The sequence below is a fragment of the Lutra lutra genome, chromosome 1, assembly GCF_902655055.1.
Source record: "Lutra lutra chromosome 1, mLutLut1.2, whole genome shotgun sequence".
NCBI classification, from domain to species: domain Eukaryota; kingdom Metazoa; phylum Chordata; class Mammalia; order Carnivora; family Mustelidae; genus Lutra; species Lutra lutra.
In genome coordinates, this window is record NC_062278.1 from 4,240,163 (window position 1) to 4,383,411 (window position 143,249).

The 143,249-nt window shown below is 51.0% G+C and overlaps 1 protein-coding gene and 1 non-coding gene across 4 annotated transcripts; one reads left to right on the forward strand and one right to left on the reverse strand.

Annotated features, from left to right (window-relative positions):
• Positions 1-713: 713 nt before the first annotated feature.
• BACE2 (beta-secretase 2) lies at positions 714-78,967 on the reverse strand. Of its 3 annotated transcripts, none has more exons than XM_047719772.1 (9): positions 78,277-78,964; positions 43,735-43,823; positions 34,013-34,229; positions 30,483-30,611; positions 29,201-29,335; positions 27,533-27,634; positions 23,040-23,189; positions 17,151-17,319; positions 714-1,205 (listed from the first exon to the last, which is right to left on the reverse strand). In XM_047719772.1, the coding sequence occupies exons 1-9, from the start codon at positions 78,565-78,567 to the stop codon at positions 952-954; spliced, it is 1,536 nt and encodes a 511-aa protein (XP_047575728.1). In that variant the 5' UTR covers positions 78,568-78,964; the 3' UTR covers positions 714-951. The 3 variants fall into 3 exon arrangements, with proteins under 3 accessions (XP_047575728.1, XP_047575731.1, XP_047575737.1); XM_047719781.1 differs by lacking the exon at positions 714-1,205 and adding an exon at positions 13,364-13,386 and having other exon boundaries at positions 78,277-78,966; XM_047719775.1 differs by lacking the exon at positions 30,483-30,611 and having other exon boundaries at positions 78,277-78,967.
• On the forward strand, positions 30,815-30,916 carry LOC125089934 (U6 spliceosomal RNA). Its single transcript, XR_007124104.1, has one exon. It is a non-coding gene; the product is annotated as a U6 spliceosomal RNA (small nuclear RNA).
• Positions 78,968-143,249: the final 64,282 nt, after the last annotated feature.

Below are 143,249 nucleotides of genomic sequence, written 5' to 3' on the forward strand. Positions count from 1 at the left end.
TAGTGATGTGGGATCTGCTTTTCTCACCAGAACACCTTTTGTTAATTTTAAGGAAGAGGAAGCGTGTGAAATAACGGCCCACTTGGCCACAGGACAGCACCTGTTACCCTCGCCTGTTGGAAGGAGGATTCTTTTCAGCAAGGGCAACGGCTGGAACCAGGCTGCCCGTAGCCCCAGCTGGGCACAGAGCCCTGGGCAAAGTCTCCACAGAGGTAGCTTTTTATCTTTATACCAACAAGACTACAGAAGCACTGAGTACAAAAGCATAGGTTTCCTTCCCACTCTACCACGATGGACAAAGGCTTTCCTCTTCAGAAGAGGCTGGTGAAGACCGCTGAGTGATGTTCCCCTCCGAGAAGGTTCTGGCTCTCACTCAGAGCACAGAGAGGCTCAGACAAGGGCTCTGTTTCCGGGTCAGAAGCAGGCAGGATGGTGAGACCGTGAGGCCCCGGGCTGGTTCTCTTGCCACCATATCGCAAACCTCTTGTACTCTTGGACCCAGGTGCAAAATACCCTTAAATGTGATTAATATGAAAAGCTTCCCATCAGCTAAGAACAGTTATGAACCATGAGAACTCACAGCTCCAGAGGTGGAGGAAGAGGAGAACTAGCCAAAAGCTTTCCCCCTCTTCTTTTTTTTTTTTTTTTTTGGTGGCACACTTAGACAGTCTGGCATAACCAGTCCCATAAAGCCTGAAGCCCAATTCACTCTGTTTTGGTTTAGAATGAGGTGGTTTTTATTATAATTTTTCTTGGAAGTGAGGGAGAAGAAGGAAGCTTTAAGATCAAGAATCAGAATACAGTGAATCTGGAAGGCATCTGGGAGCAGAACAGATTTGAGACTAGTGGACCAGGAAGACACCCTGCCTCATGACCTCGCCTGCTCCACGGGTAACGGAATTCTCTTCGCTGAGAGTTCAAGGTCGCTCGAGCTCGGGTTCCGCTCGCTCTTCATTTCCAGCGATGCCGGACGAGCGAGGACTCGTCATTGACCACCTCGGGGTCGCGGGGCAGGTGCCGACACCGAAAGGGAAGGAGCAGCAGGACGATGAGGGTGAGAAGGATGATTCCACACACGCTCATGAGCGCGTAGGACACAATCCACAGGATGGGCTCATTCAGAGGCAGGGCGGGGACGCAGTTGCTGGCTATGTCGTCTGTTGAGAAAGGCCCAGAGATTTCAGACACTGGAGAACCTGCAATTTCTGAGGAGACAGAAAGGGGAGAACCACAGCTATGAGGTGAGCAGTCCGTCTGCACCCTTTGGCAAAGAGAGAAGCGCTTGCGTTAGGAAACGTGCTGCACGAATCCCGGGATATCCCCGCCATCGTCAACCTGACTTCACGCGCTCTGGTGACGATCGTCCTTTCAGTCTGACCCACACTCTGAAGGGGCTCCGGGACTACCCGACCAGACCAGGAGACTCTTCCCTAGCCCCTTGCTCGTTCCGCGTCCCACTGACAGTGCAGGGAGAACCCGGAATCAGGAGGGGTACGTTCCCTGGCCACCCGGGATCAAAGGGACACACAGCTACAACTGGCAGGACGACGGGTGCTCGCGGGCCCTGGGGTAACAGCGTTCTCAGGGAAGGAGGTGAGAGGATTTCTTAAGGCAGGTTTGGGGACTACCGGTCTTCATTTCTCTCCATTGGACGTATCTGCTCTTCTCAGAAGTACAGACTACCTGGCATTTTATGTTTCACTTGCAAAAAGAAAAAAGCATTGTTCCCTGCCTCACCCATGTTTAATCACCATAATGAACATTTAGGCATGAAAAAGCAATGTTGCTACGCATTTCCTATCTCTGTCACTAAAGCCTCAAGACCCTAACGCCTGCCAAATAACACCCTTTTTCTTTTTCTTTTTTTTTTACTGAAGAAAGAAAGAGTCAAAATAATAATGGAACAATGGTCTTAACAGAATGGGTTAAAATGAGGGGAAGACACAGACTGGGTGAGAACATTTTCTTGCTAATGTGGATTCTGTTTGCATGGATTCGGGGCTCTTCTGCATGAGCTGGACGACTCCAGCAATGCACCAGGGCCTGCCTGCACCCAGGGACGGGGGAGGATGGTTTTGTGTCCATCGGGAGCCCAGATGCCCAGGGCCAAAGCTGCCACTTAAAACACACACTCATTGGCCATTTATATAATGTCTATTATAATTTCTTTTTCTCCTGATTTGCAGGGATCCTCTACATGGTAGAACCTGAAGTGGCAAACGCCCTTCCACAGTAGGTCATCTGTCTTGTTAGAGACTCACCTGCTCTGTGGATAGAGAAGCTTTAAGGCATACACTAATGCGGGGGAGGCGTGCTCGTTGCAAAGACCCTGAAACCGCCAAGCGACAGGCCAAGAGCTTCACTGGAAACCGTTTCTTCTTCCAGACCAGATGGAAGAAGAGCGGCCAGATTCACCCCCGACCCGAGACAACTAAAATACTGGGCAAAACACACGAAGAAACAGAGTCTCTGAAGATATTGCCAACGGAGCAAGGAGCACGAAGTCCTGCGAGAGGGGAGGACAGATGAAGGGAACCCACAGTTGCCTTGAGAACATTTCTGGGTTTGGCACAGGGAGGGGGACATGGGCAGAGGTGGGCAGCCTCCTGGGCCGGAGGTACAGGCAAGGCTGGGAGGGCAGGGTTGGGAGGCAGGGCAGGGCTTGTGGGGGGCAGGGCTAAGGCTGGGACAGGGCTGGGGCTAAGACTGGGCTGGGGGGCAAGGCTGGAGACAGGGCTGGGGGCAGGGCTATGACGGACAAGGCTGGGAGATAGGGTAGGGCTGGAGGGTAGGGCTAGGCCTGGGGGGCAAGGCTGGGAGATTGGGCTGGGGGCAGGGCTAGGGAGCAGGGCTGGGGGCTCCTGGAGTTCGAAGGCACAATGTAGGGCAGAAATTCCATGCATCCCAAGGGCAAGGCTGAGTGCTGACCACACACGAACACAGGCTGGTCAAAGGACCACTGGGAAAGATTAGAAAGAAAGAGCTCGGAGCTCCTGGCTGAGAACAGTACTCACGGCCAACTGCTTTCTGTTTACTCTGCTTCCCCAAGTGGAAAAAAGCAAAAACAAAAACAAAAACACCCAAGCAGGAATTCAGAGGGCATCCGTTAGTCTTAAGGGTCTCTCCTCCGCCCGGTGGGGCCAGGGGTGAAGAACCGCACACGGCACACTGCTCTGATCTCATCTAAAGCTTCTGAGCAAGGCAGGCAGGACTTGTAACCTAAACGCACCCCAGGACACAGCTCAGGAGCACCAGCAAGAAGACGAAAGTGTTCAGCGCCTCTTGGCTACCTGGACCCAATTTCAATGTGCTGAGGGTTAAATTACCAACAGGGGATTCTCCCACACCAGCAGGGTGTGCAGGAGTTCAACTCACTCCTGACTCTATCTACCCCGAAACAACATCAGATCCCACAGGTGAAGTCCCACCTGCCTGCCCCTCCCCCACTACTTCCAATGAGAGTGACGAGAGTGAAGAGCCCAGGGTGTTGTCACCTGTGCTTCTGAACCACCGTTTTGCAACAAAGATGTCATCTCAAGAATTCTTTCTGGTCATCGGCTCTGGACCTCACCCCACCAAACCTCGCTTGTATCTAAACTTTCATCAGAGGTTCCAGCCACTCCCTGATCTTGAGCCTGATGAATTTGCACGAGTGGCTCAGGGAACCCAGAGAACTCACTAGATTACTGATTTATGACAAAAGCCCGTAACTCAGGAACAGCCAGATGAAGAGATGCCCAGGGTGAGGTCTGGGAAAGAGGGGGCGCTTCCGTGCCCTCCAGGGACCCCCGTGTTCACCAGCCTGGAAGCGCTCCAAACCCTCTCCTTTTGGGTTTTTATGGTGGTGTCATTGCACAGACATGACAGATGAAGACAGATGGAGACTGCTTCAACCTCCAGCCACTCTCCTTCCCCCAGGTCAGGGGGTGGAATGAAAATTCCCCCCAGGAGTTGGGCCAGCCCCACCCTTGGAGGCTTTCCAAAGTCCTTATTAACATAATAAAAGACATCTTATCGCTTAGGAAATTCCAGGAGCTGGGTGCCAGAAATGGAGACAAATACCAAATACATATTTCTTATAAATCGTAATGTCCCAAGCACCCGGCAAGGTGAAGTTCACAGTGTCTGGCATCCAATAGAAAAATGCCCAAGTATGCAAAGAAGCAGGAAAACACAATTTGTAACTCTCACAGAAGTAGAAAAACACAATTCACGCATGGCAAGGGGGGGAACATCGATCATTTGCAGCTTGGTGAGAAATGACACAGATGGCAGTATTAGTAGACCGGCTATGAAGTAACAGTTACTGTGACTGCATTCCACTTGCGACGCCGGAGGGAACATCAGACGTGAGAAGCGGGGACACAGGAGCTATAATCAAGACCTAAGTCAAATTTCTAGAGATAAAAACTACCGGATGTGAGACAAGAAATACACTGCATGGTATTAATAGAATATATATCTGCAGGGAAAAAAAAAAAAAAGACTAGTGAACTTGCAAACATAGCAGAAACTATCCAGGAAACATAGAACAAAATCCTGAAAACATAAAGGGAGAATGTCAGTAAACTGTGGGACCACGTGAAGGAAACGCGGTATCCATGTAGTCAGGGGCCCCCCGAGAGGAGGGACGGGAGGCACAAAGCACCGGAAAAAATAATCACCAAATCCTTCCCAAACTTGAGGGCAACAGTGAGCTCACAGATCCCAGAGGCTCAAAGATCCCCAAGCCTAAGAACGATGAAGTAGCTTACACCAGTGAGCCGCTGAAAACCGCTGAAAACCGAGAAAGTCATGAAAGCACAGAGGATAAAAGCAAAACGAAATATTCTGTACGAAGGAATGAAAAGAATGACAGCTAATTTCATCTCAGAAATTAGCCGCAGAGTGCGGGAAAGGAAAACCTGGTCAATTCAGCATCCTGTACCAAGCAAGAGTGTCCTTCAGGGTGAAGATCGGGATGTTTTCAGATATACACAAGCTGGAGGAATTCCTCCCAGGAAGAACCACACACACTAGAGTATTATCCAGCCTTAGAGAAGGACATCCCGCCATGTGCGACGGACATGGACACACCTGAAGGACACGGCGCCCAAGTGAAATAAGCCCGACGGAGAAAGACAAACTCTGCAGGGTCTCACCCGTACGCAGAATCTCAGATAGTCCAAACTCAGCAGCAGAGAGTAGAACAGTGGGGGTAGATCGGAAGAGAGGAAGAGAGGAGGAGAGGAGAGGAGAGGGAAGAGGAAGGCGTAAGAAAGAAGGGAAGGGAATAAAAAGACAGTGGTACCCATGTAAGCTGATGGATATCAGCTGGCGGTCATTATTTTACCATACTTACATATAGTAAAACCTCATACTTGAATAAAAAACTTAACCTACATATTTTTATATGTAGTTAAAAAAAAACACTTCACCTACATGCCTTAAATATATGTAGCTTTTATGTGTCAATTAGACCTCAATGAAGCTGAAAAAAAGAAAGAAATCATCACAGTCCACTTGCACTAAAATTACATGAACAGTTGACCTTCAGTCAGATCAGTGCTGTCGACAGAAATTGGGACCCACACAAAGGAGAGGTGCGCATCAGACGTGTCGTCTACCTGGGCAATGATCACATCTGTACTTTTCATTTTAAATACTTAGGAAGATAACTGGTTTAAGGCAAAAATGACACTGGTGTCATGGATGGTTTAGAACACGTGTGTAAGTTACATACATGCCAGCAAGATCGCGAGGGGTGACGGAAAGGAGCACATGGGCCCCAGAACTTCTCCTACTGTGGTCAGCGGCAGAGAGCGTCCCTCAAAGGTGCACACTACAAATCCCCCAGCAACCGCCACGTGGACACAGAGCTCTTGCCGAGATAAAGAAAAATAAAAATAATCCAAAAGAAGGCAGAAAAGGGTGACAAGAGACAAAGAGAAAACATGGGGCCACACGATAGGAGGAAGGACCATTTTAGCAATCATCACATTAAACAGAATCCACATGGTGGGGGGGGTGGTCAGCAAACTTTTTCTGGAAAAGGATCAGAAAGTAACGTGTTAAGGCTTTGTGGGCCATGGAGGATTTTTGTCACATTCTTTTTGGATTTTTTTCACACCCCTTTAAAAATGTAAAACCATTTTTACAGGCCGTACCCAAAAAAAAAAAAAAAGAAAAGACAGGGCAGATTTGGCCTGCAGGCTGTTATCTGCCAATCTCTGGTCTAAACACCCGGAAGAAAAAGCAGAGATGGTCGAATTAAGATAAAAAGTAAAACCCTACTGTTTGCTCCCCACGGGAAGCCCCCTTAAAATGTAAATACTCAAATTCCTGAAAAGTCACAGGTTGGAAAAAGAGGTGTTGAGCTAATGCTAATCAAGCCTGGTGGCTCAGTCGTTTGGGCATCTGCCTTCAGCTCAGGTCAGGACCCCGAGGTCATGGGATAGAGCCCCATGTGGGGCTCCCTGCTCAGTGGGGAGCCTGCTTCTCCCTCTCCGCCTGCCCCTCCCCCTCATTCATGCTCTCTCCCTCAAAATATATACATAAAATCTTTAAAAAAAAAAACAACTATACTTTGATTTAAAAAAAAAGGAAGAAATACGGAGCAGTGACATTAGCATTAGGCGTTACAGCAAACAGGATTACCGGGGTGGTGACAGCATTGCATAACCGAAAGGCTCAACGTGAACACAGGGCAGACAACACTGAACATTTGTGCACCTCGTAAGAGTTCTGAGAAGGAAGAAACACGCAGGATGAAGCCACAGCAGTTTATGAAAACCCACAAAGACAGAGACTTCAGCAGCCCCATTCTCTGTGCGAGCAAGTGGTCAGGAGTGAGGCAAGGGCAGAGCCCACTGAACAGTGCCCCCACCAGCGTGACCTCACGACCAAGCGCAGAACGCCCCGCCCACACCACCCAACATACATTGTTTTCAGGAGGATATTGACCAATATAGACCACATTCTGGGCCATAAGAACAAACAGCGAGAAATTTAGAAGAATTCAGCTGATCCTCTGTTCTCTGACCGCAGTGGAATCCAGTTAGAAGTCAGGAACAGAGGGAGGGTCTGTGCTGTGGGCAAAGTCACCCAAGGGGACCCGGAGCTTTTCTGAGTCCCATTCATACATAAAAACTCAACAACCTGGTCCCCCAGTAACACAGACTGTCCACTTTATACCAATTATATCTCAATGAAACTGTTTAAAATAAAAGGGGGGGGGCACTGGGGTGGCTCAGTCCTTAAGTGTCTGTCTTCGGCTCAGGTCATGATCCCAGGGTCTGGGATCGAAACCCCCATGAGGCTCCCTTCTCAGCAGGAAGCCTGCTTCTCCCTCTCCTGCTTCCCCTGCTTGTGTTCCTTCTCTCCCTGTGTTTCCGTCAAATAAATAAAATCTTAAAAAAAAAATAACATAACTCCTAGAGGCTATTTTCTAGGAATACGTTCACTGGATAATCTGTACACGTATTTACACATCCTACTAATAGATTCTAATTTTTTATGCTGGAATTATTTATGAGGCCATCCTACGCACAGGTTAAGAGCACAGACCCTGGGCTCAGGCTGCTGGGGTTCAAGTCCTTGCTCCCACTTTCTAAGCTGTGTCATCTTGACCAACTGACTTAACTTCTTTGCCCCTCAGTGTGCATATCTGTAAAATGGGAAAGGTAAGGGCTGCTACAGTACATCAGTCTTGTTGAACGGATCACCAAGCCAACTGACGGTCCTTCAGCACGGCGCCGGGGTAAGGTCCCTGCTTCCTCAGTAGCTCTTGTTAATATACTTAAATCTCTTATCAATGTCTTGGGTTACAATTAATTGCGTTGTCTCTGTCTTATCTCCCAGAAGATCAGACCCAGGCAGATAATGAACATCGGAGGAAGACACATTAATTTGCCAGCTATAAAAATTACCCTGGTTGGGTCTTTTCTGCCATGGTATGTAAAATCAAGTGAATCAACTCCCCAGACCAACAATTTGGTTCTAAGCTGCCTTCTGAGTTGCTGTGGTTCTGTGGTTCTGTGGTTCACGTGGGGGAGTGTTCTGGAGTCTACAGGACCAGTGTTCTGGGCCCGGGGCCGTTTTGTTCCGCAACCACATGAAACCACTTAGCACACCGAGTCCTCAGTGTTCTTTTCTATCAAGGCAGGAATGAGGACTAATGATCCACGTCTCTGGGGGCTCTGGCTTTGGCATCTTTTTTTTTTTTTTAAAGATTTTATTTATTTATTTGACAGAGTGAGAGAGCACAAGCAGGGGAGCAGCAGAGGGAGAGGGAGAAGCAGGCTCCCCACTGAGCAGGGAGCCTGAGGCGGGACTCGATCCCAGGCCCCCTGGGATCATGACCTGAGCGGGAGGCAGACGCTTCACCGACGAAGTCCCCCAGGCACCGACTGCTGCCTCTTTCGACTGGATTCGAAGGAGACGGCAGAGGCTTATCTCTGCAGCTCTGCTCTTAGCAGCTAACTTGCCTATTTTTAAACACGAATATGTACCAGATGATCTACTTTGAACCTGCAGCAAGGGAAATTCACAGAGAAGTGACTGCCACGATCCACGAGGAGTCTCAAGTTGTAAAAGCCTCAATCTACACAGCTCTTGGGTGCTAAATGTCTCCATCTATAAAAAGAGATGGGTGGTATTTCAGAAGCTTTGGATACATTAAGAGAGAGCTGTCACTCTTCGCACTCTATTATCTTCCCAGCTCGCGGATGCTTGGCCCGGGGCAGCATGGAGGCGGTCGAAGGGGCTCCAGCCTCTAACACCTGCTCCTGGCACAGGACATACTCTACCCGCAGCTCCAGGTCAGCGAGCGCCCCAGCACCCAGGGGGCCACCAACCTTATTTACCAGGCTCTGATCTGAGACCGGAATAGTGACTCTTCGCAGGGGTTGGGGGTGAAGCGAGGAGACGCAGGGCAGCATAAGAGAAGCATCTGTGCATCTTTTTCCAAAATAACCATCACCCTCCCGCCCACCGCCATCCCCATACACCCTGGCTGGAAAAGGAGGGGAGGGTGCGGGCCACAGTGTACTCAGGACAGCTCCCTGGGGAAGAGCCTTCGAAGAGCTTCCACTCACTACTCTCCTTCCACCGTGTCCCAGCCCCTATAGAAAAGCCTAATCCTCTAGCTAAGTGTTGTCTGACAAACACCAATTATTATGAAAAGCAAATAAAAGATACCAAGAGAAAAGGGGAGTTCCCAAAGGTCTGGGCTTCGCCAAGTGCTAGTTGGCAGCAAGGTAGAATTTCCTCCTACTGTAACACATAGAAAAGATGATAAACTTGTATTTTTAAATATGTAGATGAGCCTAGAAATAGGCCCTAGAACTGGGGATCCAATGCCCACGGAGGGACGGGCGGGAGGGGCTGGAGGGGGGCGGGCAGAAGACTTGACCCCAGTACCACGGAGACGGGTGACAGAGCCTGGTTCACTGGCGGAGGGCACCGGGAAAATTCTGCCAACCAGGAAGCCTGACTCTGCCTGAAGTCGGAGGAGTGGAGAGCAAGGACCACAAGAAAGACTCTTCTGGGAGAAACAGTCTCCCAACCCCCACCTCAAGCAAGGCAGGCATCTAAATTTACACAGCTTGCTGTAAAAATCCCAAAAGTTCTCATTGCCTCACACTCAGCAGAAACAAATGCAAAGTTGCTTTAGAACAACATTTGTACAACCCAAGGTGCACTGAACTCTCTCCAAAGGAAGGGGAAAAAAAACATTCCCACTAAAGATAAGCCCACAACAAAAAGTTGCAAACCAAGTGAGAAGAAAATCCACCACCGGGAGAACAGTCCAGAGTCCCAAACACAAAGAGATCAGCTTTCCATAAATGATAGGAAAACAGCACACAATGCTTGAGATTATGTAAGAGCTGTGTTTACAGTGATTAAAAACCTCACAAAAATACTAAGAAGATTTTTTTTTTTTAACAGGCTGATTTAAAAGTCCACAAGGGAAAATAAAATTAAGAACAACAGGGAAATTTTGAATAAAGAAGAAGAATGGACAGAAACTACCACTGTAGGATGTATCAGTTGAACAGGAAATCCAAAGATAAATATTTCCAAATATTTACTGGAATTTAGTATACTGTAACTGTGGCATTTCAGATCAGTGAAGTAAATGTGGATTATCTGAAAAATGTTATAGGAACAATGGGGTAGTCATCTTGGGGGAAAAAAAGGTTATCCATACAGACTACATCACGGTAAATCAAACATGAAAGTACTTGCACAAATCACAAAACAATTTCAGTAAAGGTCATTTAAAATGTGACTTCAAACCTAAAAGCCTTAAGACAAAAGACTGATATATTTAAAAACATAAAAGCACTTTCACAATAAAATTCATGATCAGCAAAGTAAATTTTTAAATAATGTATAAATAAAACATGAATTATAGGTTTTTTTCTCTAAATGGTTAATTACTCCATTACATGGAGGTTCTACAAATCAATATAAAAAACTAAAAACCAAGGGGCGCCTGGGTGGCTCAGTCAGTTAAGCCTCTGCCTTCAGCTCAGGTCATGATCCCAGAGTCCTCCCTGCTCAGTGGGGAGCTTGCTTCTCCCTCTCCCTCTGCCTGCTGCTCTGCCTACTTGTGCACTCTCTCTCTCTCTATCAAATCAATAAATAAAATCTTAAAAAAAATAAAAAAAAAACCCCTAAAAACCCAATAGAAAATAATGTGAAGTTATCATGAGCACATAGTTTGCAGAGAATGAAAAAAAAAAATCCTTAGACATATGAAAATAAACTCAACCTCACACATATAAAGTAATGAAGTTAAAACTACACAGATCATTGTTCCCACCTATCAGGTTGGCAAAATTCCCCAAAGCGTTGACAACAACTTGTTGGTGATGCTGACTGCGAAGTCAGGCCATTGTGTACGTTGCTAGAGACCTGATACAACCAGGTATAAGAGGACAGCTTCCTTGAAAGGCAAAGTGACATTACCCATCAAGATTCCAAATGCTTGGGGTGCCTGGTGGAGAGGGGAGGGGGCTCAATCGTTAAGTAGTCAGTTAAGTGTCTGCCTTTGGCCAGGTCAGGATCCCGGGGTCCTGGAATCAAGTCCCACATTCAGAGTCCCTGCTCAGTAAGGAGCCTGCTTCTCCCTCTGCCTCTGCCCCTCCTCCATGCTTGTGTGCTCACACTCTCCGACAAATAAATAAACAAATAAATAAATTCTTTAAAAAATTCCATACACAGTTAAACTATGATCCAAAAATTGGGGCAAAATGAAATGAAATTTGAAAGAGATCCTCAAGCACATCTTCCAGTGTAAGGAAAACTGCTGTGTCATCATTTGTTTACCCAGTCTCCTTCCATACACTTTGGGCTGTTTTTAGTTTGATAAAAATGGTGGTTTTATGTAATGATGTAATTACTGAATGAAGTAGTACTTTACTTCACTTTATGAATAAAGCTGCTTCTGGTCAAGTCTTCGGGTGGACACACACATTCGTCTCCCCACTGCAGATACCTAAGAGGGAGGTTGCTGAGTCACAGACTAGGAATATGTTTAACATTAGTAGAAAATGTCAGTCTGTTTTCCCACTCAGACCAAACAATTTCAGCAAACTGAGAATCCCTTAGCTGGGGATTCAAAGGGAAGTTCACAAACCTGCCGCTGCCTCACACTATGTGTCTGCTTTCATAGACAGTCCCAGCAACACTGACAGCTACTTTTTTAAAAGGAGAATTCAGGGGCTCCTGGGTGGCTCAGTGGGTTAAGCCTCTGCCTTCAGCTCAGGACATGGTCTTAGGGTCCTGGTATCGAGCCCCACATTGGGTTCTCTGTTCAGCAGAGAGATCTTGGGATCTCTCTCTCTGTCAAATAAATAAATAAAATATTAAAAAAAATAAAAGGAGAATTCAGCAAGGTGGCTGGATAGAAGATTAATATATGAAAATCCCCTGCATGCCTATATACCAAACAATCAAAACACAATTTAAAACAATCTTGCTTACAACCTCAGTAACATTAAGAGCTAATAGGCATCTAAGAGGAAGTATATGTGTAAGACCCTCTTGGAGAAAACCACAAAGCGGCTGCAGGACAGAAAAGACCCAAACAAATGAGAATTCGTCCATTCACGGGGGAAAGACTTGTATAATAAAGACTTGATTTCTTTTTAAGTTAACCTGCAAATCCAGTGCAGTTGCAATCAAAACCCCGTTAGAGTTCTGAGATCTTGACAAGTTGAACAGAAGGACAAAAGTAGCCAAGAGCATCTGAAGGAGAATAAGGAGAAGAGCGGAGCCCTTGCTGGATATTAAGTCTTATTGTAACTATAGACATTAAACCGTGTGTTATAGCACAGGGACAGCAACTACACTGGTGGGATAGAAGAGAATGCTCAGAAGTAACAGATCCAGACACATACTGTGGTATATGACAAAGAGGTTATTACAATTTAGTAGGTATCTTTTTTTTTTAAAGAGTTAGTTTTATTTATTTGATACAGACGGAGAGCATACAAGCAAGGGGAGTAGTAGACAGAGGGAGAAGCAGGCTCCCCATTGAGCAGAGAGCCTGATGTGGAACTCGATCCCAGGACCCTGAGATCATGACATGAGCTGAAGGCAGATGCTTAATCGACTGAACCACCCAGGCGCCCCAAATTTAGTAGGTATCTTGCAAAATTAATTTAACCTGAATCTACCCGAGCTTCTAGACCTAAGTTCAAGTTTACAGAAATGTAAGGTTAAATGAACATGTTAAATGCTACTATTGGGAAAAATCCAGACCAATCTGAATATGACATATTCTACGAAACAAATGGCCATCAAAAGAAAAAAACAAAAAACAAAAAAATCATAGCCAAGGATACCATTTTTTAAATTAATATTCTCTTTTTTAAGATTTTATTTATTTATTTGACAGACAGAGCTCACAAGTAGGCAGAGAGGCAGACAGAGAGAGAGGAAGGGAAGCAGGCTCCCTGCTGAGCAGAGAGCCTAATGTGGGGCTTGATCTCAGGACTCTGGGATCATGACCTGAGCTGAAGGCAGAGGCTTTAAACCACTGAGCCACCCAGGAGCCCCAAGGATACCATTTTTGAGGTAACTGAGAAAACCTGAATACAGCCTAAATACTACATAATACAATGTAAATACTGTTAATTTTGGGGTGTCATAATGGTATTACATTTATGTATGAACCGGCCCTTATTTTTAAGAGGTCTTTATGGATGAAATATCATAAGTGAAACATTCAGGAGGAAAATATCATGATATATGCAACCCATTTGAAAATGGCTCAAACAAAAACTACATATACACATATACATACATACTGATATATGGCAAATCAGATCTAGATGGTGAGGGGCACGTAGGTGTCATGAAGACATTAGCAGGAAGACATTGGTACATTTCATCTCACTAAATTTAAAAAAGTAAAAGAAAGATAAGAAAAACAAGTAGAAGAAATCCAGAGAGATCTGCAGATCTTATCCACCATGCATAAGCCCCCCAAATGAATGGCTCAGATATTAAGAATGTATACACATCAATTAGAAAGATAGCTAGAAAAATGTGCATAAGCTATTGGTAGAAAAATTCACCATCAGAGAAAAAGCTTAGACACTCCATAAATATATCAAAAGTTGCATCATCTCGGGACACCTGGATGGCTCAGTTGGTTGAGTGTCCGACTCTTGGTTTCAGCTCAGGTCATGATCTCAGGGTCTGGGGATCGAGCCAGGAGACGGGCTCTGCACTCAGTGGGGAGTCTGCTTGAGATTCTCCCTCTCCCTCTCCTTCTCCTTCTGCCCTTACCCCCACTCCCAAATAAATCTTAAAAAAAAAAAAAAAGTTGCATCATCTTAGAAGTAATCAAACTGTGACACTATTTCACGCAGAGTGGCAAAAAACAAAAACAAAAGAAAACAAAGGCACAGTCTGATGTAATTCTCATGGTCCAGCTGCTTGGAAGGCAAATCTGACGTGGCCAGTAACACTGCAGACGAGCATACCAAACCCCCTAGAACTTCCATTTTCAGAAGATCTCGATAGCATGCAGAAAGATGTCCGCCGCAGTACTCTTTATAACTGCAAATATCAGAAACATTCCAAGTGGTAATCAGGCCAGAACTGGACACATCATCTGGGTATATTCATACGATAGGATACTACACAGCTGTCGAAATGAGTGACCTAGGACTCCTATCAACAGGGAAGACCCAGTAAACGTGTAGTGCTGAAGAAGGATAAACGTGCAGGCTAAAGAAGGATGCGCACGGTACTACAGAGCATTCATGCACATGTGAAAATACCCAAACCCACGACCAGCCAACAAACATTTTGTTACATGGTACTTATTTATAGGTAGCTGGCAGACAGCTTCTAAGGGGACTCCAATGATCCTGGCTCCCTGGTATTTGCTTTTGTGTAATCCCCTCCCATGCTGGGCTGGGGCTGATCTGAGCAGCCAACAGAATAGGACAGAAGTGACCCCATGTCAGTTTCAAAACTGGGTGTAAAAAGACCAGCCTGGGTACTCTGTGGCACTTTTACTTTCTGGAATCACTTGCTCTAGGGTGACCGGGTGCCCATCTTAAGGATGGTCAGGGAAGCCTGGTGGGAGGTCCCAATGGCGAGGAAAGGAGCGCTCCTCTCTCCGACCCCATGAGTGAGCTTCCAGTAGGACCCAGAACCACCCAGCTAAGCCGCTCCTCCATTGCTGACCCTCAGCACCTGCCAAGTCAGAAAGGGCGGCTAACCGTGGGGCTAAACTGTTACCAAGCAAGAGACAGCTAATGCGAGGCACTGATAACTATGTAGCGAAATCTTAAGTGCATAGTAATTAGAGAAGAATCTACACAGTCTGAGGATAAAGGGTCATTCTGGGGAACGCAGTGGAGTGGGGCTTTAAGCTACATTTATTTTCTGATTCTATGACAAATTTTTGAAGCAAATATGACAAAACGTTAGCATTTGTTAAATCTGGGTGTTCCGTAAGTGTGCCCAGAGCACATGATTTCCTAGTACTTAAATCATTTTGTTATTTAAAGCATGTGATAAATTAAAAATAAACACTTTTAAAGAGAAAAAAAAGGCAGTGTACCTCTTCCATTTATTACAGCGCTATAGACCACTGTCTGGCTCCTAATTGCGCCTTTTAGGGAAGTAATTACTTTAATGGCTAAACGGTTTGTGTGGAAGAGGAGACCTATCTGTGTATATTCCCACTGCTGAGAAAATCAAATGTTTAAGAACCAAAACCTTAAATACGCCTTTTTAAAAATAGTCACCAAAAAAAAACCAAAACAAAACCCAAACTTCTATAACACCTAACAAAGAATTCATGTTGAAAGGCAGGATGAGTGCTGCTTTGCCTGCAGACACTTAATATTAAACTATTTCCAACAGCAATTCACTTAGGAGACATGGTGATTACGCGCTCTGTGGTATTAAGTAAAGTGGACGATATGGCTGTTGCCATAGTAGCCTCTATTTTAATGGTATTTAACAAGAGAACAGAAATTGTGGGGAAAACCGCTTTAGTGCTTGGTTCCCTGGGTTATGAGACGTGAAACACTCACAGCTGGGAGACCGGTAGCATCTCCAATCGTGAAGTCCCAGGCAGTGCCACAGAGGAAGGTCTCCCCCAGGGATACCTCCCAGGCTAGAAACAGTCAATGCCCTCTGAGAGGTAAACATTCACTCCCCACGAAGATGACAAAATGACAAGCCCCGGGGATTCGGAGCCCGGTCCCTAGGGCAGAGTCAGAGCGCCCGTATGAGCGCTGAAGAAGGCATTTGCGGCAATCAAGTGTGTACGTGGCGTTGGGGGGTTTTGTTTACACACCACTGAGCTGGACTAATATTCCCGATGCAAGTTTTTGCCCTGATATGCCTCTCCTCCCACTCCCCAAACTGCTCTTTCATCTGCTGGGAATGCCCCTGTGTCCAAACAAGGATGGGCAGCATGACTGACCTACTTTATCCACCGGGACACTGACATGACCTCTGCGAGTCAGATAGTGAATAAGAGCTGACATGTCCCCCTTTGGAATAAATCAGCTGAGATCACCCGACGTTTTGCCTGCACCCCCTCCCCATCTCCATAGCTCTCCCCCAGACTCCTCTGTGGGTTTTTGGTCCCAGTGAATTTCGGGGTGACCGGCACAGCCAGCATCCTGCCCGTGGGTCACTACAGTGTTTCATTACATTCACGCCTCCCTCCCCATACTGTGTGGGGACCCAAGTCTCACTCCACAGCCACTCATTTCCTCCTGTCCCATGTCCTCGCTGCCTCACAGGTGCTTAATTTTTCTCTTCGTTGGCATGTTACCTGCCATATCTGAACCCCACGTGCCAGGACCGGTCAGTCCTGAAATCCCGCCCAGGAGCCTGGCAGCGCCCACCTGCTGCCTGGTCACACATGCACTTTCCACGCATCCCCAGCAGTCCTGGCTCATGCCCATGTCCAGGACTGGCCTTTTCTGCCAAGTACCTGACCCTCCCGCTAAGCCGTGCTCTAGGTGGACACCCCATCCCAGCCAACTGCTCGTCTACAGACATCTTCCAGTCTGGGGGGCTTACCCACCCATCACCTTTCCTGCCCTCTCTCCTGTGGTTTCCCTGAACACCGGCCCAACCTTCAAGCTCAGCTTCACAGTACAACATTGCCGACTCACCCCCAAACCAGCTCTTCAAGGGGGTTCTAGGAGAAAAACACGCTCCTTGATCTCCTCATTTTAGGATTTCAAGAAATAGCAATGACAGGCATTTACTTCTTTCTGCACAACGAAGATTGCTTTGACGGAAAAAAAAATACACAGCTTACCCATGAATCTTTAATTCTCCTGTCAAAAAACTGTAATTTTTCCTCAAGGTCCCCTATCTTTATTCTGTGGTGTGAGATACCATTCTAAATTTAATGTGAGACATAACTATAATACTAATGTCAATCACGCATCTGTTTTGTGTCAAGTATGGGATTAAACATTTTATAGGACGGCCTCACTTCCTCTTTTCTACATCCTGCCGAGCCTCTTACTGCTAAGACTGGCTGTGGATGACAGGCCTGTGGGAAAGAATTCAAAGGCAACTGACCCATCCTCAAGAGTTGCTTCCAAGTTCATGAACGGATGTCAAGTACTCTGGCCGGGGGTTCCCCGTCCAGCGTGACCATCGCTTACCTGCACAGGGGCTGGCTGCAAAGCCCACCCTCTTCCGAGCTCTGTCGAAGATCACGTAGAAGCCCTCCATCACGGTCGCACCAATCACCAGCGCATTTGTGGAAGGTGAAATGCCGAATCGGTAGCATTCATAATTCAGGCCGGCCCCCATCATGGGCTGGATGTAGAGCTGTTTACGAGGAGAGAGCAGGCAGACAGACACAGAAAAGCATGAACCCGGCAACCTCACAAAGCTCTCAAGGCCACAGTGTGTTCCAACCCTCCCAGGAGCCATGGGGTGAAGCAGGGTGAGAAGGAGATGACATCACCCTGCCATCCAGAAGATGACATCACAAGCATGGTGATAAACACGACTGAAAGTGATAAAAAAACACGTGCGCCTCCCGTAACCACGCACAGATGCACCCACACAGATGTCCATCCATCCGTCCATCCATCTGTCCATCCATCTATCCGTCATCCATCCATCCGTCTATCCATCCATTCATCCATCTGTCCATCTGTCCATCCATCCATCCATCCGTCCATCCATCCATTCATTCATCCATCCGTCCATCTGTCCATCCATCCATTCATCCATCCATCCGTCCATCCATCCATCTGTCCATCCATCCATCTGTCCATACGTCCGTCTGTCCATCCGTCCATATGTCCATCCATCACTTGGCATGGCCTAAATACTGTCCCAGTATCAGCAACAAACACACAGTCCCTCTGCCCTCGAGGCTTCCCATCTGGCGAGGGAGCAGGTAAATGAAGTGGAGTGGGATAGGCCCCTTCTACGGTCATGGGACCAGCAAACTCTTCCCCTCAAACTCCTCCTTCCCATGGCCTCTGAGAAAGGGCGGTCTCCTCTTCCTCCCAACATCGGCTGCTCATTCTCAGGCACCTGTGTAGGGTCCACTCTACCTTCGTCCCCGGCAAGCATCAGAGAATGCCAGGGCTCTGGCCTCTGGTGGCCAAACCCCCGACCCCACTCCACCCCAGGTGACCCATGTGGCCCCATGGTCCTAAGCATACCCTGGGGCTCTATGCTGATGCCCAAATCCTGACCTCCAATAGATCTTTGCTGCCACAGCCATACTCAACAGGCATCTCAAATGTAGTATCAGAGAAACTGGACTCAGGACATTCTCCCCAAATCTGTTTTTCTCAAGGTCTTCTGTTTCAGTAAATCTGTGATTCACTCATTTCCTCAGGCCCTATAGCACCCGGCCAGGATCTCTTTGCTTACGTGGAAACCATACCCAGAGGCTGCAGGCCTTCCTTTGAAATGGCGTTCGAACCCCATCACACCTCCCATCCCCATGGCTACCACCCCGGTCCAGACCATTAGCATCTTCTGTTCTCCTGAGATACGGTTGTGACTCCTAACGGGCCCCAGGATGCCGTCTTTGTCATCCTCTGCCAAAGAGAGCTTAAAAGTAGGCAGCAGGGTGGAAGCAAGATGATTTATTTCCTCCGTCGGCGAGAGAGAAGCTGCCACAGACAGAAGACCCAGCACCCTCTTGTAGGAAGCTCCCGCGAGGGTGAGGACCATGGGCTATGCATGTTCCATCAACACAGCTCGTGGCCCTGACGTCCTCTGGGGGCGCGAGTGTAAGGAAATGAGTCAAAACTTAATCAGGGAGCAAGCCAATGTCATTCAGGGAGAACAATCCCTCCGTGTTTTAACAGCAAAGTATGCAAATGCAGGCAACCAAGAGAAGAGAGTGGCTTAGCAAGATAAAATACCAAGTGTCTGCAGAAAAAGGCAATAAAGGGCAAGATGAGTAGGAAGAAGGGCTTCCTTGTGAGTACGGGCCAGCCCTCAAGGGGTAAAAGCAGGAAGAAAGATTGAGGTGGGAAAGGCTGGGAGCCTGAGGCCTTGCGGCCGGAGGGGGTGTGAGGGGAGGGATTTTTAGAGGGTTCGACAAGAAGGGGCTGCACCAGGTGACAAGGGAGGGGTGCAGCCTGGAGGCAAACCACAAGAGAGGTGGGACAGGGAGCCAGCCCCTCAGGGTGGGAACACAGGAGCACTATTTAAGGTCTGGGCAGGACAGGAAACTAGAAGTCACACCAGAGGAGAGTACAATTGAGCTGACACCAGAGGAAGATGAACTTCAACGCCCCTGCCAACGTCTGGATGGTGAGAGGAGGAGGGGCTGTGTGGCAGCGGGGTGAGCAAGGACATAACGGTGGCAGCCCCTGGCGTCCTCAACAGTTAGACCTGGGGCCACTGCTGGGTCCAAGAGCTGCACCCGCAGTCAGAACCCTCCCAGACTGGGCTGTCTGTCTGCAAGCCCTCCCTTCAGGCGGGGAGTCGTTCTGTTATCCGCTATGCTCCCGGAGCCTCGGCTTCAAGGGGACGGTAGGCACCCAGGAGAGCCTCACTAAATGCAGGTGACGCTCACGAGTGGTGCTGAGCTTGACGAACATCAAACGAAAGATGCAACTTCTCATGATCAACTCTAACGAGGCAAAGGCAGGGGATGCCCTGACCTGCTGCCACGGCACCGTCACCTAAGGGTCTGCAAGTGAGCCCCAGGCATGTCCATGGACACACACACACAAAACACACCCCGGCTTCCGAAGAAACCAATTCTATAATAAAACCCAATCAATTATCACCTATCATGTAACTGAGGATATCGATGCTAAAATATGCGGACCGAATGTGTATCTTTTACTCTTGTATGTGTGTCCCAGCTCACTGCCAATAGAAGTTCCAGACTGTAGATGCTGTAACGAGCTGGGGAAAGCTGACGGATGGCTAGAGCTCAGAATAAACTGTCTGTCTTCAGCTAAAATAGCACAAATAGACCAACCAGTGGTAGACTGAAATTATTTACATTTTTAGGGGTATGTGGAAAAGAAAACCAGAACTTGCCCGTGGGCTGGGGTTGCGGGCTGTTTTTGTCAACAGGCCAAAAAAGAAGCAGCCCGTGTGTTTTGGGGAAAGACTGGAGACAGACATAATTTAAGACAATTGCCTTTGACACAGCTCCTTCCTGCGCTAGCAAGCATATGCCCATCGAGGACTGCCGATGCCAGAAAGGTCCCAGGCATGGGGCGTATTCTAAAACCTTGGTGGGAAGGAGCCCTGACGAGTGCCTTAAAAGTTAGGGAGAGGGAGGCAGGCAGACAGAGCTGTAGTGTTGGGAGGTGCCCCCCCCACCCCGCCCAGCACTGACCGCGAGGGCTGTGTCAGTGCCACACAGAGCATGGGAGGTAATCAGCACGGGATGGGTCACAACTGCCCGTTGAAGCCCTTCTCCGAAGAGGTGACAGAAGGAGAATGGAATGGGAATGCTGCGGAAGAAATTGGGAAAACAGCAGGGGAAGCAGATTTTTGAAAACCAAAAATGTGAACATATCCAAATCAACCCAAAAAACATCTAGTCTCGTGAGAATACTACTGAATTCTCACGCAGAGATAACAAAAATTAAAGGCAATGCTCCCAGCCTCCCTCATTATGTTCTCGCACTTAGCCCGTGCCAGGTCCTGGAACCAGTCATTGAGCCCCAGGGATTTTCCAGCTCTGGAGGCTACTGCCTGCTCTGGACATCACAGATTTTCCCCCAAACGCCTGTTTTCTTCTGTATCTTACGAGTCCCTGATTCTGCCAACCCACGCCCCTGCCACCCATTCCTGATTACACGCTCACCTCTGACTTTAGTTACAGACCACCCGACATCCACATTGTGCTGCTTGATGGACCAAAATTTAACCATAAAAAGCAATTATTTTAAAGATGGAGAAAGCATCACTGTATGCAGTGAAAATGTCTTTGGCAAGTATTATGATTTCTCCCTTTAGCATTAAAGGGACAGACGGAGAAAGGGCTCAGTGATCTGCTCAGCGTTACAGTGTGAGTCGGGGCGGAGCTGAGCACGTAGCTCAGGCCTCAGTGACTGTGTCCTCCATCCCCGGGTCTCTGTTGAGGCTCTCAAGCCCAACCCCAGTAACCCGCCATTCCTGGAAGGCATGTCCTCACGGACAAGTTGAGAAGGGAAACAGCAGTACTCTTACTTGTTTTACTTCTGAAATCATTCCTCCTTCCCTAGCTCCCAATCCCACCCTTTATCCCAAAGTCACCAAATCACGACAAAGGCACATTGATCTGTCTGTTCCAAAACACCTGTGATTACACACTAGTCCCCACTGCATGCTCACACCAGGGAAGGAGCAAGGACCTCCAATCTCACGGTTCTCCTTGTCAAGGAATTAATGTAACTGAGGAAGAACTAGAAGCCTGAGCATGTGCTTTTAAAGAAAAGAGAGCTCAAACGCAAAGGGCACAGCATAAAATACCCCCTAAAGGGATGACTGCATGCCGGAGGGGCAGACTCGGAAGCCTGCGTTATGAGTCAGAAGGGAGGCTCACAAACGGGTTATTTTGCTCAGCAGAGGTTCAACAAAAGAGGGTTGTCTGAGTTGGACCTTGAAGGATGGGAAGAATCTGGATATGCAGAGGGAGTGGGGGAGGTGAGGGCATTTCGGGCGTGGGTGGGGGGTGGCAGAAGGAAAGGTCAGGAGAGCGAGCATGAAGCCTGGGAGGACGCCGACTGGTGAGTGGCAGTTCAAGGGCATGGAAGGGTACAGGGAGGCCCGGAGAGCCACAGGAAATGAGAACATCAGTGTGCACAGGGTGGGGACTCACTGATGGCTCACAGCAGGGACAGCAGGCCGAAAGCTGCCTCCTAGGAAGATCACTTTGTGAGGGCGTTAAGGGCAGAAAGGAGGGGACTGGGCATACAGAGTGTGTGTGGAGGTCCCCAGAGGGGGACAGAGGGGGACCTGAGTGCAAGCCTCGGGAACCAGGAGGTGAGAAGCATGACTGAGCAGGGCAGAGCACGCTGTGTTTGATTAGATGCGTAGGAGGAGGAAGGAGAGGAAGGAGCCAATGACCTCTTGAATATGGAAAACAGAAGGCTGTCTTCATCTCTCAAGCATCAAGTTTTATTCTCCTTTTTAAAAAAACATATTTTAGGGGCACCTGGGTGGTTCAGTGGGTTAAGCCTCTGCCTTCGGCTCAGGTCATGATCCCAGGGTCCTGGGATCGAGCCCCGCCTCGGGCTCTCTGCTCAGTGGGGAGCCTGCTTCCCCCCTTCTCTCTGCCTGCCTCTCTGCCTAGTTGTGATCTCTCTGTCAAATAAATAAATAAAATCTTTTTTAAAAAAACAAAAAAACATATCTTGGGGGCATCTGGGTGGCTCAGTCGGTTAGGTGTCTGTCTGCCTTCAGCTTGGGTCATGGTCCCAGGATCCTGGGATCGAGCCCCACATCAGGATCCCCGCCCACCAGGGTGTGCTTCTCCCTCTCCGTCCTGCTCCCCCTGCTTGTCCTCTCTCACTCTTGTTCTCGCATAAATGAATAAAGTCTTTAAAGACAAATAAATACGTAAAAGAAAAGAACGTATTTGGTGCTGTGGTAGACACTGCACCAGTGTCCTCCATTCTCGGCCTTCCACTTCCCCAGCCCAGGGGGTCTGGGCCGCCTCGGCCCTGAGGGCACAGCACTGTGAAGGAGTAGGCAGACGGCGGTGGGCCTGCTCTGGGCCCCCTGGGTGCGTCGCCCCCCCAGAGCCCCCCCACCACCACGAGGCAGCTGCGGGATGGTGGGAGTCTCGAGCCCCATTGCTCCACCAGCGAGCCACCAGATTCATGAGGGAGGCCACACACAGGGCTGGTGTCCCGATGTGTCCACGAGCGTGTCGAGAGCAGCAGGCCTGCCCGGACTCACGAGCAGGGGCCCACGCCCTTTGATGAGGGCCGCCCGGTTTCGCGGTGGGTAATAGCATCCTCGTGACACTCCAAGCCTAGCACAGATGCGCTACCTGACGCGAGAACCGCCGCACTTGGGCGGGTCACCTGTTCAGGGAGAACAGCCCAGGTCCCCGCTCATACCTGAGGCAGGATGGTTACACGGAACGACTGGCTGGAGTTCTCGTCTCTCAGGTAGATGGAGATTTTTGGGAAGTAAGACCAAGGTGTCTCCGAATTGGTCCAACAAGCCAGCTGGGACCCGGTCCAGAAACCATCAGAGAATTCTGGAATCTGGACAGAACGAGATCACGTGAGAAAGCAGGACTACTCTGGCACATCAACAGGAAGGAGCTCCCAGCTCCCCTCGACACCTCGCCAGATGCCCGCGGCGGTAAACCATGTTTCTCTTGGACGGCGTGGCGGAGACAGCAGTCCTCTGGAAGGGGACCGGTGATGACAAATTCTCGGCTGTCAAGATCACCCAGGCACGCAGAGTACTGACTGGTGTCGGACTCAGCAGCCAGCCCTCTGTAGCACTGATTACTTTAATTCTCGCAAACCCCCATGGGCACAGTAGCAGCACTCCCGCACCCCACATTAGAGATGAGGAAACAAGAGCACACAGAGGGGAAGCCACCTGCCCCAGGTCTCGGTAGTGGGCAATGGCCCTTTAGAAGAGAGGCTACATCCCGCATGTGGCCCTCTAGACTGCTTTGGGCATCACCTCTCCTCTGAATTTCGAGCACAGCACTCTGCCCCCTGCTGTAGAGTCTTCCCACTACCCCCCTGGGGGGAGGGGGGAGGTCCCTGCAGTCCCAGAGTATCTTTCTCCTCCTCCAGACATCAGCTCAGACACCACCTTCCGGGAAGCCCTCCCCACCCTGCTGATGTCCCACCATGTAGCTCTTCCCCGTGGTCCTTCTTCCTTTAACAGCTGTAATTTGACATTTATGGGTGTAACTGCTTACCTTCTCTTTCCTGCACGGTGATCTGAGTCCTTGAAGGACAGAGATATATTGTCTGCCCACCTCACAGTTCTAACACCTAGCCCATAGGAGAAACACAGGAAATATTTGTGGGAAAAATGAACAGCCAAGAACACAGAGCGCACACCTGAGCCTCCCAGCAGGGGTCGGCTGAACCTGAGGAGGAGCGATGCCACCTGCACATGCCCGCTAGGCGCTCAGTCCGCAAGTTACCCACAGATAACTCCCGCCACCTCACCAGGGCAAGGAACAGTTTTGAGCAGACCTACCCTGCACACGCTGGTAGTGTATGTGATGGGGGCGGAGCTAGGAGAGTATGGGGTGGGGCGGAGCTAGAGGTGGGGCGGAGCTAGGGGCGGGGTGGAGCTAGGAGTGGAAGGGATGGGGCGGAGGTAGGGGCAGGATGGAGCGAGGAGTGGAAGGGATGGGCCGGGGCTAGGGGAGTCCTGACCTGGAGTGAGGGGTGACTATCAAGGGAGCGTCCGGGAGAAGCTGAAGTCAGCTAAGGGCCAGGAGCGGTAGGGGATGAGTCTGAGGGCGGGCGGGCCGCGCACAGAAGCTGCCTCACTGGACGGACCAGAGGGCAGCCGTGGAGCAGGAGCTGTGGATAGGAAGGAGCAGGAGCCGGGGGACAGAGGTTATCTCGGCGGCCTTGGCGTCTTCAGCAGAGATCATCTGTCAGAGATCCGAGCTTTGGGGAGAGCCAGATGTGATTTACGAGTCCAAAGGGGATTTACAAAGGCCACGAGTTCTGGAATCTGAACTCCTGTCCAGCCAGGCCCACTCGAGAGTCACTATGGGTGGATGGGAAACGATGATTTGGCACCGAGGGAATCCCTTTCAGGTGAATACAGGGAGAAGAGAGGGGCCCAGGGCCCACCCTGGATGGCGCCAGCAAAGCAGACACCCACGAAGAGGGCGCAGGGACGGGAAGTCCAGGAAGGAGGGTGCTATGGGAACGGAAAGTACGATGGTGCGGAGACGATCAGGGCAAGTACAGAGACAGTGGAGCCTCACAGGGTGAGTGCTGGGTGCTCTGTTGCAGGAAGATAACGCGGCAGGTGTGTGCCTGCCTGCCCTCGTCCCTCCGTCCCTCCGTCCTTCCGTCCTTCCCTCCGTCTGTCCCTCCCTCTGGACCACACAGTGGGGAGAAAACGCCCTGGGGTTTTTCATCTACTCCAGGGGCCATCCACTGTGACACTGTTAGTGACTTGTAACATTTTAACAGTTTGTAACATTGTAACATAAAATGTTAATACATTTTCACCTTTTGTAAAAGTTGATTTGAACTATCTGTTGGAAGGCGGAATCCCAGAGGCCAGATGAGTCGATGAGGGTCATTCGCTGGCCAGAACGATGGGCTAAGCTGGGGGGTGGCTGGGTCTGCACCCAGGGCAGGGAGCCCCACGTCAGTGCCTGTGGGCAGCTCCAATTTGCAGATGAAGGATCAGGCCTGGTAACTCACCTAAGGATCCCAGCTCCAGATCGGATGGGGGCCCTGTGCCTCCAAAGAGGCGTCTGTGAGTCCAAGAGCCTCCCCGGAGGCTATGCCATGTGTCTTTGGAGGACAGTTTTGACCCTCAGATCACAGAGTTCAGAGTCAGAAGTCATCCTAAGGCAGGTGTCATCCTGCATCTGGATTTTACAGATGGGGGAGCGCTGGGCCGAGCACCAGGGCGCTGCAGCTAGGAGGAGAGGGTGCTGGGCCTCTGGTGTCTACAGAACTCCATTTCAAAATACAGACCATGCATTCCTAAATTCCCATCTGAACAAACCGGGCCAGGAGACAGCCCAACACTGGCATTGCATTTAATTCCCCGAAGCCAGGTTATTCCCTTAACCAGAAAGCAAGCTTACACCACAACAGGTGAGAAAGAACACACCCATCTTCGGTCCAGGCACACGGACACAGGGACTCTGTGCCCTCGTCCGTTCCCCCGTCCCCACCTTCTCCCTCCCCCTGGCTGGCTGTGCTTTTCCTGCCCAAGACGGAGAACCTTCCCGGGTCCTCCCCTTCCTGACACAGGTTCTGGAATCAGAGGATAATTTTAGACAAGGCAAACAAATCTTGTAATCCCATTTCTTCTACCACCACCAACCACGGGCTACGATGCCCTAGGGGTGCCACTCTCTTCCCTTGTGGCTCCCATGGGGGCTAGAGTCCCTGGCTCCCCAGAGGTGGGGCCAGTCCTGCCGGGTGGTCCTCACACACTTCCAGCCCGGAATACTCAGTCTGAGGAGGCTCGTGTCAGGTCTGCCAAGGACACTCTCACTACCGAAGAAAATCAGCATATGGCTCCATATTTTAAGCACGGTCTGATTTTCAGCCAGCGTTCTGAATCGAGGGCACTAAAAACTTTCCTTGCCTTTTTTTCTGATTCAGCAGATACGGGCTAAGATAGGAGCTTTCCTGTGGCTTTTGACCACTGCTGCCCGAAAGTCCTTTCAAGCTCAGAAGGGGCCTCTGCGCTACTTCTCTTCACGGCTCTTGTCCGTTCTCCCCGTTCTCCTGCAGCTCCGCCCACGCCAGCTCCAGACTTCTGAAGTTTGGCTCAGGACACCCAAAACCCCTTCCTCCTTCCCCCGCTCCTGCTAGAACCCGTCAGCAAAGACCTGCTCAGCATTTTCCCATCATTCTTTGGATTCGGCCGGGGAAGTCGTGGGAGTCAGGCTGGTGTTAGCACCAGCATGAAGACTTTGCACAGGAGACACGGGTTTTTGGTGACCTTGCAAGGGGGATGCTGTACAAAGGAAGGCTTAGGACAATACCCAGGGAGCGGAGAATGACATCTGTCTCACGTTCGAACAAAGAGCAGCTGCCCGGTGGGACATCAGACGCTTCTTGTTCTGCAGCTCCCGTGCGCAGGGCGCACTGTACTCCAGCACCCCCGGCAGCCCCGCGAGGAGAACGTGGAGGCTCCGAGGGCCCAAATCCCGCCCCAGGCACCCCGCTAGCGAGCAGCCGAAACCAGCCTCCGTTTGGGTCCTTCCGACCCCCGAAGCCTTGTTCTTCCCACTCAGTGCCTTCGGTTTACCCTTTGGTCTCTACCCTGCTGCCCGGAACCAGCTGGAAAGCTGGGGCCATACCGGATGCTGTCAGTTGCGTCTCCAAAATTCATGTTGTTCTTGAGCAGGGTTTTTAAATTTATTATACGGGCTGATCGGCCTTTGTCTTCCGTGAATCACATTCTTTTACAGAATAATTCAAATCTCAGTACAGCCTGAATGAAGGCCAAAAAGAGTACGATTTGGGGTTCACAGGTCTTGTTTTAGAGGCTGTGAACATATTCCTGGTTCACTATTTCCTCTAATATAGACTGTTACCAAGAGGCTTTTTTTCTTATTAAAAAAAAAAAAAAAAGAAAGAAAAAAAAAAGTACTCCATCCAGGTTGCTATTATTTGAAATACTCAACAGCCTGGAACCTTCAGATCCAAATCCCCTGAGGTTAATCTGAAGAAATTCTTTGCTAGTTAAGAGTAAGACTGTGAACTTAATTAAGTAATAGTTGAAAAATTACAAAACAAAACAAAACAAAACAAAACAATCCCTCAGATGAAGACTACTGAATACACAGGAGTGCTGCCTCCCCCAGTATGTGGTCATGACCTGGGGCTTTCCGGGATTTATCAGAACCCTGAGGACTCACCAGAGACGTGCGGGCCACCGCCTCAACCACCGCGTTGAACACCTTCTGGGGTAGGCGCAGGAGTGTGGTGCCGCTGTCCACGATGGCCTTGTCTGCGTTATACTGGAATAGAGGCAGGTTGGTGGGGAGAGGGCATGAGTTCTAGGCAATGTGATTCTAGCCTGCTGTCCCTGGGGGTCCACCACACACAACTTCCGGCAGCCGGGGGACCTCACCGGTGACTCTACTCATGGCACAGTCTAGGAACTTGGACGCTAGCCCAACATTCTCACTTCCCAGAAAAGGAAACGGAGACCAGGAAAGGGAAGGGACGTGTCCAAAATCAACAGCTCTCCCCTCACAGACAACTGCCCCATCTGGAGGTGCCCAGGTGACCCTCTCCCTGTCAAGGAGCTCCCAAGGGCAAAGGGGGCAGACCCCTGTGTCTTTCCAGATTCAAATGACACGTCAATTACCATTTATGCAAATCCTACAGAAGCAACTATTATCCCAGAAATGGAGAAAGAAGATTAGGATGGCCAGACACACCATATCTGGATTTAGGATGGAACCACAGCCACGTTCAGAGAGGGGATCTCACATGTGCGCACATGGAAGTCTGCACTGCGTTGTAGCCCTCCCCTTGGAGTCGATCACTGGATTCTTTAGTGTAAGGAAGTGCCTCTGACCAGAGAGCCAGCTCTGTGGCCTCAGGACTGGAGACTCTCCTAGAAGGAGCAAGCACTGCTCTCTTGAGCTCGGGTGGGTTTCAGAGGCATCTGTGCCTGTGGGAACCGTGGTGGGCGCGTGAGAAAGGAGGTGGTGGCAGGGAGGCACAGAATGAGATGCCCAGCCTGCAGGCACTGTGGGGGACTGCCTGCCGCAAGCTGTCCTCCTCACGATGCCATTACGGCCCCCAGGAACGCCCAGCGCAGACAGGGTGTGCACAGCGTTCCTGCGGGATGTGGACCCCCACCTCTGCACGTCTGCCCCCCCGTGAGGACAGTCAGGACACGCTGCTCTGCAGAGCATGACTTGTCCTGGAGGGAGAGGGGAGCGGCGGTGGAGGGGTGAACAGAAGGCAAAGCGGATGGTTTCTTTTGAGTTTCATTTTGCTTAATTGTAGCCCCCGTTTTCTCCCTTGCGCGGATTAAAAACCTGCTCTTCCAACCTCTGAAACACAGTCCTGAACCATCAAGCCCAGGGGAACGGCGAAAGGGGCTCTACAGTGCTCTTCAGACATGCCGGTTTATGCTTTTTTTTTTCCCTATGAAGCTGAGTGACTGGAAGGAAGCAAGTCTTCTAGAGGGAGGAGTTCATTATGATACAAAAAGGCCCGATCACTTTTAATGTATGAATCTTTGATTTACCTTGTAATGTGCCTTCTAGTTTTGTTTTGTTTTGTTTTTTTGAAGATTTATTTATTTATTTTAGAGAAAGAGAGAGCGTGCATGCTTGTGACGGGGGTTTGGGGAGGGGCAGAGACTGAAGAGACTCCAAGCTGACTCCCCATGGGACACAGAGCCAACCTAGGGCTCCATCCCAGGGTTCTGAGATCATGACCTATGCCAAACCAAGAGCCAGACACTTAAGTGACTGTCCCACCCAGGTGCCCCCATACCTTCTAATTTCCTATTCCAGTCCCAGCTACAGTATTAAAGTGACACAAAGAGATCACGATGGGCATACCTCTCTGCAATCCAGATTCAGGCTCTGGCCTCCGATTTCCAGCTTGAGAATTTCTATCTGGTAGTACCACTCCTCCTTAATAGGGGTATACCAGATGTCTCCTTTGTACAAGCTTGGCTCAATTCCACCCAGGACCTGAGAAGGAAAACATTCATAGGTATAAGAGAAAAAATACAGAGGCATAGCCACAGGTTACACTGAGAAGCATACAGTCAGAATCCCCATCCGCGTCTTACGATGATGTTACAAAACAGAGATGCTTGGAAATTAAACAGGGAACATTTGGGGGCCATGTATCAAAAGGTCAAACAGTCTTGTGCCCTCATCTGTTCCAGATGCTCTGGTGGTCTCCCTTCTGTAAAGGATGGCCCTCCAATTCTAGCCTTCTCATACCAAGATGTAACCCCCATCGAATGAGGTAGAACAGTGAGCCACACTGTCGGACAAGAATTCAGTTCCTCAGAAGACAGAGGAGGACTTAATGGTCTCACACGTTTGCATGGAAGGCAGACAAAGGAGCGTCCCTAATCAAAATCTGATGTTGCAATACTATAAAACATCGCCCCACATATCCTAGGCTGTCCTCTGTCCTGAAAAGGGGGATAAGTAAGGTATTCAGATCGGGTGCAGTGTAAGCAAATGAAAGCAACTGCGTGTCTGCTTCTCACAGCTGGACAACTAGGGGGTTGTCAGCACCTGCCCCAAAGGGGCCCTTCTTGTGCGCTGTCCTTGTCACCTCTCGCTTGAGACATCGGGGCGGGGGAGCAGGGTCCATTGAAGGGACACAGCCTCAGTACATCCACAGAGCTGGTGGCCTTGATCTGTTCGTGTTTCACTAGAAAACTTCCTGCTGTGTGTATGTGTGTACACACTTGTGCAGAGAAAGGACATACAGGTGTCCCTGTCTTGGCACCAAATTAGGAAATCGCCAGTCTTTCCTTCAACCCGTGGACCAACCCTGGGTCTGCCACACCCCCACTGGTCCTCACCCGCCCCTCTCCCACCTGCCAAAATTTTTCTCGGAAATCATTTTAAAAAGCTTTCATAGAATTGGGGGAAGCAATGAGAATCAGCTTCTGGCTGGCAGGATAATTAGAAAAGATAAAAATAATACCTAATTTTACCCATTTTTTTTAAAGGTTCTATAAGAAGGGTGATCAAAATTCCACAGTACTGATGTATACTTCTGTGTCTAGCATTTCCACCAGGGTGTTCACAAACAGAAAAGCTGCCCGATTCATTTGTGATATTTTTCCCCCCTTGAGGACTAAAAGATACCCACAAGACTACCTCCGTTGGTACCAGATCCAGCCACGGGCAGCCCCGCCCCACACATCTGCATGGAGAAGACGTTGGGGATCCTTGCTTGGGCCACCAGGGAGTCGAAGAACGTCTCCAGGGAACTTGACGGCTGTAGGAGACACAAGGACAGCAGCCCCATGACTCATGGCGGAGATGAGGACCAAGCCGAAGTTGACATGGGGCATGGGGTCCAAACCTGGTTTTCTTCATATTTGTTTTCATGGGGAAACAACAACCATCTGTTCAAGGGCAGTAATTCGGAAACCAGCAACAGACCTTCCTACTACGCAATGTTTTCCTGTCTGTGTGGCTCTGTTGGAAAAATAAGATAGTATTTCTAAAATCGGAACGAGACAGAGAAGATCTGTACGGTCCCTGCACAAGGCAGAGACGCAAACCTAAGACACTATTTCTAGAGCTGCTGGTACGTCGTCACATTATCACCATGACGCCCTGTGAGGCAGGCACGAGACATGGAGGTGGGTCACCAACGAGGCTGGTGGGCTCCCATCTCAGTCTGAGCAAGGAGAGAAGCACCTCTGGGAGTGGCCTTTGTGGCTTCAGAAAACGTGCTTCATATCTCTAGGCCACGGTCGTCTGCCACACGCCAGGTGCTAAGCATGAGACCTCTCAGACCCCAGACTCTGCTGAGCTCCGAGGAGCAGGAAAGCAGCAGGAAAGGACAGTCCTGCGTCCCTGAGCTTGAAAAGCCCCAGATTCCCAGCTACCATAGTTCAGTGGACCTAAGTGGCCTATGCCTTCCTTCCACAGAGCCAGCACTCACTCAGGGCGCCCCATGTCTCCAGAACTCAGTGTGCGAACAGCTCTACACTGGGGCTGGGCCTCCAGGGCTGCTGGTCCCGAGGACCAGTCAGGGACCTGTGCATAGATTTTGGGTTTGACAACCAGGGATATGGATCACTCAGAGATGTTGGTTCCTGATGGAAATTTACTTGTAGTGGCCCAGTTGCCGGGCAGATTCAGAACACTGGCAGTCAACACCGGGACTATCACTTACTGCCTGTAAGAATGAAAACTGTAATTCTGGGGGGAGCAAGGGCACAGCCCATTAGCAAGTACAAAGCTTCTCATTTATTTAACTCAGTTGCGTCTGGCCTCCTCCGGCTTCTGTGGCCTCTCTGGCAGGACTGGGCAAGATATCCTCACACCACGTGTACGTTGGCGTCTCGGGGGATGACGGACACGAAGTGGGCTGGGCGTGGTGCTGACCCAGGCTGCCGTCCTCCCGGCCACCTGCGTGGGAGGCAGCAAAGGCAACACCGCCTAGGACTGAATTCTGGCTTCGCCACCTGCTCCCCATGTGACCGGTTCCTTTGTTTCTTTATCTGTGAAATGGGGAAACAGTAGCCTCCCGGAGCTGCTCCTGGGGCTTCGATGAGCCAATACACACAAAAGCCTTGGAACAGTGCCTGGCCCGCAGTAAGGGATCTATTAGGATTCTGCCCAGTCATTCCTCAGGTTCCCTCTTGAGGTTTGAAAACATACAGGTACCAGGGTCAACCCGAGAGAGCCCAGCTCAGGGGCGTGCAGTTGGACGCAGGCATCTGTGGTGTGAGACCCTGTAGGGCAGGGTCTGAGGCATAGCCTCGGTGGGAATCCTTGGCGGGAAGCATCATGACTGATTAGGGTCGCCACGCGCCGTGGCCATCACTGAGGGCTCGGCCAACCTATCTCAGCAGCAGCTCTGGCCCACCAAGCCACACTTCCAGCCACACACCACGTCCTACCCATCCCATGACCATCTCCTCAAACCTGGGATAGGAAGCCAATCGCCTTCATCTCAGAATTCCATACACAAGAAGGTCGTGTGGCAAGCCCGGCCACCCCTGGGGACCCAGAAGTCACTATTTGCAAGGAAGCTTATTTTCAGCACTATCCACTGCAGGCAAGTCAGCTTTATTCTGCTGTTCCCCAGAGAATCAGCATGAAACCAACCATGCTCATACCTTTCCCCGTCCGAGCCAGGTAACAAAGCTATGTTTTGTCCTCGGTCACGCTGTCTATGAACTTGTACCGAGGAATGTATGTTATTAAAATGAGTCTACACAGTTCATATTAAGCTCACCCTACGGTACTGAGAAGAAAGGGGCTCCAGAGCCCCCCCAGGCTCTGGGCGAGGAGGGTAAACCTCTCCTACCCTCAGTCTGCACATCCGTAAAATGGGAGAACGTGGCCACCCACAGAGGTCACCAGGACCCAGGGAACCAAGTCCTGGGATGTCCTCAGCCCTCCTGCCTCATAGGCCTCTCGCTCCTTAAGAGTCCCAGGCTCGGGGATGCCTGGGTGGCTCAGCCGGTTAAGCCACTGCCTTCGGCTCAGGTCACGATCCCAGAGTCCCGGGATTGAGTCCTGCGTCAGGCTCCCAGCTCAGCGGGGAGTCCGTTTCTCCCTCTGACCTTCTCCCCTACTCATACTCTCTCTCACTCTCAAATAAATAAATAAAATCTTAAAAAGAAAAAAAAAAGAATCCCAGGCTCAGGAACTCCCCTGCCTGCTGCCCGCTCTCCACCTCACCCCTCCGTGCACCATTACTAGTGAGCTGGGGCCAGGACGAACATCCCTGTCGGAGAGAAAACAGGCTTTCCCTCGAGCATCCTCCTGGACCACGATGGGCTCCGCAGCCCCTCCAACCTGCTTCTGCGCGTTCCACACTTCTCTGGCTGCAAGCTGAGCGCTGACCAATCAGAGGGCAAGATGCGGGGCCCAGGACGGCCAGGAGGGGTGACCGCCTTCTGCTCCACTCCAGGACACGCCCTGGTATTTCATCCGCTTGACCCGGTTCCCCTCTTGGGGGAGACTCCCCAGCCTGCCTCCCCACCCAGGCACACCAACGTCACTCCCTTTGGGCTGGCCAAGTCCAAAAGTTTGCAGATCCTGTCTTTCCCATTTTGTGCAAGTTCCGATGCGGATGAGAGCACGGGCTGCACACGTTCCCCTCGGGGCCTCCTGGGCCACTGGCCTGCGGTCTCTGGGACGCGCTTTCAGGCCCTCCCTGGGCTCCGGTGGCCCCTCTGGGGTGTCCGCACCCACGGGGAAGCAGCACGATGCTCTCACCCTGGTGGGATGTCTCCCTGGCCGAGGCCCCAGGGCCAGCCGCAGGCTCCACCGTCCTCGTGAGAATGTATGAATCTAATAAATGTGTTTTCTTTTAATCCTCCCCCCAAGAAAAATGCACTGACGCCAAAATTCAAGTGACTTGAATTCTGTTCACATTTTTACATTTTTAAACTACAGAAGTAAAATAAGCAAAAACAAAGACAAGTGAAACTAATGCTATGGGTACATCGTGGCAGGAAGGTTCAAAGGATTGCACCATTACCTTAAAGTTTAAAGATGTCTACAAACGTAATTAACTGGGTGACCATGGTTGGTCTTCACCACGTGACTCTCAGCGACCAGCGTTGTCTCCAGCAGCTGGGACCCCCTCAACTGCCGCCCACCCGACTCGTCCCAGCTTTGATCCTACTTCAACCCCCAGACCAGCCTTACCTTGGCCAGAGCAGCATAGGCGAGTCCCAGGATCCCGTTCCACTTGATCCCAGGCAGAAAGAAATTCTCAGACTCAAAGATAGTGGCGATGTTGACGAGGAATGAGCTGTTGAAGCCTTTCGGGATGGTGACGACGTCCTCCCCTACGAAGCCCGTCCAGCTTCCCTGCGTGTACTTCACCGTGACATCGAAGCCCTTGGAGCGGTAAGTGCTCGACCTGGAGAAGGAAGAGACAATGCCTGGAGCTGGATCCGTGCGCCGCATTCGGACGAGGCGGCCGGGCACGGTGGCCATGACCACTCTCCTGAGCACAGGAAAGCGACCACACTGCAATTCTTCATCATTAACGGCGATTCTGTTCACAAAGTAGGCAATCCCACTAGCCAGCCTCACTCACATCTGGGTGGTGTTTCCGTGCCAAGTGTGCGGGCAGCTTTGGGGTCGACACATAGCCCCGAGTTTAACATTTACCCAAGGCGGGGGGGCCCATAACTTACTTAACCACATCTGCCTTTGAAGGCACGGCCCAAACTGGGCACCCGCCTGGCCCCCTGGCTTTGCAGGGGCCCCGCACTGCTGCTCTATGACACAGGGAGGGACCTTCAGGTTTAGACGTCACACCCACAGCCAATGTGACAGATAAAGACCACCCCCACACCTTCCTCCTCAGGGCCCACATTTCCTCCTGATGTCACAGCCTCCTCCTCCAGGCTGTGCCACGGGGTCATACTCCTCTCAAAATATGGGGGAGGGGTGAAGCTAGTGGCCTGTAGGGACATGAATCCCTGTGACACCGTCTACAGTCCTATGTGCACACGGCCCTATGGGTAAGACCCGCTTAAACAGAGACATGTGAAGGAGATCAGACCACAGGCAGGGCAGATGAGAATTCTGCCCTCGGGCTTTCAGAGACAGACAGTAAACAAACAAATACATAAAATTCCATTCTAGGCAGTGGTAAAGTGGAAGGACTCCCCAGGGAATAAAGTGGGGGTGTGGGTAAGGGCATTGACCTGGTGGTCACCCAGGCGTCTCCAGTGCAGCCACCTCTGTGGGAGACCCACATGAAGACAATGAGCCCCATGGGAAGGACACTCTGGACGAAGGACAGCAGGTGTCAAGGCCCTGGGGTGTCCAAACCTATAAGGTCACGCCTACACCATCTCAGTTTGAAAACTCTGCTGAATTAGAGGACGGGACCCAGAGAACGTCTCTAGGCAAATATCTGAGCATTCCAACCACACTCACTCTAGGAAAACTGCCAAATTCCCAGAGAGATATCAGTTCCCCAAGCAGATCACTTGTCCAGTGCTACCGTTTGCCTGAGGTTTTCATTCACTGTTTTCACACTGAGCCTTTGAACGCCAAGTCTGTGTTGTAGGACTGTTCGAACTAGTGCAGTCTTGCCTGGGGTCCAGACGGCAGTTAAGTCAGAGACAGTCTGACCTCTTCTTTGGGGGGCACATCTCTTAACTTTAAATATGTTAACAGTCTTTAGTTCAGTAACGGTACTTCTGAGCGCCTGATCCTAAGGAAATACCCAGAGATACAAGACGGAGATTCAGGGGCAAAGACGGTCATTATGTTTGAAAACAGCAAACAGCTGAGAACAAGCTAAATGCCCAGCAGAAAGGGAACCATTCAGTAAAAGTATAGTGCCCCTCAATGGCGGAATATTATGTAGCACCAAAGAATGCTATTTGCAAAGTCATTTTCAAGGACGCAGAAATAAGGTGAAAGAACTCTTGGTGGTTCCCTCTGGGGGGTGGGATTTGGGAGGGAGACTCCCCTTGTGGTTAGGCCTATCTAGAATTTCTGCACACATAGCTTTGATAATCGGGGGGGAGTGATTCTTGGGGGCCTGGGTGACTCAGTCAGTTAAGCATCTGTCTTCAGCTCAGGTCATGATCTCAGGGTCCTGGGATTGAGTCCCGCATTGGGCCCCCTGCTCAGCGGGGAGTCTGTGTCTCCCTCTCCCCCTGCCCCTCCCCATGCTTGTGAACTCTTGTCTGTCAAATAAATAAATAACATTTTAAAAAAATAAATTAAAAAATAAAAAATAAAAAGCAAATAAGTGATTCTTCCAATGTCTGGCACACACGTTTTGGAGAAATCTGATTTATGCGAGCTTCATAATGGGATACAAAATATGAAGACTGCTTAATTTTAGTATTTACTGCCTTAGTTCACTCTGCCACGATCTTAAAGAGACAGCAGCATTGGGGAACACCTCGCAAGCATGTGTCTCCTGGCAAGGGTAGACACAGACAGAGAGTGACAGGGGATGGCTTGGGCACACGGAGTGCTGGGGGCGGCCCATCAGAGGTCCCACAGGCAGCGCCGTCAGGTCATGGAAACAGGAGACCGGAGGGTGGCTGTCATCCCAAGTTGACTGCCAGCACTGAGTCAAATGCATCTGGTGCGAGACAGGGGCTATCCGCATTTATGGTGAACAGCAATGAAAATCCTGACTTTGGACCATCTGGGGTCATTCCTTGTGTGTACAAATACACCACTGCCAACAGAAAAGGCTGTTCTGAAATGGGCAGAGAACAGGATCTGGCCCAGGGTCAGCACGCTTTTTCCGTCAAGGGCTGAGGAAACAACTTCCACCTTCTGTGGGTCCCATGATCTCTGTTACGTCTCCCCAGCCCTGCAAGTGTAATGCGGAAGCAGCCACCGACGATACTGACCAAATGCACGCTGCTGGATTCTAATAAAGTTTTATTAACAGAAGGAGCAGGCTGGAGGTAGCCGGAGGGCCCTCGTTTGCCAACTCCTGACTGCAGAGATTAGTTCTCTCCCCGATACAGCCTGAAGTGTCGTGACTTCCTTGGGAGAAGCTGTTTTATTTTTACTCTGCACAGACTACAGAACACTCATTAGAACCTGCTAATGTCTAAGCGCCCGAAGCAGCCTCGTAGGTGTAGACCGTGAGGTTCCTACACTACCCCGACCAGCTTGCTTGTCCCCTCATGGGGACAAGCCTTCTGGACACTCTGATGCCACTCGCAGAGACAAGAGGCCCTTGATGTTACACAGCTCGGGTTCAACCACCAGTTCCATTGCTCAGCTGTGTGACTCCAGCCCAGGTTACTTAACCTCTCTGTGCCTCTATGGCTTCAATGGGAAAAGGAGACCGTGTGGTAGCACATCCCGTGGATTAATTCTGAAGACCAAGAGAGCGAACTCTGGAAAGCACTTAGAACAAACCCTGGGACAGAGCAGGTGCATAAGAAAAACACCTGGTACTATTATAATTATCTGAACACTTGCTGTCTTTACTCCGTCTGTGAACAACTTGAAAGCGCAAGAATTTTTTTCCTGGGGCGCCTGGGTGGCTCAGTCGGTTGAGCGTCCGCCTCTCTCTTTCGGCTCAGGTCGTGATCTCAGGGTTGTGGATGGAGCCCTGAGCAGGGCCCCGCGCTCCACGGGGAGTCTGCTTGGCATCCTCTCTCCCTTTCTGCCCTTCCCCCCACTCACATATATGCTCTCTCTCAAAAAAAAAAAAAAAATTAAATCTTTAAAAAAATGTTAATCCCCTGAAAATACTCCTACAGCGTTACTTGTACTGAATACCAGAAACAGTCTCATCCGGAAGTCCGATCGTCCCCCCGGGAAGGGGCTCGTCTGTTGTACAACTTGGTTAAGGTGGTGGGGGGCCGTCGGGGAGGGGAGCCATGGGGGCGGGGCCCTCTCCATCTCTAAAGGCAGAGTTCTCCGGCCTTCCAGAGCAGCGCCGTCCAACAGAACCGGCCGCCCCAATGGAAATATCCCGTATCCTATGCCAGCCAGTATGGTCACCAGGGGCGTCCTGGGCACTAAACACGACTGTACAGGGACTGGAGAGGTAGGACTATTCCATCCAGCGCTCGGTAACTGAAATACCCATGTGATTGCAGCTACCCTGGTGGAAAGCATAGTTCTAGATAAGGTGAGAGGGAAAAAAAGTGCATCCTCTGTGAGCTCCTTGAACTAAACCTCCAAGGGCAAAAAGCCCAGTGATGAATCGTAAGTAAATCTGAGGGCTATCGATGTAGAGTTTCTCGCACTAAACTGGGAAAAAAAAAGTATTCCCCCATCTTCATGACTCTAACATCCCATTTGTTGGCACTAAAATGCTTTGGCTTGCAACCACATTAATTACTATCTTGAGGGAACCCCGGACTGGCTCGTCCTGCGGCTCCCGTTCTGGGTTCTCAGGAACAGCCATCAGTCAGGGACACGGGTAGCCAGGACAAAGTCCACTCAGCAACAAAATCACTTCGAACCAAGTTCAGAAGGCATTCTGCCTCCGGTAAGAGTGTTGAGGATACACAGGACTGAAAGGGGAAATCAATGAACAGGGGAGAAAAGAGCCAGAGACATTTTATTTTAAAAGGAACCCGCTATTGTTACCAGAGGATGTGAAAAGAGCAGGTGGGAGGGTAAAATTCAAAGTCCTGGGGTCTGCTCCCCCACCCAGGGAATGAGGAGTCTGGTGAAGAATGCATCCGGGGGCTCTTCTGCATTTGGGGGGCGGGTGGAACCTACCTTCAGGGTTGTCAGACTGGCCCACGTTGGCCCCCGGAAGGTTCTGGAAGGTTCTGGAAGTGACCAGACCAGAGTGGATGGGGCCACTGATGGCCCAGTGGCCGCTCAACCAGCCTGCCCAGCCTGGAGAGTCGCCATCATGCCCAACAATGACCAATGCTCGTGGGCACCAGCAGTCCACTCTGGGACAAGCAAACAAACAAATGTGGGCTTGAGGAACAATCTGAACCATCAGGCACAAAAACGGCCCATCGGCCCAAGGAGAGACGCGCCCAGCTCGGCCCCCTTAAGGAGGCTACCTGGTAATTCCCTAACATCCTACCACCACTCACAAGCATCATTTGAGGAAACGAACTGCCCCCTCGCCACGACTACTCTTTGTGTCTTGACCCCAGATGGGAGTATTTCTCCGGATAATCTAACAGAAGGTCGGGGGATGAGTATACCAGATCTTTAATCAAGCCAATTGGCCGGAGGCTGTTTTATTGGCTAAAAAAGAAGGACATCTATAGAAACACACAATCTTCTTTTTGCCATGAAGAAACTCACTGGAACATTCACCACCATGAAAAGAGGGCCTCCGATGGGAGGAAGGCACACAAAGGATTAACGGTAGCCTGGCGGCTCATTCCAGAAATCAAAGAGCTCTCGTCAAAGAGCCCCATGCCAAATCTCCAATTACTGGGAAATGTTTCAGGAAGCATTAAAACCTGAATATCCAAAGACTGGGGGACTGGAATCAGAGCTGACAAACCCAACCAGAAACCTTATTATAACTCAGGAAGATCAGAGGGACAAGCAAACACAGAAGCGTCACAGGGCAGGGAGCTGCATCTCAGAAAAGAACCCTCTGTCGGAAATGGAGATGGGAAGCGAGAACATTCTCTTGGCTTCCATTAAATACGACGGTGGGAAGCATACACCTTATGCCAATCGGAAAGTCAGCTGGAAGCCATACGCAAATCAGTAATGCATCATTTTATAGAAAATGTTACTATCTTCACAATATTAGATCCATGTTTGGGGTGCCCCAGTGGCTCAGTCGGTGAACCGTCTGCCTTGGGCTCAGCTCATGATGCCAGGGTCCTGGGACTGAGTCCCAAGTCAGGCTCCCTGCTCAGTGAGGAGTCTACTTCTCTCTTTCCCTCTGCCCCTCCCCCTGCTCAGGCACACATGCTCTCTCTCAAATGAACAATCTTTTTTTTAATAAATAAATAAATTTGAGTCAAACAGAAGTGTGTGAGAAGCACGGGATATAAAAACAGAGGAAGGGAGAGAAAAAAAAGTTAACACAAATCTGAGCAGGTACCTAAGCTGCAAAGCACCTCCTCTTTGTAGGGACACAGCTGATGGGACAAAACTTGCTGCAAACTCAGCAATGCGACGCTTCCCATCTGATTCAGCTAAGAAACCTGACAAGCCTGTGCTAAGAACAGTTCTCTTAAAAAGAAGGCCAGGGGTCCAAAATGTGGGTAACGTCTTACAGGTCCTACAGACCTTTCAGCAACACCTGGGAACAAAGAAGGTGGGCTGATGTCTGGGTGACAGAGCCTGGGGCAGCCCCTGCCCTCCGGTTAGTTCTGTTATTTCTCTATTTGCTCACACGCAGGGCACCCAAGAGAACCCTGAGTGCTCAGAAAGGTGGCAGGGATCCCTCGGCTCTCTTACAGAATTAGAAGAAAGGAAGGCTTCACCATCGTGGGAGCCACGGACAGTCCCACGAGTTTTCACATTAAACCAGGCTCCATGTTTAAGGATGAAAAACAGGAACAACTGCCACCCGACCATAAACCCAGCCAGCAAGGTGAGCAGGTAAGTTAGAAAGATGTCCTGGGGCATCTGGGTGACTCAGTAGGTTGGGCATCCGACTCTTGATTTTGGCTCAGGTCACAATCTCAGGGTCCTCGGATAAAACCCCACATCGGGCTCCCCGTTCAGTCAGTGGGGAGTCAAAAAAAAAAAAAAGACCTGTCCTACTGAAGCCTGAAAGAGAACCACTGTTCAACCAAACCACGTACAGAGTAGGAGGTAAACAAGACACCAGGAGCCTACAGTCCCTCAAATACTGTACATCTTCACCGCCATCGTACACAGCATTTGTAATGCTATGACTCCCCCTCAAATGTTTCAGTAACCACATCTGCACGGCAAATGGGTGACTGGCTTGCAAAGTGCTGTTCGGCCCCTCTCAACCCCTGGCTGAGGGTGTATGCCAAGGAAATGCTGCTTATGCACTGGGAAGGAAATACTCAGCCCGTGGGTAAATACACACACTTGAACCGAATGTGACTATACACTTCTCCCCAGCTTTGGCTTCACTCTGTCTCGTGTGTCTGCAGATCAGCGATGAAAGGCAGAACTACGAGGAAAAGCCACGAAAGTTACAGCCAAGCTCCAAGCATGTGTGTTCTGAGCCCCACGGTAGGTGTTGGGACACTGGAGACATGTGGGGACCATGGCCCTACAATGGAAAAGACGGAAGGCTAGGACTGCTTTGCCACCAAAGTAACACTTTTTACATACTTTGAACACACACTGCATTTTCCAGAAATGCAACTAAATTGGGGGAAGGTGGTACACTTGGGGGGAAACTTTACCAAGATCCGTCATCTATTTGGAAATCTTGTCCCCAACCCAAGCAGCTCTGGGGGATCTGAGTCTACTTCGACCCCCTTGTGTCAGTCTGCACCAGGTGCTGCAAAGTCCTGGGGACACTCACAACCCCCCACTGTTGACCCAGAGTGTGCCCATATCACGGTACTGACTACCGTTCTCTTCGTTCTCCCCAGGGCGACAGCAGGGCATCTAGACTTAGGTACGAGGCAAGTGGTATGTATGACCTTTGCTTTCCATTTGGGGCATTACAGAGTACTGGCTCGAAAAACAGTGTTCTGGGGCTGACGGTCTGCGAATGCAGACCTAGAAGCTGGAATGTAGAGAAGCTTCCTGGCCTCCTGGACCTCCTGTGCTACACAAGTAAAATCAAGGTCAGGACCAACTTGAAGTTCTGCTACATGACGACGTAGTCCAGAGCAAGCAGCTTGGGGACGGGGGACTGTTGGGGGTGGAGGACATGGGCTGACCATCCATCAGAACGGGGAGGGGCAGAGAGTAGCCCCTCACCTCCTGCACACACAGGGACTAGCCGTGCCCCCGCTGCACATGTCCCTGGACGGGAAGTTCACCCAGAATGTCAACGATAGCATTATTATCTTATCAATACACTGAGTCATACGCTAAGCTACAGGCTCTTGGAGGAGGGGCAGCTGGGGGTGTGGGGGCCCCAGGAGGCCTGTCTCGCACCTGCTCCCACCATCCTCCAGCTGCACGCACAGAAGACCACACCTCTTGACCTACCAAAAGGGAGACCAAGACACATTCCCAGGAAGACAGATGGGCACTTCTGCACAGGGTCAGCTAGCCTGCCTTGGGAAAGTTGCCTGCTATTTCCAGAAGCTTCCCAGCCATTATTCTCCCCCAGCTGGGGGAGCTGGGGTTTGTTGGAACAGAGACTGTGGATGAGGCAAGTGAGCAGGGAGTTTAATGGGGCCGCTCTGGGTCAGGCAACAGCTCTCGACCCTGGACAGCAAGCCACGTGTCGGCTTATTCGTTTTATCTGAGTTTCAACTTTCCGGTCATAAGCATGGATATGAAATTACCACGTGTATCCAGAAGGTAGTGTTTCTGGCTCCACGGGCTCCCTGGGAGCTGAACGCCGCCACGAGGCCCTGGAGGCCGTGTCTAGAGCCCACCTCGGGCTCTCTGAGGCCCAGAGCACACAGAGACTGTCCAGGCTCCACTCCGGCCTCATAGCCTCGCCCTGTAATAGAGGCCTAGGCCTAGGCCGGTCCTAGGCCCTGTGCGCCTTCCTACACAAGCCACAGATTCCCGGCACCAAAAACCCTCCTCGCATGGAAGTGGTTTTAATGAACCACACCTTGACCACTACTGAGCTTCGAAGAACTCAGGCCACTGCCCAGAACAGCCTCACGCTTCCACCAAATGCCTGTCTCCCCGCTCCAGCACTCTGCCGCTTACGACTGGAGGCCTCAATGACCATGAAAGGCTGGTGTGCTCTCTGCGGTCGGGTGAACCACACAAGGTCCAGCTGGCTTGAATTTTCAGGAAGTAAAGGTCAGGAGCACGCACCACAGCTATTAGGAGAATCCTCCCACGGACTCCCCCAGAAGGAACCCATACAGACGCACACACGGGCACCCGGACAGATCCATCAGTCACAGGAAAACACACAACCACGCACACACACACACACAGCTACAGATATACACAAACATACACACATTCACAGAGACACACCACCATACATACAGGTATCGCATATACACAGATGTCTACACACAGAACTATGCACACAACCATATTTACATATGCAAATTAGCTACACATACACACTAATATAGATATACACGCAAATATACACATGATCATCTACCGGCACAGGTATCTCCATATACATAGATGTCTACACAGACACACAACCATATACACATACGCAGATATCTACCCATATATACATATACTTACAGAGAGAGATATACAACCATACGCACATACCCACAAATATACACAACCATATACACATACGCAGATATCTACCATATACACAATCATATACCTACAGAGATATACAACCATACATACATACACGCGAATATACAGACAACCATATACACATACACAGATATCTACCCATATACACAATCATATACGCATACACACAAATATACACACAACCATATACACAAATGTAAATATCTATACAAATACAGACGCACAACCACACATAAACACAGATGTCTACACATATACATAGATATATACACATACACACAAACACATATGCAACCACAAACACATGCAAATACCTACACGTACATACAAATATTCACATACACACATATACACAATACACATCTATGTACAGATGTCTACACAAACACACACACACAAATATGCACACAATCATATATACCTCCACACAGATCTCTACACATACACAAGTACACACAACCATAGGCACAGACAGCTACACATACACACACATATACACAGACACAGACCCCCCCTTAAAATGATAGAGCTTTGGCTTCTCCTGGCCCAGTGTATTCTCAAGCATGGGTGTGGTGTCCCGAAACCCTGCCATGCCCGGCCACGCCCCCATCACTCACCTCTCCGCATCAAAGTACGAGTCTATGTAAGAGTGCGGGGCACCTGCCACGGCGAAGTTGCTGCTTCCAGTGTCAACGAGAATCTGCAGCTTTTATTTGTAAGGGGAAAAAATAGACACTATCAGGTTACTTGAATAAGGCAACACTGTTGAATATTTCTTTCAAAAACGAAGCACCAAGAGCAATGTATTACTTGGAAAAAATTTGTATTGATTAGACTTATTTTTTTTAAAGCTGCTTTGAAACTGAAATCTGAACATAGTCCGTTAAGAAGCTTACAGCAGGGAGGGGGATCCGTTTTGCTTTGGATACACAAGAGGCCTTACAAGAAGCTCAATTCAGCAAAATAACGGAGATTTCCTTTTTAAGCCACTAGCACTCACAACGAGGAAGAGCCAGGTCCCACCCTGGGCTGTAGGTCAGCTCTGTTTCCCTGTCTTTCCAATCTCCATGGAAGCCCTGATGGTGGTGGGGGAGGTGGGGTGGGGGGCGCTGCCCAAGATGCTCCCCCAGCCTCCCCCACCCCCAGCAGCAGGCATTCCCTCATCACTGCTACACAGCCCCCGGGACGCCCATCACATGGGTCACTTCTTGGTTTTAATGACTTCAAGTTTACATACAATAACAATGCAAGATCTTAGATTTTCTACTGGTGGTCTCTGACATGGTACCCAAAGCAAGAGACAGGCATTTCTATTATCCCCCAAAGCTCACTTCCTGTGCCTTTTCTAGGCGACCCCTCCTGTTTCTCAGAGGCAGGCACTTTCTGAATCGATTGCCAGGGACTGGACAGTCTATCGGAGTAACAATGTGGACAGGATGGGGGGCCAGCCTCTGGCTTCTAACGGTCGTTCTCGTCGACGTCACTCTGTGGATGTGTTTCTCTTCTTTTTGGGTAGACACCTCGGGCTCCAACTTGACGGGTCACAGAGCAAGTGTATTTTTAATACACTAAAGGAGAGATGCCAAGTTATACCACTACAAGCAATGGGTCCCTTGTTCCTCTGGTTCATTTTCTTCATATCCACCGCCAGTGTGGCATGCTGTTTTCCTGACGGTCATTCTAGTGAGTGTGGACAGGGACCTCCTGTGGCTTTGACCCGCTGCTCCCTGTGACCAGTGACCCCAAGCGGCCGCACCGTCTGTGAAGCGTTGCCCCCCTCCCACACCCAATAAGCCACGTCTTGGGGCGGGGGGTACGGCACTCAGCATCAGCCCAAGTCCAGACGCACACCCCACGGTACACACAAGGAAATGTTTCATGGAAGTAAACACAGAACAGGCAGATAAAATCCCAGAGGCTGGAAATCAAGTTTAAAAAGCCGTAGATGAGGAAATCTAGGTGGGCAAGTTTCTACCTAGAATTCTCTCAACACTCTGGTCAAATCCCCAGTTTTTGCCAAAGTCCATGTTTTCACTCCTTCTCTTACTTGACCACCCCCTCCCCACCCAGCAGGACGTCCCCTGGTCAGCCACTCTGTCCTTCTGGAAACTTCTGGAAATACAGTCTTCACTTGGATTCCAGGACATGGCACAGCCAGCGTTCCTCCAACATCTCTGCCTGCCCACGTCAGCCTCACTGCTGGGGTTTCTCCCCTTTGTGGACTAGAGTTTCCCACCAGTTGGCCCTGCAACCACCTCTGGGCACCACACACACGAGCCCTGCGGCAACCTCACCAAGTCGCCTGGCTTTCGGGGCCCTCCAACTGCCCGTGACGCCCTGTGTCTCCCACCTAGGCTGCCCCTGAGTTCCAGGACTTCCCTACTCAATGCCTCCACTTGGGATGTCCAACAGCTGTCCATTAGGGGTTGAACCATGTCCCCCAAGAAGACACACTAAAATCCTAACACCCTGGGACCTGTGGATGTGGCCTGACTTGGAAACAGGGTCTTGGCAGATGTCATCGAGTTAAGGCGAGACCCCTCATCCAACCGGACTGGTGTCCTTCATGAGGAAAACACCACGAGAAGACACAGACACACCAGGAGAAGGCTGTGTGACAGAGTCAGACACAGGCCACGGTGCTCTGAAGACCGGCCGCCACCACCAGGACCAGGAGACCCAAGAACGGACTTTCCCCGGGGTCCCAGCTGGAGCTCCGCCCTGCAGCCCCTTTGACATCAGACTCCTGGCCTCTGGACTGTGAGAGGGGACATTTCTGCTGTTAGACCACTGGGTCTGCCTGTCACCATGGCAACCCCAGGGAACAAACACTCCATCTCAAGCCTGCCATGTCCAGGATGGAACTCCCGGCACCCCCAGACCTGCCGCGTTCGCAGACGTTCCAATCCCCTAACGGGGGCTCTACCACATTGGCTCAGGCCCAACAGCTTGGTGACACCGTCCGCGCTCTTCTCCCTCCTGCCCCACATCCAGCCCATCAGGAAAGTGTGCCGCCCCCTCCTCCAGGCTGTACTCACTGCCCACCCACTTCTCACCATCTCTGCCCATGGCATGACCGTCGCCTGCCTTGCCCAGCCGGGGTCCCTCCTTCCTCCCCGGGTCCACTCCACCCACCGGCCACCATGACCCTACAACAGCATACGTCAGAGCACGCCACTCCCCTGTCCTCCCTCGGCTCCACCGCCCAGTCCATGGTGCCCCGACTTCACTCTGCCTCTGCCATGCTGACTGCCAAGCTGTTCCCTGGACAGTGCAGACTCTTGGCGGGGTCTTCCCCCCGCCCCCCACTGCATGGTCTGTGCCAGTGTAGACGGACCTTGCAGGGTACCCGTGCTCTCCCTCCAGTGCCCCCTTCCGAGTGAATCCCAGCCCGCGGGAACCCCCTCCCTCCACTCCCATGCCGCTCAGCACCTCCGGCGGTAACAGCGGACTGCGAACAACACGTACAATGTGCCAGGGGCTCCTTACAGGGCTTCAGAGACACGAGCCTGTTTAACTCCCACAACAGCACCACCATGACCCCCACTTCACAGACGGGGCAATCAGATGCTGAGGGGTGCCCTGCCCGGCCATGCCGGGGGCATGGCAGGGCTGGGGCGGACCCATGTTGCCTTCCTTCAAACACTTTCTCTTAACTCACCTACCACTCCCCAGGCTCCAGGAGCCCCCTCTCCCCCCGTTGCCCCCGTCTGCCAGCGTGTGGGTCTTGGGCCGGGATCTGTGCCATTTTGTTCTCTGCTCCGTCTGGGCCGGGCCCAGAGTGGACAGTGAGGTATCTGCTGGAGGAACAGCGAAATGATTCTCAAAGCTAAGATCAAAGAAGGTGACGTCGCCCTTGGTAGGAGGACCTCTAGATTGGGGAAAAATAAACAAGGTAGGGTTGGTGTCCCTGAACCTGCAGTGTGTGAGCTCCACACTGATTCCAGGCTGCCGGGCGTCGGATGGCAAGCCTGGTGGCTGCTTCCCTGCTGTACTGGGCGCACAGGCCTTCCCCCGCCAGGGGCCATGGAAACACCAGGGAATTGTCCTGGGAGCCCCTGCATAAGAAATGCGACATCACGTCTTCTCAAACCAGAGCCTACTCTGTGAGCTCCCAGCGTGCCCTTCCCGCCACTGAAGATCCTGTCCGCAGCACCCGCAGGAACAGCAGCAGACGGACCTGGGGACTGATGGGATCCAAAATGCACTAAGCAGGCACCCGGGTGGCTCAGTGGGTTAAGAGTCTGCCGAGGGCTCAGGCTCAGGTCATGATCCCGGGGTCCTGGGATCGAGTCTCACATCGAGCTCCCTGCTCAGTGGGGAAGCTCCTTCTCCCTCTCACCTCTCCCTCCTCTTGTGCTCTCTCTCTCTCTCTCACTCTCTCAAATATATAAAATCTTGTTTTAAAAAAATAAAACACACTAAATAACGAGATGATAAAAGTCACTTTATGCGTCTTGACTTTAGGAAGAGACTTCTGTCTTCTGTCTGCATTTCATAACACAGAGTCACTCACTAAGGGGCCAGACCCCCCTCCCCTACAGAGAGGTCTGGTATCTCAGACAGCATGCAGCTTGAATCAGAATGATCTGGTTCCCTATTCAAACAGCTGATGCCCAGCAGCCCTGAGCTCCCAAACCACACGTGGATCGGACTGCATCTTAATTTCTCAGGAACACGCAAAGGCGCGCCAAGCGAGTCTACACGTCTACCGACTTGATGGGACAGGATCTGGCGATGGGACGGGATCCCGGGCATCCAGCCGTCCGAGCAGGCAAGCTGGGCAGACGAGCTCCATGGGCAGGTCAGTTGCGCGGGCCAGGTAACATTCCATGAGATCGTTGGTGGAGACCGGTTAAGCCTCCAGCACCTCTGGCTCCTGGAGAGGCCAGACTCCACCTCCTCTCCCCCGTTGGTCACCCATCCTGTGGGTTTTCCCAGAGCCAGCTCATTAAGTCACTCAGGTGTGGTCCAAAGGGGCTGGCTTGGTGTCACAGAAGATGCCTTTATCAGTCCTCTCCCCCGGGGGATTTCCTGGGGTTTCAGGAGCCCCACCAGGAACTGGAACAAGACCAGATACAGATTTCTTGTAAGTCACAGTACCACAAACAGCCAATGTAAAAAGGGCAAGGATGGGACCTTTGCCCATCCTGGGAATGACATTCCAAAATGCACCTTGTCAGGCGCCAAGACTTTTTGTCCCAACAGCAGACCCCAGGTCTGAAAGGACGTAAGCTCATCACGGGGCCCTGCATCCAGACTTAAATGGCTCCTGGAGACAAGATGAAGTTTTCCGAAGTTGCCTGGATGAAAGCGTAGAGGTGATGGAGAAGAAAAAGAAACAGGACTCCTTCATGAGGCCAATCAGAGGATTCTATGCCTTTAAAAGCAGATAGCGTCACTCAGTGTACGTGTCAAGACACATCAATCACCCGGAAAATACAGAACCAAACCAATCACCAACTGTACGACAGTGAGGAATATTTAGTTGCTCATTAAAAGTCACAATTAAAGCTCTAGATTCTAACACAAGCATCCTTCTGCCCACACTTGCGTCGGCTGGGAGAGCGTGCCATCTCTGAGTGTTCTGGGGTCTCCAGGCGTCTGGCCCCAGCAGCCATGTGCAGAAAGGCCGGCCACTGGGGCATCCCACATCTGCCCCAGAGAGTCCTGTGCAATATAGCGTGGTCACAAGGACACGAGACTACTGTCCTTGGCATAATGGCCCCAGTGACCAAGACCTTTCTGGGTAGACAGTCCTCCCACGGCCTCCGCATCATACCAGAACCTAGATCTTTCACACACCCCCGCCCCTCCCTCTACCACGACGCACAATGCCCCCTTTGCAGAGGCCAGGGGCATGAAAGCAGAGAAAGTTGCACAGGAATACAGACTGCATGAACTTACACAAAGACAACTCCAAACCCTCCTGGCATCTGGTACGACCCTCTCTTTCCCAGCTAGTAGGAGCAGGAGCCAGTTTGTAAGAAAATTCAATTCAGAGGTGTGGCTCGGCAAGGCTGGCCACCCCAGTGCTTCCCAGAGCCTCCGATCTGGGGAGAGAAATCATCCCAAGAGATTGAGGCAGCCCAAAGTCAGGCAAGGGACAGATGTCCAGGGTCAAGACCATGGGTTGCATTTCAGTTGCACAGCAAACAAGCCAGCACCTTCTTCCGTGGGCTGGTGTTAGAAGCAGCCACCAAGCGTGTTGATTTCCGGCTAAGCCACGCCTCCCCTCGGAAAGGGGTCTCGACCCCAGAGAAAGAAGCTCCGTGCCCCGGCTCTATACACGTCACCCCATGCACTCTGAAAGGACAGAGCCTCCAAGGCTCCGGGTGCAGCCGCTTCTTAGCCCGACTCCACGCACCTGCACGGTCCTCCGCAGCGTCCTTCATCCTGAACTTCCAGAATTGCCTCCTGCATCCTTGGGTTCAAGTCCACACACACGATGGTCTAACCCCAGAACATGTCCCTCGGCCCCTTCGAGGGACACTGAAGATGCATGCACAGTCTCTCAACCTTGAGGAATTTTTCCGTTCCCAAACACAACTGCAAACGACTTAGAAGTGCTGAAGAAAGACGGCCCCTGCCTTACACCAGGGTGCAGATATGCCGCCCAGAGGGGCGAGACCCCTTCCCTCCCTATGCCGGGGGCACTCGTGCTCCGTTTCTTCTAGAACACAGCAACGTGTGACACAGCAGCTGGGGCCTGTGTTCCAGGGGCCACTGGGCTTCGCTGCTCCAACCCTGGGCCAGCACACGGCCCTCCGGAGGGAAAGCAGCAGACACAGGCCCTGCAGAGCTAGGCACCCAGCGGCGAGGACCGAAATGTCCACAGGCCTGTCCTCAAGAGCTACCTGTGGTCCAGGTCGAGTGGCCCAGGAAGGTCCAGAAAGGTAGGAGTTGATGGGACAAGTTATTGGTCGCTTCTCAGAATCAGCAAAAACCCAACACACTCCCCAGAGCTTCTGCCCTTGGCCCCGTCACAGGCAAGCGTCAGGAGTTAGCTCGTGTCTGGATCCCTCACCTCCTTTCCCCTCTCCATCTGCTCAGGTGGGCTTCTGTCCAGGCTCCAGTCCAGCCAGGCTCCCCAGTGACTTCCCTGGTCTCTGCCTGCTCAGGAGACTGTACACACTAGCCAACACTGACCAGTCCCACCGGAAGCTTCAGAAACACCACCTTCCTCCTTTTTCCCTGCCATCCCCCCAATTCTCATTGCCTCCACAGATATAGCCCCCCTTCTCATCGCCCCTGCCGATACGGCCCCTCTTCTCATCGCCTCTGCAGATACACCCCCTCCCTTTTCATCTCCTATGCAGCTATGTCCCCCCTTCTCATCTCCCCTGCAGATATGCCCCTCCTTCTCATAGCCCCTGCAGATATGGTCCCCCTTCTCATCGCCCCTGCAGATATGTCCCTCCTTCTCATCTCCCCTGCAGATATAGCCCCCTTTCTCATCTCCCCTGCAGATATGGCCCCCCTTCTCATCTCCCCTGCAGATATGTCCCTCCTTCTCATCTCCTCTGCAGATATGTCCCTCCTTCTCATCTCCCCTGCAGATATGGCTCCCCTTCTCATCTCCCCTGCAGATATGTCCCTCCTTCTCATCTCCCCTGCAGATATAGCCCCCTTTCTCATCTCCCCTGCAGATATGGCCCCCCTTCACATCTCCCCTGCAGATATGTCCCTCCTTTTCATCTCCTCTGCAGATATGTCCCTCCTTTTCATCTCCCCTGCAGATATGGCCCCTCCTTCTCATAGCCCCTGCAGATATGTCCCTCCTTCTCATCTCCCCTGCAGATATGGCCCCCCCTTCTCATATCCCCTGCAGATATGGCCCCCCTTCTCATCTCCCCTGCAGATATGTCCCTCCTTCTCATCTCCCCTGCAGATATGGCCCCCCTTCTCATCTCCTCTGCAGATATGTCCCTCCTTCTCATCTCCTCTGCAGATAGAGATACCTCCTTCCTCCATGCTCTTGGAAACATCTTACGCATCATTCCTGGGAGTTCTGTGTCCCCAGCCCCTGGTGCACCATTTCCACACTGGACGGAGTCCAACAGTCTTTTTCAGGGGACACCCCCAAGCAAGGGGGCCCTGCAGGAGGGTGGGCCCTGGTGTGGTTCCACTCTTCATTCACAGCACCTTGGACAGCGCCCAGGGCGCAGTAGGTGCTCAATAAACCAATAGTGGAATATACAAGTGGGGGATAGAAAAACTTTCACTGAGAGGACACTAAGTAGCAAATCTGCATATTCTGGGCCAAAGGAATGTGTTTATGCAGTATAAAACAAGTCTGTGCTTATACCTACAAATTATACACAGAAGATCAAGAAGGCAAAAAAGATCTTAGACCACCTGCTCTAGAAGTCACAAGATGATGTGTGAAAATCCTACTACCCCCAAAGCCAACACTTCCCTTTTAGACACGTACCTCTTCAGCAGTACCCTCCAGGCCCCACAGTCCCACCCAGGACTGCAACAACACCACTCTACAAATTAATCCTGAAACAAGGATAACGATTCTGCACCCTTCTGCACCTGTTACCGGTGGGTGGGAACTGGATAGGTTTGGAACATGAACAGGCAGTCCGTCTGCATGTCAGAGAGCTGCTTCTCCACTTTGCTGAGCAGAGACAGAGCCTGGGATCAAGGGGCACCCCACTGCTCACAGACCTGTGTCTGCGCGGAGTCCTTCTGCTTGTGCCTAGCTGCTCCCTGACCTACGAGGTGGGTGATGGAGTGCTCCCACAGGGCGCTTGTGAGAGGTAAACGCAGTCAGGTGCCTTACTTACGCCCCTGGTATAGGCTCTCAGGGGGCGAGCCATACCTCTTGGTGCCGAATCCACACGCAGATCTCAGAAGGAGACAGAAGACGGAGGTCAGTCCTCAGGAGCCACCAACACGACCTCCATGACATCCATGGGACCTCTGGCCAAGGGCTGGTTCTGTGACTCTGGCAGTTTCTTCGGGACGTCCCTTTAGGCATGTCCTTGGGGGCGGCCAGGACTTTATCCTCATGCCCTGCCCTGCCTGACACAGCTCACTCATGTTTAAAATGGCACATTGTGTGGGGTTTGCTTTTCCTCATTTTGATTCTGGTGGTCTGGGTCTTTCCTGGACTCCTACCTCTCCAAATGGCACACCACACTCAAGGAGCTTGTAAGGTGCTGGAGGGCCAAACGCATTTTCCAGTCTCTTTTCCATGGTGACCATTCATGACTACAATGAACAGGCATTTGCTCCTCACCTGACCCGCAGAGGGAAGGACACACATGAGCCAACACCTGGGAGGAGAGAACAGGGCACACCTGCCGAGAAGCTGGAAGAAACGGGAGGCTGTTCAAGAGGTCGAACTCCTGATGCACGTGAGCGTGAGCAAAGTACTGAGGTCTTCTGGAGATGGCTAGGACGGGCCAACTTCACGTCCTAGCTATTCTACCAAAGAACCACACACGTACCTCTTTAATACCCAAGGATAACCAAAGTTGGACGCAAGATGAGGTTTTGGTGCCCTCCCATGTGCCCTAGGACTTAGTCCAGCTTCCGGTTACTCTGAAGTCAACAGCCTCCAGCATCCAGGGCAGGCCTGCGGTGCCAGGGCAGAAACGCTCCTGGGAGCACCCTCCGCCCAAAATACACATTTGCTCATGGATAGAGACCTCCACCTGTTGGCTCCTCCTCATACTCTTCCGCCTCGGCAGTAACAGGCTCCTTCTCGCCCCTCCACCTTGCCCCCCACCAGTGGCTCAGGCCAGGGAGAACCTAGGGGAGGCAGACTCCTGCAAACCTTGCCTCATGCACCCCAAACCCCAAATTTCCTCCAACTCAGAGAGCCTAATTGCAATAAAACCAGTGTGGCCAGGAAAGCGGAGAGCCTCGCAGGGCTCCAAATCATCGGACCGTCCTGTCCTGCCGCTGGTGGAAACTGACACGTGGACTGTGCCTTTCTGTCTCCCCACGTCTGTCCCTCCTCTGCCTTCCGAGGATGCCCGGGGCTGTCCCCTCCCAGAGAGCCATTTGCTTATCTCCGCAATAAGGTCAGAGGTTGCATTAAAGAGGAGAAACGAGTTAGGCGCCTCGTTAGCGATTAGCAGCTGGACATTTCTCAGATATCACAGTCTCTTTTTCAGCAGGTTAATAGATAGGAAAATTAGCAGATGATTTAAACAATGGCTCATTGAGCACAATGATCCCTAATTACATTAGCAGCCCATCTGCCGAGGGAGCCGGCGCGCTGGGCCACGGCGGCGGCGGCGGCGGAGCTCTCCGGCCCAGCTACAGGGCTGTTTGCCCACAGCCCTAACACGGGATAACATCTTGTTAATCAGGTTCATTCCCGCTTCAGTTCCGGAGAGGAATCTCGTTTACTTAAACACGTCTGGTTGAAGAAAGCAAGAGTAACCACGGCACGCCATTTCTCCGCAATCTACAATTAAGGGTGTTTTCTAAAGAAAGAGGAAAAATCATTTTCAAAGGGCTGCACTTCACACAAACAGATGTTCCAGAACTTGGCTAAGAGGAGCTTGATTACGCAATTTATTCAGGCCCCCGAGCATGCACACTGGTGCTTTAAGATTCCGATGGGGCTCCTCCTGGAGAAACACACGTCAAGAGCCGCGTGGATTCCCTCGGCTCCTTTTGGGGATGCCAGCGCTGCCACAAGTGATGCACGGTGAAAGGTGTCCGCAAATGCTCAGGACTTGGCCGTTCATTCTGGCGGTGGAGATGGAGAGAGTCAAATCCGGGGAAGAGGAGGGTTGATGTGGGGGTCACTGTTGGAGGAACCAGAGTCGTGCATCCCCAACACAGGAGTTCCTGCTCCCTCGGCGGTGAACAGCCATCCCCGGGGTGGTGGGATGCTGCGACAGGGTAGTCCGTGAGTTTAGAAGCTTTCCAGACAACCCGTTCCTGTTAGGAAGACCAGAAAGGCGGAGAGTGGGGGGAGATTTACGGCACCCACAGAGCCCGGACCTCTGAAACGTGCTGGCAACTGTGTCCACTTACAGGACGCTGGCTTTAAGTTCACACTCTACCTGCGGCCCCAGGATACATGCTGCACCTTCTCTAAGGCAAAGCCATAGGATAGAACAGTGACTTCAGGGTCTGCTAGACCCCAATCTGAGCCCTGGCTTGGCTCCCTCCCAGCTGGCTATGGAACCTCAGGCCAATGTCACACCCTCCCTGTGTGCTGGAATCACCGCCATCCACCTGCCAGGTGAGGTGATCGAGAGTGCTGTTCTGAGGGGCACAGGGAAGAATTTATGGGGGTCGCGGCCAGACAAGTGCTTGGCACACTGGGAGGTTTTAGCTTCTCAGAGGGGGTGGTGTGACTCTGTTTCTCCTCTTGGTTCAGGACCAACTTTCAGTACCAAGCAGAACGGGGCTCGTATCCAATTACCCACAAGACTTTCACTTGGTCCCTGCTTTGCCGCTAGTCCAGACCCAGGGCAGAGGTGGCATGCATGAGCTCCAGAACTCCACAGCGTCCTCAGCCGTCCCCCCACGGGTCACGGCGCTGGTCCCTGCAGCAGGCGGGGCCCACATGGACGTGACCACCTGCCAAAACACCGGCGGGGGGTGACCCATGTGTTAGGGGCACCCACAATCAGCTCAGACTCGAAGCCCAGGGCCGCCAAGGCTATTTGCATCCACGGTTTGCACTCTGTCCTCTGGAAGCCCGAGATCCCCCACTCCCTTCCTCGGGAGCACCCCCAGCGGCTTCAGGTCAGCAGCTCTGAGCCAAGGGCTCAGTCAAGTTTTGCTGCATAAGTGAGCAGGACCCTTCTGTGCCCAGAAATGGGAGCCAGTTAGCTCTGGCTCTCTGGATGGTTTTCGGAGGGTCTGATGCCCTCCCTGGGGTCTCAGGACGCAGTGACTCCTGGCTTCTCCCCCACGGTCCCTCTAATGGTTGTGTCTTACTTTCCGGGGCCGCTGTGGCATGGACACAGACTGGGCGCCATTGGGGGGGGGTGGGAGGGATGTGGCAGGACCCCCAGTGCCAGCGCCCCATCCTCCAGCCTTGTCCTCCTGCTGTCCATGCTGAGCAAAAGTGACACTATTCGGGACCTCTCCCGGCGAATGGTTTCATTCTCTTCTCCCAGCCAGCCCCTGGGAGCGCAGGAGAACAGCAGAGAAATGGGTCTTCCCACTGATGGGAAGTCCATGAGCCCCACCCCTGCCCCCAGAAGGCAAGAGAGTCCTCTAAGTACCTGGGATTTTAAATATCCTCCTTGCCTTGTGGAAGGCGGGGGTAAACCTGTGAGCACTGCCCAGATCCTCCACTGGGGCAGGCCAAGCTGCCCAGCTGCGAGAGAGGTCACCTGTCTCCCCCCCACCCCAAGGTCACGCCCTTCCTGGGGACAGCCACAGGTAAAGACTGAGTGATAGTGAATGATAAAGGCCTGGTCCATTTCTGCCCAAGCCGGGTCCACTCCGCAGGTCCTTCTAGCTCCTGTGTGCCCTGTGGGGCAGTAGAGACCGTCCCGGGCTTCATCACAGCATGACCCCCCTTCCCTCTGCCCACTCCTGCTTCCTCCTCCCCTTTCATGGCCACAAGCACCCCCCAGCTACACTCTGCTGAGAGCCTGCTCCCTGGAACCCAGCCCACAACGCCAGTCTCAGCTGAACAAATTCTCTGTGACTACCTCTCCAAGTGCTTCCCTCCGAACAGAACCTCAGCAGGTACCTAAGCCTGGTTTCCCAAGAAGGGGTCTGAGCCCGTCTCCCAAAGCAGGCTGACTGGATGTCCCCCCACCCCACGTGTCAAAGGCCCAGGGCCCACCGTGAGGCAGTCAGAGCTGGTCTCCACTTTGCCACAAGTGGCTAAACAGTCATCTCGTGACCTCAATGTGGTCATCTATAAAATGGATACGTAATTTCAGCCTTTAAAATCACCGTGTCTAAGTTTAGCTGTTGCTCTTAGAATTCAGACAAGGAAGGGGCACCTGGTGGCTCAGTCGGTCCAGCGTCTGACTATTGGTTAAGTATTGGACTCTTGGGTATGGCTCAGGTCATGATCTCAGGGTTGTGAGCTCGAGACCCGTGTCAGGATCTATACTCAGCATGGAGTCTGCTTGAGATTCTCGCTCTCCCCCTCTGCCCCTCTCCCCATCACTGCTGGCAGTTTCTCTCTCTCTCTCAAATAAATTTTAAGAAAAAAAAAAAAAAAAGAATTCAGACAAGGGAGGCCATTTGGAGCATGGGTCTCCCCCAGGGTGCAGGGACACCCATGGGGCTGGGCAGACAGAGGGTCAGCCCCCCATAGCCCAGATGGGGCTTCAGCCTCCCAGGTCCAAGGCCAGTTGCTTTTCCCTGCACAGCAACAGCATCAGAGCATGCCTGGAAAGGAGACAGCAGAACCCTGTTAACCCACCATCCTCATGGAGCGGTGTCTGTGGTGCACATCCTTGTACAGGAATGCAGACCGCTAGCGTGCCTCACTTGGCACTCTAAGGCTCTACCTGTGCTTTCGGCTGCAGAGACCCAAGACAACAGCCACATGCAGGTCGCGGGGGTCGTCCCACATCCAGGGCCGCCCTGACTGGGGGCCAACAGAGCCACGGCCTGGATCAGGAGCCAGGTCACCACTGGGCTCACAGCCGCCCACGTCACACCTGAAGAAGGAGCGAGCGGGCTGTTGGCCAAGAGGCTGCATGTGGTGGCCTATCTCCAGGGATCCAAACAGTCCAGGAGTCTGGTTCTCTGCCCCGTGGACAGCAAAGTAAAGCACCGAAGGCGGAGCAGCCAGAAGCAGCCTGACATCCACCAAGCTTCTAGAAGAAGAACTGGAAACCACACTGCTTGTTTGCAAAGGGATATTCAGTGACAGGTGGCCTGGATGCTTCCATCTACCTGCTGAGCCCCTCCCTCTGTGTAGGCGAACTCGAGAGGGGGCTAGGAAGTGGAAAAAGAGCACAAAGGGTCCCTTTCCTAGGAGATGTCCCAGCCCAGGGGGACCTCCCAGACTGGAGTTTCTCTTGGCCTCTGGGTTTATGTAATGCACCTGCTGGCGGGAAGCAATCCCACAGAAGGAAGAATGAAGTTGGATATTTAAAGAGTCCCATGTAAGAGTCCCATGTAGTCACAAGGCTCGACCTCATTCACTGATGCCACTGAAAATAATGACCCTCTTTACCATGGAAAAGAACATTCACACTAAACATGCTTTATTTTTTATTTTCATTTAAAGATTTATTTAAGGAGGGAGAGGGAGAAAGGGAATCTCAAGCAGACTCTGCTGAGTACAGAGCCTGACTTGGGGCTCCATCCCACGACCCTGATCACGACCTGAGCCAAAACCAAGAGTCAGGCGCTTAACCCACTGAGCCACCAGGCGCCCCAAACAATGCCTTTTTAAAGAAAGTACAAAAGCAGGTTTGTCCCGTATTTGGGTGACTGTGGAGGGAGGGAAACTTCTATTTCCAGAGAGCAAGGTAGCCTCTTCCTTCCCAAAGACACAACTTTGTTGTCCCCAAAACCCATTATAGGTTTCCAGGGATCTTAGGAGACATCGTTTTAGCTAAAACTCAGCTCTTTCGCACAATTGCCAACGGAGTTTAAGCAGGTTCTCATCAAAGGTGTGATAGCCTGACTCTCGAGATATTTCCAGAGGTTCGCTAAACGCTCCCTTTTGCCCAAGAGTGTTGTTAACCGCAGTTGAATTTAAAGCTATTTCCGATCCAATCTTTCAGAAAAGAGACGGGAGATAAACTTCACCCAGGTCCCACATGCAAATATCGTCAGTTTTTAGTCAATGTTAAAAAAAAAAAATAGGGAAGAGAAGGTGTATATGTACTGTCTACATCAACAACCAAGACTGTCAGCTTACCGTTATCACCCAGTGGTTATTTTTTGCTATTATTCTCGGCAATAAGATTCATTCTTTTTTTTTTTTTTTAAAGATTTTATGTATTTATTTTGACAAATAGAGATTACAAGTAGGCAGAGAGGCAGGCAGAGAGAGAGAGAGAGGAGGAAGCAGGCTCCCTGCTGAGCAGAGAGCCTGATGCGGGGCTCGATCCCAGGACCCTGAGATCATGACCTGAGCCAAAGGCAACGGCTTAATCCACTGAGCCACCCAGGCGCCCCGAGATTCATTCTTTTAATCATGGTGAAATATATGCAGAAAATCTACCGTCTTAACCATGTTTAAGTACACAGGTCAGTCCTACGCAGCCATTGCCACTGCCCACCTCCAGAACACGTCCCTCTTCCCCAAATTGAAACTCTGTTCCCCTGGGACACTAACTTCTCCTTCCCTCCTCCAGACCCCCAGCCCCCACCTGCCTCCTTTCTGAGTCTACGATTCTGACGACTCCAGTGGAACCGACACATTGTTTCTCTTCCTGTGTCTGGTATATTTCACTGAGCACAAGGTCCTCAAGGTCATCCCCGCTATAGCAGGTGTCAGAAGGTCCTTCCTTCTTAGGGCTGAATAATACCCCCCCTCCCCCACGGAGACATCAGGTTCCGTTTGTCCATTCATCCATCAACAGACACTTGGGCTGTTTCCACCTTTTGGATGAATAAGGCTGCTAAGGATGCAGGTGTACACATGGCTCTTCGAAATTCTGCTTCAAGGTTTTTGGGAAGATTTTTTTTTTTCAATAGATATTTTGGGAGCAGCTACCATGTGCTCGGGGAATGACGACCGAGTGCCCCTTCCAGATTTTACCGCCTAATATTGAGACCAAAAAAAAAAAAAAAAAAATAGCCTTCTCTTTCCTGATGGTCTTCAGTCTCTGTTGACTATGGGGTTGGTGAAGAATGAAACACTAGTAACAAGGGATTAATTATTTGAGGCTTATACACTGAATTTCAAGTTTAATTTCTAACCCCTTCCTCGCCAATCAACACACTTCAGAAAAAGTAACTCCCTCTGTTTTATGATGCTATCAGCCTAGGTACGGTAACCAGTTTCTGTGTGAAACACAGAAGAATTAGCATAGGGACACGAACTGGCCATCACACAGCCCATAACTGTCCAGACACTGTACTAGATTTAAAACTGATAGGCCTAATGGGCCTGCCAGGTTAGCCTCTCATGGTTTATTTTATGAAAATACACACGGTACCACCATTATGGGCCCTGAAAGCAGAGAGCATGACTTAAGTCCAAGTGTCACACAGGTATGAACACCTTCCAGCAACATGGATGATGACACACGAGTGAGAACCCAAGAATCCTCAGTTCGGCTCACTGCGGGACGGAAGGCAGCCCTTACAGCGACCTCTTCTTACAATCTCAAGTGTTATCTCCGTTTTGCCTTCTCCTTGCATGCTTTCTGGTCGGCCCAAACCTGGAAGGAGTCACACCGAAAGGGCATTGTTTTGGGGTTTGCCAGCCTTTGCTAACTTCAGGCTAGCCATTTAAGAAAACGGCTACTTCTATGTGGTTTGCGAAAGGCTTTGATGGTTTTTTCTCGTTAAACCCATGAGGGGGAAAAATGTTTTAATAGGCATATGGCGATCAAAGAGATCATTCTCTGCTAAAAAGTTTTTAAAGCCCTTCCAAGTAAATTCCTCTCAGGAAAGACATTACATCTCAGTCTCCATTGATCTCCACATTTTTATGATGTCCCGATATTTTGAAAGAATGCTAACCCAAAGGAGAAATGACGGATGCACCCCTCTTGTTTCTGCACCGGCGAAACACAGACTTTTTCTAAATAGGGTATAGAACAGCCACACAGAAACCTTCCAGAATATTCTAGAAATGGGAAAAATTAAGACTTGGATAGAAAGAGTACAACGTATTAACCTTGGCAAGATCTCCAACACACATGTGAGAGTGCTTCTGTACCGCCGCTGAATGCCCCTGGTGCAGCAAATCCCCGTCCCTTCTCCCTTGAACCCACGGGGACCGCTCTTCTCCACCTCCCGCGCCAAGGCCAACCACTAGACCTCCTGTCCCTCGGCCATCGTGGGATTTGGGCCTGTTCCTAACTCTCTGCTTCCCCTGGCTCTGGGACGCACCCAGCTTCCAGTTCCCCTCCCATCTCCCTGCTGCTCCTTCTCAGGGCCCTCGGCTGATTCCGCCTTGCCTCCCCAATCCCCAAGTTTTGGGGTGTCTCCAGGGCCCGTCCTTGGACCTCACCTGTCTCCACATGGGAGACTGCATCTCATCTCACAGCTTCACACACTGCTCTGTGGTCGACACTCAGGTTTACATCTCAGTCAGGGACCCCTTGTCTGAACCCCACCTGCCAATTCAGCCGCTCTGGGACCACTCACCTTGCCGCATACAAGGCATCTCAATTTGGCATTTCCAAAAACCAATCTCCTCATTTTACCTTCTTGACCACATAGCTCTCAGCAAGAGCAAAGCCACCCTTCCCACTGGACTCTCGCCTCCTCTCCCACAGCTTGACCCCCACACTCCAACCGGAGCCTCCTTGGGCCTCCTCCATCATGGAAACACATGCCATTCTCAAGGCCTGGGCCTGGCTGTTCCCTGGGCCTGAACACCCTTCCCCGGGCCTGAACACCCTTCCCCATGGACCTCACTCCCTTGCTCCAGTGCTGCCTCCTGGAAGACCCCTGCCCCGGGCCACCCTACAGAATGCAGTCCAGGAGAGTAGATATACACATCGCTTACCTGCTGGACGCAGTCAGTCACCTGTGACTTGAAGTAACTGCCTTACAGAACAGGACCCACCCTCGGACACGAGGCTAGATTTTATCAGGGGGCGTGGAAGCAGAAGACTTGAAATGAATCTGACGGGTCACCGTTGTGTCCCCTGGGATCACTTCAGCAGCTACCGCAGGTCAGCTCCAACCCAGAGAACAGAAACTGGAATCCACACCTTTAACAGGGTCCCCGGGGACCTGACATCAGCGGGAACGGGGACCACAGACGCAGTCCAACCCCTGGAATGCAGCACCACCTCCCAGAACCACCCAGAAAGCTGCGGACATTTCTGCCAAACTCCTCAGTGAGGGGAAGCTCATTACCCAATGTCCTAACTTGGAACAAGTCTACGGCGTCTGTTTTGGCCCCTTCTTCCTTTCACAGTTTAATTCAACAACTATTTATTGAGGATGGATTCGGTGCTGGTCCTCACGGAGCTTCCAGGAGGCTGAAGAGCTCACAGCCCCCACCGCTTCCCAGCAGAGCCACGGGGCAGCCTGTCGATTATCTGAAGTGAGTGTGCCCTCCCAGGGCCCCCGGGACCCTCCTCTGGGGCCGGCAGATGGGATGCGCGTCTCCCTGGAGGCCTCCAAGGGTTGGTCACGTGATGGGACTTCCTACCCCTTCGTCATCGCGGCACCTGCCCAGCCCCCCCATTTAAAGTCCATATCCAGCCTTCATTTACTACCTTACAACCGTCCGCTAACCAGACATCTAGTTATCATGCTCACTGATTAGCACAGCCGCTAAGCACGGATGACAGGCGAATCCACGACGTGTCCCATGTTTTCCACACAGAAGGGATTAAGAGTACAATGATCAGAGATCTGAGTAATGCAGAAAACTGCTGAATTACAATATTGTACACCTGAAACCAGTGGAACGCTGCTGGTTAACTAGGCTTTAACTAATTTAGCTAATAAAAAATCTCATTCTCTATTTCCATTCACAGCAACTAAACTCTGGTCCCACGACACACACACACAGCACTGGGTGACCGTCCCCTCTGCCCACGGGTCACAAGGACCTGTGAAAACAATTCACAGTAGAAACCGTCTTCTGTGACTTCACAGTTCCTGAAGACAGCAAAAACCACAGAAAAGCCAACATCAGAGATCGGCTTTGCACTTGGTAAAGACTCTTCAGCCTTTCCCGTTCACACCGCCCTGTCCCGTCAGGGCCTGTCGCTGACAGCAGCCACCTCAACTTTTAAAATAATTTTTTTTTTTTTAAGATTCTATTTATTTGAGAGACAGCAAGAGTGAGAAAGCACAAGTGGGGGAGGGGCAGAGAGAGAGAGAGAAGCAGGTTCCCCGCCAGGCAGGGAGCCCAATGCGGGGGCTCGATCCCAGGACCCCGGGATCATGACTGGAGCTGAAGGCAGATGCTGAACTGACTGAGCCACCCAGGAGCCCCTCAAACAGTCAACTCTGAGTTTTAGTTACTGTCAATGATCCTACAGAATGCCGGGCTTGCTCGCCTGGAAAGTACTGACAACTGCTGATTACTGCTGGAAATTGCCGAAAGGGACTCCAACGTGATCTCCTTTCCAGGAGGGCCTGCAGCCGTGGCCAGACCCATCGAGCACTTGCCCTCAGCACAGCCGCTCCCCTCGGGGCTCCTGGACCGAACAGACATCTGAGTTGGCTGCTTTCTCCAGTCTCCGCTCTCCGGAGGAAGCTGCCGGGTCTGAGATCGATGAGCCGCTGAGACGGAGGCGAGACGGTGAGTCCAGGCTGAGAGCCTCCTGCGCGAAGTGCCAGGTGTTGGACAAACCCTGCCCATCCTTTTCGTCTCAAGTGCGCAGGAAGGCAGGCAGCGGGCCGGCCCTGGCCTTGGGATTGCTGGCTACAAAAGCAGTCGTCATTTTCTCACAGCCCCGAATGTCACGGTTTTGCCCCAAGTGCATGTGTCTTGATTTGAGAAAAATAAATAAGCGTAACCCTGTGAAACGTGCTTCCCTTCCGTCCAGCGAGTGCTAAGAGCAGTGGCTGTGGGCACGCGGCCTTCATTTACTCAGGAACCAGGACTTAACAAGACAGGTATTTTATGGTCCAGAACATAAAGCCAGGTGGCACCTTACAGCAAAGGGACCATTCTATCACAGAAGGCCCACTCCGTCCTCCTTCCTGCTAGCATAAACAGGCCTGGTGAGCAATGACAGGGTGGGAAAAGTCGGGGGGAACTACAGGGGACCCCATGCGCTAGGACCCCACCGTGAACTAGGAGGGAGGCTGTGCGTGTTAGCTGGCTCAGCCTGGCGTCTGAACAGAAATTCATCCTCTTGACAGCTCTGAGGCCGGAAATCCAAGATCAAGGAGGGAGCTAATTTCCTCTGAAGCCTCTCTCCTTGGTATGTCGAGGGCCGTCCACCTGCTGCCTCTCCACGAGGCCATTCCCCCGTGCACACACACCCTGCCACCTGTGTGTCCAAACCTCTTCTAAGAGGGACATTGGGCAGACGGAGGAGGGCCTGATAACCTCATTCTAATGTAGTTGCCTTCGAAAGGCCCCATCTCCAAATACAGTCCCGGTCTGACATAGTGGGGGTCAGGACATCGACTATTATTTGGGCAACGGTGGAGACAGATGGGACAACCACTCTGGCTACAGACCAACTCGAGCCCAAATTTAAAGTTCCAAAGATTTACCTTTTTAAAAAACAAAAACCAAAAGACACACAGCCTAACCTGGGGCTCAAACTCACGACCCTGAGATCAAGAGCTGCGTGCTTCATGGCCTGAGCCAGCCGGGAGCCCCTGAAGTTCCAGAGACTTGGACAGACTCCTGAAGTAGGAAGGTGCCGGGGCTGTCATCCTTACCCGCTGTGCGAAGCGAGCACAGCAGGAGCGGGGGGTCTATTCCAGGGCTCTCAGGAGGAGCCTGCTGGACTGGCAGTCCACAGAGGTGTGAGCACGGGCAGGGTCACAGAGCCGAGGTGCCCAGGGGCCTGGGCGTGAAGGGCACCGTGGCCCCGGGGCCTGAAGGCGGCGGCAGCGGTGGAAGGAAACACAGGCACGCTAAAACCAGCAGGGAAGGGGAGTGGCGTTTATACACTGAATTCTCTCTCATCCTACCAAGCCCAATTCCAAGCCAGGGGACAAGTGAGACTGAGCAGTGCAGTTCACTGAAGCTGGCCACCGAGACAGGACAGAAGGGTCTGTCCCAGGAAAACACCCTCCTCCTTGGGACCCCTTTGGGGGCAGCTGCGTGGCTCAGGCCGCTGGGCATCCAAGTCTTGGTTTCGGCTCAAGTCATGATCTCAGGGTTGTGAGATCAAGCCTGGACTTGGGCTCTGCACCTAGAGGGGGAGAAGATTCTCCCCCTCTGCCCCTCTCCCCTCCCTGCTGTTCTGAAATTTTTTTTTTTTAAATAAAAGGATGAAAATTCTTTGGAAAATTTTTTACACAGGTAGTAAACGCTCTTTCTAACTTAAGAGTTCACAAGTATTTATACACGTAGTAAACATACCACTTCTGGTGGCAGAAATCAAATAAGGACGGAAATATGTCAAGATACCACCTTCAGAAAGACTTCTCTCCATAGCAGAAGCTTCTTAAGAAAAGGCAGTTTCTAAATCCACGGGAAAAGATCACCTGACAGGGACCCGCTTGAATCGTGTATTTATTTATTTATTTATTTATTTTCCAGTATCTCTGAAGCAGCGTAGCCCTGCCAGCCGCTGTCGTCACAGTAAAAGCAGATCTGGCCTGGTGGCTTTCTGGGAAGAAAGAGCACGGAACGTATCTGCAGAGGTCTTGAACTTGCCAACACAGCAGACCCATGACGTGCTGGAGCCTGCAGAGTGCTGGGGTGGTGGTGGCTGTCACAGCAGAGGGATGGGCATGGGGGCAGGGCTGGGGCTCAGTGAGCCGCACAGTCACCCGGCTCAGGCGGCCTCTGTCCCAGACGATCTCGAGAGAAGAGGGAGGGGAGAGGTGTCTGCGCCCACCCGCTTTGCCAGATGCAGACTCTCCTCTTGTCTCCACTTGGCTTTCCTCACTTGAAGTCCTTAAAGAGGGTCCTCGCTCACTCAGACGCACCTGCCCCACAGTGTCACTTCCTCTGCTGGTGCCCTCCCCATGGACATCTGGGCGGTGGTCTCCAATGGCTTGGTGGCACAGACGGCATCATGATGACTAGAATGCTTTTTACAGTTTTCCCCAACATAACTTTGCCCAAATGCCCAGAAGTGGATTTTTGGGCCACAGGATACATGGATACGTGACCTCACTAGAAATTCCCAAACTCCCCTCCATATAGCCTTTGTGTGACGGGAGGACATCTTAGGAGAACTTTTCCTGTCCCACACCTCCCTTCGAACACACTCTGTAAACTGTTCTTCCCCATCCTTGAATGAAATCTTGGGCAAAGACTGTATTTTTCCAAAAGCTTTGTGGCAGTTCATTTTTTTTTTTGTTTGTTTGGTTTTTTGGACATTAGAAGTCCGGTCCTATCTAAAGACAAAACTTAAGCACAAAGCCCGTATCTGGCGTCCAATACCGTGGGCCCAGGGTGCACCTCAGGCTCAGAAACCTACAGTGGGGCAGGGGAGGCACAGTGGGGCAGGGGGGGCGTGGTGGGGCGGGGAGGGGCGCGGTGGGATTTACTGTTTCCCCGTCTGGCTCACGACAACGCCCGGAACAGGAGGGAAGGAAGGTTCGGGGGAAGAACGCGCTCCTCTCACGTCATGACTACCACGTTCAGGGGGTGGCTGATGCCTCCGTACTCAACCTTCCTCCTATGGGGCATTCCTTCCCCCATTCCCACCACACAGAGCTCGCACCCCACCCCGTATATCCTGGTGTGGACAAAACCACAGCCCGCCTGTTGGCCACAGATGCTCCCTCCCTCCTTTGTCTCTAGAACCTGATGATCTAGCCCTGAGATCAGCAAACCTTTTCTGTACAGAGCCAGACAGTGACGACCCTAGACTCAGGCTAACTCTGCCGCTGTAGTGTGAACGCACGCACAGACAAAAGGTAAACCACCAATCCAATGGTGGCATTCCCAATAAGCCCTTGCAGAAACAGCCAGATGGGCCCACAGGCCTTCGTTTGCTGACCCCGACCTACCCCATGCAAACTCCTCCTGGCGGTTGTCTCCTGTGGGGTCCCTTTGCCATGGCCAAAGCCTATACCTACATCCCTGTAACGGGGTCCCACACAGCGCCCGCCGGACATGAGCTTCTGGCCAACAACAGCAACAAAGACACTACAGAAAAGACTTCTCGACTTGTCCTCCCCTTCCTGGGAGATTTCAAGGAGAAGAAAAGAAGGACAAACTATCTGAAAGTTTTGTTTTGTTTTTTTTTTTTTTTTAATTATGAAGCTATTTTTTTTCCCCAAAAGTTATGATGGCACGTAATTTCTGGCTATGAATAAAAGCGAGGTTCCGAGCGACTCAGACAAGCCGGGACTCTTCACACCAAGAAGCAAGGAGCGCGTCTAGCAACAGTTGGTGTCGGATCAGCACCTCAAAGAAAATCAACGTCAAATCACTGTTCCCCTCCCAACCCCTATCTCTCAAGGTCAGAAGTCAGCTCTCAAGGTCAGAAGTCAGCTCTCAAGGTCAGAAGTCAGCTCCCCGTTGACCTGATCAAAGGCAGGAAAGGGCAGAAAGCATCACCCCAGCCAAGCTCACCACTTTTATCCAGAGAAGTAAGAATCCCTGAAATCCTCCAGGAGACCCCAATTTAGTCCCTGTCCACAGCCTGGTCCCCACATCGGCAGCCGCAGGGAAAAGCTCCAGGCCAGAGAGGAGAGGGCTGAGAAGCTGTTTTGGTTCAACAACCAACGGAAGGCATCTGCCACCAGCCAAGTGACAGCGTCACCATGACTGCCGTGTTTCAAGACCTAAGCAGGCACGAAAGTAACAAAAGTCCTCTAGGGGCCCCTGGGTGGCTCAGTGGGTTAGTGTCCGACCCTGGACAGCTCAGGTCCCCATCTCGGAGTCGGGAGATTAAAGCCCCCCACTGGGCTATGGGGGGGCGTCCACTGGAGATTCATTTCCTCTGCCCCTTCCCCTGCTCTCTAAAATAACAAATGAATCTTTTTAAAAAATACACTCTACACTCAGCTTATGCCTTTTAACGCTTCCTTTTTATTTATTTTTAATTTTTTTTTTTTTAAGTGGACTCTGCACCCAGCAAGGGGCTTGAACTCACCACCTGGAGATCAAGAGTCACGTGTTCCACCGCCTGAGCCAGCCAGGCGCCCCTAACACTTCCTTTTTAAACACGAACAGTCAGCCAATAATCCCCGGACATTTGTGGAAAGCTTCTGGCGAGAGACGCAGACCAGACGCCCAGACGCAGAACCCAAGAGAAGGACTCGGGGCCAAAAGAAAAAAGGCAGGAAGCCGAAAAAAAAAAAAAAAATCGTAAGTTATTTCCTCAGAGAAACAGCAGATCTGCAATTCTGAAACGAGAGTAAAGTACAACCATAAAAAGGAACATGCAGAGACGAAAAGAAAGTGCTCTTGAAAATTAAAGTGAAAGTGGCAGAAATGAACCCAGACCAGAACTCAAAGACCAAGGACAGGAACTAGGAGACCAACTAGAAGGCCAACATCTGGATAACGGGAAGCCCAAAGAAAGAGGACGTTCTAGGGGCGCCTGCGGGGCTCGGTTGTTGGGCGTCTGCCTTTGGCTCGGGTCATGATCCCAGGGCCCTGGGATCGAGCCCCACATCGGGCTCCCCGCTCAGCAGGAAGTCTGCTTCTCCCTCTCCTGCCGCCCCGGCTTGTGTTCCCCCCCGCCCCTGCCCCCGTCAAGTAACAAATAAGACCTGGAAAAAAAAAAAAAGAACATTTTACTAGAAGATTTCTTAGAATTCAACATCCTGAGCTTCTAGCCTGAAAAGACCAAGTGCTAACATAGAAACAAAACAAACCCCCTGAGCCATACTAAGACATGTTGTGGTGAATCTCAGAAGACCAGCGCTCAGAATCCGGCCTGTGGCACCCCCACGGCTTGCTATCTTACACACGATCCATACACAGAGTCACAAGTGCAAGCGCTAATCTCTGCAGGACGCAGAGGGCTGGGGGCTGGCTGGAAGATCCAGGACCTCTGGGCCCTGGGGTCCGCACGCGCTCCCGGGGCAGGGATCAGAGGTCATGTGGATCCAAGGAGCCACAGGATCCCTGTGCCTCTCCCTGGGTCCCTGCCAGGAGCCCCATGCACAGCTCTGCAGACGCTGGGGTGGGACAGGAGGCTGAGGTTTGAGGCTGGGCAGGCCCCGCCTTTGCCCCGAGGCCTTGAACGCAGATACTAGGGTATTTCATTTCTCCCGCCGGGCGGGCTCATAAACCCAGGACAGAGAAGCCTGCGTCCGTCCGCAGCCCCTGGGATGAGCAGCCCCGAGCAAGGCACCAGCTCAGGCGTGCAGGGGAAGGTGACCATGGTCCTCAGACACACGGCCCTCTACGGAGCACCCAGCGCGAGGCTTGCAACCCACCGGCCCACAGTCCCTCCCATTTGGGTGGAACGAACAGGGAAGTGGGTACCAGAAAGTACCACGTGACAGGGTTAAGAAGCCATCTGACCAAAGGGTGACAAAGTATCTCATCTATTTCTGAGATGGGTGTATGCGTCGGAATAAGCACACAGCTGCGTGATCAATTTTTAGGCCATCAGGAAGCTTGTGAGTGTCAGTGGGTCTGGGGACCTGGCCCCATCCTGTACCCCTTGTCACCCTGTTCTCGGGCATCACAAGGCACCAGGCACGCAAGGGATGTTGAAAGTCTTTGGTTCAGAGCATTCGATCTTCAAAGGAGGTTTTGTGGTTGTTTTTAACCTCAAACATCATCTCCCTTTGCCCCCCCCAACCCCCAACCATCTTCTCTGGCTCAGTGCCCACATCCTCCCCTTCTGGAAAAAAGTTCAAAGGACAGATACCAATGAGAAGTACACTCCGGACTGACTCACCGAAGCTTCTGTGAGTTAGATTCTAGATCACTTTAGGGAGTTAGGATTTTAAAGTACAGAGCCTTAAAAATAAACAAATAAATAAAGCAGATCTTTAAAAGTGCTTTTCTGCAGGGCCGGAATGAAGCTCTCGAAAAGCTTCAGTGACAGAGAGCATTCCTTCTCTCATTCCCCAGACAGGAGGCCAACCTGGCCAGCCGCAGTGCCCGCAGGAGGGCCACAGACTGAGCCAGCAGTTCTGTGACCCTCCAGCCTCCGGGTGCACGACCCTGCACTCTGCCTGACTGCCTTCTCTAAGCAGCTGGAGGACCCCAGACGCTGAAGGTGAGCCCACGAGGCGGCAGCCCTTAGCCCACACCTGGCAGGAGCCAGGGCAGGAGTGGGGGTGAAGGGGGATGGATGCCCCGTGCCCTTGTCCTCAGCTGGGATTGAGTCTCTCTGGCATCCGCTCCCAGGGATCCTCGGGGACCTGTGCCCCGCTGCCCACACCGGCACCCTCCCTCTGCCACATGCTTCCCTTCCCCTCTCACTTCTCCACCCACTACATGTGATTCCGGAGATCACCTCCCAAATACACTGCCCGCTCGCACTCTTGTCTCGGTCTGTGTCTGGGGAACCTGACAGCGATTTCCTGGCGGCCCCTCGTCCCCAGGGCAGGCTGAGCTTAATTTTCCTTTTTAATTCAGAAACTCCTGGCTAGCCATATTCAGCTCCCTTCCCCTAACTCTTCACTACACACACATGCACGCACGCACTGCCTCTGTAAGGACTTTGTTGTAATAAAATCTAACCCCAAAACACAATTTTAAAATAGAGGAAAGAGGAGTTGCTCCCAAAGCCGGCACATTCTCAGAGGTGCCCAGGGCCCACGTGCACTCTCGGCGTGTGTCTCCCCCACGCCCGCCCACCCGGGGGTACAGGAGTCTCCTTCACCTGCCTGGCTTCCCCCTGGAACCTGGTTCTCCCCAACTGCTCAAGGCTGGGTCTTCCATGCTGCTGGTTACCGTCCAGCTGTGCCTCCTCAGAGAGCTTTCCTCTACCCGCCGGGCTGGAGCAGTCTGCTCTGACCCATGCCCATCACCAGGTTGGACTGTCCCAGCAGTTACCGGAAATTCTGTTTACTATGTTAACAGTCTGTCTTGCCAATGAGCACACGGGTTCTAGAAAATCAAGGACCATCTCTGTCCTTGTCAACCGGTGGTGCATCCCAAGGCTTAACACAGGGCCTGGCACACAGTAGGTGCTCAATAAAGATGCTGAATGAGAAGAACCACAATGCTGGAATGAGACAGGGCGGTGAGGCTCAGGGCAAGCTGCAGGTGTCGTAGCGGTCACTCCCTGCTCCTGCCCACGGCGGATGCTCCTCCTGGACACTCTCCCCTCCGTGCTCCCAGGCCAGGTTGTTTCCAGGATTTCTCACCCTTGGTACTGCTGACATTTTAGACCCGATCATTATTTGTCACGGGGGGCTGTCCCATGCCCTGCAGGACCTTCAGCAGCACCCTGGTGAACACCCAATACGTAACAACCCAAACGTCTCAAGACAGCACCATATGTCCCCCAGATAGGGCACAGCTTCCGGGGATGGGGGATGGAAAAACGTCTGTGTTAGACCTATTTGCTGCCCTGGGTAAAAGCTCTCTTCCCACCCTCCCTGGAGAGGACTAGGAAGCAGAGAAACCAACACTATCACATTTCCTTTTCGCTTAAACAAAAATAACCACCCTCCCACTAGGGGGAGGGACAGCAACACAGATCTGTTACTGGAACCATTCGTAGCAACTTCTGATTCCATCCGTCCTCTTCCAGAGCAAGGACACTTTCTAGAGCACACACTGCTCGGGGGCACCAAGCCACAAAGCAACAGTTACCAGTCGGCAACAAGGTAGCCACAGCGTGGGGGGCCTGAAACCGACATCGGCTCCCCCTCCCCAACTCCATGTCTGCTGAACCCAATAACTGAAAAAGTAGCCCTTGTTATCTAGACGTTTTTTTTTTTTTTTCATTTCGTTTTCCTACTAATTCATGTTTATTGATTTACAAATTATTGCTCCGTGACAGAAGGAAATTTAAAAAGGACACCGTCAGCACACACGCCTTTAGAACATTCTCCCTGGAGAAAACGCAAGCCGTTTCCAACCTGCCAAACAAGGAAGTTTTTGGAACACAATCTGCTTGAGGTAGAGATTTTGCTAATAAACCCGCAGAGGGCAACGCTAACCAAACAACCACACTTAGGAAGATAAAAGAACCAACCCCTTCCACGCAGGGAACCATGAAGCAGAAGAAGATCTGGCTTCTCTCGTGGCTCCCAAACAGCATCCATGGACAGGGGCTGAGTGACTGCTGGGGGTGGGGGGGCAGGGCACCAGGAGGGCACGGTAAAATGCAGATTCTCAGGCCCCATGTCTCACCTGGTCCATCTGGGCTGGATCCCGGGAAACTGTGTTTAACCAGCTGTACCAGGCGCTCTTAGTCCTTCCCAGGCCTGCTGGGCTTGGGGACAAAGGCTGTAGTGGGGACCGGGGAGCCCGCAGACCCATCCTCCTCTGCCCCCTCCCCCCTTCCCAGGATACCGAAACAAATTCTGCATTTCGACAGACGTCTAGGTGACTTGCCTGCACACACCTGCTGAAAATTCGAGCTTCTGAAAGCACTCAGAACTACAACAGATCACAGCCGTTGAGTGTTCGAGTCCTAGCAGGGCTCTCAGGTCACCCAGTCCAATCTCCTAATTTACAAGCTGAGGAACGCGGCGCCAGGAGGCTCTCCCACACCAAGCACTCGGCAAGCCCCGCCTCTGGGATCAGCACCCAAACACCCAATTCCCCAATAAGTGCAGTTCAGCCGGCTTCCCAGCAACTTGTCCGACTGCAAGATGCTTCTGGTTTCCAGGGGGCAGCCTGGTGTCATGGAAAGGGCTCTGAATGCCCACGGACGCTTCGGGAATCCACATCCACCTTCCCCATGCAGCAGCGTCCCTTCCAGCAAGGGTCCTCATTGTCCCAACCTTTGTGCTGTCTGGAAAACTTTCCGATTCAGTTTTCTCTGCCATTCTTCCCCCGTGTCTCCACCTTCTGAGGGGCTGGCATGGGGCTGGGTTTGGGGCGGGGGGGTTGCGGTGTTTGGCTTTGTTGTTTTGTTCCAGGCAGGGGGTGTGCATGGCTGGCAGCCTGAGGTAGTCCCCTGCCCACGGCCGACTGAGGCCATCTATCCAGTGCGGGCTCTGGAAGGCTTCAGGAGTGGGAGCACGAGCCTGGCCTTAGCGAGACCAGGTATAAATCCTCCCGCTGGGCCATTCCCGGTCTAGTGTGAAAGGGAAGGAAAGAGGTTTCCCACAGCCCTTTACGGCTCCGCAGAATGATGAAGCTTGCCCAGGGCAGCACTCGCTTTACTCTTCCGACAGTCCTCTTTATCTTTCTAAAATGGAAATGCTAAGAGTGTGTATTTCCAGGTACAGGTATATGACGCACCATATAATAAAAATCCAAAAATGGCCAACCCGGGACCAGTGTTGGCTAGCACACATTAACCCATAAATAAACCTCCTGGTTTCTTAAATGTGGTTACACCAGTTTTGTTTCTTTCACTTGGTTACACCAAGTGGTTTTTTTTTTTTCCTCTTTGAGAATTCCAAGAGCAAAAAAGCAACTGAGCAGCAACAGGCAAAAAATCAAATAGTCCATTTGGACCAGAAAGGGACAACGGGGGTGCCAAGCGACAGCCCATCCAACCGTGAATCACGCACACATTCTCCACAGCTCAGGAAACTAGCCCGGAATACGGGGTACACACCCTTACTCACATTTCGCCTGTGAACATATATACATGAAGTCACAGAAGGCAAGCTGGGCCATCCACCTGCCTCATGGCTGCACTGGTTTTCTAGATAGTATCCATCGTCACCAACGTGCACTAAGCCCCAGAGTCCACAGCAAGCCCAGGCTGGGCAAGAAGAACAGAGAGTGCAGAGGAATCCAGGATGTAGGGCCATGGAGCCGAGCGTGAGCAGGGGCCCCACTGCTGGTTGTTGGAGGAGGCTGTTCGGCTGGAGACAGAAGTGCCCACCATCACCATGGACCCATCTACTCCTGCCACACCCTGCCTAGGGGGCAGGGGGCAAAGGTCAGCAGCCACCAACCCTGACCTTTAGCCTAGGTGGATGCTGAATCCAGAGACTAAAAGGCTTGACCTGTTCCATTCTGTGTCTGAGCTACGAACCCCAAGGCACGCTGCCAGGCACCAGATGGAAGGGAAAACACTGCCCTGAAATGTCTGTCCTCAGGTCCAACATGACAAGAACCAACCTTAAGCTCCCCCTTTTGGTTTTTAGTTAAGAGGGGCCAGCAATGTTCTAGGAGGAACAGAAAGCCCGGACGAGGTTATGTCCACCTGTCTTCAACAGAGGACATCAGAAGTCAAGAAAGTGCTGTGGGACAGGAAGACATACTGGAGGAGAAAGGTCTGTATTCTCTATCAAACGTATTCAATAAAGAGGAGTGATAGATGCCTTACAGTCTTTTTTTTTTTTTCTTTTTTAAAATATTTTATTTGAAAGAGAGAGCAGGAGCGGCGAGGAAGGGCAAAGGGAGAGGGAAAAGCAGGCTCCGCGTTGAGCACGGAGGCTGACACGGGGCTTGATCTCATGACCCTGAGATCAAGATCTAAGCAGAAACCAGAAACCAAGAGTCAGACGCTTAACCAACTGAGCCACCCAGGTGCCCCTAAAATGCATTATAAAAAAAAAAAATTGGTTGAAATCCTAATCTGTCTCTACAGTTGTAATGAAGCTGAGATAAGGTCAGAACGGACCAGGGTGAACCCTGATGCAATAACAGGTGTCCTTTTAAGAAGACAGTTTGGACCTAGAGACTTACACACGGGGGTAGGTGGGGTGGGAATTTCATCTGAAGACAGACACAGAGACTGGGGAGATGCAGCCTGGAGCCATGGAACAGGGAGGAGGACTACGGGCAGCCGCCAAAGCTGCGAGAGTCAGGGGAGGGACAGGGCCCTGGCAGCATCTCCCTCGCGGTGACTGACCTCCAGGACTGCAAGAGAATATACTTCTGTTGTCTTAAGTCACCTGCTTGGTGGGATCTGTGACAGCAGCTGCAGGAGGCTAAAAGCTCAAAAGATCTCCAACCAATAAGGTAAAGGCAGCACAGTCCGATCACCTGTCCACTGCCATCACCAGTGTAAAGCCACCAGCATCCAGGATGCTTCCAGCCACACCCAAGTCCTCCACAGGTGAATGAAAATGGGTATTTTTTTTTTTTAAAGTCCAAGTGCACAAGGGGAGCAGGAGCGAAGGGCTGGGACTGCAGGATGGAACTGGCAGACCTCCCTGACGGACACCCCAGCTCTGCTACTCACCAGGGAGACCTTGGACAGATTACTGGGCCTCTCTGTGCTCTGCTCTCTCAGTCTGATAATTAAGTCGAGCAACTTCCATGTCCTTCCTAGGGCCGTTCGGGGAATAAATGAGGTGATCTGTGCAAAACGCTTAGCATGGTACCCACCATCCAGTGAGCCTGGGATAAAAGTTAGCTGTTAATATTAACGGTTGTTAGTGACTTCTCAGACTGTCCCTCTAAGATGCTTTCAGCAGGTGCCTCAGCCTGGCCTTTCCACCTTCTGAAGGAGGACCTGTATCTTGAATTCTTCCACGAAGCTCAGAGTTGCCATCTACCACGTGCCACTCACAGGAGCTGGGGGGATCCTTGCTCTGCCTTTCCTGTTCTTCAAACCCCCGCCATCTCTCCCCCTCCCATTGTCCTTAGTATTTACCATTTCGCTGTGTTCCATCAAGTTTATTCTTGGTGCCCATCGCCTTCCTTTTTCCAGCCTCGCCTGCAGTGAGTTTCATGTAATTTAGGGACACTGGATTGCTTATTCTAAAAAAGACAAACTCCTAAATTGCATATACTTGGCACATATCTTCAATCTAAAGTCTTCCAAACAATTGTGTACTAAGAAGTGGTAAGCCAATGCGCCATGATTAAAATGTGAGTCCCCAAAATAATTTCTTAGCTCCTTACAGTAGAATGTTTAAACACGAAAATCGTGTTGCCGTCTGTTTCCTCCGTATTAGCGGAGATGACAGAAAATCTTTCAACAGAAATCCCTAAGGGCTTTTTGAGGCCATTACAAGGTATAGAGCTGCAGACCCTTAGCATTTCCAGGCAGATTGATTGCATCAGGGTGAAAGCCTTTTTTTAAAATAATGGAAATTGCTATAATTATAATCACTTTAGAACACCATTATTATTATTAATAAGACCAAATTGCATGGTTCAAGCGACTGCTGGTTCTCTACTGTTCACAAGGAGTCACGTGATGGTATCGAACACCTGGCACTCATCTCCATGCCAACGTGGCCCTGCTCTCGCACGGGCTTCGGGGCACATGCCTGTGATGTCTTCAGCGGTGGCAGGCAGAACGACTGACCCCCCCAGTTCTTGGTGTAAGCATTCAGGGAACGAGCACATGTCCAACAGTGGGCTTTCCCACAGGAGAGCGGGGGTCTGGGCAACGCTGGTCCCTTTGACTTCTCCCTCTCCCATGTGTCCCTGTAGCCAACGATGCAGCAGGATGCCCTGCAGGGAGGGAAGGGCTGCAGGGCAGCACGGGGTTGGAGTCCATCCTTGGTCACCCATTAAGTCCCTAACACCTTGGACTTAAAGGTCCAGGGATCTCTCCCTGGATAGGGTAAAGGCCAAATTTTGTTTACAAAGGGAAAGATAGGGGTGCTGGGGTGGCTCTGTCGATCGAGCGTCTGCCTTCGGCTCAGGTCATGATCCCAGGGTACTGGGGTTGAGCCCCACATGGGGCTCCCTGCTCAGTGGGGAGTCTGCTTCTCCCTCTCCCTCTCGCTCCCCTGCTTGTGCTCTCTGTCAAATAAATAATCTTAAAAAGAAAAAAAGAGGAAAAGAAAAGGAAGGAGGGAAGAAAGGGAGCAGCAGGTATGTGCCCAGTGCAGTCTAGCCACCTAGCTTCTGGAGTCCAGCCATGTGGACTACTCACAATCCACTGCTGGCTCTCCCGCTTTCTTGTCCTGCTCCCTGGGCCAGTCATTCAACCTCTCCAAGCTTGTTTTCCCAACCCCTAAATGGATACCATGGGGTGGTTGCGAGGATGCCCCTAGGACAACACCCACACGGCATGGTGCTCGGCTCGAGGGGAGCCCTCCACACGGCGGGGGACTATTACCTCTCCAAAAATTCTTGGTTATTTAATGCCTGAATTTACAATTGCATTTTTCTCTCCACCTAAGCAAGTTTTATTTTAGGCTTAGGAGAATCAGCAAAGAATAAATGCATAACTCCTGGCCGTTAATAGAGCAGGAAACCTCACTCCGAGTTCAGAAGTCACCCCAGGGCCTGCGGCAAACACCTTGCTGGTGGCCAGAGACATTTCAGGAGGAGAGAGGGAAGAAATGTGCTTGTCACTAGTACCCAAGAGTTTATAGTAGGCCTTTGGAGAGATCGTACGCACGGATTTTGCTATAAAACAACTTATTACTAAATCAGGCCAAGAAGGAGGAACAGAATATTTCATTCCCCGTCAAATGTAAAAATTAAATCTGGATTGTTAAAAACAGCCTTCCCTGGAAACATGCTCATCTTTAACTGAGAAATAACCTTGAATGAACTACCTCCTTGGCCAAGGTAAAGATACAAGCACTAGGCATGCAATACAATCCTGTTAATTAAACTTCATCATTTTAAAGTAAAGGTCACCGGGATGCCTGCCTGGCTCATCCCATAGACCACGTGACTCTCAATCTCCAGGAGGGGAGTTCAAGCCCCACGGTGGGCCTAGAGCTTACTTTAAAAAAATAATAAAATAAAGGTCACTGGATTAATTAATAAAGAAAAGGTATTACTTATGAAAGGCTTTTTTTTTTTTTTTTTTTTTGAGAGCCCAAGAGAAATCTTCCCATTCCCCGCTCCCTTCTCTTGAGACTTTTTTCCTCCCCTTCCCGTCTTCTCTGGAGAGGGATATCAAGGACCCCTTTTATCACAGTACCCAAAGTGCCCAAATCTTTACTTTAGTACAAAGACTTCCCTTCCACTCAAAAATTAACAAGAACACTTCCCCACAAAGCACATATTTCATAAACGGAGAGTCATTTCCTGTTCCGAAAGATCATCCTTGGGCCACAAAAAAGAGGGTCATCCACAAAATACTTGGAAATCTTGGGAAGGCAGAAAGTACAAGGTTCTCACCAGGAGCGCGTGTCTTCACGTGGCGGCTCTGACCAGCAACCACACCCCTGCGGTCAAGTTAAGCTCCCTCAGCTGACACCCTCCCCCTCCCTGCCCACCATCCACCCGGGAAGACCGAAGGCAAGGCTTAGAGGAAAGGCAACCAGAGTTCAAGTTTTGAGCAGAACACATTTCTGGAGGGTTTTTTTTTTTTTTTTAAAGACTAATTAAGCAAGTATAGAAGTTACTCAGTAGAGTTTCTTTTTTTAAAAAGAATTAGCATGGCGCGTCTTTCCTCTTAAGCAAGTCTTGAATAATTTAATTAGAATTACACCAAAGTCATGAGTATGTTCTATTTATGGGGGAATCATAGCTGAATTGAAACTCAAATGACAATGTTAAAAATAAAAACAAAGTATCTTGGGACTGTACTCAATTGATAAGAAAAACCTGACTTCAAATCACACTTAGATCAGGTAAACGTGGAAAGAGGGGGGGCAAATCGACTTCGGTAATTGTTTCTCTTAAGATTACTGAGCCGGGGGTGGGGGGTGAGGGGGGGCATTCGTTTCTTGCTACAAGAAGTGCTAATAAATAAAATCAGATTAAAATAAAAAGAAGGCTGCTGGGTTTTATTTTTATTTGGTCATCGGGAGGCCACTCGGTCCCCGGAAGCCTTACTCAGCCTGGATTTTTCCGCAGGAGCTGGACCGCATTTAGTACATTGCACACACACGTGTGCAGACGCTGGCTCGGTGCAGAGAGGCTGGGCGGCTGGGCGGGCGGGAGGAAGCCGACGAGCCAACTCTGGGAAAGCAGAGCCGCGCGGCGGCCACGCGGCCCCCTCCGCCCGCAGCCAGCGAGCCTCCGCGTACTGGGCTGCTCGGCGGGGCTCGCGCACAGATCCCACTCCAGGCACTGCGCCTCCGGAGCCGGCCACCAGCCCCCGTAGCAATGAGACAGCAAGGGGGTGGGAGGGCGGGGAGGAGATCGGGCATCCAAGGTGAGCCCCCAGGAGCCACAGCATCGCGCCCGAGGCCCACGGTGCCGGCTCCCCGCTCGCCAGAAGGGCTGCCCGTTGGAGGCGCTCGCCGCCCCGCCGCTCGGAGGGGAGGACTAACAAGTTCTGAAACACTCGCGCACACCCTCCGCTGAGCCCGGGGCAGGACGTCCCCAGGGCGCGCGCCCCGCTCCTGGCGCGCAGGGGCCCCCCGGCGTGCCCCCACTCTGCTCTACCGAAATGTGGTCGGGGGCGACGCTAAACCGCGCGCACGCTCCGCTAGGCGCTCTCCCCCCCGAACCCCGGAAAACCCGCGGCTGCAGCCTGGGGGACCGCAGGGGTGGTGGGGCGCGGGTCCGCTGGGCGAGCGAGAGCCAGCCAACCTACCTTCTGCGGGGGGGTTCCGATCAGCATCTCCAGGTAGTAGCCACGGCCGGAGTCCCCCTGCAGGTTGTCCACCATGGCCAAGAAGTTGGCTGCGCCGCCGGCGGGCTCCAGGGCGAGCGCCAGGCCGTCGGCTTGGGGCGCAGCGCGGGGCGCGGCGGGGGTCCCGGACCCGGGGGTGGGCGCGGCCACGCGGAGGGGCAGCGTGAGGGGTGCGGGGGCCGGCGCCGGGGCTGCGCGCAGGAGCCACTGGGCCAGCAGCGGCAGCAGCAGCGCCCGGGCCTGCGCGCCCATGCCCGCTGCGGGGCCCGGGGGGCGCGCCCGGCCCGGCCCGTCCCGTCCGGCGCTGGTGGCGGCGGTGGCGGCGGCGCGGCGGCTCGGCGCGGGGATGCGGGCAGGGCTGGGCGCGCACCGGGCGGGCGGCGGCCGCTGGGAGGAGCGCCGCGGGAGGAGGACCGGGGAAGCGGGAGGAGGCGCCGGAGCCGGAGCCGCCCCAGCCCGCGCCGCCAACTTGAGCAAGTTGGTCGCCGCTGCCCCCTCTGGCGGGCGGCGGCTGCCCCGCAGGGGCCGGGCCCCTCCCCCGCGGCCAAGGTCACAGCCGAGCGCTGGGTCCGCCGGAACGCACCCGGCGCGCTCTACCCGCTCTCGCTCGTGTCGGGCCGCGCCTCTTCCCGGGAAACTCGAGTCCTGAATTTCCTCGGAACGCGCCCCGCTGCTACGGCCAACGGATGTGACGAGGCTCATCTGATACCAGGGGGAAAGTTTCGGGAACCCTTAAAGGGGCAGCGAGGGCCTGAACTGGCCCTGTGGCCCCGCGCGCGAGGGAGCCCCGCAGCGGTGGGGGGGGGTGACCTGAGGGTCAGAGAGGAGAAGAGAGAATCGTCAGAGAGCCGCGAGCATCTTCGGGAGTCAGCGCCTGCCCTCGCTAAGTTCATCCCTGCAGCACTTACACCCACCGGAGTCTGGCTGCGTCTCTGGGCATTTCTAGTGCGCTGAACCCCCGCCCCCACCCCGGATCCTGCTCATTTCTAATCCCCTCTCCCCACTTCGGCCCCTAGCGGCTGGTGGGGAGTGGGTTGGGGGTGGGCAGGGAGAGCGCGAGAGCTTTCGAGACCTCTCCCTAGAAATCTTGGGGGGAGGGGGCCTCGGCTCCCCCAGGCACGCGTCGAAACCGCCCGGGAGGTGGTGTCCGCCGCTGGCTTTGAACTTGGGCTTCTCCTCCCCAGGCTCGTCCGTAATGCAGATGAGAAGCTGCCCGGAGCTGCTCCTTCAGCTCCCCCAGGACTCCCTGTCCACCGAGCAACTCGCAGTCACGATGCACAAATCAGGGCGGCCAAGTCTGGGCCGTTGCCTTCCCTCCGTCTCCTCCCCCCTCCGCCAGCCCTCGGCGGATTATCTAATTAATACTTGTTTAGCCGCGGACACGAAGACCAAAGAAGTATCAGTAGTGCGAACAAGGAGGGTGATTTTATTTGAGGTACTAAACGCAGGGGGGGACAGCTGCACCTGCTAAAGCCCATCGATTTCTACTGAAACAAGGAGCAGAAAAATCTCTCTACCTCCTCCAGCTGAATTATGCTGGCTGGTTTTTTTTTTTTTTAATTTTATTTATTTGTTTGGCAGAGAGAGAGAGATCACAAGTAGGCAGAGAGGCAGGCAGAGAGAGAGGAGGAAGCAGGCTCCCTGCTGAGCAGAGAGCCCGATATGGGGCGATCTCAGGATCCTGAGATCATGACCCGAGCTGAAGGCAGAGGCTTAACCCACTGAGCCACCCAGGTGCCCCTATGCTGGCTGTTTTAAAAAACAAACCCATCTTCGAAACAGTGGGAAGTTTGGAGCAAAGCTTCACTCCTCTCTGTAATTTCCAGCTACTTCTGTTCAAGATTTGATTTTTATTCCTGTCTTCTCAATTTCAGAATCAGGTTTAACTCTGCAAAGGACCCCCATGTCAGAGAGCTTCAGTCACGTCTGTGAGAATCACGTTTTCCCCAAACTATCCCAGCTTTAACAAATCCCCAGCCTCAAAATGAAAGGCCTAGTTGGGCCTGTGATATAACCTAAATTGATATCCCCATAAATCTGCATAGTAATTCCAGACCTATTATATTCATATATTCACATTTCAAATTCAAGGTTGTAGAGGAAGTATAATTTTTAAAGAATGATTATTTATACTCCTTAGTGTCCAGTCTTGAGGGGTTCGGAAAGACGTGCAGACAGTTCTCAGAAGAACATAACCTTGTAAAAAGCGCATGGAATTTATTAAGGGCCTTGGCATTGGGGCTCCCTGACGTGGAGTTCAACATCAGAGACATTTGCTCTAATAATTAAAAACCACGAGGGAAAATTTAAAAAATCAAGTCTAATTAAGGTTTGTCCTTCACGGCACTCCTGACTCCACCCAGTGTGATGAGTCTTTGTGAACTTTTCATTTTGAAAGGGCTAGTTTAGGTTTACGGGAAAACGGATGCATTAAAGTCTAGTCGCAGAGGAGCTCATGCAGTTTTAATGGAAGGAGAGCTCTCTTGTCAGAAAAGAACGTGGGCTGAAGCGACAGCCTCAGATGACAGTCCCCTTGGCGGTCTTTGTTTTATGAATGGGTTCGTGGATGGTGGTTCTTAACCCCTCAGAGCAATGGCACTGTCTGGGTCTGGGAAACAATCATTTCACCTGCCAGGTGTTCTCTCTGAGGGGGGCAGGGAGATGGGTGAGCCCAGTGGTGGGGGTTAGGGAGGGCACAGATTGCAGGGAGCACTGGGTGTCACACGCAAACAGTGAATCATGGAACACGACATCAAAAACCAAGGATGTACGTGTGGTGACTAACATGAAAGAAAGAGAGAGAGAGGAAGGAAGGAGGAAAGGGAAGGAAGGAAGGAAAGAAAGAGAGAGAGAGAGGGAAGGAAGACAGACCCTATGGGGCAGGCCTCTCAGGGAGCAGGATTAGAGAGTCTTTTTATCCTTCCAGAAGCTTCTCTAAGAAAGAAGCCACTTCCCATTGCATGGGTGAGCAGGGGGAGGAAGACAGGGGGAGAAGGTGGACCCCTCACGCCCCTGCAGCAACACTCCCACACCCTCTTCAAACTGCCCCCTTCCCCCTCCATGCACTGAGGCCCCCAGCCACGCACTTCCTGGGCCACTCAGAAAAACCAGGGCCTACAAGTGAGACTGGCCCATCCTCCTTGGAAAGAGCAAACCTCCTTACCAAGAACTGTCATGGGGGCGCCTGGGTGGCTCAGTGGGTTAATCCTCTGCCTTTGGCTCAGGTCATGGTCTTGGGTTCTGGGACTGAGCCCCACATGGGGCTCTCTGCTCAGCAGGGAGCCTGCTTCCCCCTCTCTCTGCCTGCCTCTCTGCCTGCTTATGATCGATCTCTCTTTCTCTCTCTCTGTCAAATAAATAAATAAATAAAAGCTTAAAAAAAAAAAAATAAAAGAACTGTCCTGGACAGCAGACGGTGAGCGTGGGTCTTACGTCCTGTCCAAGGAGCCAACCAGGGAATCCTTCCAGAAGTACGTGCTGCATGGCTGGGAAGATTGTCACCCGTGTGTTGGCTGTTCACCAGCTCTCTCTGCTAGTTCTGAGCTCCTCTTACACCAACAATCCTCAAATTTTGGGTTTCAGGACCCTTTAAAAATTGGGGACTCCCCCATGGGCCCCTGGGTGGCTCAGTGGGTTAAGTATCCCACTCTTGATCTCAGCTCAGGTCTTGATATCAGGGTCATGAGTTCAAGTCCCACGTAGGATATAGAGATTACTTAAAGGCTGAGGACCCCAAGGAGTTTTTATTTATATAGATCATATCTATTAGTAGTTACCAAATTAGGCGTTAAAACAGACGTTTTAACAATACGTAACAATGCATTTAAAAATAATGCAATAAACCCATTATACAACAACATAAAATAACATTTTAATGAAAACTAATCTATTCAAAAAGCGAGAAGAACGGTTATTTTGCATTTTTTCGAGTCTCTTTTCCTGGCTTAATGGAGGGCGGCTGGGTTCTCCTATAGGCTTCTGCATCCAGTCTGTTTGGAAGCCTCTGGAAAATTCTACCCCCACATAGAACCGAATAAAAGTGAAAAAGACAACACTTTAGAATCATGATAAAAACAGTTCTGAGCTGGGAGGCCCCGCGCCAGGGTCAGAGCGTACTGGGAGCCCGGCTGGTTTGTACTGTCTTCGGTTTCTACGTTTGCATCTACATTTTCCCCATGTAATGACTGCTCGGTGTCAGGCATGGTGTCGGCTACTGGAAGAGAAAGACGGAGGAAGGTCTGGTCCTTGCCCTCGACTTGACAGACTCAGTCCGGGGCTCCTTCTCTATCTGAGCGCCTCCCGCACTCAGCAAGAGGAGGCCACCGAGGCTGCTGAGAGCCCGTCAGCTCATCTCTTTATTCTCCGGTAGCTTCATTTTCTGCCTGCCGCCTGCTTCCTTCTCAGAAACTTACAAACACGCTTGCAGCCCCCACTTCTCTTTTTTTAAACCCGTCTTCATCCCACTTCTGCCGGTTACCGGCCCTTATCTCCCTCCCCTGAGAGCCGCACTCGGTGCAAGAGCTGGTTGGGCTCCTTTCCTCGGCTTCCTCCGACCCTGCAAACCTCCACTCCCAGAGGGACCGGCTGGTCAGCATTTCTCTGTCTGCATTCCCACCCGGCCCCAGGGCGGCACTCCATGCTGGTTCCTCTGAGCCAAGCCTGGCTGCTGAGTGAGTCACCTGGGGGATCCTTCCCATTCAGCTGGTTTGGGACCAGCCTCCAGAACTGCGAGTTTTAAAAGCTCCCCAGGTGAACCAGGAAGTAGAGCATGGGAGAAAGGGGAGCAGGTATCAGACCAAAGAGATGCAGGAGCCACGTGGTCCTGAATTGATCTGGAAATGTCAGAAGGTATTCCCGAGATCCTTTTTTTTTTTGAAGATTTTATTTATTTATTTGATAGACAAGTAGGCAGAGAGAGAGAGAGAGAGAGAGAGAGAGAGAGGAGGAAGCAGGCTCCCCGCTTAGCAGAGAGCCCTATTCGGGGTTTGATCCCAGGACCCCAGGATCATGACCTGAGCTGAAGGCAGAGGCTTTAACCCACTGAGCCACCCAGGGCCCCTCTTTTTTTTTTTTTAATGAAAGATTTTATCTAGTTGAGAGAAAGAAAGAGAGGGAGAGAGAGCACATGAGCGGGGGGCAGGGGCACAGGGAGAGGGAGAAGCATGCTCTCTGCTGAGCAGGGAGCCCAATGTAGGACTTGATCCCAGAACCCTGGGACCATGTCCTGAGCCGAAGGCAAACGCTTCACCGACGGAGCTCCCCAGGTGCCCTGAGATCGTTCATATTTCAAAAAAAAACAAGCTTTGGAGTGCCTGGGTGTCTCAGTTGGTTGAGCTGTGACTCTCCGTTTGGGCTTGGGTCGTGATCTTGGGATGGTGGGATTGAGCCCCACGTTGGGCTCGGCACCCAGTACTGAGTCGGTGGAGATTTTCTCCCATTCACTCTCCCTCTCCTTCTGCTCCTCTCCCTGCTTGTGTTCTCTCTCTCTCTCTCTCTCTCTCTCTCTCTCTCTCAGATGAATAAATCAAGTCTTTTTAAAAAATAGTAATAAGCCTTGCTGTGTCTACTGGAAAGGGCTACATGCAATGAACACCCACAGATCCTACATTAGGGCTTCTAAATATCACTTCCCCATAAAGCAAACTGTGCCCCCCCTCTCAAGAAGGCTGATTCCAGGTCTGGGGAAGAAACAGGGCAAGGTCACCCCAGAACATTTTGTCAAACCAGAAAGCAAGAATGTGACCAAAGACTCTGGAGACCCTGTCCGGGGCTGGGACAGACCGGGACAATTCAAACACCATTAAAAGTAGTAACAATAAGGGTTCAAAACACTTCAATTATGTTGAAACCTATTCGTTCATAATGTTCTTTGAGAAAGTACACCGATTATTTTTGAAGACAGTGAGGGAGCCCAACGCATTATTTTTAAAAACTGGCAGAGAAAGGAAAAGAATCAAGCATTTATTCTCTTGACTTCCCTCAACAAGCTCTACCTCAGTATAACCAAATAATTGATGAGGGGAAATTTCTCTTTATAGGAGGATTGCCACTAATAAATAAAGAAGAAATGGGACTGCAACGTCGCCACTGAGCAGACCCTAATGAGTTCAGAGATTGGGGCATTGAGTGTACATGGCTGATAACTTTGCACACAAAACAGAGACCACCCAACGTTCTGTGCTTCCTGATGGAAGTCCACAGAGCGACCAGTGAAATGTTCTCACCATAAAATTGAACCTGATTCTGACTAAGCCTCTACATCACATCCTGGGGGCCAGCTCAGCCCTGCTGCCTGTTTTTGCAAATAAAGCTTTATTGAAACACAGCAATGCACATGTGTTGAAGTAGTGGCAAGAGAGATGATTTGGCTTGGAGGGCTAAAATATTTACTGTCTAATTCTTCACAGAAAAAGTTTGCCAGCCTTTTGTTATAGATCAAGAGAGTCCCAAAACTCTTATCAATGAGTCGTCCTATAGGGATCTCACTTGAATTCTGATTGAACAAAAAGGAAAAGTTACTTATAAGACAATTGGAGAAATTTGAACACTGGTTGGATGATGTTATGGAATTATTATTAATAATGTTTAGGTGTAATACTGGTATTGAGTGTGTGTGTACGTGTGTGTGGAAGAGGTATAATTTAGGGTAGACATGCTGGTATTTATGAATGAAATGAGATTTCTTTCAAAACAAAAAAAAAAAAACATGCCAGTCAGTATTCTCAGTGAAACATACAATCTTACTAATAACTCTGTTAGCAGGCACCGTTATTATTCCCGCTTTACAGATAGGAAACTGAGGCACAGAATTGATACCTGACTGCTGAGTGGTGGGACTGGGATTCCGATTCTGGAGACTTGAGAGCCCGTGCTCCTTACCACCCCTGCCATGTGGCCTTTCTGAAGGATCACAGGATGGTCTAGCTGGAGAGGATCCCAGAACCCCTGCCTGGGGAGCATCCAGAAGGTGAAGCCCCCAGGAGATCCCGTAGGCAGCATCCCCATGGCTCACTTAATGGAGAAGCCGAGGCCCCCTCTTGTACCACTGACCATGTTAGAGCTGCCTCTCGAGTAGCCCCTTCCATGAGAGGTGACAGCTTAGCAGCACACGCCACAAGTTCATGTTCATTATGGAAACACCACTCCAGCTCGGATGGAGGAGAGATGGGTGGTGGTGAGCCCAGAGACCAGGAGACCAAGTAGTAGGCCACCACAGGAATCCATGAGGTGACAGGCCGCACAGAGAGGGAGAAGTTAGCATCGAGTGTAGACAGAGGGAGTCTCATGAGCGCTAGACAGACATGGGAATTCCTTCCATTTGCTTGGGGCTGGCCCAGCCCTACTTCGCGGTCACACACCCTGCCTCATTCTGACTCTTGGACAGTGAGAACAGGGATGGCAGATGTCCCCACTTAGGAGGTCAGTGAAGGACAGCAACCCGGAGCTCCCACGGGCTGCTGCTGGCTTCTCTGCCACTCTGGGGCCTGCTCCCTGTGCCCATGGCACAGGGGAGAACACCAGGGCCCAGAGCCCTGAAGATGGGCCTGAGATCCCAGCAGGTAGTGATGAGCCAGATTCGCACCGGTGAGTCAGCCCCCGAAGCTGTGTTCTTTTACCTGAAGCAGGCTGCCTTCTTAAAATGACTAAGCAGGCACATTTTAGGACAGAGGGAGATAAGACTCACCTCCAACTTCCCTTTAAATACCAACTACCCCTCATGCATGTGAAATAGGTACCCCCAACCAAGAAGCCCGTCCACTCTCTGCAACACAGTGGCTGGGTAAATAGGGACCGTCAGGGCAACACTCCATCAGGTGGGACCTACCAGGGAAGGCTCTGCCAGGAGAGATGGGCTCCCCAATCACGGAGGTTCCCACGTGTTTCTCCACCAGCAACCCTGCTCTTGCAGCCGGTGTGGAGAGAAAGACCAATGGCAAGTGCATAGTCCTGAGCCCTGAGACCCGGGATCAACTTCTGATTTGGCCTCAGCCCCTGGGACTGTGCCCAGGACCTCTCTCTTGCTCCCAGACTCGGATTTCCTTCCATGTGTGTCAGGTGCCCGCCTCCGCTGCGCATGCTCAGAGATCCAGCATGGATGGGGTCCCCGGACGTTGTCCAGCCGTATGGCTTATCTACTTGCTTTGGGGGGGGCTCCTTGTTAGAATTAAATCATATCCCATAACCTCTTGATTCTATCCACATTTTAAGCGCTCCAAAGCCGGGGCACAGATGCCGTTACCTGTGAAGGGACGTATTCGGTTTGGACTCCTGTTGCCATGATGAAAGACCACTCCCCTCCACATTCCAGTTACCAAACAACCGAAGCATCATTTGTGAAAGGTGTGTGAGTTTGGGAGTTGTCTGAAACTTTCTGCTGAACTTGCAGGCAGGGTCAAGAAAGCCCACGACGAATGCTTACAAGAAGGCGTCTGGGGCTGGCAGTCCCCTGGAGACCAGAGCTGGGAATCTCCCGTGGGAAGCGGGATAATAGCCTCCTAGAATGCCCACATCCAAACCCCCAGGGTCCGCAAGTCATTACCTTCTGTGCCAGGAGGGACTCTGCAGATGTGACTAAGTTAAGGCCCTTGGGATGAACAGGGCATCCTGGATTACCCAGCGGGGCCCAATCTATTCTTGTGTATCTTCAAAACCAGAGAACTGTTCCCAGCTGTGGTTAGAGGGATACGGTTTGGCTAGGTTTGAAGGAAGAAGGGGCCACAAGTCACGAAATGCAGGTGGCCTGAGAAACTTGCAAGGGTGTCCCCAGAGCCACCGGGAAACAAAGCCACCCCATCTACACCTTGACCTTGGCCCACGGAGGCCCAGGTGAGACCTCTGACCTCGTGTCATACAAGGTTCAGATGATAAAATTCGTGTGCTCCAACTACGAAGTCTGTGGCGGTTTATGAGAGCAGCAAGCGGAAACCAAGAAATCCCTTTTCAGGAGACCATCCCCTCACACCTTCCTGGAACACAGGGTGATGTTATACGGAAAAACATGGATATTGACCACCGAGTCCAGGATGGTTTGAAGAATGGGCAGGAACATGAAAAATGTTAAGAATGACTTACCAGTCTGTTCACCTGTGTTTTATGTTCACACAGGAATGTCTACATAGGGCTCCAATCCTCTTTCATAGGTATGAAACAGAAATCCCAAGTGATAAGAAAGTATCTTGTCATGGCTTAATGGTAATGTATCCTTTTCTTAGTGGTTCACAAAATAAGGGTTCTTTCTGCTTAGACATGTATTTTTTTAATTAATTGTTTTAGATGGGGGCACAGAGGGCGAGGGAGAGAGAGATTCTCAGGCAGACTCCCTACCGAGTGTGGAGCCTGAAGGGAGGCTTGATCTCATGACCATGAGATCATGACCTGAGCTGGATCCAAGAGTCAGACACTCAACCGACTGAGCCACCCAGGTGCCGCTGGTGTGTACTTTACCTTCACAGTAGTCAGTGACATAGCGTAACCCATGTGGGCATGCTCATTACATAGGAGTCACTGGGCTAACACTTGCTTCCCTGAAAATGTCTTGGATTGTAAGACTTGGCCCTCGGCTGCGTGTTTCCAAGATTTTGGAGGGCCTACCTGCAATATCATCTTTTCTCAGTTCTAGGGATCTGTCTGAATGGCCTCCCCCACTCTGTAACCTAGCTGCTGGGCCATTCCCATTGCTCTGGGAACCACTTCCCATTCTCATCTTGGAGCCTAGGACTCATTAGGCTAGGATTCCACAGGTTGGGGGGGGGTCCTCTTTACTCGAGTCAGCGTCCTTCTGGAGTTCACAGCTGTCCTGCAGCCTTCCATCTTTACATCGTCAGAACTAATTGATACCAACACCAAGGCAGGTGGAGCCCCGAGTGGCCAAAACCAGGGGTGGGTCCGTGGCTGTAGACTATGCCTTCAGCGGCACACACATCTTCTTTAATGTGCGTATTTATTCTGGTCACCTTTGGAAAGGCTTGATGGTGTCCCTTTCCTGGCAAAAGTCTGGAGGAAGACAAATTCAAGCATCTGTTTGGACTGGGGCCATTTGGGGAATGGGCCTGTCCTCTGTGGGGATTTATGAGTTTGTTGGAGGCACACAGAGTGCAGAATGGACGCAGGGGAAGAGACAAAGAAGAAAGTGCAGAGAAATTGCCAATCTCCGCACTGTCACCCCTGTTCCTGTGGGTCTTGGGCTCAGTGGGGTTTCAGAGCCCCCAGCTGGTCTTCTGCAGCTCAGATCTCTCTCATCTCTGCTTGAGAAAGTAGCAACGTGGACCAGGAAACCACGTGCCCATCAAGCTCGCATACAGAGCCCCACCCCCAGCCAACAAACTCAGGGTGCAGCAGCCCACAGTGGGTCATCTGGGTGGGCTTGGAGGAGGCGAGAGCAAAAGAGCTCCTGAGACAATAACGAGGCCTAGTGTTTGACCTGCTTGCCCCTGTGGGCTGCCTGCTGAGTGTGTGGGACTTTTGGTCTGGCACGGCCCTTAGAGAAAGGCAAGGACCCAGAGGGGAGAGGGTAGGGCTACAGATCCCTTTAGGATACCATAATGAAAAGGAAGGGGAGGGAGGCTCAGGCAGCCCTAAAATGCCCAAGCATGCTAGGACCGACCATGAGCTTCTCCGGCTTCCCCTCTGATCTCTTAGAGATGTCCCATCAACACAGAGGCTGGAAGGGTGGGTGGGCAAACCTGGAGGAGTTATGGGAATACTCGCGAGAAACATGAGAAATTCCGTCAGAGCGTCGCACGCAGAGTGACCGTCAGCCTTTGCCTGCAGACTCAAGGGCTCACAGCCACCCACTTGGCTCAAAATGGCAGCCACCCCCTGCGAGCGGGTGTCTTAGCTCTTGCCCACCTGTCCCCATCCTGCCTCTGCACCATTTCCAAGAGGAAGCATGTCAGCTCACCCCCACCTCCAATTTCAGTCTCTACTCTCCCGAAGACTCCCACTCAACTAGTTGCAGAAAGAGCCCATGCCAGCCACCAGAATTCATCGGCTTAGCCTCGGCTTCTAAGTATGCACAGACAACAAGAAGCTCCCAGACACACGAGGAGAGTCAGTGACTGAAAAAGGCCACTGAGCCAAGATTTTTGAACTAATTTTGAGCTATTTTTTCCCCCCTTAGGGAAATTTCAGAAGCTATTATGTGAAGGAAAGAAGAGAATTTACTGTTTAAAAAGAAATGAGCAATTGGAGCTCAAAGAAGAATTCTTGGAGAAAAGGCCATAATTTTTGAAAATAAAAGAAAAACTGAGGAGAGACAGCAAACGGCAGAAAGCAGCTCGACATAAGTCAAGGAATTGGTGCCACCCCAAAGCAAAAGGACCGAGGGGGGAGAACCATGAAAGGCAGTATTTACAGCCAAGGGAAACCCATGAGATCTTGTCTTTCACATCGCTTGAGCCTAGGAAGGGAGAACAGAGAAGGGAGAGGTGATCGGAGAAACAAGCGTTGGCTGGGCTGAAGATGTCAGATCACAAAGGCTCACCAAAGGCTGGGTGGGATTATTTTGAAAGGCACTTAGGAATTCCAAAGATGAAAATCGTTTGCCTTGTGTGCTGGGTGACATGGGCTCAACTCTAAGATCCTGAAGAGCATAAGACAGGAGCATAGCAGGTCCGAGATGAAAGGATTGGTCCCAGACTCATCTTTCCTGTGTGATGGGAGTATGGGGTACAGAAACGGGCCATGCCAGGCAAAGCTCTTCCTCAAGGCACACAGCAACCAAATGAAAAAGAAATGAACCAGGAGGAGGAATTCCAGACAACGAAGGTGTGGTGTGTAAGCAACAATGACCTAGGACAGCAGTAAAGATGGCAGCTGAATTTCAGTAGCTTTTGACAATATGACCGAGAGATGTAAGCAGTACAATTGTTAAGAACAAATTCTTGACAAAATTGAACTATTGGGACTTCATCAAAATAAAAAAAAATAGCGAAGTAAACAGTCAACAAAACCAAAAGACAACTGACAGAATGGAAGAAGATATTTACAAATGACATATCAGATAAAAGGCTAGTATCTAAAATCTATAAAGAACTTATTAAACTCAACACCCAAAGAACAAATAATCCAGTCAAGAAATGGGCAGAAGAGGGACACCTGGGTGGCTTAGTTATTAAGCATCTGCCTTCGGCTCAGTTCATGATCCCAGAGTCCTGGGATTAAGCCCCACATTGGACTCCCTGCTCAGCAGGAAGCCTGATTCTCCCTCTCCCTCTACCCCTCCCACTGCTTGTGTTCCCTCTCTCGCTGTGTCTCTCTTGGTCAAATAAGTAAATAAAATATTAAAAAAAAAAAGAAATGGGCAGAAGACATGAACAGACATTTCTGCAAAGAAGACATCCAGATGGACCACAGATACATGAAAAAGTGTTCCATATCACTTGGCATCAGGGAAATACAAGTCAAAACCACAGTGAGATCCCACCTCACACCAGTCAGAATGGCTAACATCAAGTCAGGAAACGACAGATGCTGGTGAGGATGTGGAGAAAGAGGAACCCTCCTACACTGTTGGTGGGAAGGCAAGCTGGTGCAACCACTCTGGAAAACAGCATGGAGGTTCCTCAAAAAGTTGAAAATAGAGGTACCCTACAACCCAGGAATTCCACTACTGGCTATTTACCCCAAAGATACAAATGTAGTGATCTGAAGGGGCACATGCGCCTGAATGTTTATAGCAGCGATGTCCACAACAAACTATGGAAAGAGCCCAGAGGTCCATCAACAGATGAATGGATAAAAAAGTTGTGGGATATAGAGACAATGAATACTACTCAGTCTTCACAAAGAATGAAATCTTGGCAGTGCCTGGATGGCTGTTAGCGAAGTGTCTGCCTTCTGCTCAGGTCATGATCCAGGGTTCCTCTTCAGGCTTCCTGCTCAGTGGCAAGTCTGCTTCTCCCTCTGTGATCTCTCTCTTTCTCTCTCTCAAATAAGTAAATAAAAACTTTTAAAAAAATTAAATCGTGCCATTTGCAACAATGTGAATGGAACTAGAGGGTATTATGCAAAGTGAAATAAGTCAATCAGAGAAAGGCAATTATCATACGATCTCTCTGATATGAGGAATTAAAGAAACAAAACAGAGGATCATCAGGGAAGAGAGGAAAGAACAAAACAAGATGGAAACCAGAGAGGGAGACAAACCGTTATGAGACGCTAAACTCCAGGAAATAAACAGGGTTGCTGGAGGGGAGGTGGCGGGGGGGCTGCGGGGCACGGGGAATGGGCACGGGGAATGGGGTGACTGGGGGATGGGCATTAAGGAGGGCACCTGATGTGATGAGCCCTGGGTGTTGTATGCAATCGATGAATCACTGACCTCTACCTCTAGAACTTTATGCTAACTAATTGAATTTAAATTAAAAAAATAAAAAAGAATGAATTCTTGAAACAGAAGAGGCTGGTAGAGAACAGAACTCCAGATTTCACCCACTCTTCTAGTTGGGCGGGAGGGGGTGGGGACAAGGAGGAAAGAGAAGGAAGAGCCCAGAGTCTGGCCTGGGGTGGGGTGGAGCTGGATGGGGCTGGTCGGGGGTGGGGGGGTGGGGGGGATGGGAAGATTATCTGATTATCTGAAGAGGGAGACACTCCGGGTCTCTCTCCCTCTCTCTCTCTTTCTCTCTCTCTCTCTCTCTCTCTCTCTCTCTCACACACACACACACACACACACACACACACACACACACGAGGGCTGAATCCTGACACCATCTGTTGTGCCTCCTCACGCTGCCTTGGCTTCCCCATCTGTAATGTAGGAGCTAAAGCCTTCTTCGTCGGACACCGAGAGACATAGACACATACAGCCCAATTGCCTCACACAGAGCAGGCACATTTTAAGGGCTTTAGCTATTAATTGAATAACAATTATCATTATTGATGATGATAGGAAAATAGAGGTTAAACTGTATTTTTAAGTTTCTTAAAATTTAAAATCCTAGGATTTTGGCGATGCCATTATAAAATGGGACCAGTAGCTCGGGGCGCCCAGCAGGCTCAGTCGGTGGAGCGTGTAACTCTTTGTCTCCAGGGCATGAGTTCATCCCCGTGTCATGTCCACAGCTCGCTTGAAAAAAAAAAAAAAAAAGTTACCAGAGACCCTTTCCGAGTACCATTCTGGGTGTGGAATATTGGCCTCCCTGCCCCATGGACAAAACGGGTGCCCCTGCTGAGGCCTGGGGCATGAAACACTTTCCGGAAGCCCAGGAAGAGGCGGGTGGGGTGTGCTGGTCCCTGACTAAGCCCGTGGCGAGGCGTCTGGCTGCCCAGCGCTGGGTGGGGTCGGCTTTGGAGGCTGGATGTGTTTGCTTTTTTCTGGGAGGTTGGGGCTGTTTCCCCAGAGTCCAGAGCCAATAAGAAAGTCACGGGAAAGTTCTGCTTTGTGCCAAGAGCTGGATGTAGGCCTGTGTACACAGCGGGATGGCAACCATTTTTTTTTTTTTTTTTTTTAAGATTTTATTTATTTATTAGAGAGCACGAGCAGCAAGGAGGAGGAGAGGGAGAGGCAGAAGCAGGCTGCTCGCCGGGCAGGGAGCCCGCCATGGGGCTGGATCCTGAGACCATGACCGGAGCTGAAGGCAGACCCTTAACCCACCAAGCCACCGAGGCGTCCCTGACTATTCGATGTTAAATCACAGTCATAGGATTTGAATGAGAAATCAGCTCTGTCCTCAGCAGCTCCCTTCAGCCGTCCAAACTCTGGCAAAGGGCCATACTCCCTTCCAGGTGGCTGAGGAAAGGTCCTGAATGGCCTGTCTCCAAGGCCTGGGCACCAAAGGCTCTACCAGGACATCCCTCCCTTAAGGGTCACTTGGGACCTGCCGCTGTCAGGACTGGACTTTGCGGGGGCTTCTTGGGGGCTTGGGGGAGAAGCCCTCTGGTTGAAGTTTATCTTCTAAAAAACAAGTTTATCTTCTTGGGATGTGTTTAAAGCTCGCCAATCTCTAGCCGTTCGTACCCATCAGTGCCACAGGCCGGGTCTCACACGCGTTCTCTCATCTACTCCATCAGCAGCGATGGGCAGTGACTGTTATCGTCCCCAATTTACAGGCCAGGCCACTGGGGCCCGGAGAGGTAGGTGCTTGCCCCACACTGGGTGGAGGGGATGCCCGACCCTCGTACCTGATCCCCCAATAACTTCAGGAAGAATTTGAGGGTCTTCCCTTCATCAATATTTTAAGAGTGTTTCCATTTGGGGAAGCTTTTGTTTGTTTTTGAAAGAAAACACTCTGATGTGTCTGTCCTTTACAAGGGTGTAGGACAGCAGTATTCCACGCACGAAACGCAGTCTTACCCACCGGTTCTGGAAGGCTGGTGGTGTTCTACTAGAATGTGGCCATTGGGCGGTGAGCTTGCCTCTCTCCCTGGAAAGTGCTGGCTGCAGTGTTCCTACTTCTCCAACTTCTTCGAGGTAACCTTGGCTGGGTGTTTTTGTACCCATAGCTGGAGGCTAAATAAAGAAGCTTCTATCCTTGAGAACCTGTTGTCACCACTTTGGACATTGAACTTGATGGAGTTGAGTTCCTTGATGGAAACCAAGTGTGAACCCTGGGGATGGGCCTGCACAACCCACGGAAGGGCAATCAAGGTTACGGACATTATCCTTGGCTCCAAGCCCCAGAAAGGAGTCGGGGCGTTCTCGTCTGCACCGAGCCCTGGGCAGCATTCCAGCCAGAGATGACCGTTCTGTCTTCGTTCTTTTTTTCTCCTGACTTCTCTGCCACCTCTGTCCCTCTGTTCCCCTCAGTCGTCTCCAGGCTCTCCTCGGGCTCTGGTTCCTCCTCCTGGAGCCCTTGCTGCTGGAGATGCCGGCTCGACTTGCAGTACGGGGTCCTCTCCCTTTCCCTGGGGAGCTCACCCAGAACTGTGACCCACCCACGCCCCTCCCTCCTCAGCTCCCAACACCAAGACACTGTGGCCTCTTTCTCCACGGGGATAGCTCAGATTCATCAGGGACAACATGGGGCTTCTGCCTTACTTTTTCCCGGTATCCTGTCTTCTCCACCTCCGTGAACATCCCACTCACCCAGGCTGTTCAGATCACAGGTGCGGGCGGCATCCGTGACCCTTCTTCCCCGCACACGTCCCATCCAGTCGTCAGCAATCAGGCCGACTCTACCTTCAACACTGAGCAGAAATAGGCCGTTCACTTCCAGCTCCTCCACTGCCACTCAGTGCCAGCCACCGAGCCCACCCGCCCTAGGCTCCCAGCGGGTCTCCCGGCCAGCACCTCTGTCCCTGGGGTCTGTCCTCTGCCCAGACCACAGCGGTCCTGATAAAACATGCTGCTCCTCATGGCCTCTCCGTTCCAACCCCTGCAATGGTTTCTGCGGGACCTACATTTTCCAGGGTCGGGGAGGCCCTTCTCTCCTCTCAGGCTCAGCCTCGAGCTGTTCTGGGGTTCAGGGGAGCCCTCCCCCGCCCAGGGCCTCTTTGCTGCCCACTCCCTCCGGAGCATTTGCTCTGCACTGCACCCCCAACGTCCCTCAGGCCCTGCTCAGAGGTGACCCCTCTGTTTCTACTCCCAGCCGGGCCGCGCTCTCCCTGCCCTGCCCAGGGACCCCTGCACAGGTGCTTCCCTGCCCTTATGCTCCTCTGCCATTTTGCCCTCCAACCATCCTCCCCCACGTCTTGGCCTGTCTTGTGTATTGACACACGCCAAATGCCTAGGACAGAGGTTGGCAGGCGGAGGTGCTCAGCACATATTTAACTAATGAAGGAAGGAAGGAGTTACTGGGCCCCCAAATTTCCCCCAAGCTCCTCTTCCTTCCTAGAGTCCCAGCGTGTCCTACAGCCTGGGTGGTCCTTCAAAGTTCTTTTGGCCCCTGTGGCTCCTGCCACTGACTTGGGAAACAAAGTCCGAAGGAAATGGAGATAACATTAAGTGTCCTTATGACCTGCAGCTCGTTGACAAATATTTGAGGCGGACAGAGTGACTCTCTTAATGGTAACGCCTGGCCAGAGGGTCAAACGGCCTCAACGTGACAAAGGCAGGGCCACGGGTATCCTGTGAGTCTTCTTTAGCCTATGAAAGTCCTTTTGGGATTTCCTTTACCTCAACTTCCTCAAACCCCAGAGTATATAATCAGTCTCCTGTAGAAGCTCTTTCTGCTCACCGGTCCTGTCCCCCGAAGAGGTCTCAACAATTCTTTTCTGGCTGGGGTCTCCAGACCCCAGCAACGCTGCTCCCAGCACATCGTCGCCACCATGGGCGGCCCTCGAAGCACCGCCGGGGTGAGCCCAGCCACGCTGCTCTCGTGCGTGGGAGGCTGTGCCGCTCTCAGGTTGAGTGGAACCATCCACTAGACTAGGACAATGGCAGTGCCTTGGGCCCAACAGCTGTGGTTGGAACCCACTCTTCATCTTCTGGGCAGGAGAGACTCCAAGTATGCACAGAAAGAAAGCTCCGTCAAGGAGAGACTAAAAAGAGCAAGCTGAGGGCACCGGAAGTCTTGTTCCTTTCTTTCTTTTTTTTTTTTGTTAGAAGGGGGAAGGGCAGAGGGGGAGGGAGAATCTTACAGCCTCCATGCCCCGTGGGGAGCCGGCGGTGGGGCTTGATCTCACAAGCCTGAGATCGTGACTTCAGTCAAAACCAAGAGTTGGACACTTAACTGACTGAGCCACCCAGGCGCCCCTAGAAATAAAAACTCTTGCTTGGATTCTGTAGATATTAATGAGAATATCCTAGTAAGGGGTTCCTGGGTGGCTCACTTGGTGAAGCATCTGCCTTCGGCTCAGGTCATGATCCCAGGATCCTGGGATAGATCTCTGTGTCAGGCCCCTGCTCAGCTGGGATCCTGCTTCTCCCTCTCCCTCTGCGCCTCCCCTCTGCTCATGTTCTCTTGCTCTCTCAATCAAATATTTATTTAAGAGAGAGAGAGATAGAGAGAGCCTGCACAGGTGGCAGGGAGGGGCAGAGGGAGAAGCTATGGAGCCCAACACAAAGCTCGATCCCAGGACCCTGGGATCATGATCTGTATCGAAGGCAGACACTTCACCAACTGAGCTACCCAGGCGTCCCCAAAGAATAAAAAATCTTAAAAAACAAAGTCCTTGTGTTCTTCTAGAAATAAGATATACAATCTCTGAAAAATGCTGTTAACGTGAGCAGGTCTGGATTCGGGCTTTTGAGGGAATGGTTTTCAATTGTACCTCTAGTGGATGAGGACCGGGGATGGTGCTGGATGTGCCCAGACTTCCATGTGCTTGGAAATCCTGCTGGGAAGCAGGCAGAAGAGGAGCGTAGAGACGTACTCCATTGTATCTGAGTCCACTCCCGGTCTGTTTATCTTTCCTGTACTTGGCTCAGCTGGGCTCTTTCTCTCTTCCTCCTTCCTTTTTGCTCCTTTGCACGTCCTGGGGCTCACTTCCATGGGGGTCTTCTAGCCCCAGGCCGACAGGTCCTGGAACCTAGCATCAGAAATAAAGCAGAGAGCTTGCCCGATGGAGACCAGCTTGGGGGTGCAGGGGCTGGCCCTCAGTTGGTACACAGGTATGGACGCCCCACCTTCACCAAGTCATTTATAAACCGGCACTCAGGTTTCACAAAAGAGGAAACCATGGGTGCGGAGAGTGACATAGAGGCTCTGATATCAAGCGGGAACCCATGACAAGCAATGACGAAAGGAGTTAAGGTCCTGCAGCTACAAGATACTCCTGGGACCAGCCTCGGCTGACACCCCAGCAGAAACAGAGGAGGTCTGCAGAGACCCCGAAACTGCTTAAATCCCTTTAAAAAGGGAAGGACTGGGGTGCCTGGGTGGCTCAGTGGGTTAAAGCCTCTGCCTTTGGCTCAGGTCATGATTTCAGGGTCCTGGAATTGAGCCCCACATCGGGCTCTCTGCTCAGCGGGGAGCCTGCCTCCTCCTCTCTCTCTCTGCCTGCCTCTCTGCCTACTTGTGATCTCTGTCAAATAAGTAAATAAAATCTTTAAAAATAAATAAATAAACAGGGAAGGACTACACGCCTGGGTGTCTTGCTGAGTTGAGTGTCTGCCTTCGGTTCAGGTCCTGATCTCAGAGTCCTGGGATCGAGTCCTATGTCAGGCTCCGTGCTTCCCCCTTGGCCTCACCCATGTGCTCTCTCTCAAGTAAATAACCAAAATCTTAAAAATAAATAGTCTGACAGCAAATAGTCTGACAGCAAACTGTCAGACTCTTCAGACTGACCCCTCCGTCCCTCCATGGCTGACCACCTGAAAAGGGCAGCTGCCACCCGACGCTCTGCCCGGCTGATCTCCCAGAGGCGCAGAGATCCTTCCGCGGGGGACCGTGTGCAGCAGAAGCGCCCAGAGCTGACCCGGCCGGACTGAGGCCTTATGTCAACCGCGCACCCACGGACCCACGGACCGACGCCGCGTTTGCTTCGCTCACTGCCTGCCCCCTTCTGTCGTCGCGTTGCTGGTGTGGCCTGTCTTCTGTCCTGCGCTGGGTGCCGCTAAGAAGCCAGTCTAAGCACGGGGACTTGCCACCGAGAGCCCGGAATCCCGAACCCGCTTCCTAACTGTGAGCGCCCCTGGCCTCCTGATTGCGGCAGCTGGCGTTGCGGAAAGGCACAGCTGGTGCGGGCACCTTCGTGATGCGCCCGGGATGGTGGGGCAGGGGCTTTGTAAACGACCCGCGGGGTATTGGTACACGGTGATTCTGTATCGACAATGTTTGGCAAAATGTGAGATTACACACAAATTTAAAAAAGGCATCCGGGATTTGTTGCTTGTCCATCTCTAGAGGATAGGAGGAATAGATGATTCCGATGCCTGAATAAAATATTTTGCTGCATGAGTGTTTTACAGTATTAAAAAAAAAGAAAACAATAAACAACAACAACAACAACAACAAACAGTATTGCCGGGCATGGCATGATGAATGGTATCCTTAAGGGCTTTGCTAGCAACTCTGGGGGTCTTCCTCTGTAACAAGAGCTTTCTGTATCTCCCCAAGGTCACAACAATCCTGAGGTCCCTTCACTATGGCTGTAGAGGCGAGGAGATCCCACACCGGGGCTCAGCCCCTTCTGCAGAGTATCCTGTGCTCCTGCGGGCCAGGACCTGCCGTCCACAGCTGCTTGAGCAAGCGATCTAGGACAGGCTTCTCCCAGACTGCAGCTCCAACCCGGCTCTGTCTATCCCCGTCTGAAAAGCACTACCAAGTCCTTATGGTACCCGAAACTGGGTTTGCCTCTTGTTGGCTGTCTTGAGCCAAAAGGCACAACCAACCCAGTCCAAGAACAGGACGAGGAAGGTGGTACTTGGGGCAAGCAAATAACACACCAGGGCTATTTCCCGAAGTGCTAAGGGCATGAGCATATTCGTGATGGGGCTCGGGCAATGGGACCACAGCATGGACTTGGGGCAAAAGCCATCTTAAGGGACAGATTCCATGTCCTGAGTGATGGAAGCCAAGGGCCACCAGGGGCGACAGCATTGGTTCTCTGGGTCTGGTTGCTCTGGGGTCTGCGTGCTCTCGGGGTTGAGATTCCGCAGTGATATCTCTCGAGTGTGTTGGACTGGGTGCCCAGCTGGCTCTGTTAGGGACAGCGTTTAACTCCCGATCTCAGGGTTGTGAGTTTGAGCCCCATCCTGGGTGCAGGGATTCCTTAAAAATAAAATATTTTTAAAAATAATTACGCGTGGGGCGCCTGGGTGGCTCAGTGGGTTAAGCTGCTGCCTTCGGCTCAGGTCATGATCTCGGAGTCCTGGAATCGAGCCCCGCATCGGGCTCTCTGCTCTCTCGGGGAGCCTGCTTCCTCCTCTCTCTCTGCCTGCCTCTCTGCCTGCTTGTGATCTCTCTGTCAAATTAAAAAAAAAAATTACGCGTTGGGGGGTGTCTGGGTGACTCAGTAGTTGAGCATCTGCCTTCGGCTCAGGTCATGATCCTGGGGTCCTGGGATCAGCCCTGCATCGGGCTCCCTGCTCAGTGGAAAGCCTGCTTCTCCCTCTCCTGCTCCCCCTGCTTGTGTTCCCTCTCTCGCTGTGTGTCTCGTTGTGTCAAATAAATAAATAAAATCTTAAAAAGCAATAATAACGTGCTGGGCCAATCTTTATTTTTGAACCAGCCCTGGGAGTTTCATCACTGATCGATTGTCCCCCATACCAATGCGCTATCTCCTGGCCTGCCAGTGGCCGCTTGTTCTCACGTTCTTCTCTTCCCCTAAAATCCTTAACTACTGGGCTCTGTTCTGCAATTTCGACATATCTCCGGAGGTTCTGCAAGAAATGTGCTCTGGGCGAGTAGTGCTGGTCAGGCACACATCCCAGGGTGGCCGGGGCCTAAAGTGGCCTTCCTTATGTCAAGAAAGCTGCATCTCAAGTCTTTCTTTTTCTGGGGACGCTTAACTCTGCTTGTACTCATGCCCTTGGAAGGCTTCTTGGCCACCTAGTCCACAGTGGCCTCTGCTGTCCTTCATCACACACACACACACACACCCTGCCCAGGAGCAGACAATCTACAGGTTGAATGTAAGCCCTCAGCCCCTGGGACTCTGCTCTCGGTGTGCTCTGACATGGGGCAGGTGTCTCTAGAATGAAGAAAGGCCAGTTTGCCAAGGGCAGCAGCAGGAACCAGTTGGTCTGACTTTCTCTGGGCATGTGGGGTCACAGTTTGGAACTCAGGGTCACTATTCTCAGGGGACACCGCAGTGTCCTCCATGAGAGGCTGCGCCACCACTGCTCCCATCACCTGCTGTGTCCAGGCCCACCCTTCACACGTTCCCCACCCCCCAGCTCAGCACCAGCCGCTCAGGCACTTAACTCCCAGGAAATGCCTTGTGTTGAGGAAAGTTAAGTGTGTGCATACCCAAGATGCCTCTACCTGCGGCAGGAGTTTATGAACCTGGACCCCACTCCGTCTGCAAGTACTTCTCCCCACTTCCCAATCACTTCCTGGGCTGGGCTGGCCGTGCAGTCCTCTCTAGCTCTGGCACTTTCTCTTTGGCCTGCCATCCGGGCTCTGGGCCTGAAGGGATCAGCTGGCGCTTGTCTACAGACACAGTGGAAATGAGCTCCCGTGACCCCAGCACCAGTTTGTAAGCGGGTCCGTCTTGGGAAATCACTTTTATTATGACCAATGTTTGCTCTCTCCAGGGTCCCCTGCCTCAGTGGGCAGGGTGCTTGTCCATGGGGTTCCTTTTTAAAATATGGATGTGGATATCCAATTGGTTTGATTAAGTTTGGTCCCCAACTGATTTTTCCTCCCCCAAATTAAGCTTTTTCTTCCAGCTAAAATATACTGGTGGGGGGGCCGGGGGGAGGCGTGCATTGGTTTGTGTGCTGTATGCATTTCTTTCAGCAGGGTCGATGAATCCCTCTTTGTTCCCGGCTACAAGCCAAGGCTTTTCTCTCCCCCATGGTTGTGTCCATGTGCAGCACTGTACCAGGTAACGAAGGGGTTTTTCTAATGTTTCCGTTCTTTGTTTCCAAGGAACCACAGAGAGGGGGTATTTCGAAGCGAGTGAGTTCCCAGAAGCAAGTGGCCAAGCACTGTGAATCCTGGAAAGCAAAGCTGAGCTAAGAAGCAACAAGCCATTGTACTAAGCTGCGTATTTTCTTTCCTCCCCAAACAGCAGCCTCCAGCATGGGGTCATTCCCCATCCTGAGCGACCGACCTGAGCGTCTAGAAGCCAGCTTCCAGACCTGGCTCTGGATGGTGGCCCAGGGGAGCCCCGGGGAGCAATTTCCATTGGAATGGGGACGCTTGGGCCATCCCAGTCCACACCCTTTTCCTCAGGGGGCCGCATCTGCTTTAACTCGTGGCTCTGAGCCGCAGGAAAATACCCATTTGTCATGCTAATTAGGTTAATGATCCATTGGCCTTCGGAGTTTGCTTTGATCACCCCGCTGAGCGTGGACAGCTCCTCCCGGAACCCTTAGCTGCCCATCCTGCCTCCACCCCCAGGAATGTGTCCAAAAGTCATTAGCTCCTGGGGGGACCGTCAGCTGGCTCGGTGACCCTCTCAGGTGTCACCTGCTTCATTAGCTCCTCCTGGCAGGTGTTCTGGGATGCAGAGGTGACACCGTAATTGTGCTCCTCCAGAAGAATGGCATCCGAGAGCACAGTGGTGAGAGGAGACGAGGTTCGGCAGCTGTAGGTCACAGATCAGGGAAGAAGGGGGGCAAGTACCTAGTCCTAGAATTTTAGAGCCTAATGGTTTGATGGTGTTCACTGAGGTAGGACAGGGGTCACAGGACTTGATCTGTTTGCAGACCTTCGCTGAGCCAGCGGCTCTGGATAATCCTGTCCTTTGCTTGGGGCTGTCCCCCGCTAATGGGCTTCTAGGCCAGTCTTGGGAGGGAGGTAACAGTATCCCTCAGGGGCCAGTGAGGGCTCTCTCCCTCCCAGGGGACTCTGCACTGCGCCCTGCACGCTTGTCCACCTTCCTCCCTCTCATGGCTAGCATCCCCCAGCCACCCCATCTTCCCTTCTCCTCCAGTGGCTGGTGGCTCTCGGGAAAGGTCATGGCGACAGCCCCCAGCCTCCACCACCAGGGACACACATGACGGCTCTTCAGAGATCACAGAAGCTGTCCCTGCACGATACCCTTTGTTCCTCACGATAGCCATGTGGAAACGGGTAGCTCTGGATTGTTTTCCTAGAGATGCATTTATTCGTTTTTGGTTTTTTTTTTTTAAGATTAAGGAATTAATTAATTAATCTTTACAGATTTTATTTTTAGGTAATCCCTACCCCCCAACATGAGGCTCAAATTCACAACCCTGAGCTCAAGAGTGGCATTTCCCCCGGATGGATCTAGCCAGGTGCCCCGCGTTTATTAGGTTCTATTGATTTATTTATTTAAAAGGATTTTATTGATTTATGAGAGCGAGAGAGAGAGAGCATGAGGGCAGGTGGTGGGGGAGAAGCAGACTCCCCGCTGAGCAGAGAGCCTCTGCTTGGGGTCAATCCCCGGACCCCAAGACCATGACTTGAGCTGAAAGCAGACACTTAACCGACTGAGCCTCCCAGGCGCCCCTATGAGGTTTTAATCACATATTTGAAAAAAAGGTCTGTTGTCACTGGTCAAGATAAAGTTTTTCCGGGGTTACATGATCCTCACCCCATCTTTATTGTTACAAAACCTGGGAGATTGTGGCTGTAACACCCATCACATTAATTCCGTTTTTACTGCGGGGCAAGGATAAACACCGTGCACTTTTGCAGGTCTTTACATTAAAAACAAACCCATTTTCAAGTCACAGTGTAACTGGATTTTCTTTGCAGTCTCTGGAGCGGAGGAGGGTAAGAGTGACCCCTTCTGGCTTCCACACTGAGTTCCCTGGGGCTTGCGTAAGCCCAGATGATCTGTTTGAACTCACAAATAACGAGGAGATAGCACAGCCAAAATTTAATTTAGATATTGACTCTTTCTATTAAAGACCTAATTTCTTTCCTAAAACTACGGTTTCTGGGTGTAGTTACAAAAACGCAAGTGCCCGTGCCCTGAGCACACTCTACCGTCACGCTTTCTCTAGGTTGCTCCTCCAGTTAAAAAACAAAATTCACCCGAGTCCTTTGGAAGGTCTAATCGGCTTTATCAAGTGACTCATGAATTAGCGAGCATCCCATCCGGCGAGTGAGAGGGAGCTCTGGGAAACTGTGACTAAACGGGAGGTTTTTATAGGAAGGACGTTGGGGCAAGGACGTAATTAGCAAAAGGAAAGAAAGGATCGTTTCAGGCGGGGTCACCTTCCCTGCGAGGGAAGACCAGGGGGGTCTTATCCTTGGGTGGGAGGAGTGTGGAGGGAGAGGACCCAGGGGAAGGCTTACCTCACTGGAGAGGACAGAGCATTCCTCGCCACTGCATTCTGGGGGAGACTGGGACTGAAGTTAGGTTAGGGATGGAGCCCCGTTCAGTGGCTTGGCCTAAGTGATTCCACTGCGGGCCTGTGGTTTTCTTGCTAACACGTGGAAGCTGATACCCTGATACACATTCAGTCTGGGGTGGCCCCATGCTCCTGGGTGGGGGCCCGAGGATGGAGCTCTCGCCCCACAGGTGGCAGAATGTGGCCTGGCTGGACTCGCCTTTGGAGCTGGAAATGGAGTCTTTCTGGATAATTTTCCTGGCCAGTAAATGAGGGCAGCTGTGTAAGTGTGTGATTGAAGAAAATCCTGGCCACTGCTTCTCCTGCTGGCCCATGGCAGGATGGTCCCAGTGGGATGACCCTTTTACGGGACAGTGAGCAGAGAGACGTCTTTTCCGCCCTGAGGGCCACCGAGCCCCCTGTGCCGTGAGCTTGTGGAGGAGGGACAGGGTGCGTGCGGAAGGGGGCCTGGAGAGATGGCACCTGCAGGGTTAGCTCCGGTAGGGAATGAAGGCGAAAGCAAGAGGGGTGGCTGTTGGGTCAGACACCCCTGGGCCTGGGGAAGAAGGGAGGGCAGAGGGGGGACAATAAGGAGGAGGCTTCAGCTAGAGTCTTGGCAGAGCAGGTGGCCAAGGGCTAGCCTGCAGCCGGTCAGTCCTGGCTGAATGAGGGGGCGCTACTGATCCCTGGGCTACTAAGCTCACTCTGAACTCACTCTGAGATGGAAGAAAAAGCCAGAAAAACCAGTTTTGTGACCTGATACACTGCTTTCTCCTTGTTTGTACTTTTCCAACTGAACCCTGAATGCTTTGCTGCAGGAAACTCCGAGGTCCTCTCCACCCTTTGGCACAAAGCAGCAGGCCCTCGGCGCCATACCCGTGTCGGCTGGGTCCTGCTGGTGGTCCCAGGCCCCTCTCTGAACTGGGCGCGCGAGGCTGTTTTGAACTCAGCTGTCTTCTCTTGTTTCCTTTTCTGTGCGAACATCCAACAGTCACGTTCGTAAGGGAAGAAGCCACCTCCATTTTATCACAATTCCCGAAACGTGTTTGCTTTCCATTCCCGCCTCGTTGGATGTGAACGGCGAGCCTTGGTTTCTGGAGACTCGGCTGATGTGTGGCATTCGTTTCTGTAAAGGTCGGTGGGGCAGATGAGCTCGGCATCGGGTTCCCAACGGTCCTCTTGTGTCTAGGAAGGGCACGGACCGGGAAGGCAAACGAGACTTTGGCCACCCTGGCGCCAAGCTCCCTGGGCCTCCGTTTCTTCCTCTGTGAATGGGGACAATCGTCTTCCCTTCGTAGGACAGCAAGACGTGGCATGCTGTTGCGCATCTGTAGGTACCCAGAGCTGGGTACGCGGGCTCCCCCCAAGGGGACCTCATTTCCCTGCCTCTTCCTACCTTGCCAGCCCAGGAACCAAGGGCACTGGGAGCACTCACAGTTTATTCTTGGGAGTTATTTGAGAATCATCAGTGACAACATGACTTAAAACCAGAACACGGGTCTGCTCTGTCCTTCCTGTGTACACAAGGAAAAATGCAGAACAGCTTCACATTTTGTTTAGTTTTATTTTATTTTATTTTATTTTATTTTATTTTATTTTATTTTACTTTATTGTTTATGTATTTGAGGGAGAGACAGAGAGAGGCAGAGGGAGAGGGAGGCTTGCTAAAACGTCCGCTAGCACTCTTGCGCACTGAGCCGGGCTGTCTGTGTGGGGAGGTGGCTGGAGCTACAGGCCTGGGCGTTCTCCATGGACAGACAAGGCTCCTTCACCACCTCCTTCCTGCGGCCGGTTTCTGCTAATGCAGGAGAGCTTCCGCCCTCTATTCTGAAGTCGGGCCCATCAGGGGATGGTGGTAGCGTAGACTCCCAGGACGGTGACTCGCGCAATTTCCGGGCACGCGATGGGCCGGTCGGGTTCCCCACAGAGAAGGCACATCTGGGCTTGGCTAACTTACACGTAGGGAGTCCTTTCCCGTCACCTGCACCTGCTTTGTCTAGCCAGCCAGACTGCGCCGTTCGCGTTCCCAAGCCCCGCCTTGCACAGAAGTTGTTCAGGTCCAGGAGGGCTCCAAACACCAGGCCAAGCCCTTCCGCAGAGCACAACGGGGAGATGAGCCCAGCGCTCCTCCCTGTGGGGCCCGCCCGCTGTCCCCGCCTGTGCTGCTGCCCCCTGGAGTTCGGGGTGCAGGCCGTGATGGAGAGGGGAGGCTATAGCGGGGTGAGTGGGGGCACCTCTACCCCTGAAGGGGCCCTGTGAGGCCCTCCACGCTCCGGCGGTTGTGACCAGCTCTGTGACATCCTTCCAGGCAAATGAAGCTCGGCCGCCCCCTGGGCCGGTGAGGTTTGCAGGGGGCTGGGTGGGAGGCACGGGATTATTCCCAGATGGAGCGCTTCAGTCAGAGATGGGGGGCAAGCTGTGGGGCCGAAGACTGTCAGCAAAGCCCCAGAATCTGGGGCAGAGCCTGGAGCAGATTCTCCCTCTCTCAGGGGGACCCAGCCCTGCGGACCCCTTCATCTCAGATTTCTGGCCTCCCTCCCTGAGAGGCCGTGGGTTTCTGTTGTTTTAAGCCCCTGGGGGTGCCCCGTTACAGCAGCCCTAGGACCTTTGTATAAGCATCATGCCCATGTATAAGTTCTGTGCCCTGGTTTCTGTCCCGGGGACAAGCTTGCCCTGGGAGAAGCCCCACTGCCTCCGAGCTGGGCCCCCTCTCCCCGGGCTTCACCCTGTGTGCCACGCGCTTCTGCCCCTTTGACAACTGACCCCAGCCTCTGGGTCGGGCAGGGTTTCCTGAGCCACTGGGACAGACAGGACTCCCGTATGGCGGAGGCCGGAGGCCCCAGGGTGGCTTCTGGTCCAGAAACTTCTAGCTGTTGAGGAGCATCCCTCCTCCTGCTGGCAGGTAGAAGACCGGGTTCCCAGGAAGGTCTCTGGAAGGAAGAGCTCTGTGGGGGAAATGTGGCACAGCTGATTCAAGCCGTTCCCCTCTGACCCAGGGGCTGGGACATGCCTGGGCACCTGCCACCTTCACCCTCATCCGGGGCTTTCTCTGTCCTGTGCTGTGGCAGCTGGTTCTCGTGGACGTCTGCTCCAGCTGCCCAAGCGGATGCAGCCAACACCCCCTCTGCCCTTCCTGGGCAGGTGCGCGTCCATGCTCAGATCCCCGCCCCCTTCCTGCTCAGGACTTGGATGTGTCCGTGTTACCAATTCCTCTTCTCTTTTCTCCCGATGAGGACATAGTGGACATAGCGAACCATTTTCCCCTGGCGGGCTTTCCTACTTTGAGCCCCCAGTGTTTCTGAGGTCCTAGCGCCCCCGGGGTCGATAGCAAGCTATTTGGAAGGCAGATCGGCATTTATAACCAAATAAATACTGAAATTATCCACAAAGCAAACGTCAATGGTGACCAACAGCAATAAAACCAAGGACATTGGAAACTGTGCCTCCCCCAATGTTTCATACGAGATCTGCCGCCAAACGCTCGAGTCTAAACCGCTCTTGAAAAACACGTCTCCAAACACACGGCTCCTGCCCCCAGCCTCGTCTCTCAAACGGTCCTCTGAGCAAAACAAGGACAGGAGAGTTGTCTTGGATTTTCTGGAATGAAGAGTGTGGAAGAACCTGGCCCACAGGGGTCCCGATGCGTGAGCGTTGATCTAAGGTGGTCCGAAAAATCTCGTTGGGGAGCCCTGCCCCTCAGTTCGAAGCACAAACGGCCTCTGAGTGGAGAAACTCTTCTGGAGACGATCTTTTAACTCCCTCCTCCCACCCCTGCCCAGAGCAGAAGGGCGATCGGACCAAGTCCCTGACCTCGCTGGGCTCTGCTGGGATGAGATCCAGGCTGGTCCACCTCAACGCTGGAAGGGCTCCAGGGCTGGCGGAGCAAGAAGGATCTGGAACAGAGGCCTTGGTAGAGAGCCTGGCTCTGCCATCTGCCAGCTGTGTGGCCTCAGGCAAGTTCCTGAACTCTTTGAGCCTCAGTGTCCTCATCTGTAAAATGGGTATGAGAATGATATCGACCTTACAGTTTGTATAGCGGCGATCAGAATAGACTGACCGTAAGTCCTAAGCAGGTGTATCTGTGAGGCCACCGCATACACCAGCAGCTGGCCATGGGCAGTGGGGGGGGGGGCAGAGGGGCAGCTGCCCGGGGCCCCTGAGTGACAAGAGGACAGGCACTCCGGGGAGCAGAGCCCCACAAAGGGAACGCTGGATAAACCCTACCTGCTTCACAGTATTTGTTTCCTACCTCGATTCTCTGGATCAGAATGGAAATGTCATGTCAGACTCACACGGTGGGTTCCTTTTCCTGCCAAAACGCCTCTTCTAAGCAGCGAACAAGCAAGTCGTTTGAGTGAATAAAGCCAAAAGCCCATTTGGCAAGAATGCTGTTTTGGAAAACGATCAGCAGTGTGGGTTGGCATGAGGTTTTCTGTGCATTTCCATTATTTCTCCAGCTCTGCGTAACCCTGACTGAGCCGTGTTCCGAGGAGTGAAGTCTGGGTGGCAGATGGACAGAGATTTTTCTTAAACTTCCTTCGGAGCCAATTTGGAAGTACACAGAGAGGAAAAAAACACCCCTTGTTTCACCTTTTCCGTTTTGAGAGGTTTCGTATGCAGACACAATTTTGAATCTTCCCCTCTCCCCTTCCAGTGAGGTGTTTGGAGGTGGTGGTACAGGCATGGGAAGGAACTGGCATTTCTTGAGGAATTTCTCTCCCCAAAGCCCAGACCATACCCTCCCTGTACTTTTCACCGCCCGTAATTCAAGAAGTGCGCGGACGGGGTTTTCCTAAGGAGAGTGCGCGCGCGCGTGCACGTGTGTAAGACACGCTATGTAGGGGTGTCCAAGAGGACTGCAGTGAACACCAGTTGGGATTAATTCTGTGAGAGTAAAGAGGCAGAGTCCCGAGTTCTTGGCCTGCTCAGTTCTCTGCCCAGCTGGGTCAGCCACCCACAGACTGACGGACGGCCGGTTCCACTCCTGCTGGGCGCCCCCTCTAGCCAGACCTTGGTTGAGGCGTTGGGAATCCGGCACTCAAAAAGCAGGAAAAAAGCATGGCTGTGGGTAACTGACCTTTTGGACAGGGATGGAGAGTGGAGACCCAGGAGATGCCCCATCGCAGGCAGCCATAACCACGGTCCATCACCCATGGCGGGGGTCCAGGGACCTGTCTGGGACTCTCCCGTCGTGCTTCTGACTTCCTTGTCCTGTCTCTGGCTCCGCACCCCTGGCTCCCCTTGCAGACAAGAACCCCCAGCTCCGCCTTCTTTTGGGAAACAGATACAGCTGGCTTCCGACTGAGGCTGTGCTGCCGATCGCTGGTGGCCCTGGGTCAGCTTGATCCCCTCTGAGACTCAGTCTCCACATACGTACGATGGCGCTGACAGCTTTCCACGGAGATGGCATGATAACAGGGACAGAGTTACTGTCCAGCGAGGGCCCACCAGGCTTACAGTTTTTCCTGGCATCTCAGACCCGAGGAGCTCCAAGGGAAAGCTCCGGCTCCGGCTGCTGCGAGGGCCTCCCTCTCCAGGGGGCTTACCAAAGTCCTGGGTGCCCAGGTGCCCCTGTCGTTTGCCTGGAAGCCAGAAACAGAGGGCCGGAGCTGTGGTCGCTGCCCACCTTCTGGAAGCACGGCAGCAGTGAGGGGATTGTGCCCAGAGCCTGCGGGGAAGGGGCTGCCCCACAGACCGGGCTGGCTGGGAGAGGTCAGGGTGAGGAGTGAGGAGACCCCAGGGCTTTCTTAGCTCGCCAGGGGGTGGAGACCCTTCTTTTGTTGGACAACTGGCTGTCACGTCTGTGTCTGTGTCTGGGTCTCTGTGTTCCAGCTGCCCCTACTGTCCTGGGGAGGGTCTAGAAGTCCTGAGCTGCCAGGGGCACTGGGGTCCACCATCTCTGACTGGGGAAAGCCTAAGTGCAGAGGCCACCGGACGCCCACCTGCCTGCCTTTGGGTTCAGCTCATAGTGGGCCTGGGCAGGGGGAGGTAGTGGGGGGAGGTGGCCTGCAGAGAGCGTTCCACAGATGGAAGGGACTGCCTGCCTTTCTGGATTGATTGGTTTATGGGGACACTACAGGCCGACCTTAAACCTGGGTACCTCCTTCTGACAAGAGCCCAGGGACACTCCTGCAGTTAGTCCCCAGCTTGGGGGACCGGCGAGTCAGGCCGTACCCACCTGCAGAAGGCCGTTCAGCGAGGCAGTAGGTGGTGAAGCCATGACCCCACCCCGAAGGCCTGACAGCAGAGCTCAGGGCCTGCCACTGGAAGCCCCGAATGCCTGTGACAGGAAAAGTCAGGATCAGGTGGAGTTGGGGGCGAGGTGGATGGGGCTGCCCCGCAGGGTTGCAACCTGCCTGAAGGGAGGAGGGGCGCTCCTGCGGGGGACACCACTTGGCCCAGAGGTCCTCACACTCCCTGGTGCTCTGTCCAGGTCTGCATCTCCTGTCTCTGCCTCCATCACCTCTGGCCCCTCCTCCATCTCCTCTGTCCCCCCCTTCTCCTCTGTCCCCACCTGCACCACCTCTGTCGCACCCCCTTTCCTCAGGAGGTGCTCTCTGGGCGCTAGTGTGCCCGCAGGCAGTGTGGAGGGTGCTGCCAGTTTCCAGGTATGGAGGTGGAGAGGTGGCAGGGGACCCAGTGTGGCCCGGACCTGGTGTTCCTGCAGCCGCAGCTCGTGGCAGGAGGCGGGGCTCCTTCACCTGCCCCTGAGGCCACGTGCAGAGGCCCGGCACAGCTGAGCTGCCCTTATGGGGCAGTGGGCGCTCTGGGTGACATGGGAGTCAGTGTGCAGGCATGCCCAGGAGAAGACCAGCCTGAGCCATCAGCCTTCCAGACTGCCAGACCGAGAAAGGGTGTCTGCTGATAGTCTCCCCATTTTCCAGAATGCACCATCCAATGTCTTGAGTTAGAGCCCCTAGTCTGGTAGTTCTCACTTTTGAATGTACTTAAGAATCAACCAGGGGGAGGGAGAGGGGCCTGGGTGGCTCCGCTGGCTGGGCATGAGGCTTTTAATTTCTGCTCAGCTCATGATCTCAGGGTTGCGGGATTGAGCCCCGACTCCAGCTCCGCGCTCAGTGGGGGGCCTGCTTGAGAGTCTCTCCCTTTCCCTCTGCCCCTCCCCCCACTCATTCTCTCTTTCTCATAAATAAATAAATCTTAAAAAAAGAATTGCCCAGGGAGGGCGACGGCACAGGGAGTGTAGATGGACAGCCCAACCCCAGGAAGTGCGGTTCTGAGGTCCCGTTCTGGAGCCCAGGGTTATCTGTGTTGACCGTGACCTCCCAGGACTCTGCGGCAGGCGATGCAGGAGCACCTTCCAGAGGCTTCCTGGCCCACACTCGGAGAGGGATTACTGGGGGAATAGTCAGAGAGGGACAAGCCGCAGAGATGCTGATGAGCAAAGGTGGTGGCCTGTCTGTGTTTTCAGGGGCGTGCCGCATTTAGAAGATGTGCCTTAAGCTGGATAATAAATCGTAAACTCAACCCGTGCGGCCTCCAGCCCCATGCCCCACCCCCTGTACTTCCTCTGCGGCAGACCCACAAGCTTGGGCTCTGAAGAGCTCGTGAAAATAAGGTACATCGGTAACAGGCTGTGGAAGTTTTCCCTCTGTCCACGGTTTCCACCACGACGCTCTTGGGTGGTGGCTGAGTGACCTTGGCTGGTCCCACCGATTGCAAGAAACAGCCTTCAATTACAGACGTAGCTGCGCGGGGAAACTGGTACAGATGCTAATTAAAGCCCTGAGAACTGGATAAAAATTAAGTCCCGCATACTCAGGGAAAGCAACGAGGCTTCCTTCTTGGTTTTGAGTAGCCGTTACCAACCGCGACCTCTCGGTGGCCACCAGATGTCAGTATAGTGCAGGCCCAGCAGGACCGGCCGCCAGACAAAGCCAAGGGCTCTGGGAGAGCCGCTCTCGCATGTCCAAAGCCCCAGGAATAAACGACTGGTCCACACCTGCAAAATCATGGCGGCTTGCATCCCCGTCTTTGCCAGAGCTCTTGAGCAAGTGTTTGGGGGAACTTGCTTCCTAGTCTCGAGAACATTCACGAGATCTCCAAGGGATCAAAGAAAGCAGAAAGCAAAAATTTACCTCTGTTGACCTCAGTGGAAGGCTTCAAAGTAAATATAGGCTTAAGAAAAGGCAAAGAAATCTGACATGATCTGGTATTCCAGAACCTTCTAGAAAGATGTTTGTGGCTATAAATGGTGTCTATAGCATGTTGTTGATATTTTAAAAAAATAGGTTAAATTAACATGTATAATGTGATCCTTTTATAAAATGTACATTCTATACATTTTAATTAAAAAAATATTTTCTTTGGTACCAAAATAATGAAGTTTTTGAGGACAAACCGCGTGGCTTCTTTCACACAAAGTTATACACGTGGGAACATTTTTAAACTTTCTCTGTGGTGACGGGAGTTTCAGGTTGTCCTTTTGTGGTGCGTATCTCTTTCTGGGGCTAGAGAGGGGGTAGACCAGGTGTCCCCTTTATACCTTGTCCTGTATTTTTTTGACCTTAGGTTTTCCTAGTCCAGCACAAAAGGAACAGTTGCTTGAGAAAGACGAAGTGAATAAAAAGATCAATGAGATTTACACGGAGAAACTTACACGGAGCAGGGACTAAGACACACACACACACACACACACACACACACACACTTCTAATAAGTATGGCTGGTGTTGTTCTTTTGCTGCGGACGCTCCTCTCCCTCCTCCTTCTTACTTGGATTGACTTATGCTTATGCACTAGTATTTCCAGGAGGCCTTCTTGAGCTCTTCCTGTTGCCTAGGGACACCATTCAATTCGCAGTCCCAGGACCTTTGCACAGCCAGAGCATAGGGCTATCTGAACATTCCAGGCTACCTGAATGTTCCAGAAAATAGGCCTGTGCAGAGCAACCCTTCATCAGTGGTGGATGGGAGATGGTGATAAACACCCAGGTCCTTTCCCCTTGGCAGGACCCTAGGTCTCCCAGACATGCCTGGGGTGGGCGGAGCTAGAGCCTCAACAGTGGCAACCAGGCACCACGAGTGGGCTCCTTCTCTTCTCTATCCCATCCCTCCATCCCCCCACCAGTGCTACTTAGGATCACCTCCCAAATATACTGTTAGATCAACTTCTTGTCTCAAGGGTTGCCCCTGGAGAAATGAAGTCTAGAGCAGGGAACATCCTATCCTAGCACATACTGCATTAGATATGCCTGTTTTCTGGTCTGCGTGCCCCCTAGGCTGTGTGCTCTATGAGAACAATGGTCATGTCTAGGTCCAGCTCCATCCCTGGAGCATAACAGCTTCTCAGTAATTTTTTTATTGACTTCTTGAGTCTCTCCAGAATTTACTTTATAATTATTGGCTTGAAAGAAGGGGAGCTTGTTGATTCCAGACTCTTCTTTGCCTAACTAATTGGAGACTAGTTTTGCTCAAAATTCACCCCTGAGCAGAAGAGGCCAACAAATTCTAGATTTGATTCAATCTGTGACCTATTAGAGTTGTTTTCTTTCCCTTCCTTCCTTCCCTCCTTCCTCCCTTCCTCCTTCTCTCCCCCTTCCTTCCTCTGCCTCCTTACTCACCTTCCTTCCTTCCCTTTCCTCCCCTCCCCTTCCCTTTCCTCCCCTCCCCTTCCCTTTCCTCCCCTCCCCTTCCCTTTCCTTCCCTCCCCTTCCCTTTCCTTCCCTCCCCTTCCCTTTCCTTCCCTTCTGTTCTTTCTGCTTATCCCACCCCAAATCCTCTCTCTTCTGGGTTTGGATACTGATTCCTGCACATATCCTCCCATAGGAGTGGGCTTTTCCCCATTGCTGTGTCTGCCCAACCAGCTCCTGTTCCTCCTGCCTGGAATGCCCCCTCCCTTCTCCCCCTTCCCCACTCCCTCCTTCCTGCCTCCACCTGACTCCTGCTCATCCTTCCCGACCCAGAGCATCATTTTCTCTGAACAGCTTCCCTTTACCCCCAGGCAGATGTCGCTGGCTGTGGCTTCCGCACACGCTGGTTGTGTCTGCTACAGCATGAACAACAGCACTCTTTAGCTAAGGTCAGCGAGGACGGTGCCATGACCCGATGGCTAAGGACAGGACCCAGCGGCCAGACGGCTAAGATCCTCATCTCAGCCCCATCACCCCTGGGCTGTGTTGCCTCCAGCAAGTTACTTAACCTCCCCAGGCCACAGTTTCTTTATTTGAAGTTGAAGACAACACCGTATCCTCCCGCAGAGCAGTGTGGGCTGTCGCGGGGATGGAGTCACAGACACAGTGCCTGTGAAGCACGTGGCATGGAGCCCAGCCCAGAAAGCACTCGATAGACTTCGGCTATTACATTATTTTTTCATGATGCAGGAGAAAGAGCCATGTGCATTTCTGCAGAAGTTTCCCTTTAGTGTGAGGATTTTGTCCATCTCTCCTTAGAGCTAAGAATCAAAAATTCTGGGGGCCTGGACAGGAAAGGGCGTGGTGGCCTGAGATGGTGCCCTGTGAAGTGAAGACAGACTGACCAAAAGGTGAAATGAACGTGGGTGAACTCATGTAACGCACACATTTAGCACACAGCTAAAAGAAACACATTTTTTTTCTTTTATTTTTAAGTGATCTCTACCCCCAACATGGGCCTCGAACTCACAACCCTGAGATCGAGAGTCACGTGCTCCACTCCACCGAGGAAGTCTGCCAGGTGCCCTCAGAATGTGCACATTTTTTCACGTGACGCTTTTCCCCACATTCTTTACTCCAGCGGGTGGCCAGGTGTCTGCGGTTAGACAAGCCCCTCTCCCTTCTGTACGAGCTTCTCTCTGCACTTGGTCCCTGGGCATATGCTGTTCCTTCTGCCGGGAGCTGTTCCCTGGGCAGTCTCCCCCATTTCCATCATCTGGTCCTTTGAGACTTGGCTGACAACCTGCTCAAAACTGCTTTGTTTATACAGAGGAGCGGCCCAGGCCGGGTGCTCCTCTCCCGCTGGGCGGGGCTCGGTTGCTGACCTGGACCTGGACCCCTTGTGTTAACCATCAGCTTCTTTCTGCCTTTCCCATCGTGTGGTTTCACTTTCCCTCTTGGTCATCGCTCAGAGTTTACAATAAACACCTTTCAGCAGCGTAATTCCTCCATTTTATTTCTTCAAACGTTACCAGCCTCACAGTTACAACTTGTTGGTTTTCACTGATCATTAGCTCTTAAAGGTATTATTTTTTTAAAAAAGAAAAATTTTAACACCTACCTTCCTTCTTGGCCCATTTTCTATTTCTGGAATTCTTCGTTCCTTCAGGCACAGCTGTTTGTGCCTGGAAACTTTTCATTTTCTGAAAAACTTCCCATAATATTTCTAGTTGTTTAGGTGTTGCTGGTGACAAATTCTCTCAGCTTTTGTTTGTCCATACATGCTCTTATTTCATTTTTCTTTTTTTTTAAGATTTTATTTATTTGTTTAACAGACAGAGATCACAAGCAGGCAGAGAGGCAGGCAGAGAGAGAGAGAGGGAAGCAGGGTCCCCACTGAGCAGAGAGCCCAATGCAGGGCTCGATCCCAGGACCCTGAGATCATGACCTGAGCCGAAGGCAGAGGCTTTAACCCACTGAGCCCCCAGGCGCCCCTTATTTCATTTTTCTTAATGATATTTTCTCTGGATGTGAAATCTGAGGTTGACAGATTCTTCTGTTTTTTTTTTTTTTTTTTTTTTTTTTTCCCCAAGATGTTGTTCCATTAGCATAAGGCCTCTTTTGTGATGCGAAAGAGTGTTCATACATCTTATCAATGCTCCCCTGTATGGGATGTGTCTCTTTTTCTTGGGCTTTTTTTGTTGTTGTTGTTATTGTTTTTAGCTTTTAAATATTTTATTAATTTGTTTATTTAGAGACAGTGCACACATGCTTGTGTGAGATGGGGATGGGGAGGGCAGAGGGAGAGAGAAGCTCTAGCAGACTTCCCACTGTGCCTGGAGCCTGAAGCAGGTCTCAATCAGATCCCATGACCCTGAGATCATGACCTGAGCTAAAATCAAGAGTCAGACACTCATCTGACTGAGACACCCCTTTCTGGCTGTTTTTAAAATGACTTATTTTTCACTAGTTCTCAGCAATTTGATATCATGTACCTTGGGGTGACTTTCTTCATGTTTTTCCTGAGGGTTGGTGAGTTTCTGTTTATCTTTGTATCTGGAAATATTTTGGCCATTATTTCTTTTCTTTCTCTTTTTCTTCTTATTGGAGTGTAATTAACACAGTGTAGTGTTAGTTTCAGGTGTACGACACCGTGATTCATCACTTCCATACGACACCTGGTGCTCATCACGACACAACAGGTGTCCTCCCTTATCCCCATCCCCGATTTCCTCCATCACCCGCCCACCTCCCCTCTGGTGACCATCCGTGTGTTCTCTAGAGTTAAGAATCTGTTTTTCTTTAAAAGATGTTATTTTTAAGTAATCTCCACTCCATGTCGGGCTCAAGCTTATAACCACAAGACCAAGAGCTGCTCACTCTACAGGCTGAGCCAGCCAGGTATCCCCTAAGAGTCTGTTTCTTGGTTCCTCTCTCTCATTTTTCTTTGTTCATTAGTTGCTTAAACTCCACATACAAATGAGATCTTGGTTTATGTCTCTCTCTGTCTGACTTATCTCCCTCAGCACAACACCCTCTACGGCCACCCATGTTGGTATAAATGGCAAGATTTTATTCCTTTTCATGGCTGAGTATTTGGCCATTATTTCTTCAAACTTTTTTATGCTCTAATATCTCTTTTCTCTTCCCTTGAGACTCCAATTACTTATTTATTAGGCCACTTTATTTTGTTCCATAGCCTCCTGAGGCTCTCTTCAGTTTCCTTTAGCCAGACCCAGCCAGTGAGTATTTTATCCTACACACTGCATTTTTCTGTTCTAAAATTTCCACTGTGTTTTTTCTTTCTTTCTTTCTTTTTTTTTAGTTTCCACTTCTCTACTGAGATCTCTCATATGTTCCATCATTATGCTCATGTTTTTGCTCGAAGTCTGTGACCGTAATTATAACAGTTGTTTTAGAGGTGTTGTGGACTAATTCTGTAATTCTGGGATGTCTCAGTCTTTTCCTGACGATTGACTTTCTCCCCTTCCCCCAGGTAACAGGCCACATTACCCCAACGTTTGCATGACTGGTAATGATTACATTTTGTGCTGAGCATGGGACCCTAGCTTGTCAAGGGCTCGGACTGTCTCGTCTTCCATCAGCAGTGATGAGTTTTGTTCTGGCAAGTGGCTGATTTATTTGTAGTTCAGCACGATGCTTTCAAGGCTTGTCTTTAAGCTTCATAGGGTGGGTACAGAGTAGCTTTTACTCCAGGACTAGAGATCTGCAGCTCCTGAAACACGCTGTTTCTGAGGTGTCAGCTGAGTTCCCAGGGTGTTCCCTGAGATCTAGGAATTCTGGCAACCTGGAACACCTGTCTCCCCCTTTTTGCAAGTTCTGGAATCTCTGTTTGGCTCACAGCACCCTGGCCTTGACACACCCACAGCTTGGCATTCAGCCAGACTCAAAGTGTTCCTCTGCAGATTCCCTGAGCCCTTCCCTGAAGTTCCCTCCCACCTTTTGCTCTGTGCTGTGCATTCTCGTCGTCTTAGCAGCCGGACCGCTCCGAGAGATGACTGTGCCCTGCTTGGGCTCACCTTTCCTGGGCCACTATCCAAATAGTGCCTTAAGGCAGAAAACTGGGGAAGTCCCAGGTCTCGCCTCACCTCCCTCTCTCAGAGATCCCAGTCCTACTGGGTCTGCTGTCCACTCTCTGCAAACTGCTGTCTCCTATACTTTGTCTCTTTTTGTAGTTGGTTCTGGTGGGAGGGCTCGTCGGGTCCCACTGACTCTCTCTGACCCCTCTGCATGTCCAGAGAATTGTTCGGGAGACAGTGACAGGGATTTCAAATCTGTGCACCCCCAGCTCTTATCAAGCACCTGCCCCCCCCTACTGACACCTGTGTGAGGGTGAATAACGGCCTCGTCTAAAGATGTCCACAGGCCAGTCTCCCGAACCCATGGATATGTTACCTCCGATTGCAAAGGGACTTTGCCGATGGGATTAAATTAAGGCTCTCAAGATGGGGGATGACTCTGAACTGTTTGGGGGTGTGTCAGTGTCATCTCAACAGCCTTACAAGAGGGAGGCAGGAGGGCTAGTGCAGACACAGATGTGATGAGGGAAGCAGAGGTTGGCACGAGGCACTTTGAGGAGGGAGGAAGGGGCCACAAGCCAAGGAATGTGGGCACCAATTGATCCCAGAGAAGGCAGGAAAACAGATTTTCCCCCACCCCAGAGCTTCCAGAAGGAATGCAGCCCTGTGGATGTGTTGATTTTAGACTTCTGACTCCTGGACCTGTGAGAATAAATTTGCATTGTTTTAATCCACAAAGTCATGGCCATCTGTTATAGCAGTGATGGGAGATGGATTCAGTGCCTCACAGATACTTGTTCAATGGACTTAACGGGAAAATGTCCAGAGGACATGGAGGTTGTGTATACAAATGCCTTGGGGATAATCAGCTCTCAGTCCTCTCCGTTGTTTGCAGACAAGTTAGGTAAGGAACAAAGCAAGGATCCCCCAAGAGATGAGAGCTGAGAAGTGGAGGAAAGGGTCCCGGATGTCAACGTTGGGCAACAGGGTCTGAGAGGAGTGGTGCCCTTCCCTTGACACAGTAGTGTTAGGGAGGGGAGCCCCGTTCTGCTCGTCAGTGACAGTGGAAACCATTTTCAGATACATAGCAATTCAGAGATACATTTACATGACTGGAATCAGCTCTCACTGAGACGGGCTTCAAATGCAGGCCCTTCTGACTCCAGAGCTCAAAGCTGGAACCACCATGCAATTTTGCCTCCCCGGAGAACCGAGCCCACAGGGCCTCCTGAGGACATTACTCCAGCTTTGCGCGATCGGTTGCTGAATGGAGTCCTTCCATTCATCCCGAGTCTTTACATGGAGCAATGATCCACTCGCCTATTACGCTTCTCAATTCTCCCTCCTTGGAAGTACAGCCCATCTCCGTTAATAGGAAAAGAGAGATTTTCTTCCTACCACCAGCCTCTGCCTCCTCCAAAATTTCTCTTTGGGTATCCACTCTTCTGTAAGGAGCTAAGATACTCAACACAGTGAGTGAATCCAAGAAAAGAGGCTTCGGGGCTCTTTCCAGGCTTACTTCTCTCTGCCAGGATAGCTGTGATTTGCTGCTGAAAGCCAGACCCTGCCCAGTTCCCTGCGAAGGCCTGTCCCCTTCTGCAAGGCTACACCTCCACGAACCCTGCCCAGTAGGCTGTGGGTGGTGCGGGCTCTTCTCCCCATAACTGGCTGCTGCCCCTTTTCATCTCTGTGCCTGGGCTACAAATTCGTCTTTGCCCACAACGACTTGACTCCCCAGCCTCAGTGTGATTATAAATAACTGTCTGTTCCAGGACGAGTCAGTCCAGACTCACACTCTGGTTTTGCCATATGCTGGTAATTATATCCTCACATCTGTGTGTGACGCCCGCGTTTTAAAGTGAAGTGATGATTATCAGCTTGCTGATGCTCAAGGCTGGTCCCTTGGCTCAGACACTGGTGTTTCTTCTCATCCCCCAAGAAACTGGTGTCAGGCCAGATGTTCAGCGGCTGTGGACAATTGCACGTCGGATTCAAAAGTGCCACTTGGAAAACCTAGGCAAGACCTTTTGGTATATTGGAAGTTGATCTTTTCTGATGTAACTGAAAGTAGGAGAGGGCGAGAAGGGGGGGGAGCGAGTATTTCCCGTTATGTCACGCGGATGAAATCAGCGCTGGGTGTGTCAGGATGTCCCGATGTGGCTAGTTGTGCCAGGTGTCACACTAACTTCAGAAAGCTTGTCACGTGCTTCGACAGTGGACGGTAACGTTAATGTTCCCATGTGCCCGGCTTGTAAACGCTTCGCTGAAGATTCTAGTAAGGCCGTCGTATGGGGACCCACATTCCTTGAGTCCTTGCTCCAGCAGCTTGGTGCTGGCCAGGTCCTAGGGCATATTTCTGACTAAAGTGAAAAGCAGATAGAGCTATTTCTAAGATGATCACCTTTGCTTGATTCATGCAAATTTCTTGTTAGCATTTAAAATCACTTCCTTTCTCTGATTTGGTGTTAAATATTGGGTCCCCCCAAGGGGCATGGGACATAGCTTATTTGAACACCCGAAGGGCTCATTCCTAAATTTAATGTAAAAACATGATTGGGTAATGCATGTGCTCTTTCAAGATTTATATTAAAAAAGCTTTTTTTTTTTTTTTTTTTTTTTTTTTTAGAGAGAGTGTTCTTGTGTGAGTGGAGTGGGGTGGAGGGAGGGGGTGAGGGAGAGAGAGAATCCCACAGGCTCCACAGGGAGCGCGAGTGAGCCCGCCGGCCTCAGTCTCACAACCCTGAGATCATGACCCGAGCCAAAATCAAGATCGGATGCTTAACGGGCTGAGCCACCCAGACGCCCCTTGAAATTTGGAAAAAAAAAAAAAAAAAAAAAAAGGAAGCGCCTTGCCCCTGTGGATGACGGAAATGTGTTTGTCTTTATGCACTGGGAGGGCCGCCTCCACGCCTGCGGGGCTCCCAGCAGCCGGTCTTGGGCCGCCCCGCCTCGCAGGGACTCCCGGGGGACAAAGGCTCCGCGTTCATTACTTGGATCATTGCGTGAGCGCCGAGCGCCTGTCGGGTGCCGCGGGCGTTCCGGGTGACGAACCGCGTTCCCAACCACGCGCGGCGGGCGTTCCCGTGGTTCTGTCTGCACCACAGCAAGGAGAAGTTTGCATCCCTTGTCAGGCCGGAACACCTCGCGCCACATACGCCCCGGGGTGTGACTCCCCTTGTTCCTCCCGTGTGAACCCGCCATCCCCGTCCCGCCGTCGGGAGCCTCGGCGCGCTGCGGGCGTGTGCACACGGCTGGGTGGGCCGCGGGCCTGGCTGCCTGCCTCCGGCCCAGCACACAGTTGGGAAGCCCCTGCTCTCCTTCGTTGATGTGTTTACATCGTTCTTGTCTTTGTCGCCGTCTCCATTTGCTGCTCCTCCACAGGCCGGCAGATCAAACCCACGCGCTTCACGGGGATGCTTAATTGAAGGTGATCTTTTGACAAGCGGTACTCTTGTCTGATGGCTGCGTATCTTAATTTTATGTAAACGATGAAGAATGTGGCCTCGTGAGCCAGACAGTTTGGGTTCAAACCCGCACCCTGCCACGTACCCTCCGTTGACCTGGACTTAGGTGTATTACCCTGGGGGATCTCTGTTTCGTCATCCGTAGCATGGAACTGGTGCCAGTAACCTGCACCCCTGGATTGCTGCGACGGTTAAGTTAGTGCAAACAAGGGAGGTCCTTAGAGGTGAGTCTGGTGGTGGCCCCTCTGCGGGGTTGGCGACCATCGTTACTAGACTCTCTTTAAACACAGGCTGCTCTTTGTGTTTCCCACCGGATGCCAGAGACAGAATTTGATTCATTTAGTTGATTGATACGTGTTCATCAGGCCCTCCTGGTTTCTCACCAGCTGATGTGTGGGCAGCTGTGGGGCCAGGGGCTCGGCCCAGAGAACAACTTAGTGGCATTCTTGGGGCAGGGCAGTGGGGTAGGACCTTGGTGGTTGGAAGTCTGAGTCCAGGAAAGTGATAGAAGCCACACGGTGGGCAAAAGAGGGTGAATTCAATATCAAGAATGCCGGCTGTGGTAAGTCCTAAGGAGATACAGACTCAGACCCAAGGAAGGACAGGCTCAGGAGTTCAGATCTTGCCGGAGAAGCTGTGGTTCCGCCACACGGCAGCTGGAAGTTTGCTGGTTCAGCCAGGCCAGAGCTGGGGGAGGGGGGCTGCTGGGCCGGTGGTCACCCCCAGGAGCACAGGTCTCTGCATGTGGAGGGAGCGGAGCCCTTCTGGGCAAGGAGCTGCGGGAGAAGGCTGCAGGAAGGCTGGCACCAGGCAGAGGCCTCAGGATCTCAGCGGGGAAAAACCCCGCAGGCAGTCCTCCCTCCATCTAGACCCCTTCCAGGCTGGAAGCAGCCAGAAGCGTCTTCCTTCTCTGTGTCCCTCCAGTGCCCTCTACTGAGGAACTGGAACACAGCGCTTACTCAGGAAGATGCCTGAAGAGATCCCAGGGCGGTCCCAGCGCCTAATGCACGGAAGGGTGTGTGCGTCTCTGAGAGGCAATGACATTGCCACTGACGTTGTTGACCTCTCCACGCTCCGCTCGCCACAGAAAACGCCGTCAGGGTCATGGGCAGAATCGTCCATCTGCATTGGCGCTTGGCCTTTCTGGAAAAATGGCTAGAATTTGTCCAATATTTTTTGAGTGTTGACTATGTGCCAGGCACTGTTCTGATGCTGAGGGGGCCATGGTAGCGATGGGCAAGGTCTTGTGCTCAGGGGGCCTGCTTCGAGGGAGGGAAACAGATAAACTAATGCACAAGCAGATACTGGGTAATGATCGCAGGATGTGGGCTGGTCAAGGAAGTACTCCCCGAGAGGTGACATTGAACCTGAGGTGTAAATGGCAGGAAGGGACACCAGCTGCGGAGGTGAGGAGGAAAGGCATCCCAGGGCAGGAGCTCAGCCGGAAATGCTAAAACACACCCCCAGAATTCCAAACCTTCATAATGTACCACCCACTCCCATTTTGTAGATAAGAAAATTATATGTACGACCTGACAGTGGAATCTTTATTCCTTTGCATGTATTTGTGTTTTATTTTGATGTGAGTTAAAAAACCCACCTGTAGCGTGTTGCCGTATTTCTTTGGAGATTCTTAGATTTTTTCCAGATGAAAGTTTATTTGTGGCTCAGTTGCTGAGTCTGCCCGCATGGCAGTCTGGGATAAGAAATGAGGGGTGCATTTTAGGATGTGCACCAAGCCCAGCCCTGAGTTCTCAGAGACAGACATTGCCTTTCCTTCCGTCTTCCTCCTGCAGGCTTTCTGTGGGAGTCTGTCTCCGGGGACACCTGCGCCCTGGTCTCTGCTGATATACGCCTCCGATAAGTACTTTTCTCCTAGGAAGAGCGCATGATTAAAAGCTCTCCCTCATGCTCCTTCCATCTCTGCCGTCAGAGCTTGCATGCGATCAATGACCGCTTCGCAGACATGGTCACGGACGCTGGTGCACTTTCCACCACAGAGAGGACCACACAGTTTAATTTGTGACTTAGTCCCAGGCGTATCTGGGGCAGAGAGAGCCTTTTCTACACTGTTGCCTTGGCATAAACTGCAGGCACATGGGAGAGAAATGTGTGGACCCAGGTAGGGCATTTATCCCTCTATGTCTGCTCAAGGCTGGTCCAAGAGAAAGCGAAACGAGGCCATTGTTGTTTCTTGCACGTGTGTGTGAGATCCCACGATCTCGTTTTGTTTTCTGTTCCCACGGGACTTACTTGTTAACACAAAGCCTAAAGAGCAATGGATGAACGGAGAAATGAAATGCGGTCTACACCTCCAGAGGAGTAGTCCTCGGCCTTGAAAAGGAAGGACGTTCTGACGCCTGCCCCAACGTGAATGAACACAGAGGACACGATGCTGAGTGCAATAAACCAGGCACAAAAGACGAATATTGGCTGATTCCACCTCGATGAGGTCTCTAGAATGTAGTCAGGTCCATAGAGGCAAAGAGTGAAACTGGAGGTGCTGGGGGAAGGGGGAGGGAGAAGTGGGGATTCCGTGCTGCATGGAGACCGAATGTCAGTTTGGGGGAGATGAAGTGTCCTGGCGCTGGGTGGTGGGGATGGCTGCACAGAAAATGATTGCATTTATTTATTTGTCAGAGCGAGACAGAGTGAGAGAGAGAGTGCAAGCAAGGGGCGGGGAGAGGGAGAGGCAGGCTCCCCGCTGAGAAGGGAGCTTGATGTGGGATTCGATCCCAGGACTCTGGGATCATCACCTGAGCCAAAGGCAGACGCCCAACGGACTGAGCCTCCCAGGAGCCCCCGCAGTGCAAGTTTCTTAATAATACTCTACACTTGAAGTGATGAAGAGGTAGATTTTATGTTATGTATAGTTCATCACAGTCAAAATAAAACGGGAAAGGCCTATGTCCTGAGGCTGCAGACGGCTTGTTTCCACGGGAAGAAGAGGGGAGGGTAGCAGGTGTCACACCGACTGGGACAGCCTGAGGCTTTCCGGGGTAGCTCCTTCTCCGAGGGGTGGGGGGAAGTACCACTTCTTTTTACCCCACTCTGGCCTGTGTCATCTCTGCAAATGACTTTCTTCACGTCCTCATCCCAATACCTTCCGCGCACAGAGCTCCTCTTCTGCTGGGAAGAGGCCACGAAAGTCCTTCCAGCCCAGATTTTGGCAGCAGGGGAGCTGGACGCTTGACGCGGGAGAGAGCTGCCAGAGGAAACAGACCTGCTGACGCCCGTGCCTCCTGCACAGTCATCAAGGAAGGCGAACCCGCTCCAGTCCCTGGCGCTTGCCTGGGATCCTTCCTTCATGATCCGCGGTTCTGAAGAACGTTTTGCAAACGTAAATGGGCGTTTTTGACCGACTGCATGTCTTACTGGATGTGTCTCGGGCTGTAGTTTGGCTGAGTCCTGAGCACGTTTCAATATGCCTCCCCCCAGAAGACTGGCCTGGGTTTCTGCCATTTCCCAGAATGTACATCAAGCTATGGCTATTCCCTATAACTGCCTCCCTCTCTAACATCTAGGAAATGTGAATTTACCAATCAACAAGCCCTAGGTGAGTGGCCAAATCTTCAGGGTCTGACGGACTGAAACCGTTCCAAAGACCACGTCTCCCTGGGGTGCGGATTGCCACTGACTCTGACTCGGCAGGTGGTTTCATGTTCGTTCTGTGCAGACATCGGTTTCCTCAGCAGTCTCTGTGCTCCTAGAAGGATGTGGGCTCCTGGATCCTCTGGAAGAAGAAACAGCCCCAAGTCACAAGTCTTTGACATGGGCACGTTGCTGGAGTATTTTGGAAAAGCCTAACAAACGTAAAAACTCTCAAGAACTCCAGTAACTCTGGCTGGACACCCTCTCCGGCGCCGGCTGGGGCATGCTCCAGAAAATCAGTCTGGAAGCCAGTGCTTCACGTGTCCCTGTTCCCTCTGGTTTCAGAGCAGAGGTGCACTCTGGAATGAGCCACTGGGCTACTGTCACTGGCCCGTCATGGATCGCACACATTCCTCTTATCTGCTTTTCTATCTTAATAGAATTTATTAAAAAAAAATAAATAAGCCCCTGAAACCACAGCTCTTCCTTCCAATGCATCCTGTTGGGCTTGGAGTCAGCCCTTGGGTTTGGCCGAGTCGGGTCACCACCCGCTGCTGGCATCACGCCTCTGCCGGTGGGAGGTGGCACGTGGGTCTAGGCCCTGGGACAGCATCTCCCAAGGGTTTGGTGGGGGGGCAGAGCCCGAGCTGGGGTTTGTGCCTTGCAGGGAGCCGTGCTTTCCCCACGGGGCAGCTCGGGACGTGACTGGGCTGTTGTTCTTCCAAGCTTGCTTCCTGAATCCGGCGAGATCTGCCTGATATCCTTGTACATTTATTTCCAGAGCTATTTCCTAGCCAGAGGGCTACTGGTCTCTGACTCATGCAGTGTTGTGTGCAGACGCACAGAATTGGGAGGCACTGAAAGGCCAGTCGGAAAAATGCACCCTGAATTCACAGCAGTGTTTGCTTTCGGGGAGGCAAGCAACAGCTGCTAAGGAGTGGGCTTCTGTTCCACTTGGTCTATTTTCACTGGACTTCTTATGAAACGTCAAAAGTAATATGATAAATATTGTTTAAGTCTTGGTAATAGACTATGGGGGAATTTGTCATATTATATATTTTTTACTGTAAATTAAAAAATATCCATGGAACCACAACCCCCCAAATTCAACACCTGAAGCCTAGAATGAGAAAGGCACAAAGCATGCTGGGTGGTCATGTGTGGTAGTGGGCGGTGATGGGAGGGGAGTGAATAGAGAACACGTATCAGCATATGCCTTGTTCAGTCTACCACCTGTGCACCCTAGATGTGCAGTGCAAGACCTGCACAACTGCATTCGGCAGCCCTGCCTTAGCTAGCTGGCTGTAGGGAAGGATCCTTGTGCACAGGCTGTGGGAGATAACGTTGAGACTTCAGACTGTCCCTGGGCTGTGGAGCTGTGAATACCACATCAAGACGTTGAAGATTTTCTGGTAGAGGGATGACTTCACCTAAAAGGTGAATGTTTGGACAATGAATCCGCATCTGCACGTGGGATGACTGAGGGCAGGGCAGGGAAGCTGTGACACCATTTAGATGTCACATTAACTAGTGAAAGAGCCTGGAAAGCCACGTCACACCAGCTGGGAGTCAGAGTCGTAGGTTTGAGCGAGTGTCAGTGGTTGTCAAACCAGAAAGCTGTGTCCCCAGCAGTGACCCGTTTCCTGTCCGCTCCCTCAGAGGAGGTCCCTTGGCCACACCTACACCCTGTGAATGTCTGCTCTGACGGTTACAGGCTGGGCTCTTTCCTAAATACCAGCTCCCCTGCTGAGTCTCGGATGCGGGCCCGGACACAAAGCGTTTGTCCCAAGGGCTCCATCTGATGACTCAGGTCTCGGCTCCGAAGCCCCCTCCCCCCAGGCAGCATGGAGCCAGGTGAGTGGGATGTTACTGTCCCATTTCACTGGTGAGGAGAGGGAATCCACAAGGACCAAGGCTTTGGCGAGCACACATCTCACAGCTATAATGAAACCGGCCCACCGTGTGACGTTGCCGTCCCCAGAGATGACTTAGGGAGCACGTGCTGTCAGTGCCAGGAGATAGCCTCTCTGGCATCTCCCTGGCCAGTCCCAGCTCCTCTCACCCAGAGCGCCTGGTCTCAGACGTTCCCATGCGACACACTTCTGCTTCGTGTTCATGATGCCAGCACCGTGGTCAGTGACCATGTTAGGGAGTCTGGACGTCCTCCTGGTCTGACAATAACTCCCAGGATTGCACACACACCAGAGGCCAGGAGAGGAGCAGGGGACCGGTTGTTCCCACCAGATGCCGGGAAGGTCCGACAATTTGCCATCGGACTCCTGGCCTCCAGAGCTGTGAGAGAATAAAGTTCCACGGTCATACGTCCCCCAGATTTTGGCAGCTCTTGGCTGGCCACCCGAGGAAATGGATAGAAGCAAGATACAAGATTCTTTCATGAGTACTTTATAGTTTTCTGAGTATAGATTCTTAGTCTCTTTGGTTAGGTTTATTCCTAGGTATCTTATAGTTTTGGGTGCAATTGTAAATGGGATGGACTCCTTAATTTCTCTTTCTTCTGTCTTGTTGTTGGTGTAGAGAAATGCAACTGATTTCTGTGCATTGATTTTATATCCTGACACTTTACTGAATTCCTGTACAAGTTCTAGCAGTTTTGGAGTGGAGTCTTTTGGGTTTTCCACATATAGTATCATATCATCTGCGAAGAGTGATAGTTTGACTTCTTCTTTGCCGATTTGGATGCCTTTAATTTCCTTTTGTTGTCTGATTGCAGAGGCTAGGACTTCTAGTACTATGTTGAATAGCAGTGGTGATAACGGACATCCCTGCCGTGTTCCTGACCTTAGCGGAAAAGCTTTCAGTTTTTCTCCATTGAGAATGATATTTGCGGTGGGTTTTTCATAGATGGCTTTGATGATATTGAGATATGTGCCCTCTATCCCTACACTTTGAAGAGTTTTGATCAGGAAGGGATGCTGTACTTTGTCAAATGCTTTTTCAGCATCTATGGAGAGTATCATATGATTCTTGTTCTTTCTTTTATTAATGAGTTGTATCACATTGATTGATTTGCGGATGTTGAACCAACCTTGCAGCCCTGGAATAAATCCCACTTGGTCGTGGTGAATAATCCTTTTAATGTACTGTTGAATCCTATTGGCTACTATTTTGGTGAGAATTTTTGCATCTGTGTTCATCAAGGATATTGGTCTGTAGTACTCTTTTTTGATGGGATCCTTGTCTGGTTTTGGGATCAAGGTGATGCTGGCCTCATAAAATGAGTTTGGAAGTTTTCCTTCCATTTCTATTTTTTGGAACAGTTTCAGGAGAATAGGAATTAGTTCTTCTTTAAATGTTTGGTAGAATTCCCCCGGGAAGCCGTCTGGCCCTGGGCTTTTGTTTGTTTGGAGATTTTTGATGACTGTTTCAATCTCCTTACTGGTTATGGGTCTGTTGAGGCTTTCTATTTCTTCCTGGTTCAGTTGTGGTAGTTTATATGTCTCTAGGAATGCATCCATTTCTTCTAGATTGTCAAATTTGTTGGCGTAGAGTTGCTCATAGTATGTTCTAATAATTGTCTGTATTTCTTTGGTGTTCGTTGTGATCTCTCCTCTTTCATTCATGATTTTATTTATTTGGGTCCTTTCTCTTTTCTTTTTGATAAGTCTGGCCAGGGGTTTATCAATCTTATTAATTCTTTCAAAGAACCAGCTCCTAGTTTTGTTGATTTGTTCTATTGTTTTTTGGGTTTCTATTTCATTGATTTTTGCTCTGATCTTTATGATTTCTCAATAACAGTCACCTTACAGGAAATACAATGGCACTAAATTCATATCTCTCAATACTTACCCTGAATGTTAATGGGCTAAATGCCCCAATCAAAAGACACAGGGTATCAGAATGGATAAAAAAACAAAACCCATCTATATGTTGCCTACAAGAAACTCATCTTACACCCGAAGACACCTCCAGGTTTAAAGTGAGGGGGTGGAAAAGAATTTACCATGCTAATGGACATCAGAAGAAAGCAGGAGTGGCAATCCTTATAGCAGATCAATTAGATTTTAAGCCAAAGACTATAATAAGAGATGAGGAAGGACACTATATCATACTCAAAGGAACTGTCCAACAAGAAGATCTAACAATTTTAAATATCTATGCCCCTAATGTGGGAGCAGCCAACTATATAAACCAATTAATAACAAAATCAAAGAAACACATAGACAATAATACAATAATAGTAGGGGGCTTTAACACTCCCCTCACTGAAATGGACAGATCATCCAAGCAAAAGATCAACAAGGAAATCAAGGCCTTAAATGACACACTGGACCAGATGGACATCACAGATATATTCAGAACATTCCATCCCAAAGCAACAGAATACACATTCTTCTCTAGTGCACATGGAACATTCTCCAGAATAGATCACATCCTCGGTCCTAAATCAGGTCTCAACTGGTATCAAAAGATTGGGATCATTCCCTGCATATTTTCAGACCACAATGCTCTGAAGCTAGAACTCAATCACAAGAGGAAATTTGGAAAGAACCCAAATACATGGAGACTAAACAGCATCCTTCTAAAGATTGAATGGGTCAACCAGGAAATTAAAGAAGAATTGAAAAAATTCATGGAAACAAATGATAATGAAAACACAACAGTTCAAAATCTGTGGGACACAACAAAGCCAGTCCTGAGAGGAAAATATATAGCAGTACAAGCCTTTCTCAAGAAACAAGAAAGGTCTCAGGTACACAACCTAACCCTACACCTAAAGGAGCTGGAGAAAAAACAAGAAAGAAACCCTAAACCCAGCAGGAGAAAAGATACAAGATTCTCATGTGGTTTTTGGATAAAACCAAAGTCTTCAAAGACAATGTGCCATGCTGCTGCTTTGATGAGGGGGAGTGACTTTTGTTCTCCAGCCATGGAGTTTCCCCTGTGGAAAATGGGGGAAGCCCTTCTTTGTCCCAGCCGGTGCCCTTAGCAGAGAAAATTCAGGAGCCTCCTTGGGGTTCCCTGCTCTGTGCTTGTCCCAGCCGCTTCTGCTGCCTTCCTCCGTCCCCCGCCTGGACAGATGCCCTCCTCCCACCCCCACATGGACAGGTGCCCTCCTCCTTCCCCCACCTGGACAGGTGCCCTACCCCCCACTCTGCCCTCCCGAGTGTGCATTGTGTAGCCTCTGCTGGTACACACACCAGCCAACTACTCCGTGTACTGTCTCCCTCTCCTTTGAGTCTTGCCCCTCTCAGCTCTGCTGGAACCTGCTTCCAGATGAAGACAAGTATCCTGTGGCCCTTTCACAGGGAGGCCATTCCTCCCCTTGTGCTCCGGACCCCAGGACAGCACTAGTCCCAGCGTACATGCCCTGAGGCTTAGGAGGCCCTCGCCTCCTTCCATCACCCTCTCCCATCGCTTCTCCTGCCATCCCCTGCTCTCCTCTGGGCCATGCCCCTTGTCGGGGAGGTGGATGGCCTCAGTCCTGGATGCATGGTCTTCCTTTGTGCTCTGCAGCCTGACAGCATCCCTCAGGCTAACCGTCCCCCTACCACCCCTGGCTTTGGTGGCCTTTCTCTCACCCCATGCCCATCTTCCCTCTTAGAGGTTGTCATTCCCAGAACACTCCCCAGTTCTTCCCAGCCGAACTTGGTGGACAACAGCCAACACCCATGGCTTCTGTCTCCCCCAGCCCTCAGCCCCCTATAACTGTGCATCTGTCATGCCCCCAAATAGCAGCTAAATCCAGTGAATCCTGGCCAGGCCTTGCTCAGCTGTCTGCCTATACCGTGGGCGACCGTGGACCTCACTCTCCTTAGAAGACGCTCATCCCAGGTTCTTGGTCTTCACACTCCTGCCTGGTCCCTGTCTCCCTGTCCCCTGCTGCCCCTCCTTGTGGGACTTCATCCTCCTGTCCTCAGATGCTGAATGTCGGAGCTCCTTAGGGTTGGCCCAAGGACCCGTGTTCAAGTCACACATGCTCCCGAACTGTCTCAGGCATGTCTGTCGTTTCAGCAGCAACCCAGCCTACTAACTCCCCAAAGTGCGCCTGTGTTCCAGACCCCTGTCCTGAGCTCCTGCTCCTGGGAGCCACCCTCCCCCACAGCTCCGTGTGGTTGTTCCTTGGGTCGCTGCAACTCAAGTGTGTGACTTCAAATGAAAATGAATTCTGGTTTCCTAAAGGTATTTTACCTTCTAGAATTTCTGTCTCTGGGAATACGGTAACGTCTTCTATCAAGTCCCCCAGGCCAGAGACCTGGTGTTTTCCTTGACTATTCTCTCTCCCCCAAACTTCCCACATCCAGTCCTTCACCTCACATTGCCTCTAGAAGTATCTCTAGAAGCATCCCGTCCTCTCCATTTCCTCAGCAGCTATCCTCTCCAGCCATCTTGGAGCTGGAAGATTGCCACAGTTCCTAATCGTGTTTCCAGACATGAGCCTTCCCAATGCGCTCCAAACTGCAGCCGGAATATTCTATTGAAAATGATCATGTGTCAATTTGCTGAAATCCTTTGGATGCCTTCCTGTCCAGAGCCTCTGTTGTCTCTAGAACTCTGAGCCCCGTCACAGTGTGTCGCTCATGGAACGTGGACATGGCAGCCATTCTTGTTCCCTTCCTCTCCTTGTCTCTCCAACCGCTGAACTAAGCCTTTGTCCTTAGATTTCCTCCTGTCTGGGCCACTTGGTCCTCCCTCTGCCTCCATCCCCTCTTGACCAAGCCAACTCTTATCATCCAATCATCAGGACTGACTTCACCCTCTCTCTGAAATGGTCCCCAATCCCTCGGGGAACGTGGTCCCCCTTAGCTTTTTGTGACCCTTGCATGTAGTTCACAATGCCTCTTCCCCTGCTCTGTCCCCCTCCAATCTGTCAGCTCTAGTCTGCACCAGTTTTGTTCACTGTTCTGTTTTTGGTGATTTGCACATCACAGGGCTCTAGGAAGTATTTGTTCAACGAATGAATAAATTTGAGTTAAATGGACAGGATACTGCATGGGGCTCATATCCAGCTCATTCAGAGACAGGTAGACAGTTTGATTCTTTTCTTAGATTCTTCCCAGAAGTGGGATCATGCAATAGTTGTCTTTCTGTGTCTGGAATATTTTACTTAACATAAACATCCTCCAGGCTCAACCATTTGGTCACATATGGCAGGATTCCCTTCTTTCTGAAAGCTGAAAGTAGGGTGATGGTTGCCAGGGTCTGGGGGAGGGGGATGGAAGATGTTTAGCTAAAGGTACAAACTTTAGTTATATAAGTCCTAGAGACCCACTGTACAGCACAGTGCCTACAGTGAGTAATTATGTATTGCATACTGCAGGATAATAATTTGCTAAGGGGCAGATCTTATATTAAGTGTTCTTAGACACAAAAAGAAAGAGGGCAGGAGGAAACTTTTAAAGGTGATGGATGATTGTGCTGATAGGTTTGTGGGCATTTACTTATGTCCTAACATTAAGATATGTATTAAATATGTACAGCTCTTTGTAAGTCACTCCTATCTCAATCAAGTGGTTTAAAAAATAAAAACCCAGTGACAGTATTGTTACGGAGTGGTAATTCTAAGCCTATGCACATGGAGGTCAGTGCACCCTTGCTATGGTGCTTGGTGGGTACACGAAGGTCACATCAGGACTCTGCCTGGGGGCTGCTGTTCCAGGACAAGAATCAGTGTCTGCAATAGCTCAGTTGCCTGAAGAAATGGTTCAAGTCATAGCTGGATGCAGTTTCCCGTCCCTCATGGGAAATGTCACCTTGTTTCACATCAAAGCATGTGCCAGCCACTGCTCAGGGAGATGCTTGGAGCCCTGCAGCACCAGCTTTGGGAAGGGGATGAGGCATCAGAGAAGACTTGGTCTTGGCCCCAGTGAAGGGCCGACCTTGTCACCTTCAGATGGTGCTGTGGCCTGTGGGGGCTATTTAGGTAGAGAACGAAGAATGCTGAAATTTACTTTTAGGGAATTTAAAGACACACTGAAGCATTTTTAAGACATTGTTTATTGATGCCCCAAGATTCTGTTTGGTTGACTTGTAGAAATAGTGTATCTGATCTTAGATAGATTTCTTATCCTTTTTCATACCCAGTTTCCTTACCTGTAAGGTGAGGCAGTCTGTGTTCATCTCAGAAGGGCACCTTACAGAGTACAGGGAATGGAAGGACATCTTGTCCCTCATATTGACTTGTGCTGGGTACCTAGCTCTTTCCCAGTAACTGCAGAAGAGCTCAGCACTGGGGATGGAGCCCACAAGTGTACGGAGTCCCAGGTGGTACCCAGGTTAGGTGCTTGCAGGAGGCGCTGGGCCAGGCACCTCTTTGATATGCGGAGTATCTTAGCTTGTGGTTTGGGTCACAAAAGGGAGGATGAAATAGGTTGAAGACCAACTTGTACCTAGGCTGTTGAATTAATTGGGAGTAAGCAGATTTCCCCACTAGTAAGGAGGCAGGTTGCAGACTCTGGAACCAGGTTGCTGGGGCTCCATGACTCTCTGCACTTCCTGCTGTGGTTAAGCAATGTGTAGCAGTTTCCTTAACTGCAAACTGGAGAGGTAATCATTTTGACCTAATGAAGTAGTTATGAGGTTTGATGAATTAATATATGTAGGGCTCTTGGAACACAGACTGGCTCAAGATTAGCATGTGGTTGTTATCACCATCATGATCACCATCATCACCATCACCATCATCACCACCCCATCACCACCATCATCATTGTCACCTTCACCATTTTCTTCATCATCATCACCACCATCATCACCATCACCATCATCACTGTCATCATCACCATCATCACCGTCATCACCACCACCATCACTACCATCAACTATCATCACCTTCATCACCACCACCATCTCTACCATCAACTATCATCACCATCATCACTATCATCACCATCACCATCATCACCATCACCACCACCATCACCGTCATCACCATCACCATCATCGCCACGATCATCATCACCAATGCCATTACCTTCATCATGATCATCACCGTCATAACTGTCATCATCATTGCTAACTTCACCACAATCACCACCATCACCACCATCATCATCACCATCACCATCATCAACCACCACCATCGCCACTATCACCATCATCACCATCATCAGTTATCATCATCGTATCATCGCCCTCATTATCATCATCATCATCATCATCACCATCACCACCATCACCACCATCATCATCATTGTCATCACCACAACCATCACCAACATCACTACCATCAATTATCTTCACTACCATCATTACCATCTTCATTATCACCACCATCATCATCACCACCATTATCACCACCATCATCATCACCTTCCTCATAAACATCATCATCATCATCGTCAGGGGAAGGGTGAGGAAATCCAGCTTATCGATAGCTGTTGGTTTCCTATAACCACAGAATCATCTTCATGTTGCTTGCTGTGACTGTTTCCTTGGGATCTAAAGTAAGGTTAATAAATCACTGAAAAGCAGAGTGATGGTTTAAAGGTTTCTGTGATTAGTCAAAGGAGATAAGAACTGACTCAAATGTTGTATGGCAGGAGACTCTGCGACTCCAAGTCCAGCAGTAAAAGAGCAAGAGACTGGTAGGAAATTCTTGTTCAGGAAGCCCAAGCATCAGGACTTGAGGCTGTGCCCTCAGTTGCATTTCTGAGCCCTGAGCTTTCAAAACTTTGGAAAAGAAATGCTATACCCTGAAAGATGTGATTGTGACAACAAGTGATTACGTTGATGCTGAAATTCTACATTCTGGTAGTTGTTTCCTTAATGAAGGCAGTGGTTGTTTTACTTACATAAATGTGAATTTGTGTTATCTTACTGCAAATGTATTTTGTAAAAACAGTGCCTTGGAGGTAGGTCATTACATGAAAGCCATCCATTGTATTTGAGCTTTAGAGAAATCTTCTCCTCTCTCCCCCATTTCTTTGCTTTTCCCCCCTTTATTCTTTTACTCTGATATAGGAAAAAAACACTCATTTTTTAAAGTTAGATACATAATTTAAAGTGATATGTAAATTAAATACATGATTGTTTCAACAGATTTAAAATAATTGTTCTAATGAATTCAAGCAAATTCACAGTTAAGTATCCTAACCCACTTATTCTCTGACTTCCCAGCTTCCTCATAGGTCTCCATTCTTCTGGCCATAGTCACTTTTATAGCTCTTTCTCTCTTTCTCCCCCCACTCCTCAATGCAGGGCTTGAACACCTGACCCTGAGATCAAGGGTTGGATGCTTAACCAACTGAGCCACCCAGGCACCTGGACAATTTTCTTTCATTAATAATATATTGGAATCTTTCTACATCATTGCATACATATCATTTTGAAAACAATTGCATTTTTGTTCCTGGTACAAATACAGGTTATTCTCATTATCAGTGTTGGTGTTAACTGTTGCAAACAAAGCTGCAAAGAATGATGTCATACAATCTATCTTTGCTCATTTGTGTTGCTATTTTTCTAGGATAGAAATGACATTTCTCTGACAAAGTGTGTGCATGTTTTAAATTTTGGAACCAACACATTTTCCCTCTCTGAAATGTTTGCATCTGTTTCTACTTTCACCAGTAATATGTGAAAATGATAATTTCCTTAGAACATCACAAACAATTATTTTCAATCTTTAAATTTTATGTCAATCCCATGGGCAAATTTTTTTTTTTTCATTTTAGTATGGCTTCAATCATGTGTTTGTTTGCTTTTTTGGTAAAGATGTGCAAATATTTTCTTCCAGCCCGCCATTTGTCAACTTGGCTAAGTTGGAACTCTATATCCCCAAATCCATCCTTGCATGATACCAAATAGAATTCACCAAGGGAGTTCATTTGAGATGTGGGAGAAGAAAGGAAGCATCAGTATGACTCTCTGTAAAGGCTGTTTCTGTAGACAAGAGGCAGACAGAAGCAGTGGAGGCAGAAGTTGCTCTCCTCTGCTCCTGGTTCAGCTGATCTCTACTGACGGGCTGACCGCACAACGTGGCATGAACCTCCCTTTCTCAGCCCAAATGTGGAGCTAGCTGGATGTGCTCAGCTGGTCAGAGAGGCTGGAGGTGGATTCCTTTGCTCCTCCGGCTTCTCCCTGACCATGTAGCCTGCATCCTACAGCAAACTCCGGACCCCAAAATGCACGCGAGTGACTGACTCCGTTGCCATGCCCGCACCATCTTTGTCACTTGGGTCATGGGTCTTCTGCCGTGTAGGATTTTGCATTTTTTGATACTCGGCTTTGTCACTTTCCTTTATGATTTCTGGCTTGTGTCTTGCTGAAAAAGATCTCCTACACTCTACGATTCTAGAAAAAAAAAGTATTTTCCTATTTTTTTCTAGTGCTTTCATAATTTGTGAAAATATGCAGATCGCCAGCCCAGGTAGAATATCAGCCTACGATAGGAGGTAGAGTTTCAACTCATTTTATCTACATGATAAACCAATTTTCCTAAAACATTTAACAAATGAGGCATTCTTTCCCTACTAATGTGAGTTGCGAGCCTTCATTCAAAGCCCTGCTCTGCCACTTACCTTGTGAGCTTTAGACCTCCCTGCCGCTTCCCGTCTTAGCTTTCTCATTTGTATGTTGGGGCCGTTACTGGACTCTGCCACCCAGGTGTCCAAATATTTAACTTTAAATAATAAAAATTAAACTTTACACAGCTGACTCTCCCTCCTGGTGGTTTCTTTCCCTGCCTATATGTTTCTGTACTGCAAAGATGGTATGAATTTGGACCCCACAACTGTAAGAAGCATAGACATGAGGTTTTTTTTTTTTTTTTTTTTTAATGTGTCACAGGGCCACCCAGGGCACTGGACTGGTGTTCGCTTCCTTGCTCCTCAGGAGAAGGGGCCAGAGTGTTTGCAATTCCATTTTCCCAGGCTGAGAGGCTCCCGAGGCTCCAGCCGTGTGCAGGGATCTCAGTTCTCGCTCCTCACCCCACACGGCCATCAGGTACCCACCTCCCTCGGCTCAGCTTGTGGTTAGTCCCTGGGCTCCCATCCCGGGGCTGATATCTGGGTCCTGGTGACCGCAGTAGGATCAGCTCATGCTTAGTACTCTGGCTTACAATTTCCCTTCGTTTCTGGCCACTGATGGTTTCTCCTTCTTTATTTTGAGATTTCCATATATTTCTTTCTTTGTTTGTTTAAAGATTTTATTTTTCAGTAATCTCCATCCTCATTGTGGTGCTTGGACCCACAACCCCAAGATCATGTGTCCTATGCTCCACCTACTGGGCCAGCCAGACCTCCCAAGATTGCTGTGTCTTTAAAACCAAAAAAATCCTAAATTTTGTCATATTTGATCTAGCATTTCTCTGTGTTTTTGTATAATGTGTGGAAGCAATTATCCATATTGCGAGAAATTATTCCTCCTTTATCATCCTTGATGTTATGATGTAGCCAGACTTCCTCAAGGTTAGTCTATTTCGCTGGTCTTTGCAAAGATTGAGCTATTGATTTTATTTATCAACCTGCTAACTTTTCAAGGGGGGGGGGCCTTCTATTTTTTTCTCTTATCTTCGTTAATTCTTTTCTTTAGGCTTACTATTGTTTTTTGAGTTCTTCGGTTAAATACTTAGCTCATTTATTCTTAATCTCTGTTGTTCTCCAAATTACTAATTCGCTGCATCCTATAGTTGTTGAGAGCTAAGGCTCACCTCAGTTTCCCCTATAACGCAAGAGCTCTCTAGCAAACTGCTCTTAAGACATCCAGTGACTAGACTTTTGGGGGACATTAATCAGGTTTAGGGTTAGGGTTAGAACCATTGAAATCAGAGATCATACTCAGGTAAGATTTCCGCTGTTTGGAAAACTGTGAGCTTTCTTCTGTAGATAGCTTTCCTTTTTGACATGAAGGGAAAGGATGAGGAAAGAGGAAAGGTGAACCTGGGAAGGGAAGGGGGAACAGGAAGTCTGGAAGACGAGCCCATCTGAGCTTCCCCTCGTGCTGGGATTTGGCAGGTGTGAGACAAAGAGCATGGTCAGTGTCACTTCCAGAGCCAAGGCCTCGGCCGTCTCCTTCCCCCTCGCTTCTTTCTGAAGTACAGGTTCTCAGCTCACATCAATGTTCCTGGTGCCGGACACTGAAGGAGAGCACAGACTGGGGCCATGTGGGGGCGGTACCTGCTTTTCCCAGGCATGTGTCACTGGGAAAAGGCCCCCTTTCCCCTGTGCTCCCTGCTCTGTGGTAGCAAGAAGACTAGCGAGGAGGGAACGGAGCATGCCTTCAACACACAGCCATGTTGCAGGCGCCGCATGCTGGATGGGCCATCTCTGCCAGCTGCTGGGTGCATACCTGTAGTACCTGGCGAGCGATGCCCTTCTTTAGGACGCAAGGCTCTGCGGAGCTGAGAAAGCCAAGAACCAGTCAACAGGTCAGGCAGGGACTGAGAGGAACAGCATGGCATGGTGGGATGGGCCTGGGCCCTCATACCTGTCCATTGTGCAAAGGCAGTGGGAGCAGCTGAGGGTCCTGAGCCTGAGTCTTCCCACCTGTAAGGATCTACACCTTGTGGCACTGATGCGAAGACTCCTTGCATGAAGTGTGTGCGTGGTAGTGCCCAGTTAAGGACTCCGTACGTAGCTGATGCTAATTCCCTTGACCAGGTGCGTCTTTCTCAACCTCCCCGCAGCACCAAGTGCTTCCGGCAGCTCCTCCCTGGGAAGGTCTCCCACATCCAGGACGCAGCTTTCCCGGCTCTCCTGCCCCCGCGGCGCTCTCTCCCGTGTCCTTCGTTGGTCCTGCTACCTCTCCCGTCCTCTGACAGCAGCCTCTGTGAAGATGTGCCCGGACCTCTTCCCTTGCCAGGGGTCTTCTGTTCACTGTTGTAACTCGTGCCCATTGTTGGAGGACTGCCAGCGGGTGTCTGTGGTTCTGATTTTCCCCCTGGTCCAGGGCCTTGGGGCCACTTTCCTGCCTGGTGCCTCCACTCCTGCGATCTGGGACCAGCCTCCTTCTGCTTTCCCCTGCTGGAAACCTCTGAGTCAGACACACTTAGCTTCTCCCTCTTCACATTTTCCATGTTCCCTCAGCTGTCACCTCCTGTCAGGCCAGATTCTGCTGCCTCTCCCATCAGCTGTGGCATCTGGCCTCTCGTTTCCATTCCCATTACAATCCCTTTAATGCAGACCCTCATTACTCCACACGTGGACCCTGGCAGCTGCCTGTGTCTTTGGCCCAGTGCCCCTGTCTCTTTCTCCCCGCTCTGCTGCCCACTGCAGATGCGAATCTTTATGAAGTCCAGCTCTGGGTCCATCCACGCCTTGCTCATGGATTTCTAGTGGGTTTTCTTGGCCTCCTGGAAGTGGCCACATTGCACACCTTTCTATTCAGGTCTTCTGGATTGGAAGCGATGGCTGAGTCCAAGCTGTTCCTTCCCAGATCTGTGGTCCAGCTAGACAGACTCCTGCCTGTTCTCCTGGACACACTTCAAGCTCTCCTCATCTGTGCATTGTTCACCTTGAGCACCCTTCCTCTGCTCTCCATTCTCCTGACTCTCCCGCTCCTCCTGTGACTCTTGTTACCCCACACAGTGACAGCGTCCTCCTTGGATCCTGCACAGAACCTGTTTTGCACCTCTGAGAGGACATCAGGCTGTAGATCACAGTCAGTGTGCTGGGAAGTCAATCTTTAAGTCTGTACCCCGACTTTGCCCTCATCTGGCTGTGGGAACTTGGAGAAGCTGCTTTCCTTCACTGGGTCTACTGACTCACCAACAACACAGTGCTATTTCACAGTGCTGTGGAATGGATTAAATAAGGTAACATCTAAACACGGGGCACCCAGAGTGTCAGTTTCTTTCCCTCAGGGAATCTTTTATTTTGTGCCTGATATTACCAGTCAGGGACATCTGGGTCTCCTCTGACTGGTGTTCTCAGTTTAGCCCAGAGCCAGACGCACGCTCAACAGATTGTTTTGTGTGGATTCCCTACCTGCGAAGGTTGCGCTAAAGAAGAGAGAAATTAGACCTTACTTGGTGAATGTAAAACTTTGGTCATGGTTATGAACACATCAATGCTTTCAAATTTGAACATTTGCTTTGGAATTCATAACTTTACCTCTGCCTAAATTCCTTGAAGTTTATTTTCTTTTAAAAATCATTGGGGTTGATGACAAGCCTAAGGTCACCTGCAGTACCACATAGCATGGAACCATTGCTAGGTCACTATCAAAGAATGAGCAATGTCTTGCTGGAATCGCAGTCATGAGATGGTCATGTGATATTTAAACAGAAATATCAATGTATATAGGCTCAAAGGCATTTTTTTTTGTCCCTGTGTACCAAACAGTTGTTATTTTTCTAAATTTTTGATTCCCAGGGCTAGAAGAGGGATGTTCTAAACAAGTAATTGTTTGCTTTGAGCTTACATATTATCTCAATCTCATTTTAAAACACCAAGAAATTGGGAGGATACTGTTGTTATTTTGGACAGAATGCTCCCTTCTGTCCAACTCGTCATCCAGAGCTCAGGGCAGCAGCCTCCACCTTAATCATGACTGAACTTGTGGTTGGCAGAATAATGGCCCTCCAAAACCTGCACATGCTCCCTGGAAACCACAAATATGTTACCTAACACAGCAAAGGAGCCCTGAAGCTGTAGATGGAATTGTGGTTGTGACAATTGACCTTAAAACTACCCTGGATTACCAAAGGGAACCCAATGTAATCACAGGACTCTTTAAAACCGGAAGAGAGTCAGAGTCAGAGAAGAAATTGTGATAATGACCTCAAGATCAGAGTCATGTGCTTGCTGTCCTTGAAGGGGAAGGAGTTGGGTCATGAACCAAGGAATGCTGATGTCCTCTAAAAGCTGGAGAGAAAACAGGTTCTCCCTCTGACCTTCTAGGAGGCAATCAGCCCTGCAGACACCTTGATTTTCAGTTCAGTGAGACCCATTTAGGACTTCTGGCCTCCAGAACTATAAGCTAAGAACTGTTTTAAGTCCCTAAATTTGAGCTAATTTGTTAATAGCAGTGATAGCAAACTAATACGGACTTTCATGTCAGGAATGTGGTGCTGATGTCAAAATAATTGTTTTTTTTTTTTAGAACTGTAAAGGCTTTGGAATTTGCATGGGGCAGAGCCTTGAAGAATTCTGAAGAGTACGATACCCCATTCCTAGAGATACGGGTGTTTCAGAGCATCAGCGAGGGCTCATAAAGGACTGAGAAACATGGTGGAGAAGAAGCATAAATCATCGCAAATGGACTGTTGGTAGAAATACAGATGCTACACGTGCTGCCAGGGAGGTCTCGGAAGGAAATGAGGAGCCCGTCCCAGGAAAAAGGAGGGAAGGAGAGCCTTGCTGTGTGGTGGCACAAAGCTCCATGGAACCTGTTTCCCATCACAGAGTCTTTTGTGTGAAAAGCAGAACTAGTAAAGAAGGACCTTGCAGCTCTAGCGGAGGATATCGATGAGCAGAGCGTTGAAGGTGCAGCCTGGCTTCTTGTTGCTTACTGTAAAATTCAAGATGAATGAGAGAAATAGAGAGAAGAAATGTTAGAAAGGAATAAGACTCATCTGTTTTGAACCTTCCCATCCCCTCCACAATGCAGACGATGCCAAAATGAAGAGATTGACCATCAGGAAAACATGCTCTAGAGAAAGCTCAGGAGTGGCTGAATGATGTCTTCCAAAAATCAAAAGATCTGAGTATTCAGTCCCACAAACGTTTCTTTGAAGAGATTATGAGTGTGACTCGCAGTTTCCCTAGATAAATCAGAGGACTTCTGGGAAGCTTGAGAACATGGCCTCACACGATCTCAACAGAACTGGGGGTGGGATTATTCAGGAAAGACCTGTGCGTGAGCCTTTTGTCTCATGGGATAAGTCCCCATGATATAAACAGGAGGCCCACAAAGTTCTTGAGAACTTTATGGGAGTAAAAACACTGCCAGTTTGGACTTAAAAGGAAAGACAGGATGAAAGGACTGTTGTTGGTCCTGCAAAAGTCTATAGGTCGGGGACAGCTTGCTAAAACCACCCATGCTGCTTTTTTTTTTTTTAAAGAATTTTTTATTCATTTATTTGACAGAGAGAGAGATCACAAGCAGGCAGAGAGACAGGCAGAGAGAGAGGCAGAGAGAGAGGAGGAAGCAGGCTCCCTGCTGAGCAGAGAGCCCAATGCGGGGCTCGATCCCAGGACCCTGAGATCATGACCTGAGCCGAAGGCAGCGGCTTAACCCACTGAGCCACCCAGGCGCCCCACTCATGCTGCTTTTCATGAAAAAGGAAGAATGACACAGGGGTAGAACCAAGGCAGATCCAAGAGCCATGCACGATTAATCCCAGGCTTCATACGCAATGGAATTTGCCTGACTGGATTTCCAAGTTGATTGGGACCTGTGACTTCTTCTGTTCCCTCCATTTTCTCCCCTTTGACCTCAGTGTCAACCGCTGGTGTTCTTGTGTGTCCCATCGTTGTCTGTTGGAGCAGATAACTTGTTCTCTGGTTTCATAGATCTGCAGATGGAGGGGAATTTTGCTCCAAGATGAATTGCACCCAGAGTCTCATCCACACTTGATTTAGATGATGATATTTGGGACTTTCCGTCTGATGAGAGTTCAACTGGGTTTTGGACTTGAGCTGATTCTGAAATGGGTTGAAACTTTTAGGGACGTTGGGATGAGGGGTCAATGTAATTTTCACTGTAACAGAACTGTAATGATAAAACAGGGGGCTGTGTGGTGTGAGATTAGAAAGCAGGGCAGACTCCGGGTGAAAGGGTCCAGATTTCATTCTGCATAAAGTGGGAAGCCCCTGTGAGATGCAGCAGTACAAACGAGTGGGATGTAGCCAAGCCAATGGAATTTTGGAGGAAACAGCACTCTGCATCCAGACCCTACTGTCAACCTTAGAAAGCAACAATCATTATTTAAAAAGAAAGGAGTGTTATCTTGAGCTCCTGGAATATTTGACCTCTCTAGGCATTTCCTCTGTCAGGAATAGGTGCTCTGGTCAAAGTACTGAAGGTCTCCCATACAGTAAGCAAGAACACGTCAGTCATGGATCTCAAGAAAGGAAGATAGTGTGATTCGATAATGACTATTAAGTAGGGATTTGGAAAGCAGGGAAGTGGGCTGTGGGCCTCGGGTCCCTCAAACAAACACTCCTGTGTTTGGCATGGAGAGCCACCTTGCTGGTGCTCATCTCTGCATGAATGGTGTGTTTTGCAAACTTTCTTGTCATGCCTCCCTAAGCGCCAATCCAATTGCTTCCTAAGACTGTAGTCAAGCTTACAACTCCTGTATTGGTTGAGTGAATGGAAACAGGTACCCCCATACTGCCCCTGTCTGTCCCCCACACTCTACTATCTCCTCCTGTCCTTGTAGTTGCTCTAGCTCTGGTCCCGGCATAAATCTGCATGACCTGCCAAATCTCCACCTGGAGACGAGAGGATGCCATTCATGTTCAAGGTGTCCCCAACCTTCATAGATCTGCATGACCTGCCAAATCTCCACCTGGAGACGAGAGGATGCCATTCATGTTCAAGGTGTCCCCAACCTTCACATGTCACCTTCCCCTGAAACCTGCTCTCACCTTTGTCCCCTAATTCCTCCTTAGTGACTTCTCCACCCACAGGAACTTCCACATTAGAAATCTGTGCACTGGCTCAGGCTCCCTTTCTCTTTCATGCAGTGTGTTCGATCAGCCCCAGGTACTGCTAATTCTGGTTCTTAAATGCTCTTGATTCTGAGCTCCTCCTTCCTCATCGCCATGGCCTTTGTTCCCGTCTTCACATGCCTTGCCCAGATGCACACCTGCTCAGTGTCAGTCACTGGATGTCCCCAGCAATCCCCACTCTGCTCCTGCAGCTGCTTGTCTCTGCCCACTGCCATTCTTGGTTCCAGTGGGGCAGCCCATTGTCTGACTGTGGACACGTGGATGTGAGCTGGTGAGAGCATGCTCCGGATGCTTTCTGCATTTGAATGGGTGGGTGAGTGTCATTTTATTGCATGGCTGGGCTTGTAAGACGCAAGCCCAGGGGACATGGACAGCCGTTCTTCCAGTCCCTGCAAAAGCAGGGGGACAATGCTGTGGACCAGAGCTGACTCTGTGATAGAAACTGAAGCCTGAGGGCCCAGAGAGGGGGTCTGGGGCATCTGGATCTGGAGTCCCCAGGTGTTGGTGTCATGGCTGTGTCTTCATTCTTCCTTTCCACGTGAGCAGATACATCCACCATGTCTCGCAAGAGTTTCATTGGTGCTTCTGTCCCAGTATTGGTTTGGCTGTCCCCTCATCATTTCTAAATAACCTCTCTGTTCCCCATTACTAGTAGAGAAGATTCTAGCTAGTTGGCCTAGCTTTTTCTCGACCTCTGACTTCCTCTCCGTGTGGGCGTCCTTCCACACATCTACTTTTACTTTGCATCTGAGGAAGAAACACAAGCAGGTGATGGGTGTTGTCTCATGTCTGAGCCTTTGCCAGTGCTCTCTTCCCGCCTGCTGGTCCCTTTCTCGACACCACCCCTACCTTCTGTGGGCAGAGCTCACAGGCCCCTTTC

Coding starts and splice junctions, on each gene's coding strand:
- BACE2 (XM_047719772.1), bottom strand. CDS start 78,567: ATGGGCGCGCAGGCCCGGGCGCTGCTGCTGCCGCTGCTGGCCCAGTGG. Junction 43,824..78,276: donor TCGGAACCCCCCCGCAGAAG/GTAGGTTGGCTG, acceptor TACAAATAAAAG/CTGCAGATTCTCGTTGACAC. Junction 29,336..30,482: donor GTACCAACGGAGGTAGTCTT/GTGGGTATCTTT, acceptor TTTCCTTCTCAG/GTCCTGGGTGGAATTGAGCC.